Source organism: Molossus molossus, unplaced genomic scaffold, assembly GCF_014108415.1.
Source record: "Molossus molossus isolate mMolMol1 unplaced genomic scaffold, mMolMol1.p scaffold_m16_p_17, whole genome shotgun sequence".
Lineage (NCBI taxonomy): Eukaryota > Metazoa > Chordata > Mammalia > Chiroptera > Molossidae > Molossus > Molossus molossus.
The window spans coordinates 60,136,959-60,279,074 of NW_023425352.1; the positions used below are offsets into that span (position 1 = coordinate 60,136,959).

A 142,116-nucleotide genomic window follows, 5' to 3' on the forward strand; every position below is an offset into this window, starting at 1 on the left:
CTTTATTTTTTATCCTCACCTGAGGACATTTTTTTCCATCTTTGTTCAGATAGAGTGGGAGGGAGGGAGGGGGAGGAAGAGAGAGAGAGAGAGAGAGAGAGAGAGAGAAACATGGATGTGAAAGGGACACATGGAGTGGCTGACTCCCACAGACCTCAACCAGGGATGCGGATTAACCGCAACTGAGGTCAAACCTGGGACTCATTGGTCCCTGGGCCCACGCTCTAACCACTGAGCGACCGGCCAGGGCGGTATCTTTTTTTTTAGCCCCCAAACTATTAGAGGTTCTGACACTGAAGATCTCAGTTCTGAAGCAGAAAGGAATTCCACCCTAAATGATTTATTGTTTTTTTGACGTGGTAAAGAACCATCCACTCAGCCTTGTAAAAATTGAGTCATTCAAAAAGCTCGCCTTTGTGATTGGCAGGGTGGGGCCAGGGAGCGCAGGGTGTCTAGGCAGAGGGGCTGGGTGGGCGCCAGGAGACTCACAGATCAATTCCCTGTCCTTCTCTCCGAGGGCACCAAGGGTGACAAATGCTCCCTTGGAATGCCGCGGGTTAAGTGAGGGCTTCACGTGCTAGGGCACCTACCTGGTGCTCCCACCAGAGTCACGACCACCGTTTCCTCTAAGTTACTCTGGAGCCTTTGGCCTCAGTTTCGCCCTCATCCGCCCACTCATCTCCAAATAATGTAGTCCGGGCCAGAAAAGTAGCCTCGCCTTGGGGGAGGAGGGATTGTTGAGAGGCGGTGGAAGATGACTGGGTGCCCAGGGCTCCACATGGGACTGCGGCTAGGCTGCCCAGAGGGAGCCACTCCCGCCCAGTAGCCAGCTCGCCTGCCGCCTGCCAGGGCAGAGCCTTCCCTTCAGCCGAGTCCAGTCTTTCCCAATCTGCCAGCTGTATAAGGCAAATAGAACTTGCAGCACTGCTAGTAACAACCTCAAATAGGCAGTGACCTGAGTGTCCTTTGGTAAGGAGCTAATAAAGAATGGTGGCATGTACCATGGTGCATACTGCGCAGTTACTGGGAAGAACCAAATTGATCCAGCTCTGCTTGCATGGGAAGGCCCTCCAAGAGAGTGTAAAAAAAAGCACACTGCAGAAAAATACTGCAAGGCCGCTTTGTAAATATCTATATGCACACACACATATATACACACATAGAATGTGCTGCAGAGAAAGACGTGGAAGGGCACCCCTAATAAGTGGGTTAGGTGACTGAAAAGTGAATCTCAGTTTAAAAAAATTATTTTATTGTAGGATATAATGCCCTTTTCTCAAGAGCCTATCCAGAATACCAATTGCATTTTGTTTTCATATCTCCTTTGACTTCTCTTGGCAGAGACAGAGTGTCTCAAACTTTCCTTGTTTTTGATGACTTTCATGATTTTAATTAAGGAGTACTGATTAGGTATTTTGTAGACTATTCCTCAACTGGGAAATGTCTCATGTTTTTCTCATGATTAGACTGGAATTATGTGTTTTTTGGGGAGGAAGACCACAATGGTGTATACTAATCTTTTTTTTTTTTTTTTGCACTAAAATAATCATTTTATTTTGTAATAAATTTCTATCATTTAATGAGGAAACATTATACACAGCTATTTTTAGAAGGCATCTATATTTATAAGATGGGTGTCTAAAATATAGAGAAAAATTAAATCTTGTTTTCTGATGTCTGATATACTAAACAAACTTAAATACTCTTATAAAGAGCAGCTTTATAGCCCTGGCCGGTTTGGCTCAGTGGTTAGAGCATGGACCTGTGGTCCAGAGAGACCCGGGTTCGGTTCCCGCTAAGGGCACCTAAGTCGGTTGCAGTTTGCCCCCAGCCCTGGTCAGTTGTGCGGGTGGCAGCCACTCGATGTGTCCCTTTCACATCAATGTTTCTCTCTCTCTGTCCTCTCTCTCCCTCCCACTTAACCTAAAAAAAAAGAGCAGCTTTATAATAATTACTAGAAACAATATTCTACCAAAGACACTTTATTTTTTTATTATAGATTTATTTTTCTTTACTGATTTTTTAGAGAGAGGAAGGGAGAAGGAGAGAGATAGAAACATCAATGAATGGACTGGCCGCCTCCTGTGTGCCCCCCACTAGGGATTTGACCCATAACCTGGGCATGTGCCCTGACAGGGAATCCAACGGGTATGGTCCACGGATCAACACTCAGGCGCTGAGCCACACTGGCCGGGCCTACCAAAGGCACTTTAGAACCAAATCTTAATCTTCAGGGAAGACAGTAACACTGGTTCTTGGATCATCTTCAAGTTCTTTATCATTTTCTGCAGTAACACTCGCCACGTGCTTTTTCTAGTTTTGTTTTGTTTTGACTTATGAGAATCTGAATTATTTTCCTCGTTGATTTTCTCTTTGGGATGTGAGTTAGTAATAGCTTCTCTTTCCAATGCATGTTGTAGGCAGTTGTAAAACCTTTCAATTTTCCTGTTTTCCTTCATTTTTTGATTTGCTCTCATTAATAGGAAGTAGATATATTCCTCTGTCATCATCGGTTTTCCCTTACGCTCAGCGGACAGCCAACGTTGTCTTTCCTCCTCCTCACTGTTATGCCTGAGTTCCTGAAACCAGAATCCACAGCCACGGAATGCACAATCTGTGCATCCTGCAACTGTAGATACTGCACACGAAGAACACGGGGTTCAAATGTCAAAATGGCATCACCACTGGCTTTTTCCAGGGCTCCAATCACATCATCTTTTACACTAAGTTTGGAACTAGGAGCCGGCAACAGTTTTGTCCCTGAGCCTCAAGGCCGTGTACTCTCCCACCTAGGAGGAGAATGCAGCCAGCAGAACTGGTGGTGCAGCACTGTGCTCGCCCAGGAGCTGCACAAGCTCAGCTCCTCGTCCACAGCGCCCTTCCGCTGAGGCCGCCCGGCGCAGGCTGGGCGCCTCCCCTCGGGGCTCTGCGGCGCGATCCACGCGAGGAGGGAGCAGGGTCTGTACTCACGTGGGCTCTCGCCTTCCCCTGGGGGCAGCCGTACTGGAGCCTGTTCACTCTGGGGTTGACCTGCATCACCTGGCTGAGGCAGTGTCTCAGATTTCTCCCCTGTAAATCCGCCCCCCCGTCCCGTCTCCGCACTACTGGATGGCCTCGTTAACGGGGAGTTTCTGTACCTTACGGAGTCACTAACCACGCACACTGCCCTGGAGGGTGTTTGGGGAATCCCCTCCCGTGAGCGCGGCGCAGGGAGGGAACCGTCTCCGGCCTTGGACCTCGGCGCACCGGCGGAGCCCTCCTCCGGGCCCCTGGGAGCCGGAGGGCCACGGCTTCCTCCGCAGGCTCCAGGAGGCGGCGCGGGGCGGCTGCCCCAAGATGGCCCACACCTGGGGGCGGGGCTCGCGGTGACCACGCCCCAGGGCACCGGGCTCCGCCCCGCGGCGCGAACCAGCAGCGCCCTTGGAGTTTTCCGCCTCGCTGGCTCCTCCTCCCGCCCCGCCCTGACGGCTGCCGGCCCGCAGGTCTCCGGGACCCCGAGAGCCGAGCGGGAAGAGCTCCACACCGACCCTCGCGGAGAGAGCCGCTGCTGCCCGCGTCCCCCTTCGCCCCTCGCGGCTCCTCTCCGCCGTGGCCAGTGGCCAGGTGAGTGGGGGCCCCGACCGGCCCCGCCGCTTCCCGGTTGCACAGCGTGGGGTGGGGGCGGTGTCCGGCCGGTCCCGGACGGACCGCATCGGCTTGTGTCTGCTCGAACAGCTGCGGGGACTGCTCTCCCTGGGGCCCCCCAGGGCCAGGGCCACGTGACGGCGCTGCGGGGGTCAGGGGTCAAACGGGCCTGGGCCGACTTGGGATCGGGTGACCCTGCGACCTGAAGACAACGGGCCGGTGTGGGCGATGGCCGGTGGCCCGTCCCCTCCGACCCCGCTGAGTCTCGAGGGTGTGTGCCCTTCCGGAATGGCTTGGCCCGGGGAGAGCTGGTAGGGGAGGCTGCCTTCAGGAACTTTCTCCCGGAACTGGGAGGGCGCCGATTCCTGGGAGCTGTGTTCACCCGTGCCGACCTCCTCTGCCTTTCACCTTCAGCCGGCCCCCGCTTCAGGGAGGGACTCGTGGACCTCGCCCCCCCCGGGGGGCCTCAACTCAGCCCCGGAGGGCTTAGCAGGGGGGCTGGAAGGAGAGGCGTGGAGTTCCCCACCTGGAGACCCGGGGGGCAGACGTTGAGCCAGTCGGTACTGGCCCGGCCAGCAAGCAGTCCGCTGGGACACTGTGCCCCGGGCCCTCTTCGGTGCGGCGTGTGGAGATGGGTGTTTTGGGACAGACCCTGGGGGCCGAGGTAGCCAGCCCTTGCTGCTCCAGGCCCCTCGCCGCCTCGGCCTGGGCACGGAGTGCGCCCCGAGGGCAAGCCTCTGCCCCGTCCCCACACAGGAACAAAAGCTCCTAGGGCAGGGCCAGGCTGAGCCCGGGACCTGGAGGGGCAGGGCCTGTGGCCTTTCTCACCCCTAACTGGCCCTCAGTAAGTTCCTCCATTCCTCCCTGGTGTCGCTCAGTTGTTGGGAATTCCAGGAGGATTACCCTGCCCTTCCATGACGGCACTTCCGTGCTGTGAGGTGTCCTCTGATGAGAGGGGCTAGGTGGGTGCCAGGGTCCTCCCCTCGGCCTCCGGCATCCCTCCCCAATCTTGTCTTTTACTAGTCTCCATGCCTTGGTTTCCTCATCTTTGAAAGGGGGGTGATAACAATACCTACCTCACAGGGTGATTGTGAGAATTAAATGAATTCATATATTTGGCAACCATACAGCTCAGGCACTGACCTGAATAGGTGGTGACTTTATACCATACCTGTGCGTCTCAGGTGGATGTCACCCAGATCAGACGTAAAGCTCATAGTAGGGTCTGGTGCATAAGTAATCATCTGTGTCAATGGTAATAACATAGTAATAGCTATCACTTCCTTCTTGCAGCTAAACAGCCAGCTGAGTTGAACTGCTCTTCTGACCTGTCCCTCTGTCTTAGCTCATGCTGTTATGCTCTCCTGGAATGCCCTCCTTCACCCATTTCTGCCTTTTATTCACCACCCTCCTGGGAGCCATCCAGGTGCCTACTCCCAACAGGAAGGGACGAGATAATGCTGTGAGTCCACAAAGTTCTCCACTCCTTTGGCACTGAGTCACGTCTCAGTACTGGCCACGTGTCTACCTCTTCGCTGTCCTTTGTCTGGAGGGCGGAGGCTGTTTCTTACTTATCACTGAGTCTCACAGCAGCAGATGGGCCTTTCCTCATGTGGGTGCTCAGTAGATGTTAGTTGACCTAGATAGTCATGCCAGGGAAGTAAGGTTTCCCTGTTGTTAAATGTTAGACCTTGAGATAGAAATGAGTCCAGACAGTGGTGGGAATAGGAGCTGGCTGAGAGGCCAACTAGGAAGCCCTTTGACTGCTTTATGTAGCCAGGGCAAGGGTGACAGACAGGGCCCTTCCTGTATTGCTGGTCCTAGAAGGCCAAAATTGATTAGTGATGCCTCAGTCATGCGATTTGGAGAAGGATGGGTAGTTTGGGATGAAGGAGGGAAAACAGCCAGAACAGGTTAGTGTGCGTTCTTTTTGAGAATTCATTGCAGAATAGAGGGAGAGAGAAGAAAAATAAGCCGATGTGGGCAGGAGATGAATGTAGAAACACTCTGTGCTGCATGGATGTTCAGAGGCCCTTGGGCCTTTCTGGAGCTCTCCCTCCTTCCTCTCTCTTGTCACCTGTCATCTTCTCCCTGTAAGCCTGAAGCAGTTCCTGGCACTTGGTTCCAAGGAACACTTAGGGGAGAGTCTGTATGTGGGTGTACTTCAGAGTCATAGCCAAGCAAAAGGATCTTGGTTTCTCTGGATTTTTCTTTACAATACCCTCTGATCTCATTTTCCTGGAACATCAGGAATTTGAGTGATACCTAGATAGGAAATCTCATAGGGGAAAGGAAGAAACTGAAGTTTCCTTGGTTGGAATTTGCATTTTTAAAAGGAGTTGCTGAAATTCAGTGGCGTATCTAATAACCACTGAAGCCATACATTTAGTCTGCTGACCCTAACCCTGAAATAAAGGTTGGATGCACATGGTGGGGGGCATCCTAACACTACAGTCTAAACAGTGACTCGAACCACAACTGACCATGCTACACTGATGTGAGAATTTAACAGGTGAGGGCAACCAATGAGTCAGGACTGAGCTCGTTTATGCTAGGTGACCTGGGACAAGCCATGTAACCACACAGGTTCCTAGTGTTCTGGATGGTAAAATGCCTATCTCAAATGGTTGTTTGCAGAATCCAGTGAGAAGATGTTTGCAAAAGGGGTTTGAGATCACTTAGGGGTGGTGATGACAGTGATATCTTGGGTGTGTTACTTCAAGGAACCTTGAAGCTAGGAGTGGTGTGTGCAGTTGGTTGATGCCTGGCTCTGTGATCACTTAGTGTCTAGTCTAACAGGGGCTTGCACTGCTGAAGTTTCCACTGCCTTAGCAGAACAGAAGGGAAGAATCACTCTTGAAATTGAGAGGGAAGTCAGATGTCCCTAGCCTTACACCTGGAGTGTGAGGAGAAGCTGGCTTGGAGCACAGTGAGATGAGAGCAGGTAGAGTGAGGGGAGAGAAATTGAGAGGCTGTTACCAGGGAGGTGGAGGGAGTACAGTATATGGGAGATAAACCCCGGGAATGGCATCTTTGTGAAAAAGGGTGTGTATGGGGGTTGGAGGCTGGTGAAAGCAGATGTGAGGTTGTTGTGTCCACCTAAAAGGTCATAGCTATTTTTAGGAAGTGGGTGACAAGGCATGTTTCAGTTGAATTCTGTATTAGTGTGTACCCACTGTTTGCCTAGTCCCATGCTGTGTACATAAAAGCAGAGGCCAACCCCACCCAGCCTGGGTTGTGCCCTGAATTTCCCTGAGATAGGAACTCTGTCTGGAGAATGGGGAAGATCATGAATTCAGTTTGGATATGTTATGTTAGAGGTGCCTTTGAGATACCAAGTAGGCAGATGGGCCTGGGGCTCAGGAGGAGTCTTGGGCTAGAGGGACATTTTTGCCTAAGTTGTAACTGATGTCAAAGGCATGGTGAGATTGAGGAACTGACCTCTAACAGCTGAGTAAAGGAAGATGAGCCTGTAAAGGAGCCAGAAAAAGAGCAGTTCAAGAGGGGGAAGGAAAACCTGGATAGTGGCCCACATAGAAGCCAGGTGAGTCCGCTCCAGCAGTGGCCATCGCTGCTGTGGGAAGTGATGTGGAGGAGATTCATCACCTTAGCTGCTGCTGTTTGAATGAATAGGTGGGGGAGTAGCAGGAGGTGATGATCTGGAGGTACTAACAGTAGACAAGCTTTGAAGATGTGGGCTTTAAAGGGGAGGAGAAAGATTGAGTGATGCTGGAGGAAGACGGTCTTGAGGGGTGTTTGTTTCCTCCACCCATTCTCTTCCCATTTCACCTGAGAAGTTAGTGTGGATGGCCCTCTCTGCCTCTCTTCATGACACATAGAGACAGAGACAGACAGGCACCTGTAAAACTTTGTGTTTCACTGAATGGATTCATGGTGTATGCTGCAATACATAGCTTGTGCTTTTGATTGATTTATCCTGGATAGTAACCCTGGGTTGCTGTTCTTCCACATCAGTAGCAGGTCTATATATAATGTTCAGATGTATCATAATTTATTCAACTTTTCCCTTATTGATGGGTATTGAGACCATTGACTATTTTTGAAACCTGGAACAGTGCTGGAGTAAACAAGCTATAGGATCCTAATTGAATGTATTTAGTATTTATGAGGAAGAGTTGACATTTTTTTAAATGTTTTTTTTATTGATTTTTTTTTTTTTCTAGAGAGGAAGGGAGAAGGAAATAGAAACATTGACGAGAGAGAGAGAGAGAGAGAGAGAAGCATCAACATCTTTTGGCTGCCTCCTGTACATCTCCTACTAGGAATCAAGCCCAAAACCCCTGGATGTGCCGGGACTGGGAATCAAACCAACAACTTGGTGCATAGGTCCACGCTCAACCACTGAGCCATGCCAGCCGGGCAGAGTTGACATTTTTATGATGTTAAGTTTTCCAAATCAGGGACAGATTACAGACCTTGCAATGCATCTTTACTAGATACTGTGAGTGAGATTCTAAGTGGGTATGTTAGAATTTAAATACAGAGAGAGAGAGAGAGAGAGAGAGAGAGAATTTTTTGTATCATTTCTATTTTTTTGTGTGTTTGTTGATGATTAATTTCAACCTTTATCTTTATTCATTCCTTCTTACTTTTGGTATATTTTGTTGCTCTATTTTTAATATATAAATTGGTTCATTTATTTTTAGTTTTTTAATTTGAACAGTTTATATAACTTAAAACACAACACAGAAAAGAGCATAAGACTTGGGGACCCTATTTAAAGGGACTGGAATGGCTAAACCTTGCTGTACCATGAAATCCTAGTGAGTAGTTTTCTAACTTCTATTTTTCCAGATAAAGGTAATTAGCTGGAAAAACCCTCAGCCTGCCTGAGGCAGGATTATTAAAAAGTCCTCAACATATTTTTAATGTTAATATTTTTCACTTCTAGTTTCTAATCTGTTTAATATGTTTTTGCCCAACGCTTAAATTTTTTTCATATTCAAATTACATTTAAAATTTTTTTCAATTATAGTTAACATATATTATTATATTAGTTTCAGGTGTACACCCCAGTGATTAGACATTACATAACTTACTAAGTGATCATCTGATAAATCTCACACCCATCTGACACCATACATAGTTGCTAGCATATTACTGCCTATATTTTTATGCTGTACTTTACATCTCCATGACTATTCTGTAACAACCAATTTGTACTTCTGAATCCCTTCACTTTTTTCACCCATTCTCCCAACCCCCCTACTATCTGGCAACCCTCAAACTGTTCTCTGTATCTATGAGTCTGTTTCTGTTCCGCTTGTTCATTTCATTTTTAAGATTCAATTATCGATAGATATGTATTGCCATTTTGTTGTTCACATTTTTTTTTTATCCTCACCTGAGGACATTTTTTGATATTTTGTTCAGATAGAGTGGGAGGGAGAGAGAGAGAAACATCGACGTGAAAGGGACACATCAAGTGGTCACCACCCACACGACCCAACCAGGGCCGGGGACAAACTGCAACTGAGGTACGTGCCCTTAGCAGGAACCGAACCCTGGTCTTTCCAGACCGCAGGCCAACACTCTAACCACTGAGCCAAACCAGCCAGAGCTGTTCACATTTTTTAATCTTTTTTTTCCTTCTTCTTAAAGAATACCCTTTAAAATTTCATATAATACTGGTTTGGTAGTGATGAACTCCTTTAGCTTTTTCTTGTCTGGGAAACTCTGTATCTGTTCTTTGATTCTAAAGGATCGTTTTGCTGGGTAGAGTAATCTTGGTTGTAGGTCCTTGCTTTTCATCACTTGGAATATTTCTTGCCATTCCCTTGTGGCCTGCAAAGTTACTACTGAGGAACCAGCTGATCGTCTTATGAGAGTTCCCTTGTAGGTAACTAACTGCTTTTGTCTTGTTGCTTTTAAGATTCTTTCTTTGTCTTTAACCTTTGGCATTTTAATTATGATGTGTCTTGTTAAGGGGTTTTTGGGTTCATCTTGTTTGGGAATCTGCACCTCCTAGACTTGTATGTCTATTTACTTTACCAAGTTAGGGAAGTTTTCTGTCATTATTTTTTCAAATAGATTTTCAATTTCTTGCTCTCTCTACTTTTTTTCTGGAACCCCCATGATGCGAATGTTGGTACTTGAAGTTGTCTCAGAGTCTTCTTACACTGTCCTCATTTTTAAAATTCTTTTCTCTTTTTGCTGTTCTGATTGGGTGTTTTCTGCTTCTCTATTTTCTGATTTGATCCTCTGCTTCATCTACTCCCTGTTTATTCCCTGTAATATATTCTTCATTTCAGTTCATTTATTCTTCTTTTCTGACTGGTTCTTTTTTTCCTATTTTCTTGTTCTGCTTTTATGTTTCCTATCTCTTTGTTGAAGTTCTCACAGAGTTCCGCTACTCTTCCCCTAAGTTCATTGAGTATCCTTATACCAGTGTTTTGAACTTTGCATTTAGTAGATTGCTGGTCTCCATTTTGTTTAGTTCTTTTTCTGGAGTTTTATTCTTTTTTTTTCATTTGGAACATGTTTCTTTGTCTCCTCATTTTACAGCGTCCCTGTGTTTGTTTCTATGTATTAGGTAGAGCTGCTGTGTCTCACGGGTTTGGTAGAGTGGCCTTATGTGGTAGGTTCAGTAGGTTCTGTAGCACAGCTTCCTCAATTGCCCAGGCTGGGCACTCGAGGTGTGTGCCCTGTGTGAGCCGTGGACACCCTCCTTTTGTAGTTGAGCCTTGATAGCTGTCAGCCTATCAATGGGAGGAGGGATTTACCCCCAGGCCAATCAGCAGCAAGGTACCAGTGGAGAATAGGCTGTGCAGAGGTCCACCCCACAGAACAGGACTTTCTTTAGCGGGTCACGAAGCCTGCTGAGTCTGCCCCTTGAATGTGTTGCTTGTGGAGGTGGTTGGGTGGTGGCGCTTGGACATCGTCTGAAGCTGTCCACTGGGTGTGCTGGCTCTGCCAACCCTGAAGTTTTAACCTTTCTTTCTCATTGAACAAAATGTTTCTCTTGTAGTCAGCACATGACTGGGGTGGGGGAGGCAGAAGACAATGATGATAACAACGAACTCACTGCTTGTGTCTTTGGTAGAGAACTCAGACTGTTCACATGCCAGATATTCTTTTTTTTTTTTTTTTATCCTCACCGGAGGATATTTTTCCATTTTTTGTACAGATAGAGTGGGAGGGAGAGAGAGGAAGGGAGAGAGAGAGAGAGAAACATCGACGTGAAGGGACACATCGAGTGGCTGCCACCCGCACGACCAACCAGGGCCGGGGACAAACTGCAACCGAAGTACGTGCCCTTAGCGGGAACCGAACCCGGGTCTCTCCGGACCGCAGGCCGACGCTCTAACCGCTGAGCCAAACTGGCCAGGGCACATGCCAGATATTCTTGATTTTATTCCTTGCATCTTGTTTTCTGTTTATTATTTATTATATTTGGATGTTATTTCTTTCCTGATTGCCGCTATCTGGATTAAGTTTCTTATCATTCCTCTCCCCCACCCGCTTGCATTAGGACTCAGGTTTGGTTATGAATTAAGAGAGGAGTTTATCTTTCTCTTCAGAAATTGGAGAGTTTATAGGTGTCTGTTCCATAAGGTTGTCCAGGGACTACACGCCATATGTAAATTTGCTCCCAGCATTCTCTAGGGCTATGATTTTCAAACTTGAGCACGTGTGAAAACAGCCTGAAAGGTTTCTTAAAACGCAGATTCTTGGACTCCCCCCCACAGGTTCTGATGCGGGAGGTCTGTGGTGGGGCCTGAGAATTTTCATTCCTAATGGGTGCCCAGATTGTCCTGATGCCGCCAGTCTGGAGACCACACTCTGGGTTGCACCGCTTTTCCCCATTTGCGGCACTTCCCCTACCTGTGTGGCCCAGGACAGCTGACCTCCAGGTCTGCACCACAGGGCCTGCCTGGCTGCCAGGGAGACTTTGAACTAGTCCTTACTCGGGGCTGCCATGTGCCAGCCTACAGCTAGTGTTCTGTTACAGAAGCAAGGGGAGGGGACAGATGGTTTTAGGGGGACAATCAGAAGTTTCTGGAACACCACCCACTGCTGTCCTTAAGTTGTGCTTGTTAGTGTTGCCATTGACTAAGCCAGGATTCCTCCGGTTAGGGAGTGGGAATGGTTGGTGTCTCATAACAGTGGTGAGCCAGCAGGCAGTGCAAGGCATGGCGGCCTCCGGTCCTGTGGGCTGGTGAAGAATTCGGCGAACTGCTGCTGCTACTTGGCTGATGTGCTGATGCCCACTAGTCAGATCTAGCAGCCACACATTTTGCCCCATGGAGCCACCTCCCGCTTTTACAGGCCCCACAGCACAGGGGTGGGGGCTCCAAGGCCCAGCTTTGGGATGCAGAGTATCTTGCTGTGCTGCTTCCCGCAACTTGCCTCCCTTACCTTCAAGTATTATACATAGGTGACGATTTCTGGAAAAGCTTGGGAAGTCCATTCTCCAGCTGGTAGGTGGAGCAGAGCCCAGAAGTGTGCTGAGTGGAGAGGAGCCCGTCTGAGCCATAGTGCATTTGCCTGGAAGTGGAGAAACACGGTTCTAGAGTCTGTCCTGCCCCAGCCAGTCCTGAGACGTTAGGCAGGCTACTTCTGCTCTCTGGGCCTTGGCTCCCACCTTAGTAAAATGAGCCAGTTGAACCAAGTGATTTCATAAAGCCCCTTCCAGCTCCATTGTGGTAGGATTCTTGAGTAGCCAGCTGTTTTATTTCTAAGAGATGCCTTTCAGAACCTGCTTGCTCAAGTTCAGCCCCTTGGTCAAGCCTAGACACTCCCCATTGCCACTCCCCCAGCCTGCTTTGCTTAGACTTCTCCAGGCTGGCCAGCCCCAGGTGCCAGCTCTTAAAGGGCAGTTTCTGAGGCACTGCCTGGCTAATGATTGACGTAGGCTCCAGCTATTCTTAATTCAGGGTATGTGGGTGGGGGAGTTGAATGGTTTAATAGCACCTTCTGTGGGCTTTTTTGTTCAGTGCCTGGGAAATACAGTCAGGGTTGGTGCAGAGCTGCCCTGAGGGCTCTCCCTGGCTTGTTTCTGTGGCTTAGTGGCACATGACCCACACCTCAGGGGTGAGACAGAGCCCAACGAGGGTGGGGCACTGGGGTTCTGTAGTCCCTGCAAAAAGTAGGGCCAACTACTCCACCCCCTTCTTAGCAGAGTTAGGGGTGTTCATACACCCTTGAGGCCCTGCCTTGGCATGGGAGGGAGAGGGGAATGTCCTAGATATGTCGCCTGCCCCCAGAATTCCTGGGGCCTGCATGCCAGAAACTCCGACCAAAGAGGCCTTCAGGAAAGGTGCCACCCAGGTGTGGAAGAGATGAATCAGGGTTCACTGGTTTCTTGTTTGTGTGTGTCAGGCCTCTCTATGCCCAGCCCTGTGCTAGCCAGTGGAAGGAGGAGGAGAGACCTCTCCTATAGCCTACACATGATCTCACTGGGAGGCCCAGGAAAAGGTACTTCTAGCTTGGGCAGTAGTTGTGTGTCACACTCTTGCTTGTTAAGAATCACCTCTGGCCCGGCCGGTGTAGTTCAGTGTATTGAGCATCATCCCATGGACTGAGAAGTCCTGGTTCCACTCTCAGTCGGGGCACATGCCTGAGTTGTGAGCTCAATCTCCCAGTAGGGGGCGTGCAGGAGGCAGCTGATGATGTATCTCTCTCACATTGATGTTTCTCTCTCTCGCTCCCTTTCTCTCTCTCTAAAAAAAAATCAATAAAAACATATTTAGAATAATTTTTTAAAAATAATTAACTCTGAACCTTACTTCCCTTGAGGTGATAATACCTATCTTGCAGGAACACTGAAGACTAATGAGGGATGTATAATAAAATTATATATTTGCCTATCAAAGGTATTGGAAAACAGGAATAGTATTAGAACACTAGAGGACACAGAAAACATTTTAGGTTACGTGATGGTAAGGATATGTGGGTGGGGATTTTAGGGGGGACCCTTTCTGGCCTACAGGAAGGCCAGGGTCGACACGGGTTTAAGGAAGGTGTAAAGGAGACAGAAGAACAGAGCGGGTAGAGGGACTGTCAGAACAGAAGTCCTGAAGATCCAAAGTGCTGAGATATCAGCGTGGTTGAGCTACAGACATGCATTTCCTGTAATTCTTTCCATCACACATATATCTATGAGAACCTTCCATTTTTTCGCCTTGGCATAGTGTCACTTGGTCCAGAGTCCTTTGGCAGAGTTTAGGATCCCATTTTCACAGGGGTCAGCCCGCACCTGAGATCCAAAAGAGAGTCTTCTCCAGTGTGATCTGTAGGCTCAGCTGAATTTCTTTGCAGCTTTTGGCTGTGTGAGGCTGGCTGGGGACCTTGTCACCATTAGAAGAGCAGCCGTCAGCAGCTGCTATCTGAAGGAGAATGTCCTGCTGCTGCTTAGCGAGGCAGGTGCCTCAGCCACTGGGAGGTGGAGTAGGTACTCTCAGGTCTTCTAGGCTGGAAGGGATTGGGGTTTTCCAAAGCTGTTTGAACAGGCCCCAAGGACTGGGTGTCTCAGGACCTCCCTGGTAGAGGCCAGGGCACGCTCTGCTGCCTTCAGATGTGAGAGAGGACCTGTGACAGACTTCCATATGGGCTGAGATGGGCCATGCATCTTATCTGGCTGGGCCCTGGGGGACACCTGTTTTGATTACCAATCCAAATGCCTGCGGGCACGGCCCTGGTGAGGACAGGGGGCAGCTGAAGCAGGCACCCCTGGCTAAAGCAGGGCGCTCCACAGTCCTGCCAGGTCTCCCATTTTCCATTACAACAGAATTCAGCCAGACGGTCTCTTGCAGCGCCACCCCCTCTGCAAAGAAATCTCTGTGAACTATGAAACCTTCTCAGAGCCCCGGGTTCTGGGCAGTGCAAGCTGACAACGGATTCCTCAAAGGCCCACTCATTTACTAGGTGAGAGAGATGCTCAGGAGAGCCAGGTTTGCCCTCAGAGGTCTAAGAGAAGTGGTTTTCCAGACACTCCTCCCACCTCCCCAGCCCCCCAGGCCCACAGATTGCACTCCCGATTCACGGCCTCATCTCCCTTCTTCCTGGGAATGGCTCTTAAACACAGGTGCTAGGGGGTATTTCCTACAACCGCTCTACCCTGTTTCTCTCTCCAGCTAGAAGGAGAACCTGGAGCAGGCTGAGACTTCGTTTTTTCCTCCTTTGTCCCCTGAGAGTCCAGTCCAGAGGTGGACTTACTATGAAGCAAATTAGTAGAAAACCTTCATCTTCAGCTTAGACATCATCCTCCCACGGCACTTGCCTGTGGGCCTTCCAAGGCCCGCCTGGGAGGGAATTCACAAAGTCATGTACTTTTGTAAAATTTGCTTAAAAGTGTTGTTCTGTATTCATTTTCTTAAAGAGGGCCTCTAAAATTGTACAGGCTCCAGGTCCCACGTAACCTGGACCTCCCCTATAGATGCTGGTTTTTACCAGCAATTGGCTGGTGTTGTGCCTTTTGAACAATGAGCTCTTGACTTGGGCATAGGAGGTGCAGGTCCCAGGGCAGCCCTGTTAGGATCTTGCTGTGTCACCTTGGCTTCTCACTTCCTGCTCTCTGGTTGTCAGTTTCCCATTTGTGAAATGATAGTAGAGGCGGGGTGAGTAGGAATGTAGTGTTATCTCTAGGACTGAGTGACCTCCGGTGTCCCAGTTGCCTGGCATAGCCCACTGATCAGGATTGCCCTGCATCATGCAGGTCACGCTGAGACCTGTTTCCTCCCTTGGACATTAGCATTACCTGCTGGGTGTGTCTAGCCTATTGATTGATTATACAAATGAGCAAAGCTTTTTTTATTTTTTTTAATCCTCACCCGAGGACATTTTTCCATTTTTTTGTTCAGATAGAGTGGGAGGGAGAGAGAGGAAGAGAGAGAGAGAGAAACATCGATGTGAAAGGGACACATTGAGTGTCCGACCAACCAGTGCCGGGGACAAACTGCAACCGAGGTACGTGCCCTTAGCGGGAACCAAACCCGGGTCTGTCTGGACCGCAGGCCGACGCTCTAACCACTGAGCAAAACCGGCCAGGGCACTTTTTCGAGCTCTTATTCCCAGGCTTGTAGGAGAGGAGAGCTCCTTGGTCTCTCAGTTCTCTGCTGAGATGGTTTTTTTGTGCTCTTGACTTATTACTTCCCTTGTCAGAGAAAGCTTGCTGAGTGCATAGATCTCTTATACCGAGAGCAGAGGCCTTTTCAAAGAGGACACATGGATGGACCTGGAGGGAAGGAGAGAAACAGTGGTCACTGTATGTATTCATTTTTTATTGCTGCTGTTGAACAAATTACTTCACAAACTTAGCAGCTTAAAATCACTACTTTTTTTTGTGGTAAAATATATCTAACCTTTATTTTACCATTTTAACCATTTTCAGGTGTGCAGTTCCTTGACCTAGCATACATTCACATGGTTGTACAACCGTCACCTCCATCCTTCGCAAGAACTTTCCCATCTTGTGAAGCAGGAGCTCTGTCTCCATTAAACATTAACTCGTCATGCCCCTTCCCCAGCCATTTGACTCTGGGTACCTCATGTAAGTGGAATCATACCGCATTTATCTTTTTTGTGACCCATGTTAACTGAGTAAATTTGCTGATATAATTGGCTTTATTAAGCAATTCATGATTCCAGCATCTGGTTTTTATAGGAAGAAGGGTGGGGTGAGGGAGATATTCACAAAAGAAAAGAAAGGATTATTTTGGGCCTGGACATCTTTTCTTTGGGGGACGAGAACCAAAACGGAGGGGTGTTCAGAATGTGGATTGCCTCTTTCTGTGGGGGTGGGGGATTGAAAGGGCCGGTGTGACAGATTACTTATTATGGGTGTTTGACAGGAAGTTCCAGACTAGTTGATTACGATTGTGTTCTGCTCCTGGCTCAGACGTTTGGGACGTCATCCTGTGTGCTGAAAGGCTGCGCATTCCTAGGTTTCAAACCCTCCCCCCATCGGGGAGTGAATGGGGGACAACCAGTTGATGTTTCTCTCTCTCCCCATTCCTCTCTTTGAAGTCAGTAAACATAAACATGTCCTTGAGTGAGGATTAAAAAAAAAATGATGTTTTTGGGAAAGGTTGTCAGGTATTAAATCTAGGTTTGGTATCATGGGCTTTTAGCAAGAGTGGTGCCATTTGGGGCCTGTGTCTGTTTTCTTCATGCTGGCTTATTTCACTTAGTGTCATGATGAGACCAGACAACTAATGGGTCCAGGCCACCTGTCACTACTTGAGCCAATTAAGCAGAGACAAGGCTGAAGCCTGTAGGAGCGTTTATTCCAATGTTGCCGGCAGTATAGAGAGCAGTGGGTCACCTTGTAAAATCTGCCCCCTCTCACTTGCCAGCTGCTTTTAAAGGGTAGAGAAACGAGGACAGGCAAGGGGGAAGGAATGAGGGGGGTGGGGTGGGATTGTAAAAGGTTTCAGGCAAGAGGAAGGAATGTGGGCTGGGGGCTGCAGGGACTGGTCACCAGTGAGTCACAGTCACGGGTCCAGGGTCCAGGGTCCAGTGTTCAGATAGATAATCAGGCTGTTAATCTTTCCGTGAGCTCTGGCAGTCCCCGTGTCCTCAGATTAGGAGAGTGGACAGCATTCCTGAGGTGAGCTCCCGAGGGGCACACCTCCCAGCCAGGTCGGAGTGGGCTCTTCTCTAATCAGAACAAAGCGACCATGGTGAAGGGTGATTACCATTTCTTATAACTATGGCTAGTGTGCCACTATGATTAGTTCTCTATTCTATTATTCTCTCCTGCCCCTTTCAGTGATGTTGTAGCTTACGTCAGAATTTCTTCCTCTGTAAGGCCGAATAATATTCTATGTATATACCATATTTTGTTTACCTGTTCATCTGTTGGTGGACATTTGGGTTGTTTTCACACTTTGACTGTTGTAAATGTCAACGTAAGAAATGTACAAACCTGTAGAGAACGGTTATGAGTTTATTTGAGCCAAACTAATCACAGTTGCTGGGAAGAAAACTCAACGAAATGAGAAAATGCTCTGGAGAAAGGCAGTTTTTCAGCGTCTTTTATACATGAGAATCAGAGGAGGAGGCGTGAGGAGGGGTACATGAAATCCACTGGTGATAGATTAGGGGGGCAGGAGAAAGCAAAGTGGGGACATCTCTGAGACTGAATAAAGAGTAAAATGGAGAGACACACTTTTCCCCCTTTTTTTTCTTTTTCTTCTACACACATACTTCTTTTACACTGGTGGGTGCAGGATAGTTAACAAGGAATACAGCACATAAAGATGGTATTTGAGGAAAACATAACAGCGAGAGATTCTGTAGTTTTATACTTCAGTGTGAGGGGTCCAGAAAAAGGGAATTACTCAGACATTCCAACGGTATGTTGTCTTAGATGCAAAAAGACAGGCTTGCTTACAGGGAAAGATTCTGGCCCTGGCTCATTTGGGTAGAGCTTGTCCCAATACGCCAAGATTTCGGGTTTGATCTCCAGTCACGGCACATACAAGAGTCAACCAATGGAAGCATAAATAAGTGGAACAACAAATCAATGATTCCCTCTCTCCCCCCCCCAACCCCTCTAAAATTAATAAATAAAAATTTAAAAGTAAAGATTGACCTTTGTCAAAGAAGCTACAGGCCTAGGACATGACCACCCACCAGGACTTGTGTCAGTCAGGAATTGTTATGTTCAGACCATCTTGTGTGGTTACTTTCGGTCTCTGACTTTGTAAGGCCGCCATGCAGACCTCCCCTGAGCTTGTCAGTTTAGTATGTGGCCCCTTTTTTGTCCATGTGACTAATACTGCCATGTTTGAGTCCCTGCGTTCAGTTGTTTTGGGTAAATGCCCACAAGTGGAGTTGCTGGGTCACATGTTAATTTGTGAGGAACCGCCCTTCTGTTTGCCACAGTGGTTTTCCCACATGACCTTTTTGTCTTCCAGTTCTGTCTCATGGGTCTCACAGTGCTTGTTGGCAGGGCTGTGTGTTTTCTGGAGGCTGTAGAGGGGAATCTGTTTGCCTGTCTTTTCCAGCGAGGCCATCTGCATTCCTTGGCACGTGACCCCCTTCCTTTATGGATGGAATACCTCTCACCCTTCTCTTTTCATCATGAATTTCTCCTCATTCTTTCTTTTCATCCTTAACACAGCCAGGGAAGGACTCATGTAATTAGATTGGACCCACCTGGATAATCTCCCCATTTCGAGGTTAGTAACATCTGCAAAGTAACTTGTCATATAAGGTAACAGAGTCACAGGTTCTGGGGATCAGGGTGGGGACTGTCTGTTTGGAGTATGTTTGAAGGACCTAATCAAGGAATCTGATGATGCCTTGATCTTGGGCTTTCAAAAGTCTTCCCCTCTCCCCCTTCCCCTTCTCAACATTGCCCTGACTGCTCCCTGCCCCTAGTGCAGAGCCTGTCCCTCTTTAGCCATTTGGGGGAGAACAGCACTGGGTGAGCTGGTCACAGTGAGGAGAATTGTCCAAACTTGACAAAGGTCTTTCCTGTTCTCGCTTCAGTCAGTCTTCTTAGTAACTCCGAGGCAGGAGATAGCGTGAAGTCCAGAGAGGTGAAGTCAGTGCAAGTCACTTTGCAAGTGGTGGTGCTAGGACCCAAACCCTGGCTGCCAGGCTTGTAATGCTTCTCAGGGATGTCGACGTAAGAAAAGTCCAAGCCTGTAGAGAATTTTAATAAAAATGTATTTGAGCCTGGAAGCAAGATCTGAACAGACTGAGACAAATGCTTCTGAGAATAACATAACAGTTTGCTGCTGCTGCTGCTTACACGCATTGGAGATTAAGGCAGGTCACCTGAAGGTGGTAGGAAGCAATTTGGGGTTGGGATTACAGAGTAAATTAAGACTACTGAGGTGTAGTTAAAAGGTGTGTTAACTTAGATTAGGGGTGAGGAATGTCCGCCCCGCCGTATAAAGCCTGAAAAATCAATACCAGCTAACATCACACACCTCACCAAATTAGCCTGACCAAATACAGCAGGCTAATTTTTAAGTTGACAATTTTGTATGGCCCACAAATGATATAAATATTCAAATGGCCTTTGGCAGAAAAAAGGTTCCCCACCCCAGACTTAGATGCACATAAACAATAGACACATTTGCTTAAGGCAAAAATAAACTTTTTGTTATATACCTGGGTAATGACTACCCACCATGGCCTGCCCCATTAGGAATTTATGATCAGATCACCCTATGTGGTTACTTTTCATAGAACCCCTTTTTTGTCTACAGGGAATAAGTTAAAATTAACTTGAGTATCTACTATATGCTAATAAGCTACATGGTGGAAAGCTTCCTATGTGTGTATCAGTGCATCAGAACCTCACAGCCACATAGTAAGATGGCTGTATTTTCCCCAGTTTTATAGGTAAGGAGAAAGACTCAAAGAGGTGAAGAGACATGCCTAAGGTCACACAGCCAGCAAGCGGTAGAGCTGGAATTGGAATCATTGTCGTTGGCTGCAAACCCTGTATGTTGCTCCGGTTCCCCAGCAGCAGTTAGAAGATGATGTCAGATCTGTGGCTGTGGGTGAAATTCATACAGCAGAGCCGAGGAGTCTCTTGTGACAGCCCTGTGATGTTTGTGGCTGTTGAGGGGGAGTGTGGGTTGTGTGAAGATGGGGAACTGGTTTAGAGTACGGAAGAGAGTAATTGGGGGTTGTAGAAGGACCTGCAGAGATTCTGGAGTGGGACATTCTGAGACCCAGTGTTGGTGCTGCTTGACTGTGTGATCTGGGATGAACTACTCAGCTTCCCCTTTCCCCACCTGGACGAGGGAAGGGTTCAGAGAAGGAGCTCCCCAAGTTCCCTTCTGCCTCAGCCGGAAGCATTGTGTTGTACAGATATAACTGCTGTGGGGCTTGGGGTGCGTGTCACCCCTGTGGGCCAAGGTGATCATGGAGGAACGGCACTTGGGTTGGACTTTGCAGGAAATGGAGAGACTTGAGAGCTAAGTCGGGGAGACAAGGGGGGTTCAGACACTTCTGGGACTTGTGCTTGATTAACATCTTTGGATCCCTCCTACTTTGTTTCCCAGGCTGGTTCTGGGAGGAGCCTGTTCTGACCAAGTGGTGTAATTGGGAGCAGCCTCCCCAACCGGAAGTGGTGAAAGAGACACAGGTCTGTTTCCCCAGCCTGCAATGCACTTAGAAACACAGCCCATAATCCCCCCCCACCTTTTTTTTTTTTGAGGGGGAGGAGGTATTTCCTTTTGTTCTGATCATACCTTGAACTTAGACTTGAGTGAAGGGGGTTTTTTTTGCTGCCACTGTCATAAGAACCATGGTGCCTATAAGGACTGCAGCCTGAGCCCCATCACATCCTGGGTCTAAGTTTCAGCCAGATACTATTGACACCATATCTGGGTTCACCTTCCTCTGCTGCCTGCTGTCCACTCCTTCGAAGTCCCGAATTGGGGTTGGCCTTTGACTAAGTGATGGCTATTCCAGAAACTCGTTTAGTGTGGGCAGGTGTCAAGGGGACTTTCCCCATGAACAGGAATGAGCTACGTTTGCCGGAGAGCTGTGTTGTGCAGGGAGGGGTTGGTAGAGAGACCTCATGTACACCTCATCTTGGTGCCTGTAAAAATGGTCCTTCCTGCCTTGTTTCCTCCCCTTCTCAGTTCCAGGGACCTGGTCTGGAAAGGCAGCTGAGAGGAGAGAAAATGATGTCTGTCAGGGAGGGGGCCGCAGAGTGGAGGTATATAGCCTTCGCTTGGTGTTTGCGAGGGATTGGACACCAAAATCCAAGGATGCTCAAGTCACTTACGTAAAATGGAATAGTGTTTGCATATAACCTATGCACATCTGCCGTGTGCTTTAAATCATCTAGATTACTTAAAAGACATAACAGTGTAAATGCTGTCTAACAGCAATATAGCTGTTATGCTATATTGTTTAGGGATCAACTTTCTGGAATTTCTTTTTCAAATATTTCTGATGGATGGTTGGTTGAATCGGCAGATATGGAGGGCCGGCTGTACTGACACCTGGCTCCCGGGTGCCCCCAGAGCTGGACCTTGGTGCATGCCAAGGCCGTTTCCTCCAGTCCCTCTTTCCAAGCGGGTTTCTTCTCCAACAAGCCTTTTCAAAGGTACCTCCCCGTCCCCCACAACCTTCCCAGTTTTGCTTCCTGCCCTTCCCCATTCCTGGAGCTTGCACTAGGCCCTGGTCACCCAGGCATGCAGAGGGAATGGAAAGAAATCATTGCCAATTTCCTCTTGGTGATTTCTCCTTGGGGAGATTGGAAAATCCAGCACAGCCATTCACAGGACCTGCTGCTGCAGGGCTGGGCCTGGTGTGAGAGAAGGAACCTGCAGGCTTCTCTCCATTTCCCCTTCCTCTGCCCTCATACTGTGCTGGCTCTCCCACCTCCTGTTACTCTCCCACCCACCCTCCCTGCCCCCACATTCCTCATCCAGAGTGTTATCACACGGGCCAGGGTCCTCCCCTGGGACCCTCTAATCCTGTCTACTGTTTTCTATAAGGGAAATTGATAGAATGGGAGGTTAAGTGATAAGAGAACATTTGACATTAAACTGTTACCATCCACATTTTACAGATATGGAAAACAGAGGCCCAGAGAGGTTAAGTATAGGCTCATATGCCTAGTAAGGAGCAGAACTAAAATTTGAACTTGGGCAGTCTGGCTTCAGAGTTCATGCTCTTACACCACCTTTGCTGCCTTCAGTAAAGTACCGGGGTACGTGAAACCTGACATCCTGATTCCTAATCTCTTGCTGTTCCGTCACTCAGTGTTTTTTAACATTTCACTCTTTGAAATACTAATTTCTGGGTGGGTGGGTTCTGAGAAGAAGTAGAGCGTGGGGTGAAGGCCCTGGGCTTTGGAGCCCGACTGCCTGGGTTTGGATTCTGGCTCAGTTATTTACCAGCTGTAGCCTTATGCAAGTTACATGATTTCTGTTTCCTTATCTCTAATGTAGGGATCATAATCTTTGTTTTATAGCGTTGTTGTAAAGTTAAATTCCTTATAAAGCACTTCACACAGTGTGTATAGTACATACCAAGTATTCAATAAATGTTAACTATTATTGCATAAAAATTTTGGGAAATTTGCCCTGGCCAATGTGGTGTTCAGTGGTTAAAGCATCAGCCCTCGGACTAAAAGGTCTCGGGTTTGATTCCTGGTCAAGGACATGTACCTGGGTTGCAGGTTCGATCTCCCACCCTGGTTGGGCATGTGCGGGAGGCAACCAACTGATCAATGTGTCTCTCTCACATCAATATTTCTCTCTCTTTCCTCCCACCCCCTTTTCCTCCTTCCCTTCCACTCTTTAAAAAAAAAAAAAAAATCAATGGAAAAAATATCCTCAGGTGAGGATTAACGAAAACCGTTTGGGAAATTTGGGGTTGAAGTTAAGCCAGCTCCTTTGTTACAGGCCTTGTCAGAGCCTTTGTTATGCTGTTGTGAATTGGCACTCTCCTGGAAGGGGATGTAGTAGGTAGCATTTTCCAAAGATTTTGGACAACTAATTTCTCTCCTTTTTTTAAACTAGGTATCTGATAAATTCTCAACTTGCAGGATATTAAGTTGGTGTCAGAGAACCTGGTTCAGGAAGCACTGAGCTGTGTACATCATGTAACTTGTTTCTGCTTGGCAAGACTGGGCTGGAGATGGGGGTGCAGGTTAGATCTGAGACAGACTTTGAATGACTGCATGTGGCAGAACTTGGGCTACACCTGGCCTCCCTTCTTCCCTCCCCTTAGGTATGGGGAGAAGGGAGTGATGTGAGATGAGGGTCCTGAGGATTTTTGGAACCTCCCGACCATGAGGAATGGCCTTGGCCAACCCCAGTTCAAAGCACAGTTTCTGCACTGTCTTCCTAGTGCCTTTGGAGGAGAGGTTTTAAAGTAGGTCACCAAGGGTAGGACCAGCTGGCCCACCAAACAAGGCAGCCTTGCTCAGGTTGAAATGCTCAGGTTTTGCAGCTTGATTTTTGTAGCACTGTTAGGGGAAGGAAGGCAGCTCTGCTCTCAGCAGGCCGAGTTCTAGCATGTGTTTGTGACGCCACGTCCCTGGTGCATTTTAGCTACAAAACCGAGGGGGCTGGAAACTAGGGAGTCTTCAAGATCCCTCCCAGTGTGGACATTTTGGGAGTCTATAAATCGAGGATTGCGCTGAAAACCTAAAGAGGTCTCTCCTTCAGGAGTCCAAAATCCAGTGGAAGGAAGAGCCCTGAAAAGGGAAGTCTCTTGTCACACCCATGGGACAGTGAGGGCTATGGAGATAAGGGCCTGGCTCTAGGTCATACTCCTGGAGACCCTTTTGCATGGGAGATTCTTGGAACTGAACTACCTTAAATAGATGTTTCTGTCTTGCTTTGGGCCCCATTCACAGACTGCTCTGGGTTGTTGCCTCCCACTGTCCAGTGCAGGACCTGGGGAGGAATGTCCAGTGCTCCAGATGGTGTATAGAGGCCAGGAGCCGCTCAGACCAGCTGAGGGCTGGCTAACTTCATCTCCCCAGCAGCACCAGGAGGTCAGCCAAGTAGGAACGTGGATGACTAATTACACTGAGCCTAATTACAGCAGCTTTATACTGAAGGGAGGAGCCCTGACCGGGAATTGAACTGACTACCTCAGTTCAACCACTGAGCCACACTGGCCGGGCTATAATTTACTTTTAGAGCAATTTTAGTTTCATAGCAAAATTGAGTGGAAGTGCAGGTTTTTCATATGCTCCTGCCCTCACATGTATAGTCTTCCATCTCTCCTTTTTTTTACGTGTCCCTGAAAGGCAGGACATGAGGTGCAGAGTCCTTCCATGTCTCCATCTTGAGTTGTTGGGTGGGGGGAGTGAGGTTCTCCTTGTTCTGGGTGATTCTGCCTCTTATCCCAACATAGCATTTCAAGATTCCTGTGTTTGGGGACTCTGTCTAGTGCCCTTATAGAGCCCTTGAAATTTAATGGTATACTAGTGTGCGTATACACAGCTTTAGGGAACAATCTTTTTACGGTCCCTGAGTCCCCTAGCGCAGTGAGGTTGGGTTCTGATGGAATCCAGGGAAACCCAGGCTCTGGTGCTTTTTCTCAGAGGCAGCTGCTGAGAATTAAAGCCAGAAAATGTCCAAGTACCTTAAAGGATGCCTGTTTCCCACCTAGACTGTGGAGCACAGGATCACTGGGGATGAGGATGGGGATAGGGGATGTGCTCTGTTTTGTGGTTCAGTTAGGTGACCAGATAGCTGGTGAATACCTGAACCCTGAACCCACTGTTGTGTAGCTGGGGGTGGTCAGTAGTGACAGTTCAGAAGTGTCCGCCCTTGGCCCTTTCTGTATCAGTGGATATAAAATAAAGCTGAGAGAGCACACTGAGATGTGTGATGTTGGTCACAATCCCAGGAGATCTCAATAGGCTAGAGTTCTGGGCAGAAGGCAAGGGAGGAATTTAACGGGAATCTGCCTCAGGTCCCATCATCCAGAACACCCAGGTGTTACCAGTACAGAGACGTGGGAGGAGGAAGGGGTAGTCTCACCCTGCACTCTCCAGACCACATCTCAGGCCTCTGGAGAAACTCGGAGAAAAAGAAGGGAGTGGGTCATGGAATTGAAACTATTTCAGACAGGAAATGGTGAGAAAATTACTGTTCTTTCAGGAGGGGAAGATTGGAGGTCTCTTGGGGGGAGAGGGAGACCCAGAGACAAGGACTGTTGAGGAATTCGACACAGCCTGTGGGGCACTCTTGGGCAGAGTTCATTGCCAGGGGACAGATTCTCACTCTTGCTGAGAACCCTGAAGCCCTGGTGGGAATGAACATGTCATGTTGGAGGCAGGCTGAGGCTGGCCTGTGGTCCTGCCCCAGGCAGGGAACACCCAGGAGGGGAACACCAGTGTTATATTTACATAATGCTAACCCCAGGTTCAGAGTGGGGCTGTCTCAGACTGAATGGACCCTGTGTCTGTATCTTGCCAGAACAGCCAGCTGCACCTCCAGCGAGCTCAGAAATCCCCACCTGAATTGGGTCTTTTTAAAGTTGTTGTTTTTTTAAATTCTCATCCGAGGACATTTTTTCTATTTTTTGTTCAGGTAGAGTGGGAGGGGGAGAGAGAGAGAAACATCCACGTGAAAGGGACACATCGAGTGGTTGCCACCCACACGACCCAACCAGGGCCAGGGACAAACTGCAACTGAGGTACGCGCCCTTAGCGAGAACCAAACCCAGGTCACTCTGGACCGCAGGCCGACACTCTAACTGCTAAGCCAAACTGGCCAAGGCTAAAGTTGTTTTTAATAGGCAATCCTTACATGGCGAAAATGCAGATATAAATAGTAAGCTTCATTTCTGTCCCCACTTTTCTTTCTCCAAAGGTAACCAGTGTTACCTAGTTTCTTGTTTATTGTTCCAGGGAGGGTATCTCTGTGCATGTGTATATATACATAACACACTACTAAGTTTGTATGTTTATGCTTTCTTTTAAAAAATATTTGCCTTTTACTATACCTTGATTAGTAATGATGATTATTTCATATCCCCATATATAGAGCTGGCTAACTCTAAAAATAGCTACAGAGTATTCATCGAATGGCTCCATTGTGATTTATTTAGGAGTTTGTTGTATCAAATCCTTGTGTGGATGTCATCTCACACAGGTGTCAGTGTGTCTTCAAAATGTTTCCAGGAGTTGAGTTTCTTGGTCAAAGAGTGTTGTTTTAATTTGACATCTCTGTATTTTTAATTGGTGATTCTCAGCATATTAGTGAGGGTGAACATCTTTGTTCCTTCTCTGTAATCGCCTATTCACATCATTAGAGTTTTTTCTAGTGAGTATTGCTCTTTTTCTTATGGTAAAACATTTTTCATAAGTTTGTCATTTCCTTTGTCTTTATGTTGTTTTCCTTATTTGTTTCTTATCATGCAGAACATTAATTTTATGTCTTTGGGGTCTTACATTTAAATCTTTGGCCTGCCTGAAATTTATTTTGGGGTAGGGAACAGGGTAGTATTTGCTTTATTTCCTCTGCCACTTGGTACCTTTGCCTCATTGGTCTGGGGGGAGATGAGGTGTGGACAGGGGTCTTTGCCTCATTGGTCTGGGGGAGACGAGGCATGTACAGGGGTCTTTGGTGCCCAAAGCTTCTATGTCGCGGTGGTCCCAGAGAGAAGGGTATCAGGAACACATCGCAGCTCACCCTGTTTTCTCGTGGAGGATCTCCTCTCTCCTATCAGAAGGTTCCTGGCTCACCCATCCTTCAGATCCCCTGGATCTGTCCACACCAGCGAGGGTTCTGGCAGAAGGGTCAAGCTGAGGGCAGACAGGGAGGGCTTTGTGCTGACGGCTCACCAGCCACAGGGAGATGAATCAGCCTTAGGGCAGCCCCATTGGGGTCTTGACCATCACACTACAGTGCACAAGGAAAAGGGTCTTTGGTCTTCGCCACTGGCAGCCAGTTCTACCTCTCTCCAAGGTTACTTGGCCATCAGCTGGCCTCCATTGTTTTGCCTATAGTCACCTCTGGGCCCACTGACCAAAATGACCTCACCTATAGGGCTAAGAACTAGGCCTGCACCTGCTGTGAAAACTGCATTCCCAGTTTTCCAACATAGCTAAGAACTAGAATCTTGTAGGTAGATAGCAGCTTCTAGAGCAGTATTTCTCAAGGGGGAGCCCTGGACCAGCAGCATCTGGGAACTTGTGAGAAATGCAAATTCTGGTCCTACTAACACAGACTCTGTGGGTGGGGCCCATTGTGTTGAACAAGCCCTGCAGGTAGTTCTCTGGTGCACAGCAGTTTGAGAACCAGTGGCTTGTGCTGGCCAGGAGCCCAGCAAGCAAGGAGCTGCTCACTGGGGCCAGCAGGTGTGCTTGCTGAGGAGCCTGCAGGTTTCCTCTCACTCCCTCACCTGCCATTGGGCGCCCCTGCAAACTGCCCAGCCACTGATCAGCAAGAGTAGGCAGATTGGATGACAGTCTGAGTGGCTGATGGCAAGGCAGATCTGTATTGCTCCTGGGCAGCTTAATTGGCACGGGGCATGGCAGAGGGGTCTGTATGCAAAGGCACTTTGTGAAAGCAAGTATTCCCGTCCAGCGCCAGCAGGCAACAGCCCCAGTTTCCAGGCCTGCTTCCTTACCTTACTGCTGGTCTGCACGTTGCTTCCCCTTTCTGAGCTGCAAGTGCCTTCTCTTAGAAACAGCATGGCGCTGCCTTACTTGCCTGATTCCAGATCCTGGATCAGATGAGCCCTCCCGAGGGCCCTTCTTGTTTCTGGGAACAGTGATTCCACGCCAGATTCCCTGCAGGAGGGACCAGAGGTTAGAGAATGAAGGTGAAGCCTGGGGCAGATCCTGTCTGGGGGCCACTGTGAGAGCTTGGGGTCTGTAGGTTGGGCACAGGGACATGGGTTCTGGTCTCCTGTTGGATGGATGGTGATAAGCACACTGGAAGATACAGACAAACAGACCTGGACCCTGGAGAAGGAGGCAACACACCCTGTTGAGGTGGGAGAATGTCTCCCGCACACACGCAGCCTCCCTGGTCAGGAGAGGTGGGAGTGAAGCTTGGGTGAGAAAGGTTCTCAAGGAAACCCACTCCTCGTAGGTGGCGAGTCCTACAGTGGTGGGTGTGGGCCTGAACCTGGCCCTGAAGATGCGCGGCCCCTCTTGCTATTTCTAGCTGGAGGCCCTGGCAAGTCAAGGGTAAACTTGTTGCCACATTCCAGCCTGGTGCAATTTCTCCTGTGGGGGCCTTGCTTAAGTGTGTTGCTGTTCTCTGGAGGTGCTGCTGGTGAGGCTAGTGGGAGCTCCTGGCAGAACCTGAGCAGCTGTTTTCTTCCTTTCAGATCTGACCATGAGCTACCCAGGCTATCCCCCGCCCACAGGTGGCTACCCCCCGGTTGCACCAGGTAAGAGGGTGAGGGGGGATGCCCTCTCAGCTCCATGGCCAGGAGTGGAGGGGAGGAGTAAGATTGCTTTCCGGTCGTGTCCTCACTCTCATTGTCCCCCACATGTAGCCAGGTGGGGTGGTGCCAGAGGAGAGCCCGGACCCTGAGGCCAGGCGGGCCTGAGCTGGAAGCTGCCCCTGGAAGGCCAGGCCAGGTCTCCCGACTTATTAGCCGATAGCAGCGGCTCAGTTTCCTCCTTTGCAAATGGCTTCATGGATCTCTCCCTCACTGGGCTGTCGAGCTGCTGATAAGACAGCCAGGTAGAGCGTCTGGCACTGTGTCCTCCAAGCACTGTTCGTGACTTGTCACTTCTACCCGGTGTTCAGGGCGGGTGGTCTTTAAGGGTCAGGTGCTCCTGCTCTTCACACCTAGAAGCCATCTTCTCCAGCCTGGGCCCCTCCTGGGTTCCTGAAATGAGATTTGGCCCCCAGGGTAGGACAGGAAACTTGAGGTCTCCTGGAACAAGGGGGAGAGAGGGCACCACTCCAGCCTGGTCATCCTGAGGTTGCCTGAGTTGCGTTGCCCTCTCCCCCATGAGACCCCTGGAGGTGTTCATTTTCCTGGAGCTGAGGTTCTTCAGTCTGAGCACCGAGGGCCCCACAGGCCATTTGGGCCCACCCTCCCAATCAGCTGGTGAGGGACAGGCCCAGCGCTGGAAGGCAGCTCAGCCGTTGGCATTTCGCTCTGAACAAGCGCGTATCCAGATTTGCCAGCGCTGGCCTGAGTCCCCGCTCCCTAGTAGGAGTCCTGTCATGCGTGTCCTACCACTGCCACCTCTTTCTGCACCTGAACAGCAAGAGAGCAGGCAGGTGATTCCCAGAAGGCTCTGTCCTGAGTGCCCCAGGGCCCTTTTTTTTTTTTAATCCTCAGCCGAGGGCATTTTTTCGTTTTTTTGTTCAGATAGAGTGGGAGGGAGAGAGAGAGAGAGAGAAACATCAACATCAACGTGAAAGGGACCCATCGAGTGGTTGCCACCCTCACGACCCAACCAGGGCCGGGGACAAACTGCAACCGAGGTACGTGCCCTTAGCAGGAACCGAACCTGGGTCTCTCTAACCGCAGGCTGACACTCTAACCGCTGAGCCAAACCAGCCAGGGCCCCAGGGCCTTTTTGCTGCTGAGAACAGAAATGCCTCTAACAATCCTGCAGCCAGCACGATGACGCTAGCTGAGCTGCAGTAGTGCTTGTCATAGTGACAGCTGCCACGTAGGAGCTCATTGGGCACCCAGCTAAGTTCTCAGCTCAGCCGTTTGAAGCAAACACTCATTATCCCCCACTTGTCTGCAGAGGAAGTTGAACTTTCATGGTGGCACATACCCTGGTGCTGCTGGTTTCAGAGCTGGGCCTTTTCACTGGTCTTTCCCCACTGTCCCTCTTACAAGGATGCTGTCTGTGTTTTCCATGACTCGGGCCAATCTCCCTCCCTCCCTTCCAGCCTGCTTCTCCCTGTCTCTTGTAGACTTGCAGCCACAGTGGCAGCACCCCCACCTCCTGCCCTGTGCTTTTGCATCTCCCTGAATTCTTAATGCTCCCTGAGCTCACTGCTGTCATGGGCTCAGCATGTCCTGACTTCAGGACTTTAGTGTCCTAAAGTGACCTGTCCTGTGTCTGCACTCCCACTCCACCATGGTGAGCCCAGGGGGACAGGTCTGCTCTTGACCCTCAGTACCCCACAGAGGGGCTTGGGAATGTTTGCTGAACCACCCCTTCCTCCCTGGAAGGAGGGGAAGGCTCTTTCTTCTCTTCCTCTGGTAGTGGGATTGGGTTAGACTTCCTTGCCTGGGTGTTTTCCGTGTGGTCTATAGTGCTATCTCCGAGACCTTGCTTGGCCCCCCACCCCCATCCCACCCTGAGCCACCTGGGAGCTTGCTGTCTCTGCCTTTCCCTGTTGGGGAGCTGACCAGGGGTTAATGGCTTGGTGTTGCTTTCAGGTGGTGGTGCCTGGGGAGGTGCTGGCTACCCCCAGCCCAACATGCCCCCTATTGGGCTGGATAACGTGGCCAACTATGCAGGGCAGTTCAACCAGGACTACCTCTCAGGAATGGTGAGTCCAGCCCTCCTGGACCCGGGCCCACTCCTGCACGGCCAGAGGCATAACGGCTGCTGGCTTCCATGTGTCAGAGGTGTCTGTGTGTTACCTGTGGGTGCTGAGTGTATGAGGGGCATCTCAGGATGTGCGGGCTTTTGTCCGGGTTCTCACCTCCTCACTGTCCCTCTCTGTGTCTGCATTTGCCCACCTGTAAAATCATGGAAGGGAAATGCATTGGGCATGCAGTCTGGTAGGTCCTTTTCGGCTCTGCGGGATTGGGTAGGGTGGTGCCTTTATGGAATGCGTGTTGAGCTCATTCGGTGTGAGCTCAGAATAGGGTCAACGGGGAGGTGGGGGTGGGGACTTGTGGGGACGTGTGTTTACGTGCGTGTGCCATGTGCAAGTGTCCATCTGCATGTCCGTATGTGTGGATGGCTATTCTGGTTGGGTCTGGGAGCGGGTGCCTGGGAGTATGGACAGACATGCTACTTTTAGTTGTTGATTTACTTTTTTTTTTTTTTTGGTACGTACCCTTAGCGGGAACCGAACCCAGGACTCTCTGGTCCACAGGCCGACGCTCCAACCGCTGAGCCAAACCAGCCAGGGCTGATTTACTTTTACAATAGTATATTTTGTAATCTAAACAAATGTATGCACAGTGTAAACAGTGCAACCAATAGGCAGTCTGTGTAGTTTGTGCCCCATTCTGGGGCTGGGGGATATGTGAATAAAACAAACAGTCTGAGCCCTGGAGCACTTACTCCCCACTGGAAGGAAACAGGCAGTTGCCATACGTAAACCATGTGGTGCTAGAGCAAGTGTGGGGGCTTTGGGCACGAGAGCGGCTGGGGGTCAGCAGTGCAGGTGGGGTGCATGTGGGACGGCGTCAAGGTGTTGAGACTGCTTCAGGTCCCAGTGCAGCTCGTGGGCCCTGCTCAGCGCTCAGGGCAGGGAGAGAAGGGGGGGAAGGCTTCCTCGTCTCTTCTGGCTGTAGGATTGGGTTCGACTGCTCGCCTGGGTGTTTTCCATGTGGTCTGTAGTGCCGTCCCTGGGGCCCTGCTTGGCCTCCTCCTTAGGCTTAGGCTCTGCTTTGTGGACTTTCAGGCAGCCAACATGTCCGGGACGTTCGGAGGAGCCAACGTGCCAAACCTGTACCCTGGGGTCCCTGGGGGTGGTTACCCTCCTATCCCCCCTGGGGGTTTTGGGCAGCCTTCTACCACCCAGCAGCCTGTTCCTCCATATGGAATGTACCCACCCTCTGGAGGAAACCCACCATCTGGGATGCCTTCATACCCGCCATACCCAGGGGCCCCTGTGCCAGGTCAGCCCATGCCACCTCCTGGACAGCAGCCCCCAGGGTCCTACCCCGGGCAGCCACCAATGACATATCCTGGGCAGTCACCAATGCCACCTCCTGGGCAGCAGCCCCCAGGGGCCTACCCTGGGCAGTCACCAATGCCACCTCCTGGGCAGCAGCAACAGCAGCCAGTGCCAAGCTACCCAGGATACCAAGGGTCCGCAGCCATCACCCCTGCCGTGCCTCCGTCCCAGGTGAGTGCCAGCCCTGTGCTACCCTCAGTCCCAGATGAACTCCAAATGCCCAAGACGCGTGGCCATGTCCTCTGCCAGCAAGGCCAGGGAGGGCATGGGGGGCACAGGCCAGGGCTCAGCCCTTCAGCTATAACTTGTTTTAACAGTATCACTTTCTCACAGACTCCCCAGCCTTGGTTTGGGTTCCTGAGACCTCAGGAGCTGCCCTGTGTCTCCCAGTTTGGTTAGATGTTGTATGTGTGAGTTGGGTGTGAATGTCCTGGGTATTCTTCAGTACTCTGTTATTTATTTACTGCCTGGGCTCTGTGTTTTGTAAGAACCCTCACAGGCCACTGGGCTTAAGACTATGCCCCACAGCTCTGTCTTCAACTTCGGGATGTCCCCGCTCCCTGCTCCCTCCCAGCTGGCTTGAGAGGGTTTGTGACACTGCCTCTGGGTGGAGAAGATGGTGGTAGTTCCTTCAGAGCCGCCCCTCTCCACGTATTCCGGGGAGCAGCCATGTTTGCAGGGCCTAGAATTCACTGTCATGTTTCATGGCCAGGCCAGCAAAGTGCAAGGCTAGTGGTATGTGCTTGATGACTATTTTTAGACAGAGGTTCCCCTCTCCTCCCTGCCCCCACACATGCCCCCACTCCTCCCTCCCTTCCTTCCACCTCATCTTTTCTGAGTTTATCTCCTTACCTCTGTTAAGGTCAGTCTGTGTTAATCACAGAAGCACCGGGGGCCAGTTTCGGCAGGGAAAGTCAAGTTCGCTGGGGAGCACAGCTGTCAGTGTCAGGAGGAGCGAGACCAGTAAGCAGGCTGTAGTCTAGAAAACACTGGTCCAGGAGGTGGTCAGGCAGCGGGGACCATCGTGAAGGTTGAACACCCACACCCCCCGAGGAATCACCATTTTCTGATTTGCACAGAAGTGCTCGTGACTGACCAGGCCCCGTTAGGAGGACCTGCTGTGTGCTTGTGTGTGCTCTGGTGGTACGGCATCGAGGAGGAGCCGGTGGCTCCTGCACCTGAGGCCTCTCCTTCAGCAGGAGCCCAGGCCAGCCCCGAGGACCCGGGTGTAGGGCCGATTTTTAGTGTCAGGACTCTACTAGACATGGGCTTCTAGCCCAAAGCTGTAGTACCAGGACATAGGGCAGATAATGGCCACATTAGGGCCACTCACTGTAGATTATTCTGTGTGGTTAATTGTGAACTCCTTCAGGTACCCCAGTTTTTAGATAAAACATCATTCTCAGTCTGAAGTGCGCATCTGGGGGAGGCAACATCTTACCTAAGTGTGTTTGTCCGAGCAGTTCGGAAAGCGAGGCACCATCACAGATGCTCCTGGCTTTGACCCCTTGCGAGACGCTGAGGTCCTGCGAAAGGCGATGAAAGGCTTTGGTGAGCCCACTGTGTCCCCTCCCATTCCCCAGGCAGTTACCCCGTGGCTCTGTGGGCTGGGGTTGCTGTGTGGAGGCAGCTTGGCGCTAGTGGTAGTAGACAGAAGATGGGTGTGGGGGTACAGTTGGGGTGCCCAGAAGAACAGGAGGACCCACGCCTGGGGAGTCTCCAACCGCAGAGCATCCCCACGAACCCCAGCCCTGCCCACTTGTGCCTCTTCTGCCTCCAGGGACTGATGAGCAGGCCATCATTGACTGCTTGGGGAGTCGCTCCAACAAGCAGCGGCAGCAGATCCTCCTGTCCTTCAAGACAGCTTATGGGAAGGTGAGTGTGCGTAGGGGAGTGTATGGGAGGCCTGGTCCCCCCGAATGGAGTCCTATCCTCCAACACAGCCCTGCTCACCCCTGGTTTTTTTGGGGGCTAAGTAGGCCTAAATCTCCTGGATGGACAGTAAGGCGCATTAGGATATTTCCTGCTGCCCACCCAGCCAGTGGCCTCCCGGCCGATGGCATCTTCTAGGGGTGTATGATGCTCTGAAGGAGAAACCTGGAGTCCAGAGCGTACTGAGATTTGACGAGAGGCACCCAGTAATCTGAGTTCTCGCCCTGGCTCTGCCATGATTCACTGAAGCCCTGGGCAGATTATTTTTTCTCTATTCCTGCCTGGCCCGGGTCCTCTCCTGGCAAGCCTCGCTGTTGTCCTGCCCTCTTCACGGCCATGCTGGAGGCTTAGCTGATAGAGGGCTTTGAAGGTAAAGGCTTCCACACTGAACAAATGCAAGGGGGGCATATTTTGAACATTTGGGCTTTTGAAGCTTAGGAAGGTAACACGTGGGTAAAGATCGAACAGCCTACCTCTTTTCCAGCCTCAATGTGCCACGGATCCCCTGGGGACTGTTCAAACACAGGCTCGGTTCTGCAGGTCTGGGCTGGGAAGGGAGATTTGGCTTTTCTGCTGATGCTCCCGGTCCTCAGAGCTGTGATAGTGTCCCTGTTCATCACCTTCTATAGATTCTCTAAATAGGTTTTCATTTGTTTTAATATCCAATCAGGATTTAATCAAAGATCTGAAATCTGAACTGTCAGGAAACTTTGAGAAGACTATCTTGGCTATGATGAAGACCCCAATCCTCTTTGATGTTTATGAGATAAAGGAAGCCATCAAGGTGTGTAAGAGAGTCTGTGTGTGGGGGGGGGAGTATGTGGACACAGCCCAGGGGAGGGCCTGGACCGCATGGTGTGTCAGCCCATTCACCAGCTACTGTTGTCATTTCTGCTCCTGTGACTTCATTGTCAAGGAACATCTGACTCTTCATCTGAACAACATGGGGGGAGCTGCGGTTGTAGAGGGGTATGAAGCATGGGTGGGGTCATCTTCATTCATTAGCAAATAACAGAAGCACCCTTGAGGACTTTAAGCAGAAGAAAGTGGAGAATTGGTTGTGAGACAGAGACGAACAGCCAGGCGTGGAGAAAGATGGGATCAGGGGACATCAGGAGCAGGCACCCAGGCAGGATTTCTCTCATTTCTGCTTCTCGAGTCCACTTTATGCTTCTGCCTGCTTCCCTGCTTCCTTCCACGTCTGCTCGGCAGCGGGTCCCTGTCCATTTACCTATCAGAGATCCAGCCACAGCAGAGGCTAGCTGCTCCTGAGTCCAGATTCCACATAGAGGGCAGGTTATGAATGGATCGAATTGGTTTAGTGTCTGCCCACTCCCTCAGTTGTGACTAGGCAGAGGGTCCTCTACTTGCCATACACCCCATGTTTCCCAGCCCCACAGCAGGAGTCCTGTGGGCGGGGAGGGCAGCCCCGCGGAGGGAGGGGTCCCTCCCGTGGACGGGGAGGGCAGCCCCACAGAGGGAGGGGATCCTTCCTGTGGGCGGGGAGGGCAGCCCCGCGGAGGGAGGGGTCCCTCCCGTGGACGGGGAGGGCAGCCCAGTGGAGGGGAGTCCTTGTGACTGGAACGGGTGCTTCAGAAGGAACGTATCATCTCCTCTGAGGTGGAGAGGCGCAGTGAACTTTCCTGCACCCCAGAGGAGTGGGAGAAATTCAGTGTGGAGGCGGGAAGGGAGAGGGGACTGCACTGACACCCTACGTGCTTTCTTTTACAGAGGGGTCAGGAGGCTGTTGGGGAAGGCACCTGAGAGTGGCCCCCAGACCTCTGCCCAGCCCCCACTCCCCAGGCATTCATGACGGGTGGTGGTTGTGGGGTGCTAGAAACGTGGGTTTGGGTCAGCTGTCACTGACTAGCAGTGTGTCCTTGAGCACCTGGAAAATGGGAATGGGTTGCTGCCTCGTGCCGTGCTGGGCATAGAGCTGAGCCCGGAGGCTGGCCGGAGCGCTTGGTGAACCTGCAGCCATCTGCAGTAGCAGGGAACAAAAGCTCAGCCCTTGTGCCTGCGTGATGGGTGCTCTGGGTGCCTAACCCATGTACTCGTTTAATCCTTGGCACTCCTATGAGGTGGGTACCAGTATCTCTGCCATTTTATAGACAAGTGAGCCGAGGCCAGAGAGGTTAACTGATGGCTGTACGGTGACACAGCTAGTCAGCAGCAGAGCTGAGACGCACACTGACAGGAGCCAGGCTGGTGACCTTGTCCACCTTCTCACTGTCCCTGACGCGGTCCTCCCTCGTCCACATTGCTCCTGCCCTTCCTGGGCGTCTGCAGCTGCTCTACACTCATGCTAAGACTCGTTTCCACATTCCACTCTTGCTTTAAGACCATTTTCTAGTTGTTTCTCATCTCATTTATGGGCTGAATTTGGAATAAAACAGTTCTGGGTCCATATCTCAATCCACTTGGCCCTGGACAAGTAACTAACCCTCTCTGACTCTCAGTTTCCTGTTGGGTAGAATGGGGATGATTTTTTGTCTAATCTCTACTCATCACTACGTCGCTGTCACCGGGTACTTGCCCAAGGCTATGGAGAAGAGCTTGGCTGCTCTCAGATGAGAGGGGCAAGCAGCCGAAGGAGCTCTTAGTGGCTTCTATTAATGGAATTTGTGCCCTGGGACAGGGCAGTAGCACAGCACCTGCTCTCTTTCCTGGGCGGGTGAGGGAACTGTGCCAGCCTGTGGCTTGTGCTGTCCTCTGCAGGGGGCGGGCACTGATGAAGCCTGCCTGATTGAGATCCTCGCCTCCCGCAACAACGAGCACATCCGGGAACTGAGCAGAGCCTACCAAGCAGGTTAGGCTGCCCCAAGCCCCCCCCCCAAAATTCCTGTGTGTTTTGGGCATTGGCCACGCCCTCTCCCAGGACCTCTGTTCCTTCCTGGCATTCTTATCACCTCATCTCCTGCCGTAGCCCAACCCTGCCTGCTGTTTGCACACAGGACAGGTGACTAAAGGAAGGGAGGGCTCAGGGAAACCTCTTGGATATGTTTTGGGCCAAACCTGACGAGAGGCCAGGTCAGCCTGGAGTTCACAGCCCCTCCTGGGTTTCCCATTGTGTGTCCCTGGACAGCCATGTGTGCTTCCTGTCTCCTTGAGCCCAGGACTCCCAGGCCCTTCTCTTGCCAGTGCCCACTGTTGACTGTGTCTGCAGTGGGCAGCTTTGTCCAGCAGGCTACAAGGTGGGCCTCCCCTGTGTCTCCCAGAATTCAAAAAGACCCTGGAGGAGGCCATTCGAAGCGACACGTCAGGACACTTCCAGCGGCTCCTCATCTCTCTCTCTCAGGTACCTTTCCCACGGGAGAGGGGCATCCCTGAGAAGGAGGAAGAGGAAGGGGAGGGAGGGTGCAACTCCAGGGAGTGGCCTTGACCACACAGTCTGTTTCCTTCCAGGGAAACCGGGATGAAAGCACAAATGTGGACATGTCACTTGTCCAGAGAGATGTCCAGGTGAGTGGGATGGCCAGATCAGGTACCCTCCCTGGGTTTTTTAAGCTGGTGGGGGTACCCAACTTTCTTGCTTCATGAGGGAGGAGCTCTGGAATGGAAGAGAACCAATAAAGGTGGGTTCCAGATACTGTGACTTTCAGATGGGCTCTGCTACTTAACAATTGTGTGGCCTCGAGCAGGCCACCCAGCCTCTGGGCTTCATTCCCTCACCTGGAAGAGGGAACACGGTAGCCAACACAGCAGTTGTGGGTGTGGAACTGTGTGTGTGAGTTGGTACTTCTCTTCGGTTGCATATGCTATTATGTTTGCAAACGAGCAGAATTCACACTTGATTGGAAAGCTTTTGAAGATTTGAGCCTAGCTTTGGCCGGTTTGCCTTAGCAATTAGAGCATTGGCCCCCGGACCAAAGAGTCATGGGTTCGATTCCGGTCAAGGGCACGTACCTTGGTTGCAGTTCTGTGCCCAGCTCTGGTTGGGGTCGTGCAGGAGGCAGCCAGTCAATGTGTATCTCTCACATTAATGTTTCTCTCTCTCTCTCTCTCTCTCTCTCTCTTCCCTCCCACTCTGTCTGAAAATAAATGGAAAAATATCCTCAAGTGAGATTAAAAAAAACAAGATTTGAGCCTAGAAACCAGCTGTCACATTAGCTGTGCAACCTCAGAATTCTGCCCTTGTCCCCAGCCTGGTATGAACTGCAGACAAGGGGAAAAGTCACCATTTCCTGTCTCTGTTCAGGCATCTGAGTGTCCCTCTAGAGGAGTTCGGGTTTCCCACTAATGAATTTAGACCATCGAAGTTCTGGAGAGAGCCCCAGCTTCCTGGTGGGGTGGAGCTGGCCATCTCTCTCCCTCTGCATTCACCTTGAGCGAGCGGTCCCCAGGAACTCCTGTCGTGTCCTTGTTTCTCCACCTGTCAGACTGAAGAGGACCTCTGTGGAATGCCCTGTTGTTAGAGTTAGAAGAGAGCCACTCTTACGGTCTTGTCCGTTTGGGGCTCAGAAAGGTTGAGCACTGTGCCCAGAGAAACCTGGAGGCAGAGCCTGGACAAAGTCCCAGACTCCTGGCTCTGTTTTCTGCAGGGAGCACAGACTCCTGGGTCTGTCTGAATATCTCCCTGGCTAGAGGCATCCACTCCCATTTCTAGATTCGGTTGGACAATTCCAAAGCTCCTGGATTCTGGCTCTGGCCTCAGTGGAAATATTCCTATTACTGTTTTCCCATTTCCTATATTGGCCGTTTCCTGGCTGATGCAGAAGTTGCCTCAGTTTCAAGGTCTGGTGCCTGCTGCTCTTCCTTCATAGTTCTGCCTCCCCTTGACCCTTGACCCGTGGGATCTCTGAGCCCCTGATGACCACCCTCTTCCCCTGGGTATTGGTGCCTTTACATCCAAGAGCTGTTATCTGAGGCTGGTTTGAGCCATCTATTGCAGGGGTTAAATTGGCAAACATTTTGAGCTCACACTTTCAAAAGCTTAACAGGCAAATGCAAATTCCGCTCATTTGCAAATGAAATAGCATATGCAACCAAACAGGGAGTGCCTAGCGTGTGACATCCCACATTTGTAACTGACTTATCAATTGTCTCACATGTTCCTCTTACAGACAGGGCAGCTGCTCTTAGAGACTGGGAAGCATTATGTAGGAATCAGGATTTCTGGCTTCTCGGTGACATGGACCTGGCAGCTGCAAGCCTGCATTTATTTCTCTGTCGCTGTCCTCACTGCTGAGCAGTAACCACCCCTCGGTGGGGTTAGCCTTGGTTCCCACCACTCTCTGGCCCTGTTTTCCTCAGGTTACCTAGCTGGCCCCTTTGGACTTTCAGATTTGTAACCCCTGAATCTTATCCAACCTTCACATCATAGAGATGAGGAAACGAGGCTCAGGGAGGGCCAGTGGCCTGCCGAGAGTCTCATGGCAAGTTGTCCCTAGAGCTAGGACTTAGTCCCAGGCCTGTTGTTTCATTTTTTCCTTTGTGCTGCTGTTCCCTTAGTTGGGTTAAAGCTGTTCCTTGCCCATCCTGGGCTCCAGCCAGCCTCAGTTCTCCTGGTTCTAACTTCTCCAGCTTCAGAACACTTTGTGTTGCCCAGTGAGGGGATGTGCGGATGGTGTCTAGCTCCACACAGTGAATGGAGCAGAGCTGGGGCACTGGCCCTGTTTCCTTCTCTGGGCTAGCAGGGCCCAGAGTATCTGCCCAGCTCTTGTAGGTGACCTGGACCTGGTATCTGAGGAGACGCCTGCATTACATGCCCATCTTTCCCTCTGTCTGGCCAGGAACTGTACGCCGCTGGGGAGAACCGCCTGGGAACAGACGAGTCCAAGTTCAATGCAATCCTGTGCTCCCGGAGCCGGGCCCATCTGGTGGCAGGTGAGCAGTCCCACGCCTCCTGGGGCCAGGAAATGAGGGCAGACAAGGTGGGGAAACGGAGCTTGCAGGACACTTCGCAGCCCTGCTCTGCACGGGGCTTTCCCTCTCAGTAGTAAAGGGCAAAGGGGGTCAAACATATGGTGATGGAAGATTATTGACTTTGGGTGGTGGGCACACAATGCAGTTGAAGGTCATGTGTCATAGAAATGTACACTTGAAACCTATAGAATCTTATTAACCAATGTCCTCCCAATAAATTTAATAAAAAGAAAAAAAAAGATCAGTTCCACGATTACACGACTCAGGATGGCCCACATTATGGAGCCATTGACAAAGAAGATATTTAAAGACGTTTTAGTAGCATAATTTGTGGGCATTTGGGGAGCATATATTTTGTTTAACAAGATGAACACAAGCCAAAACTTCAGGCAAAAAATGAGCAAAAATTTTCCCTTCATCTTGGAAATTTATTACAAATCCATTCAGAAATCCTGTCAGGGTCTATGTGACTGTGGCTGGTGGTCTTGAACAGAAATAGAGGTTTGGCCCTGACTGGGTAGCTCGGTTGGTTTGAGCGTTGTCCCAAAGCCCCAAGGGTTCAGACTCGGTCCCCGGTCAGGGCACATGCAAGAATCAACCAATGCTTGCATGGATAGGTGGAACAACAAATCGATATTACTCTCTTCCTTGCTCTGTCTGTAAAAATCAATCAATAAAAAAAGAAGAAGAGGTTTGTAAGACATTTTGGGATTATGAATCAGTGATGTTATCTTAAGAGCAGAAAGAGAAGAACATTTATTTCATGCTTAATGGGCTACATTCTTCTGTGTTCTGAAGCAGAGTATGCCTTCTGAAACTTGCTTTATAGGCAGGCCTACGGGCCCCAGGCATGGCTGCAGTCCAGTGCAGCTGTGACTCTTACCAAGGCCTCATTCATTCAGCCTCCTGTTGGCTGGTACCTAATGCGGGAACGTGGAACATAAGACTTAAGAGAGCCTGCAGGAGCTGGGCGGGGGAGACACATGATCACGAAGGTGGTTTCCCCAGGGCGAGGCTAACCCATTGCCCTCCAGGTGTGCTGACCCTGTGGTTCCCCATATGTGGGAAACTCGACTGCATAGTGTGGTAGTGGAGGGCTGTGTTTGTGTTCTCCCCTGGGAGGAAAAGTCCACTCAGTATTCTGGAGTGTGTGGAATCAGAGAATGCGATCAGGAAAAATGATCGAACAGCAAAAGTTAGCAGTGTGGCCACTGACCAAGGTTTACCCTGTTCTGTAGTGTCAGGCATGTTAGCATGCTGAAGTTAACATGTTAACATGCCAAAGTTGACATGGATGGATTTTAGAATATTTAGGGTAAAATGTAAATTCTAATTAAGCCAGAGGTTTTACTCTTTGAACGAACTGTGGAGAAATGATGGGAAGTATGCTTACTGTGTTACGAAGTGTTGATTTTACTACTTAAAGTGGTTCTCCTTTCGAAAAAAACCTCACCTATAATTCTGAATATATAAGCTTTTCAAAGTAGATAAAAGAGTAACATCTCTTTTTAATGTTTATTAAACTTTAATTCACACATTTAAAATCCTGCTATCAAAGATACATGAACTAGAAACACTGCTCGTCCCCATTTCCTGACAGTGCCGTCCACGCTCTGGCATCTTTGACTCCAGTGTCTGCACCCCTGGAGCCGCTGTTTAAACACAGCTGTGCTAAGGAATAAACATTTGCCATACCCCCCCCCCCCCAAGAAAAAGAAAAATAGATCAGGAGGTTTCTTGAGTTTCCACAAGCATTGATTCTGGAGGAAAGCAGAGGAGGAGGTGAGGGAATCGTCAGCCTCCTGTTGGCTGGTACCTGTATGCCCGGACATGGACTGTTAGACTTCCGTGTTTTCCAAAGTGTGGCGTCAATAAGTGTAACAAGTAATGATACTGGTAACATTTATTTATTCATTCGTTCAAAGATACACAAATTGAACTCCTGCCAGGTCATGGAGTTGGTGTGGGAAGCAGTAGGGAATAGCGCTACATAATTTCTGTTCTCATGAGGTTCACCTTCTTGTTTGGGGGTGACAGGCAGTAAACAGAAATTAAGTAGCCTGCACCAGAAGCGAGTCATTTAGGGTAAATAGCAAAGTTGGAGACAGGTGAGGAGTGAGGACTGGGGTTGCCGGGACCGTGCTCACTGAGGCAGTGAGTTGACATGGAGGAGTAGCAGGTGCACAGGCCCTGAGCAGGGGCTCCAGCACACTGAGAAACGGAGAGGGGCCATGAGGCTGGAGCAGATGGAGTGAGTGAAGCTGTCAGGTCAGAGATGGCTGGAGGCCCTGCTGACAGCTGCATGGACTTAGGTCTTTCTCCCGAGCTAAACAGGAAGCCATGAGGACTCCGAGTGGAAAAGGACATGAGTTAGGTTTTGCAGGTTCACTGGCTGTTGGGTTGAGAAGTGAAGGGGTCAACAGCAGAGCAGGACACCAGTTAGCAGGCTGCTGCAATACCTAGAGGAGAAATGATGGTGTCTTGGACCAGACGGCAGGGGCAGGTGGGGAAGTTAGGTCACCCAGTTGGTACTGGGCAGAGTTCAAATTTGAACTCAGGCTCCCTGGCTCCAGAGTGTACTTTTATTTATTTATTTATTTTTATCCTCACCCGAGGATATTTTTCCATTTTTTGTACAGATAGAATGGGAGGGAGAGAGAGGAAGGGAGAGAGAGTGAGAAACATCGACGTGAAGGGACACATCGAGTGGCTGCCATCCGCACGACCAACCAGGGCCGGGGACAAACTGCAACCGAAGTACGTGCCCTTAGCGGGAACCAAACCCGGGTCTCTCCGGACCGCAGGCCAACGCTCTAACCGCTGAGCCAAACTGGCCAGGGCCAGAGTGTACTTTTAAACCTCTACACTGGAGTATGAGTGAACAGATTTTTATCTTAGTTATTATTTATTTTAATGAGTATAGAATATGTAAGTAACCTTTCAAACCCTGGTTTCACAAACATTATCATTTAGGGGAAAAGAAGAGCTGATCTAAGGAAAATGTTACTAAGACAGATATGGCAGAAATCACCACACTGGTATGCAAATGACAGGAGTTTGAAGAACAGTGGTAGGAACTGAGACCCAGGCTGGGGAAGAGGGATTTCTATCTGTGGTAAGAGCTGGAGTTAGGACCCAGGGCTCCCTGTGCCACCTGCCTCTCTAGGAACTGAGTCACTTCCCATGGTGCTCAGCTTGTCCTAGGGTAAGCTGGAGGGCTGGCTAGGCATTAGCCCATAGTCAGGTTGAGAAAGACAGGATTGGCACATGGCATGATGGAGAAGGAGTGAGTGGTGGGGCTGGAAGTGCAGGGATTTCAGGAAAGGGGTCATTCTGTTTTGTTTATGGGTGGGGGTTCTGGATGGGGCCAGGGTGCGATTTGGGAAAACAGTCTGGTGAGGGCAGCCCTGGTAGTAGGACTGCATGAGCAGGTGTGGGGTTGGGTGCACATGACTTATGGGGTGAAGAACCTGGCTGACTTGAGAGCTGGGCCCACTGACGGGAGCAGAGGGAGGGGTGGCTCGGGAGGGGACCGGCCTGCTCACCATGTGTCCTGTGTTAGTTGACTGGCTACCATAATAAAATGCCACAAACTGAGTGGCTTAAACAACAGAAATTTATTTTCTCATGGTTCTGGAAAAAGAAATCCAGATCGAGGTACTAGCATATAGCACATTTAATGTCTTCTGGGTCCCCTCTGCTTGGCATGCAGATGGCCACCTTGCTGTGCCTTCACATGGCCTTTGTTCTGTGTCCAAATTTCCTCTGAGGTCACCAGTCAGATTGGATGGGGCCCACACTAAGGGCCTCATTTTGACTTAATTGTCTCTTTAAAGGTAATAGGTATCTCCAGATACAGTCACATTCTGAGGTATTGGGGGCAGGGACTTCAACATAGGAATTTGGGGAGGATGACAGAATTCAGCCCATAACATGTTCCTTCTCTCTTCTCACTAGTTTTCAATGAGTATCAGCGGATGACAGGTCGAGACATTGAGAAGAGCATCTGCCGGGAGATGTCCGGGGACCTGGAGCAGGGCATGCTGGCCGTGGGTAGGTGTCCTGGGCCTGCCTTGTCTGCCATCTGCCTGCGGGGACTGGCATGTACTGCAAGCTTTCAGGGTGCTCACCATCCTCTGGTTGAGGCGCAGGCCGTGCAGTAGAACCACAGAATCCAAGGTTGCTAACCCTAGTGTGCCTAAGTGGTAGGAGTCACACTGCCTCCAGGTCACCGCACCGTTGTACCCCCAGCTGTCTGGAGGCGTCTTGTTTCTATTCCAAGTGCAGCTCTTGGGAGAGAGTGCAGTGCAGTGTGGGTATTAGTGGGAGAACAACCCACTGCCCTGCTGGAAGAGATGACTCACATCCTGCCAAGTTTCCTCTAAAAATACATCCCTGCAGGCAGTTGTCAGCTGTTTGTGGTAGAAACGCGTGGTTGCAACAGCAACACAGGCCTTGCTGAAGGAAAGCTGGCCCGGCTCCCAGAAGGTGGTGTGCTTCTTGCAGGCCTGTGCCCAGACCTCTCAAGCAAGGGCTCCAGGCCCCGCCCATCAGGGGCTGGCCCCTCCTAAACCCACTTGGGAAATTCATGGTCTGTCCATCTTTTGCTTTGCTTTTCTTGGAGCTTCTGATGGGAGAGGTGATGAATCCTCCTCGTTTCCCTGCGTGTCCCCCACGGTAGGTTTCACAGCCTGAGAACACTAGGGGACATTCATCCCACACGGCCATCCGTTCTCTGTGCGGTTCATGGCATCTCCAGTTCACCCCTCCTGCTGGAGCTGCACACGGAGCCTCGTCACCGTCCCGTCCTCCCTGCACGGCTCCTTTCACCACGTGGGTTGCCAGGAGAGACTGGGGTGTTGTCCTGGTTCTGCACGTTTCTATCCCAAGAACTGGAGCCAAGACCATGGATAACTGATTGAGCCCAGAGGACGAGGGGGCAGAAGGTAGCTCCATTCCCCCTGGACTGTGTTTCCTGCAGATCCACTTATGCTGTGTTTCTCTCTTCCAGTGAAATGTCTCAAGAATACCCCTGCCTTCTTCGCGGAAAGGCTCAACAAGGCCATGAGGGTATGCAGCTTTCAAGTGGGGGGCTGGCTGGGGGTGGTGTCAGCCCCACCTCTGACTGGGACCCGGGGCTCAGGGTAGAAGGCCTGGGGAGAGCCACACCTCAGCTGAGAGGACACAGGGCCCACGGGCTGGAGGGGACCAGAGGGCCCGGGGAAGGCGGGACAGCGAGGAGGCCCATTGCTCACACCCTTGGTGGACCCCCTTTAGGGAGCAGGAACAAAGGACCGGACCCTGATTCGCATCATGGTGTCTCGCAGTGAGATTGACCTTCTGGACATCAGAATGGAGTACAAGCGGCTGTACGGCAAGTCGCTGTACCACGACATCACGGTACGGGCCTCGGGGTGACCAGGCCCCTGCTGGCAGCCGCTAGCCTGTGGACCCCCGCCCATCCCCACTGCCTCCTTTGCCTTCCCTCGGAGCTCTCACGGCTTGGCGTCTGCAGCACATGGCCTCTTGTCTGTGGCCTTGTGCTTGCTCTCTCCAGCTTGTACTTCTTCATCCAGCTGCCCCCGAACAGACTGTAGCTCTTGGTGGCAGGTCTCTTCACCTGCTGTGTGTCCCTGTCCCCGTCCCCCCCCCTCCCCCCAGCATGCGGCACATCTGCTGCTCAGGAGATGCATGGGGAGGGAGTTCCAAACTTCGGCACCAGGGAAGACACAGGACCTCCCCCACCTGGGTACCTGGCCTCCAGGTCCCAGCCACGTCCAGGGCTTCCCGGATGAAGCTCGGCTCACTCTGAGTTGCTTCTTCCTCTCAGCTCTGCGGCGGAGGCCATAAGGAGGGCAGGTTCGGAGTGAGGGCTCTGGGGTCAGGTCATGCTGCTTGTTCGAGATCTGTGCGATCTTCAGCAGTGTCCTAAACCTCCCTGAACCCCAGTTCCATCATCCTTAAGACAAGGGTAATGGTGTTGAATCTTAAAGGAGGCGGTTTATGACAACCACCAGCTACTCTGTCTCCGCATGCAGAGCCAGCATGACACAGTGTATCCCTGTCTGGGTGATCTGACAGTTCAATTCTGAGCTCACGTGGACCTCGCAGCTGCGGTCACCATGGCCAAGTCCTGATTTCAGACTCACCAGCATTTACTATTGAGCAGGTCGCTGAGAGAAGCTAACTCTATTGCTCTGGCTATAAAAATGATGCTGCAAAGTTTCATTTTCTGTGTGCTAGCAGCCGGTGGGCATCTGGAAGAAGCCACAGGCCTTGCCCTCAAGGAAGGAAATGACTAGAAATTAGCTAAACGAGGCCTGCACTTCCGCAGTAGTCCCAGGGGCTCCGGTGGAGGAGACAGCAGTGGGAACCGGGAGCCCAAATAATAACAGCGCCTCCACTGGAAGGTCGTGCCAGTCCTTTACATTTCCTGAGTAGGACATACTGCTGTGTGACGACGTGATCCCAACCGAGGGCAACAAAAATGCTCTGGGCAATGCCACCATTGGTTAGCCCGGGGACAGGGGTGTCTGACTGTTTCAAACTTTGTGTGTTTATTTTTCCCCTTCTGGCTTTGATATTGGGGTGATTGTAGCTTTAAGGTTTTTAGAGGGGGTGGGGGGTAAACTGCATTGTCATGGCCTGCACTGTCTCGTATGTGAGTCTCGGCTGCTCTGGGACCTGCGTGATGCGGCGTTTCCCTGGGATGGACCAGCCGCTCTGTAAGGGCACTTGGGGCAGAAGAAAATGCGCCAGGTGGCCCAAACTGGCCACACCTCCCCTAACTAATGTACTTGTTTCTGTGACCAGGGAGACACCTCTGGGGATTACCGGAAGATTCTGCTGAAGATCTGTGGTGGCAACGACTGAGCAGTGACCGGTGGCTCACTTCTGTCCACCTGCCAGCGGCAGCGATGCCAGGAAAAGGCCAAAAGAATGTCTGTCTGTTTCTGTCAACCCACAAAATAGCCCCATCCCAGTGTGACAACCCTACAGCCTTGGCCCTTCCTCCACTCCTGCCTCCTGGTGGTGAATTGCGCCCTGCTGAAGGCCGGGGTCGGGCTGGAACTCTCTCAGGATGCCTTTCCCTGTCCGCCCCCACGGCCTCTAGCTGCTAAAGTAGATGTTTTATTTCCTAACTCATGTAGTCTTCCCCTTTGCTTGTAGCTGAGACACTCGGCTCCATTTTAGTCATGTCATTTGAATGTTTATTTGGAGGCATTTTTCATAGTCATTGCCAGACAGGTGCACAGCAGCTGCCGCACGCATTTCAGGTGAGGGCGGGGCCGCGCCTCGCCCAGCAGTAGGAGGGAAGACGACCTCTCAGGGTAGTCTGAGTCTGGTGAGAATGTGCCATGAGCTTCATTATTGCCAAACTCACTGCTTTTTAGAAAAGAAAAAAAAAAGACCAAAAAGTTGTCTGTTCCTTCTTCCATGAAAAGCCATGAAAATAAAGCCAGCTCCCAGCCAGTTATGGAGCTTCTTGTCACTGAGAATATGCCTTACACCTGAATGTTGATAGCCAAAAGCTGTTTCTGAATTAAAATCAGCTCTTGAACATTCTGGAAATGTTTTACAGCTTCTTTTTTTCTGCTTCTTGATTCTGCCCTGTAGCCCAGGGGGTCCTTAACTAGTGAAAATTCACATGACTTTTTTTTTTTTTAATATGTTTTTATTGATTTTTTTTAGAGAGAGAGGAAAGGAGAGAGATATAAACATTGATGTGAGAAAGAAACATCAATTAGTTGCCTCCTGCACATCCACTGGGGATCAAGCCCACAACCTGGGCATGTGCCCTGACCAGGAATCGGACCGGGACCTCTCAGTCCATGGTACGACACTCAGTCCACTGAACCACACTGGCCAGGCTTATGTGACTTTAAATAGAAACTTGTGCTCAGGAAACCCTGAGCAGAGGTCATTTCCAGGGACCCAGGTGGTATGGATAAGAAAAGGATGCTCCTGAAATCATGCAGGGGCAATAAAAAAATAAAAGCCCTGGCCAGTTTGGCTCAGCGGTTAGAGTGTCGGCCTGCAGTCCAGAGAGACCCGGGTTCGATTCCCGCTAAGGGCATGTATCTCGGTTGCAGTTTGTCCCCGGCCCTGGTTGGGTCGTGCGGGTGGCAGCCACTCAATGTGTCCCTTTCACATCGATGTTTCTCCCTCTCTCACTCTCTCCCAGTCTATCTGAACAAAAAATCAAAAAATGTCCTCAGGTGAGGATAAAAAATTTTTTTTAAAATAGTAAAAATCATGCAGGGGCCCTGACACTGATGAGGTGCAGAAATTTTGGTCACATGTAGACCCAGTGAAGTCCACTAGAGCAAGGTAGGAAGCACGTGGGCCTTCATGCAGTCCTGAAGGAGGGACACTCGCGGAGGTATGTGCGTGGCTCCTGGGGTAGACTACAGTCAGCTTCCAAAGAGGCATGAGATCAGCACCTTCCCCGAGGACCCTTCCATCCGAAGGGCGGTTCTGGTGTGGCCCTGGTGGGCTCCCTGCCCTTTGGCTGATGGGGTTAGGATAGGGAGCGTCTAGAATGGGAGCAGATGTTTTCAAAATCACTGTCAGGTCCCGAACTCAGAGCTGGCCTTGCTGGTCAGAGGTCTCTGTTCACTCCCTTTCTGACCTATGTGCAGAGTGTAGAAAGAAGAGAATTCAGAGACTAGGCTGGGAGATCTACCTGCTGGGCCCTGACCAGGGCCCATAGGGCTTGTCCACAGAGTGGACATCTGCTCGGGGATCCCTGCTGACTCCTCACTGCCCCTTGGATATGGTGAGAGGAAGGGGTAACCCAAGGGCCATGGAGCAGCCATGAGCTGGACACTAGCCTGGCCTACCTAGCCAGAGAATGCTGATGTGGGCACTGGAGTGGGTGGCAGGCCCTACACATCGCTTCAGCTCTGCCTCAGTTTCCATGCCTGGAGCCTCCTGACCAAGACCCAGCATACTTGGCTGCAGCGTCCCTCCCTAGAGCGGGTCTCCCGCCCTTGGGTGCCAGGTGTGGCCTGCCTGGCGGGATGGACTGTTGGTGTTGCACAGCCTGCCATGAGCTCAGGCTGACCCCACTGGCCTCCAGACTTGGGCCAGGGCCTGCACTCAGTCTGAGCTAATGGGACTGCACGTGTTCTGTGATGTTACTCAGCCTGCTGTCCACACCAGAGGGTTGGTTCACCCTGGTGCCCAGCAGACACTCTGACCTGCACATGCATCAACTTTGGTCTCCAAAGACTTTTTAAACACTTGAAATTGTTGTCAACATTCAAGCATGGACAGATTTCATATTTAAACAAATTCAGACTCCTGGCTTCTCTCTCTCTCTCTCTCTCTCTCTCTCTCTCTCTCTCTCTCTTAATGAAGGAGAAAAGGATGCTATTTTCTTTTTAAATTGATTTTAGAGTGAGGGGAAGGGAGAGGGAGAGAGACAAACGTCGATCAGCTGCCTTCTGCATGCACCCTGATGGGGGATTGAACCTGCAACCTAGGTATGTGCCCGAACTGGGAATTGAACCAGCAACCCTTCGGTGCACAGGACAGTGCTCAACCAGCTGAGCCACACCAGCCAGGGCACTCCTGACTTCTCTTCAAAGAGAAAAAATTCTGGTGATATTGGCCCAGAATCCTTACATAGTGGTTGCTGCTGGAGCCAAATTGCTGTTGCCCTTCTAGTGTATACTTGTCATTCTGCTGCAGGCCCCACCTCTCCCGAATGGCTTTCAGCTTCACAGGCTTTTGAGTGTGAGACCCTGGTCTGTGTACCTGGGGCCACCAGTGCTTATCCTGGTCCTGGTTCTCTCCACCTTCCTGTCCCTCTGGCTGCCCTCTTGGTCATGTCCATGGGCCCAACCCATTGTAAGTACGGGTTGGAAGACTGAACTCACAGATCTCTCTCAGGGGAAAAGGTACCTACTGGCTTTTAAGGTCAGTGGGAGGTTGTTAACATTATTGATTATGCTTAGGGCAAAAAAAGATGGGGAGGGGGACATCTGACCTTACAGGGCATCTGTTTGGGAGAGGATTACACAGGGTCTTTTGCAGTCTTCTGGAGTTGTCAGTCAAGGCCAGTCCATGGTACACATCCAACCTCACTTCCAGAGTAGAGGATGAGGCACCAGATGGATTCAGCCCTTAGTAAACTTTCAACAGCTGTGAGACATCGGCAGGAGCACTTTGTTAAGGGTAGGACTGGGGCGAGGGTGAGGCCAGTGAGTCACTTGTCTCAGGTGAAAAGTTTAGGGAAAGAACCTTGGAATGCTCACCTTGTATGAATGGGGAAATGGTCCCGAAGTGGTGGTTCTTAAACCTTAGTGTGACATCAAATACCGAGGAAAGGAGCTAGTAACAAGAAGAGGAAGGGGAAGAAGAAGGTGAGGGAGGGAAGGAAGGAAGAAAAGGAAAAAAAGAAAAGTAAGAAACAGCAGCCTAGTTGCAGAGTCAGGGAGTCAGTGTGCTGTAGTAGGATTCCATGGAGCTGAGGCTTGAACTGTGTACCCAGAAGGTTGAAAACAGACAAAACAGCAGGCAGTCACCACTGCTAAGAAACACCATGAACTCCCACGGATAACACTTGTCTCTGAGAATCAAATTCTGCCTCCACCACGGAAACCCAGGCCCTTTCCATCAGGCTGTAACTGTCCGAGTGGAGGCCCGTCCCACAGGCCAGCCCTGAGCACTTGAGAGTAGAAGATAGCACGAATAATGAAGCCAAGGGGAGGTGAAGCTCCAGCTCTGTATCACCACCTTCTTAACCGCCGTCACACTGACGGGGCCTTCATTTATCAGGAAACCGCAGAAACAATGGTCTCCGTAAAAATATGTGGGTGAGGGAGGTGGGGAATTATTTATTAGAGGTTAGCCTTTTTAAACATTGATTTGTCTGAGACGTGTGTTTCTATGACACTAAGTCAACAGCTGTGAGACATCAGCAGGAACTCAGAGAGATCTGTGAGTTCACAGTCTTCCAGCCCATACTTACAATGGGTTGGGCCCCATGGGCATGACAAAGGTAATGAAAGACAAAACAAAACACCTTAGTGTGCATGGGGATCATCTGAGGGGCTTGTTAAAGATACGGTCCTTGGGCCCCACCCTCACAGATTCTGAGAAGACATGGCGCCCGGGAAACTGCATCTGTAACCTGCCTGCCGTGTGATCCTGAGGCTCATCTAAATACGTGTACACTAAGACAGAACTTCTGAGAGCAGAGGTGTTCATGTAGAGGGTAGGTGTACAGGTGGTGGGGTGTTCGGAATTCAGTCAGGTAATGGCAGATGGGACATGTCCACTCCCAGCTTTGGAAAGAGGGATCTGAGAGTTGAACCTTTGCAGATAACATGGTCCAAGCAACAGCTGGACGGCCATACCATGTCCATTCTCTTGCTTTGGTAGGGAGTCGTAATCCTGGCCTAAAACTCGACCCTATGTCTACTGTCAGCTTCTTCCTGCCTTGGCTAGTAGGGAGTAGTCAGACCTAGAAACAGAAATCAACCTAAATCATTTTCTCAAGCAGAGAACAAACAGCTTAAATGTTCACCACTCCACACCTACCTACCTACCTGTGTTCCTCTCTGAGAGACAGGGATCATTACTCGGTTCTCCACCTGGCCATGTAAAGGGTCCATTCTCAGCAAAAGATTCAATCAATCAAGCCCCCAACTCTACGAGGAGCTCTTCCCCTCAGCCCTTGCTCCTTGGAAAGCTCTCCTTTGCCTAATACTGGGGTCCACCCTGAACCTGGTTCCTTCCCAACAGTCAGCTGATCTAATCCTGAAGTAGAAAGAGCACTGCTTTCGGACTCAAGCGTCCGTATTTTGATCTCAGCTGAGCCACTGATCTGCTGTGTGATCCTGGAAAAGTTACTTCCCCTCTTTGGGCCTCTTGTAAAATGAAGAGTAAATTAAATCAGAGCTATTGCAACTTCACAGTAGTCAGCAAAATGATGGGGTAAAGAACTTCAAAAGTCTGGGGCAAACAGGAGACAAATTGAAGAGCTTGGGGAGAAAAGATGACATGAGATGCTTTGGGGAAAAATGGTTTTGAAGAGGTTCCCCCAACTGGGAATGTAGAAATCCATGTAGAAAAGACTTGAGAAGGCCCCAAACTCTCACCTCTGCTGACCTTTAGGTTCTGCACAAGAAGGAAGTGAATGCTAAGGCAGAGTTGGTTTATAACTGAGTGTCAGAACTGGCTGAGTATCAAAGGATGTGCCCCAACACACATATTTGCAAAGACTGGGGGATTACTTTCAGTTTTTTGGTTCCAGGAGTTTAAGGAAATGTGTTGAATCATTAGTGACAACTAAACTAACTGAACAGAAACTTCAATGGCCACCCCTGACAAAGAATACAAACATTTAAAAATCAGTTTTAGATAAGTCATTAAACTACACTACATACAACAAGGAGCAACAACCTCCCCGAGTATGGGAAAGAATCTGATTTGTCGAGTTGTCACATAATTTTCAAAATGTCCAGTGTTCAACAAAAATTATGAGGCATGTAGAGAAACAAAGTATGAACCATACGTGGGGAGGGGGTGTGTGGGGATCTGTTAGTAGAAATACAGAAGCCCATATATTTGATTAACCAAACAAAGACTTTAAATTGACTGTCTTAAAAAAACTAAAAGAAGCCCAGCCGGTGTGGCTCAGTGGATTGAGCATCATCCTATGGACTGAGAGGCCCCTGTTCTATTCCCTGTCGGCACATGCCTGAGTTGTGGGCTCAATCCCCAGTAGGGGGTGTGCAGGAGGCAGCCAAATCGATGTTTCTGTCTCACATCAACGTTTCTATCTCTCCCTTCCTCTCTTTCTAAAACAATCAATGAAAATATAAAACAAGCAAACGAATGAATGAATGAATAAATAAATAACTAGAAGAAGCTATGAACAAAGAACTAGAGGGAACCAGGAGAATGATGCCTCACCAAATAATATCAATAAAGAGAAGGAAGAAAAGAAACCAAATAGAAATTCAAGAGTTGAAAAGTACAATAATAAATGAAAACTTTCCTAGAGGGGATTCAAGAGATTAGAGAAGGTAGGAAAAGAATTGGCAACTTCATGATAGACATTTGAGATTTCCCAGTATGAGGAGCACCATCAAATGTACCAACATATGCATAATGGGAGTCAAAAGAGAAGAGAGAAAGACATATTTGAAGAAACAATGGCTGTAAACCAATTTGATAAAAGACCATCTACACATCCAAGATTACATGGTAAATATAATTGGAATAAATTCTCCAATTAAAAGGCAAAAATTAGCAGACAAAGGATATCAAAGTATATCCTGATAAAAGGGTTAATCTATCAAAATATAACAGTTATAAACATATATGCACTTAACAATAGAGCCCCCAGAAAGTTTGAAACAAAAACTGACAGAATTGAAGGGAGTAATAGTTCAATAATTATACTTAGAGACTTCAACATTCCACTTTCTCTATTGGATAGAACAATTAGACAAAATAAAACAGAAAACTTGAACACTAAATCACCTATACCTAGCAGACATATAGAACACATTGTCCACCCAACAACAGATATATATTCTTCTCAAATGCACATGGAAATTTATCCAGATAGACCACAAAACTAAATAAATTCTAGAGATTGAATCCATACAGAATATCTTCTATGACCCAGTGGAATGAAATTGGAAATAAGTAATAGGAGGAAATCTGGAAATTTTACAAAAATATGGAAACTAAATAACATACTTTTTTTTTTTAAAGTGGAGGGGAGAGAGAGCGAGAGAGACATCAATGTGAGAGAGACACATCAATCGGTTGTCTCCCTCATGCACCCCCACCAATTCCGGGGATGGAACCAGCAACCCAGGTGCCCTTGACCAGAAATCAAACCAATGACCCTTTGGTGTATGGGCTGATGCTCTTAATCATTGAGCCATGCTGGCCAGGGCAAATAACATATTCTTAAAATAACTCAATGAGTTAAAGAAGAAGTTACAAGAGAAATTTTAGGAAATACTTTGAGATTATTGAAAATGAAAACACAATATACCAAAATGTGTGATGCAGTGATAGCAGTGCTCAGAGGGAAAAGATAGCTGTAAATGCCTACATTAAGAAAAAGAAAAGATCCCAGCCGGTGTGGTTCAATGGTTGAGCATCGACCCCTGCACCAAGAGGTCACTGGTTTGATTCCCGGTCAGGGCACATGCCCAGGTTGCAGGCTCGATCCCCGGTAGGGAGTGGGCAGAAGGCAGCTGATCAATGTTTCTCTCTCATTGATGTTTCTATCTCTCTCTCCTCCCTCTCGCTCTAAAAAAAAAAAAATCAATGAAAACATAAAAAAGAGAGAGCTCAAGCCAATAACCTAATCTTCTATTTTAAGGAATTAGAGAAAGAAGAGCAAACTAAACCCAAAGCAACCAAAAGGAAGAAAATAAAGACGAGAGTGCAGATAAACAAAATAAAGAATTAAAAGAAAAAACAAAACAAAACAGTAGAATCTATGAAACGACAACAAAAAAAGGCTATTTGAAAAGATCAACCAAATTGAGAGATGATTCAATTACTAAAATCAGAAATAAAAGTGGGGATGTTACTAACAACCTTATACAAATAAAGGATTACAAGGAAATACTGTTAACAATTGTATGTCAACGTATTAGATAACCTGGAGAAAATGGGAGAATTCCTAGGAACACACAAATTCTCAAATCTGACTCAAGAAGAAATAGAAAATCTGAATAGACCTATAATTAGATTAAATCAGTAATAAAAAACAATCCCAATAATAAAAAACTCAAGACTGGGAGACTTCACTGATGCATTCTATCAAATGTTTAAAGAAGTAACACAAATCTTTCTCAAACTATTCCCAAAATATAGAAGTAACATTTCTTAATTTAGTCTGAGACCAGTGTTATCCTGACACCAAAGCTAAAGACATCATAAAAAAAGTGCAAAAATCCTCAATGAAATTCTAGTCAACTGAATCTAGCAGCATGTTAAAATAATTATCTACCATGACTAAATGGGATATATCAAAGGAATACCAAAATCATTCAATATGTAAAAATCAATCAATGTAATACACATTGTTAGTAGGAGGTAAGAACCACATGATCATCTCCATGCAGAAGAAGCATTTGAGAAACCGCCACATTTGATGACAAAAACCCAAGAAACTAAGAATAGAAAGGAAAATTATCAACCTGAAATAAAGGGCATCTATGAAAAACCACAGCTGACATACTTAATGATGGGAAGTAAAACACTATTCACAGATGACATGACTATATATTCATATATATTATATAATCCTAAAATATCCACACAAAAACTATCAGAGTTAATAAATGAATTCAACAAAATTGCAGGATAACATACTTGATGAACATACAAAATCAGTTGTATTTCTAAACAATAGCAATGAACAACAACCTGAAAATGACATTAAAACAATTCCATTTACAATAATATCAAAAAGAATAAAATACTTAAAGAATACATTTAACCAATGTGGTGTAAGACTTGTACACTGAAAAATACAAAAATATAAAACATCCTGTGTTCATTGATTGGAAGACTGTATTGTTGACATGGCAATACTCTGCAAATTGATCTACGGATTCAATCCAACCCCTATCAAAATTCCAGCTGCGTTCTTGCAGGTATGGACAAGCTGATCCTAAACTTCATATGGAATTGCAAGGAAGTGGTCCCCAAACAGTAAAAAAAAAAAAAACAGTCTTGGAAAAGAACAACAGTCACTTAAAATTACTTCTTAGTTTCAAACATCTATAGTAATTCATATAGTGTGGTACTGGCATAAGGATAGGCATATAGACCCATGAGATAGAACTGAAAAATCAACCTACACATCTCTGCTCAATTGATTTTGACAAGTGTCCCAGGACCGTTCAGTGGGGAAAGCATATTCTCTCCAAAAAGTAGTGCTGAGATAACTGGATATCCCCAAGCAAAGGAATGAAGTTGAATCCCTATCTCACATCATATTAAGAAATTAATTCAAAATAGATCAAAGAACTAAATGTAAGTGCTAAAGCTAGCCAGGTTGGTGTGACTTAGTGGCTGAGCGTCGACCCATGCACCAAGAGGTTGCCAGTTCTATTCCTGGCCAGGGCACATGCCCAGATTGTGGGCCAAATGCCCAGTGTGGGGCATGCAGGAGGTGGCCAATGTTCTCTCTCATCGATGTTTCTATCTCTCTCTCTCCCTCTTTCTTCCCTTCTCTCAAATCAATAAAGAAAAACAATTTTTTTAAAGGAGCTAAAGCTATAAAAATCTTAGAAGAAAACAATAACTACCCATGACCTTAGATTTGGCAATGGATTCTTCGATATGATGCCAAAAGCACAAGTAACAACCACCAAGTTGGACTTGTTCAAAATGAAAACATTTGTATCTGAAAGGACACTATCAGAAAAGTAAAAAGACCATCTGCAGAATAGGAGAAAATGTTTGCAAATTGCATGTCTGATAGAAGCCTAGTATCCACAGCACATAGAAACCCTAACAACAATGAAAGACACCCCGACTTTTAAAATGGGCAAATACTTGTCCAGGCTGCTTTGGCTCAGCGGTTGGAATGTTGGCTCACAACCAAGGAGTCAAGAGTTTGATTCCAGTTACGGGCATGTATCTTGGTTGCGGGTTTGATCCCTGGCCCTGGCTGGGGTCATGTGGGAGGCAACCAGTCCATGTGTCTCTGTCACATCGAAGTTTCTCTCTATCTCCCTCCCACTCTATCTGAAAATCAATGGAAAATATCCTCAGGTGAGGATTTAAAAAATAAGAAAAAGAAAGAAAGAAAGAAATAATAAAATGGGCAAATACTTGAATAGCCATTTAAAAAAAAATAGAAATAACCAACAAATACATGAAAAGATGCCCAGCGTCACTGGGAATTAGGTAAATGCAACCCAAAACTACAGTGATAGCCACTGCACACCTACTGTGATGACTACAGTCAAAAAGACATGTTGGTGAGGGTGGGAAACGTTGAAACCCTTATATAAACATTGCTGGTGAGAGTGTACAATGGTACAGCTGCTGTGCAAAAACGTTTGGGGATTCCTTAAAAACTTAAAGTTACTATTTGAATCAGCAATCCCATCCCGTTATGGATCCGAGAGATGAAAGTGTGTTTACACAAAAGGGAATAAAGTACTGATACATGCTGCAACAGCAGTGAACCTTGAAAACATGCCAAGAGAAAAAAACACGCGGAGGACCCCAGACTGTATGACTGCGTTTATATGTGCTGTGCAGAGCACGCGAGTCCCCAGGACAGACGCCAGCGGGAGGGAAGTGGGAAGTGATGCTTAATGGGTAAGGGGCTTCCTTTCGGGCTGACTGCACTTCATGAAGCCACTGAGTCTGTACAGTTTAAAGGGTTAAAACTTTGAATTGTGTGTTATGTGAATTTTACCTCAATAGAAAACATTTTTAAAACTTTAATGGGCACACAAATCCCCTGGGGTGGTCTCATTAAAATGTAAATGTGATTCAGGAGTTTGGGTGGGGCCGCAAATTCTGCATTTCTGACGACTCCTAGGTGAGACCTCTGCTCACAGAGGCCATGCTTGAGTAGTGAGGTTCCCCAAAGGGCCCTTCCACCGCTCATCTACCATTCTGGGCTTCAGGGGCCTCATCTCTGAACCACCCTGCCCTGTCTGCCCCTTAGAGAATGGGGGCTGAAGCACAGTGGGCCGGGGGCTCCCAGGTCTGAGCCTTCAGGGGAGGTGGGCCTCAGGGCATGGCAGTAGGTGGAGAGCAAGCCTCGGCTGCAGGGGTCACTGTCAGCGGACAGAGGATCGAAGGAGTAGCTCTCATTGTGCACAAGCTGAAGGGCGCCGACCAGGCCCTCTGAGAGGAGCGCTGTCCACAGGGCACCGCTTCCAGCTGCTGGGCACCTCCGCTCCGGTGCTCAGACAGGTGCTCAGACAGGTGCTCAGACAGACAGGTGCTCAGACAGACAGGTGCTCAGACAGGTGCTCAGACAGGTGCTCAGACAGGTGCTCAGACAGACAGGTGCTCAGACAGACAGGTGCTCAGAAACGATCTGAAAGAAAGGGGCGGCTCATGTGAGGGAGTGCTGAAGGCACCCTCCCCGCCCTCCAGCTCCCCCGGAACTCCGGTGCCAGGGAACACAGGGCTCAAGGAGGGAGCAGGTGGCACTCCCTCCACTGCCCGGTCAGAGGGCTGCCAGTCTTTCCTGAAAGGGTTAGTGGGAACACGGGTGGTCCTTGGAAGGGAGATGAAAGGAACCGAGGAGCTTGGAGGGACGGACGTGGCCGTGACGGAGGCAGTGCTCTGTCAGGGTGGTGGTGCCGAGATGGAACTCAAGTGCCCAGGCTGCAGCAGTCGGGTGGGATGGGGTGGGGATGGGGCAGAGAACATGGGGCGAGCTGGGGGAAATGCCTTCCCACTTCTGTCTCAAGGAGGAGCTGGAGCCCTGGCTTGTCCAGGCCACACCAGTGCACCCACACCCTTCCTGCATGCCCAGCCCCAGTTGTCCTCTCTGCCACCTGACCACTCACCATCTCCCAGGAGGTCGGGGGTTCGGCTGAAGGGCCCCTGGGGCAGGTTCCAGGCCAGCTCCTCCAGCTGGCTCAGCAGGCCTTTCACTTCTGCCTCCAGGTGCCCCACGGTCTTCTCCACCTTCTAGAGCAGGGAGAGATGGGACGGTGGGGTGGGGTGAGGAGCAGGGGACAAGAGCAGCGCCAGGTCCTGCTTAGTCAGTGGTCCGGTGGGGAGAGTACTGGGTGCCCGGGGACCTGGGTCCTTCTTGTTCAGTCCCTTTCACCTCCCCGTTCCCCAGATGACAAAATCTGAGGGGCTCCCTCTCTATGACTGCTCCTGGCTCTGGCACTGGTTTTTCTGTCACAGGTTTGAAGTGACTAGGGTTCCTCTTCCCGCTCCAGAACTCACTGGGAGCTCACATTCCTTTTGTTGCTTTGCCCCCTGGTGGCAACCCTGCCAAATAACAGGTTTGGGATTTTGAAATTTTCTTTGTTAACTTTTTTCATCAATGAACCTTATTAAAAGTCTGGCAAAACCTACAGACCCCTTCTTAGAAGAATAACTTAATTGGAAAAATAGGATTTCTAGGAACACCAGCTTCATTAAAATATTATTCAAATGTTAAAAATTAAATTTTTGATGTAAACAAGTTTTCAGGGAGAGGTTTAGCCTGACAGCCCAGGTGGCCAGGGAGCAGGATTGGCCTGGATTTCCCTAATTTTCCAAAGCAAGGTTGGCCAGAGCCCTATAAAGCCACCAGCCTGGCAGGTGGCCCCAAAGATACATGTCCTCCCAGGTCACCCCATTACCTCCTCTATGATGTCTAAACGGCCATGGACAGCCATGTGTGTGTCACACCCTGTGGTCCGAGCTGGATCTCCTCGGGAGGGGATGAAGGGTTCAGCAGCTGTGGGAAAACAAGTGGTGTCCCTGCGGGGCCCTCGGTCACCCTGGAACACTGGCGACACCCTTAAAGCATGGGGGTCAAGTAGGTGTTCCTGAACCAGTCACGAGGAGAAGCAAAGACAGGCCCAGCGGGGTCAGGGGAGTGTGGGCCGCTCTGACCACTCACTGTCTCCGTGGTCTCTGAGCTCACCGATGTCCACGTGGGCTTCTGGAGGAGGAGCTGCCTGGACTGGGTAAGTTAAGGAAGGGACGAAAGTTTCCCAGGAGAATGGCACGTGCAAAGACAGAGAAGCTTGAGTCCGAATGACTCCAAACCCTGGGCAGTTTGGAGTGGCTGAAAGTCCAGGTGGGTGGGAGATGACGGGAGAGGTGGACCACAGACACCATGCCAGAGGCCCTAGTAAACCAACCTCAGTGCTTATTTGGGGTTTAACCAAAGAGTCACATAGTCATCTATGAATTGTTAAACTCAGAGAACGGATTGGAGAGATTTGTCTTTGAAGGCAGAGTTACTGCAGTAACCAGGGTAAGAAGTGAGGAAGGAGGCAGTAGCAATAGAGAGGAAGAAAATGAGTGGAGGTATTTTAGCACTGACATTGGTGACCATTTAGCAATAGCTGACACTTGCTGAGTGCTTACTATGGACCAGATAGTGTGCTAAACAAATGTATCAACTCAATCAAGTTTTACAACAGCCTATTATTATCCTTAATGTGCATGTACGGAAACTGCCACACAGAGGGGTGAAGTGATGTGTGCAATGTCACACAGCTAGTAAGTGGAAGATTTGAGGTGCAACCTGTCCAACCCTTGATTCATCATCCCCGCCCCCGCCCAATGTTGATACCTCCTTGGTTCTTCCTGGCACTGCCAACCCTCATACTGGAAGTCTTAGACCCCCGGTTCTAAGCTGAGGTTTCAGAGCTGGTGGCTCTCAAATGCCTGTGGGTCCTCAAAGTTGGCTGAACCTTGAAGAACACTGGCACTCAGGAAGGTGGACACTGTCCCAGAAACTGAGAGAGGCAGAGAGCTTTACAGAGGACAAGGCACCCAGCATGACCTAAAGCAGCCCAGGGGTCTCGCGAGATGAGGATGGGAACCAGAGCAACAGGAAAGTCACTGCTAAGCCCCCTCCAGCTCTTCCTTTCAGTGGAGCGGTGGGAGCAAACCAGGTTCAGCTGCAGTGGGATGAGAAGCGAAGGAGAGGTCAGAAGGCAGAAACCTGGATCCTGGAAAGTGTCTTCAGGAAGCTCGGCTGTGAAGGAAGGGAGAGGAGATCACAGGGTCTAGAGAAAGCTTATTGGTGTCGCTTCTGGTCTTTTAAGGCACTGAAGAAACACAGCCATGCTCATAGCCTGGGAAGGAGAGGAGCAAAGAAGAGCTAAGGGATGCCACCTGCAGGGAGAGGCGGGCAGGGACAATTCAAGGAGGGAAGAGAGAGAGCACGTAGCAAAAATGGGTATAAAAGTTCTACTTAGAGGCCAACAGTTGACCGAGTCCCCACCTGATGGCCCCTATTCATTCTGTAAAGTAAGAGGAGAATCATTTGCTGAAAGTCCATGTAGGAAAGAGGAAAGGACAGCTGTCGAATTTTCAGGACTTCTGTGAGTGGGTTGTTAAACACAGCCACTAGAACAGAAGCCATGGTGAGAGCATTTACAGCACAGCCCTGGGCAGGGGCTTGAATAAAGAGGGGCCCCGAAGGGGATGGGGATACAGGAGGCTGTGCAGGGGTGCAGAGTGAGGGCATCGGTGAGCAACCTTGGGAGCACCAGCCCTCCCCTGGCGGCTCGGCAGCAGATGTGGCTGAGGAGCTGACTCCTGGGAGTCTGCAGGATGAGTGTGGTGGGGCGAGAGCAAAGGAATTGAGGGTTGACCGGCAAGGGGCTGAGGGAATGGGCTCTGGAGTCTTGCTGGGGTAAGAAGGAAAAGAGGCCAATAAGAAGAGCAATTGGGAGAAATGAAGGGGCTGAAAGGACTTGTGGTCTTGGTGCAATGATGAGAGAAACAGGGACGGAAGGTAAGGGTACTGCAGTTCTCAGTTGTCAAGGTGGAGCAGCTTCACAGTGACAGTGTCAGGGCTGTGGCCACAGATGTGGGCCCTGAAGCAGAGGGGGTAAGGGTCACTGCTCTGATCTCTGTGGGTGCAGAACTCCTGGGACTGTAGGGCGTCAGTGTGGGTCAGGTTGTCCAACGGGACATTTAATTGCCCAGAAGGTTGAAAGGTCTTGAGGTAGGAATGGAGGTGTTAAGCCATTTTGCTGGCGATGAATGTGTTACTCAGAGGTTGAATGACTTACTCAAGGTCGCAGTCAGCAAATGACAGGACCCCAGGCACCTGGCCTTCTCCTGACACCTCAACAAGCTTGCCTTCCGGAGTCCGCTGGAGCCCCTGGCTCTCAGACTCTCTGGTTCCCTCTCTTCACTCGGTGTGAGGAGCACATCAGGGACACGGCTTCCTTCCCCTGAGCGTTTCTCCGGGAGAACAGTTTGTGTTTTACATTCTCCGTTTCTTTATTTCCCTTCTCTTCAAAAGACAATGGTCTATTTGTTGGCTTTGGGGAGGGGGGGGAGATGTTATAATGGCAGTTTGGTTACTTTTTTAAAAGGGAGTCTTTTAGAGATTTACACCAAAATATTTACAGATAAATGCTATGATGTCTTGGATTTATTTCAAAATAATCCAGGCCTGGGAGTGGGAGGAGGCATGGGCGGAGTGTAGAACAAACAAGATTGGCCAAGATTAGTAACTTGAATGGGTGATGGGGACATGGGAGTTGACTGTACTATGTGTGTGTGTGTATATATGTGTGTGCATGTGTGTGCGCGCGCGTGTAGTTTGACATTTTCCATAAGAAAAGCCAGTTGTCTGATGGGCTGCAAAACACAGAAGCCACTGTGGGCTGTGTGCACTGATGTGAAATGTTCAGGTTTGAGAGATCCTACCCAAAGGGCTGTGCCCCATTCTGAGCCACATGTCCTACGAAAGTCTAGAGGTGGCCAGAATGAAGGGACTCCGAAGTCTGACTCATTTACCCCAGCCGAAAGAACTGGGTGCTGACCCTGGAGAGGAAGGATTTCCGAGGGGCAGGGAGAGCTGTTCTTACCCACAGGAGGGCTGTCTGTGTCCACAGCCTCCCTGTGCAGGTCTGCCCAGGGGCTTTTGGCCAAATTTCCCCCCTAAGCCCTGCTTGCCCTTTCCAAGACCCTACCCTGGTCCTCTCGTCCCCCTCCCTCCCCGCAGTGTAGGCCAAGAGGACACCCTGCGACCCTGTGGTCAGTGGGCTGCACCAGCTCTGTAAGTCAGGGGCCACACAACATGCCCCTCCCGTGGCCCAAAGCACACTGCTCTTCATGTCTGTGGCGAGAGCTAACTTGGCTCCAAACCCGAGCAGGGAAAAGGCCGGACTGAGCTGTTCTCCCCATCCACAGCACTAGCCTCTCACATCTGGACGGAACTCAGCGCTGGGCTCCGCCGCCCAGCTGTCCATGAGCTCATCCCACCTCCCACCAGTTCAATGGAGAGAGAGCGCTGGGGCAGAGCCAGGGCCCTCCCAACCTCCCTGCGCCAGGCTCCCTCGCCATGTGGATCCCATGGCGTTGACCTCAATGCATGATCGCGGAAAACACACCAGGCAGCCCCGTTCTTGGCCCAGCTCGGCCATGAACTGCTGTGGGCCTGTGGGAATCTTTCTCCTCATCCTGGAGCCTCCACAGCACGGGTGGGGTAGGCCCGAGGCACTGCCCCCCCGACTGGCTCACCCCTGATGCTGCTGGGTCTTTCAGAGCCTGTCGAGGGGCCTCAGAAATCAGCTACAAGGACAGAAGTGAAAGAAGTCGAGGACAAGTTGCTTCCTGGACCAGGTCCAACAAGGCAAGACCTGGGCGCCTTCTATTTTTTTGAGCTTGTACACACACACACACACACACACACACACACACATCTTGGAGCCTTAGTAGAAAGGAGCTCATGCTAACGCCTGCTTTGCGGAGCTTTTAGAAAGTTCTAGAAGAGGAGTGGGGGAGGCTGCAGGATCACCATGATCAACCCGAGGAGCCAAGGCTGTGGTTCCCGTCTTCCCTTCCTTCCTCTGCTCCGCCTTCCCTACCCGGCCCCGGACAGTGGGAAATGGACCTTCTTGGATGCTGGGTTGTTTTTCCTGGCCTGGCTCCTGCTCAGGGCCTGTGTGCACCCTGGATGGTGGCCAGGGCTGGGATGTCGTGCGCTGGTAAGGACAGGCTGCCAGGAGGGGCCAGAAGCCCAGGCAGAGGCGCTGGACTAACTTCTCCAGTTAAAGAGACATGGCCACTGGGTCCCCCTCGAAGGCAGGAAGTGAGGCCCTCTCCCACTTACAAGCAGAGGAGACTTTTATCTGGGACCCAAACACTAAAGAAAGCACCCACAACTCCACCGGTCTCTGTGGGACCAGGTGATGACAGCACTTTCTCAGCGCAATGTTGACGCGTGCCACCGTGCCCCTGAGTCATCGCAGACACCCTGACCAGCCACTCTCGCCACTGGGGCTCAATTATATTCGACCACATTCAATGTAATAGAATAATATATTTTACCACATCTGATATTTGTATTATAATTTGTGACTCATTCAAAACCATCAGTGGTTTTTGTAATTTTATAGCAGAACATTATTTTCAAATAATTATGTGAAGAACTCCAATCTGTGGACCTGCCCTGGCTGAAGCAGGAGAGGGACCCTCTGCCCCCCAAACAGAGAGCTCAGATTCTGAAGAACACTTTTGTTTGGTTTAGTCTAGTTTGTTTTGGGAGAGACATGCCGTGCTCCCTCGGTGTCCGGTCACCGTCCAGCTGTGGCCGGAGCCTTGCCGATCACTCAGAGCACAGCAGTGCACTCCGGTGCTTCGCAGCTGGTTAAGTCAGTATTTTGCCTGAGATACAAGCTAGGCTTCTGTAACAAAGAGCCCCTCACTCATACACGAGTTCCCTTCTTTCTCATGTATCTCTTCAGAGGTAGACTGGCCAGTGGTCAAGGCTGGCAGGCAGCTGAGCTATTCAGAAACCAAGATTCCTTCTATCTTGGACTACTGCGCTTTTCAGTCTGCTGGGCTACAATGTACCAGAACATTCCAAAACCCCCGCCATGTGGAGAGGGTCTAAGAAGACATCCAGGGTAACTAACCTCTCTCCTCGTGCTGAGAAAAGAACCCAAAGCTGGGAGTCAGAGACACGGTGCCACCCCCTCTGCTTAGTGACTGCTCTTTGCTGCTAGGCAGCCTCCTTGTGTGTAAGGGGTCTGCCCTGCTCTGTGTACTTTGCGAGATTGCTGTGCTTGATCACAGGGGGTCCTGCACTGGAAGATGCCTCGGAACTACCAAGTGATGTCCAAATGCCATGTAGGGCATTGACCAGGAGAGCTGAAGACTGAGCGGGTCAGTAAAAGCCCCCGTGGCTTCCCCCTCTACGTGGAGCTCTGGGCTGGATCACTGCAGCCAGCTCTCCTCGACACGGGAGGCATCTGCCCCAGAACAAGTCCCGTGCAGGAGTCCAGGGGATGCTTGGGAAGGGCTTCTCCAACAGCACTAGGGCTCGGTGCTGACCCAGCTCTCCGGCTCTTTTTGGCCAATCCTACTTGCTGGATCCTCGGTTTGCCCACCTTTGGAAAGGGCATAACTATACTCTATCTTCAAAGCTACTCTTTTTCTTTTTCCACTGTTGACACTATTACAGGTGTCCCCCATTCCTCCTCCTTTGACCCCCTTGAAGCTACTCTTGATTTGTGATCACTTACTTTGTGCCAAGCTTTGAGTGCTTAAATGCATTATCTCATTTATTCTATCTGTGAGCTCAGTACTCTTTTATCCTCCCCCTTTTTTAGATTAGAAAACCAAGATCAAAGACGTTGATGCCCCAGATTACACAGAAAGTAGGTGATGGGGACAGGATTTGAATCCAATCCACCTGACACTGTGGGAGACTTTTTGCATGGCATCAATTTTGTTAAAATCTGCTCTGCCATCGCCTGCCCCAAGGCAGGATATCTCTGCATTCTGCATTTCTTTATCTCTGCATTTTGCATTTCTTTAAGTAACCATTTACTCAACAAGCCAGTCTTTGCTGACCTTTTGTTCCTTTTGTAGTATTTCCTGGAATTGCTTCGGGCAAGCCTGGTGCTTGGCAACAGGTGCTTCTTGCCCTATATATTGTGTGAATTACCCCTGAATAAACGAGACTTGATCAGAGCCCTGTCTTGTCTCCATTTCTCGTGTCTCTTGTCCCTCCTCACCCTCACTCCCCCTCTAGAGTCCTCGTTGCTCGACCTGCAGGACGGGTCATGACACTGTCTATACTGTGCCCTGGCAGTGGTATGGTCTTGTGTAGCCACTTGGGGCTTCAGCTGCCTCTTCTATAAAATGAGGGGCTGGACAGATGTGGGACAAAAGGAACCTGTACATTGACACCCTTGCAGCTGTCTTGTGGCCCCACAAGAGCCCAAAGGTGAGCCTGGCTCCGACTGTCTGAGTGCTTTGCTCCCCACAGCATCCATTTCGTAAGAGGGAATAGATGGTCCTCGTGACAGCCCTTCAGCATCTTCCGCTTTCACCCCCGCAAACAGCAGAACTCCAAGGGGGGCAGCTGTCCGCAGGGCTGCAGTGGTCGGCTGGGCAGTGAGAGCTCCCCGCGGGCCCTGAGGCGTGGGTGGGGATGGTTATAAAGGGACCAGGCTCTTCAGACCCCTCTCATGGCAAAATAGGAAAGGAACTCAATCAAACCTGAACCTGAAATTAATTCTCTACAATTGACACAAAATTTGGCTCACTCAATACATAAAGAGCATTTGCAGATCAATATGAACAATCCCAATACCATAATTGAAAAGTAAAAAACAGTTTACAAGGAGTAGTAGAAATGACCAATATGCATTTGGAGAAAAAGTCCAATCTCAGTAGTGATGAAAGAAACGCAAATTGAAGCCATAAAATCCATCTTAAAGTATTCTTGCAAAAAAACAATTCTAATTGAATTAGATCAAGCTTCTAGATCTAACTACTAGTTTATAGACAACACGGGCGCAAAAGAACGTGTAAATGGCACTCGGAGGATGCAAGCAGCCAAAATCCAAATGTGGAAAACTATAGAACAAACAGTCCAGTTTCTTCAAAAAATACATTTTAAGAAAAAAAAGCTATAGAAGAGAACTTAGTATTTAAAGAAACTTATTAGACATCTCAACCAAAAGCAAGGTATGCACCTTATTTGGATCAAACAAACCAAATGCAAAAACATGGCACAATCAGGGACATTTGAACCCTGGCTGGATATTTGATGATATTAAGGGATTCTTGTCCATTTTTTTAGATTATGAAAATGGTATCGTAGTTATGCTTATTAAAAGATTACTTATCTTTTAGAGATAGATCAGAACATTTTTAAAGATGAAAATATATGATGTCTGGAATTTTCTTCAAAATACTTTGAGGAGAGAAAGGGGGGGGGGGGTAACATGAAACACGATTAGCCAGGAACTGACGCTTGCTGAAGTGGGCGAGAGGTGCATGGGGTCAGTGTACTGCTCTGTTTTTACAGGCATACCTGGTTTATTTTGCTTCCCGATACTGTGTTTTTACAAATTGAAGGCAAGACCTTCCACCAGCAAAAAGATTATGACTTGCTGAAGGCTCAGATAATGGTTAGCATTTTATTTAGCAATAAAATACTATAAAATTATTTTTTAGAATACTATTGCACATTTAATAGACTAAGACATAGTGTAAACATAAGTTATATATATACATTTATATGTATATATGTATGTGTGTGTGTGTGTATATGTATATATATATATAGTGAAACCAAAAATAATCATGTGACTCACTGTGCAAGATTCACTTTATTGTGGTGGTCTGAAACTGAGCCCACAATAGCTTTGAGGTATGCTTTTATATCCAAAAAAATTAAAAGTTAAGAAAAACAATGGTATATTGTCTGAAGTTTGAAAAGTTACACACAAAAATGTGTGAACTCAGTGTGAAATTACATTAATACATTTACACTTTCTTCCCCTTTTCTTTTTTAAAATTTTATATATTTTTCCTTTATTTTATTCTTTTTGATCACTATCCTTTTTCTTTTTTTTTTTTTTATCCTCACCCGAGGACATTTTTCCATTTTTTGTTCAGGTAGAGTGGGAGGGAGAGAGAGGAAGAGGGAGAAAGAGAAACATCGACGTGAAACATCAACACATGGAGTGGCTGCCACCCTCACGACCAACCAGGGCCGGGGACAAACTGCGACCGAGGTATACGCCCTTAGTGGGAACCGAACCTGGGTCTCTCGGGTCTGTAGGCTGATGCTCTAACTGCTGAGCCAAACCGGCCAGGGCATTATCCTTTTTCTTAATCTGTAGCAATGAGCATGCATAATCAGAAAGAAAATAATGTTTAAAAATGGTTTTAAATTAAAGGGTATATACCAGTCATGGCTAAAGGGGCCACAGAAAGTGAGCCACTTGTGGGCAGGTGGCCAGCTCCTCCCTCTGGGAATCACAGACTCTGCTTTGTCTTCTCAGCTCCAGGAGGTGGGGACTGAAGGGGGAGGAGAAGGGGAAGGGAGAGAAGAAGAAGGACCAGCATGGTGCTGAGCCAGTCTTACAGGTGAGGTCCTCTTACAGGTGAGGTCCTCTTACAGGTGAAGACACAGAGGATCAGAGGGATCAGTGGGGCTATCTGAGGGGAGAAGGAGCCAGTGTGTGATGTATCCGGTGCTTCCTCTTTTGTCCCATCTCTGCAGATAGCTCTGTGGGGTGGGCATCATTCTTCCCGACACAGAGAGGAGCAAACAGTCTCAGAGAGGTGAAGTGACGTACCCGGGGTTACTCAGCCAGAAGCTGCCCGGGATCGGGACTGGCCTCAATTCTTTCCCTGGTGCTTACTCCCACAGTTCACTGTGCCCCAAGGTGGACTGGGGCTGAGGCCTTCCATCCGAATGCAGGGCACTTTGCCTGAGTGACTCAACCTCCCCTGGCTCCAGGTTGATGGAGGAGCAGCCTGGCCTGGGGACAGGAGGCCTGGATGCTTAGTGAGGGCTGTGCCTTGGCACCACCATGGGACCTGAGCCTTGCCCTCACCTGGACAACTGGGATGAGCACCAGACATTGGGTAAATGGGAACATGGCCTGTAAACTGTAACACATTGTACAATATGCAGAATCTTAGCGGGGAAAGGGAGCATCTGTGTGTACAGTAAATAAATACATCTGCAGCCATCTGACCTGAGCCTCACCTGTGAAGGGGCAGCACTAAAACTGCTGTCAGGGAGGGGAGAGGGGACAGTGTAAGATAAAACACCCAGCCAGCTGAGCACCCAGAGGGCTTCTCCCTCCCACACCCTCTCCCCAAGGCAGCTCAGGCTCTCAGGGACCTCTCTGGCAGCCTGGAGACTGGCCTCCTCACCCCAACGGCAGAGCCCCCGCAGGCCACTGACAGGTGAAAGAGGGGCCTTTCTCCTGGGCCTGCAGCCCTGTCCCTGGCTGGCTGTGCTGGGCCAGGCCTGGATCACCCTCCTGTTGGAGCTCGGTTTCCAAGGCCCAGTAAAAGCAGGTCTGGGAGCCTCTGTGGACCCTAGAGGAAGTTGGGGTGGGGCTGGGGCGCTGCCCCACCTGCAGGTTTGACCTCCCACCCTGTGATCCCTGTCTCCTCCTCTCTCCTTCGAGGGACGCCGGGTTTGTCCACAATCCCTCTTCCGTTAGTATCTCACATCTTTCTCTTTTCCTCTCTATTCTCCCCCCACCCACTTCTCCTGCCATGTTAGTTCCTCTGTTTCGTTCCCTCTTGTTCCTTTTTCTTTCTATCCCTGTTCACAGCTCATAGTGCGCAAACATCTGTTTATCTCCAAAGTCTCCTAGTCTCTATTTCTCTCCATTCTTCCCCCTGCCCTCTCTATAATCGTCTCAGTCCCCTGCCTTTATTTCTCTGCCTTTTCCTATCTTTCTCCGTTTTCTCTCACCATCGTCCTCTGTCTTTCCCCATCTCTTTCTCTCTGTCCGGCTCTGTTTCCACGTCCCTCCCTCCTCCGTCTCTTGCTCTTCCCCACCTCGCAGTGCGTCTGTCCCGGCCCCCGCCCGTCCGGGCCCCACTCACCGGCGTCGGCGCCCGCAGCGCAGAGCAGGGAGAGCGCGGCCAGCGCGCAGAGCAGGGGCCGCATGGTGCGTCTGCCCGCAGCCACCCTCCCCGCGAGCCGGCCGCGATCCCGCCGGCCGCTCGGGAGGAAATGCTCGCAGTCCCAGCCAAAATTCCTGGGCGGCTCCGGGCTTTCTGGCTCCAGCGAACCCGCCCCCTCCAGAGGCCCCTCCGCACCCCGCGGGCCGCGCGGAGCCCAGAGACCCCGCGGGCGGAGGGGCGGACGTGCCAGCCTGGGAGCCAGCAGGGCAAAGGGCCGCCCTCGAGTCCCCGCGCCTCCTGGGGACCGGGGTGCAGAGGAGAGAGAGAAGGGCGAGAGGGTAAGGGTGAGGGCGTGGGCTCCAGGAGACTGCCCCGGGCCGGGTATTCGTTATGAGCCCATTATACAGACAGGCCGGCCAACCAAGCTCTGAGAGCAGCGCCTTCCTTCTCCGGCCACGCGCGGAGTGTGCAGGCTTTCCTGTCCCCCTGCGAATGTTCCTCACTCTAACTCCATGGGGCAGTGTCTGGCCCTGACAAGTGGTGTCTGCCTTCTATAGAAACGCACTGTTCTGCTGAAGGAGTAATAGTAATGTTAGAAGATACTTTTCAAAAAAAGGTAAAATCATGACGAATGAAAAGCGAGCATGTGCTGAAGATTTTATTTAACTCATTACTAGCGAATCAGTAAGAGGTGACAGCCAGACCAAAGGACAGAGATCTGGAATATTGACATGAATGTGCAAATAGAGATAAAACTAGCTTCTTCCACACTCTGGGGTAGAATGGATTGAACCTACAACAGGAGTAATTTGCATCCATCTAGACAAACATTACTTTGCATTCTTATCTATGACTCACAGACTCTTTAAACAGCTTAAAGGCAACAGAAGGCCCAGAACCCTAATAGAATCAGAACTAGAGCTCAGCCTTGTTCTGGGTAGTGTTAGGTAGACACCGGTGGAGGGAGAAAACGAAAGAATTCTCATTCACTCTGTCTGCCCTCAAGGAGTTCACGGTTTAGAAACCACCATAATATTAATGAACAGTAACTGAGGTTTGATAGATTTACCTCTACATACACCCTCTCTTCTCTTCACTGCAACTCCATGAGGGGCACATAATTAAGTCCATTCTGCAAATTAAGAAACTGAGACTCAGACGTGTTAAGGACCTTGAGGACAGCCTCCAGCTGGTGTAAGGTGGGGAGTCAAGATTGGAGTCCAGCCCTGCGGCCTCTGCAGGCCAGCCCCCAGACCAGAGGCTTTAACCTTTTTCATCTCACGGCTCATGTAAACGACTTACTAAAATTCTGCTGCACACCTAAAATTATATTATAATGTTTGCCAATCTGACCAAAAAAAAGTATAATTTTGATTCATTCACACCGGACAGCTATTGTTGTGTTGGCTGTTGTCATTTTTTGATTTGACAATCTAAGGGAAAAGAGGTCAGTTCCTCTGTCTAAATAGTCAGGTATTGCATGTTTTCAAAATTCTTGTGGTATCTGGTTGAAAATCAGTGCCTTAGATAGTAATATTCACCATGTCTCTGAGGAGCCGGGTTGTCTTTCTTCATTCTGTAAGCCCAGAGTAAGAGCTGGGTGGGTTTTTCAGTGAACTTCAAATCCACCTTCCTCCAGTTTAGAACACAATGGTTAAGCCCTCATCGATGGGACACACCCACCCAACAAGTGCAAAGAAGGTTAAGTTTTAGTGAAAATAAAAGCAAAAGCTGCAGCAGGCTTAACATCTGTGCTGCAGAGCCTTGAGTGTATAGCCTGGTTTCAGTGGAGCGCCTTCATCACCAAGCCTAGAAGAATGTTTTTATCCAGCAAGGGCCCCCATTACGGTGAACTGGAGTCCTTTCAGACCAAGACTGCCTCTCTGTCTTCTCATTCCCAACTGGCCTGTGCAGTTGCCCAATACAGTCACCACACTAACCATTAGTGCTCACTTCTCACTTCCACCTCCAGATAATAGCCTTAGGCACAGAAATTTCAGTTCTGAATCAGCAGATCTTGGGCAGAGACTAGAATCTAATTTTAAAGATGCACTCATAGGGATTAGGATGCCCAGTTGAGCTGGCTCAGAAGAAGGGTTTATTTCAAGAATGCCAAGAATTTCTCACACTTGTTAGTAGGCATTCCTGGGTAGGTTAGTCAGGTGAGAAATTGTCAAAGAACAGCCAAACCCACAGGGATTCATGCAGCTCAGAACCAGTGGACTACCTAATATTTTGAATTTGCAATGAAAACAACATACATACAATACTTCCCTGTGTGGTAGTCATGAAGTAAGAAAGCAGACACAGAAAAATATGGAACTCCTCTCTGTCACTCACTTCCCCTAGACAGTGATTTTAGTCCAGTCCCCTCAGCGTGGTGGACTCTTCCAGTTCCTTGTCTACACATTTCCTTTCTATTTAATATATATTCAGATAGACACAAACATATACCTGGGACTGAAAAGTAGGTATTTTTAGAACTTGCTTTCACATTCATGTTTATCTCACTCATAGCATCAAATCTTGAAGATCATTCTATGTTAGTGCACATAAATCTACTTCATTTCTTTGAAGAGTTGCAAAATATCTCATGAACGGCTGCACTATTATTTGTCCAGACACAGATGGACATGTAGTTTGTTTCCCTTTCTCCCCCTGCTTCAGTGAGCATCCTTTTGCATATACCTTTATGTACATGTTACACACTCATGTATTTTTGAAAGGTTAGATTCCTGGAAGAGGAATGATTGAGTCAGAGAGCCTTTTGCATATTGCTGGATATGCCAAAAAAATCTCACTAAGCCCATTGGAAGGGGCTCGCACTGAGAGCTACTCCAGGGGGTCCTCCAATTAATCCTGTTCTGTGTTGGAGTTGTGCTGCAGGGGGCACTATTTACATAAAATAACTTCTGCAGTAGACCTGAAGTTGCAGATCTAGTAACCTTGTATGTACATTCTCTCTCTCTTTTTAAAACTCATCTTTATTGTTGAATGTATTACAGAATTACGGATGTTCCCCCACTTTTTCCCCATTGACCCCCTCCTCCCCAATCCCGCCCCCCTCCTCCCTTCCCCACACTATTGTTGGTGTCCATTGGTTGTGCATATATGCATAGAAGTTCTTTGGTTTATTTCATGCTGCCCTTCCTCCCCTCTTCCCTTTAAGGTTAATCAGTCTAACAACCAATTTGTACTTCTTAATTCTTTCATTCTTTTCACCCATCCCCCCAACCCCTACCCATCTGGCAAGCAACAAAAATTTTCTGTATCTATGAGTCTGTTTCTGTTCTGCTTGCTCATTTTGTTTGTAGATTCCATTGTTGATAGAAACATATTAATTGCCATTTTATTGTTCATGTTTTCATTGTTCTTCTCCTTCAAGAAGACTTTCAACATTTCATATAACACTGGTTTGGTCGTGATAAACTCCTTTAGCTTTTTCTTGTCTGGGAAACTCTTGATATGCTCATCAATTCTAAATGATAGCATTGCAGGGTAGCATAATCTTGGTTGTAGGTCATTGTTTTTCATCACCTTGAATATCTTTTGCCACTCCTTTCTGACCTGTAAAGTCTCTTTTGAGAAATCAGTTGACAGTCTTATGGAAGCTCCTTTGTAGGTAACAAACTGCTTTTCTCTTGCTGCTTTTAAGATTCTCTCTTTGTCTTTAACCTTTGGCATTTTGATTATGATGTGTCTTGGTATGGACCTCTTTGGGTTCATCTTGTTTGGAATTCTCTGTGCTTCCTGGACTTGTATGTCTGTTTCCTTCACCAAGTTAGAGAAGTTTTCTATCATTATTGTTTCAAATAGATTTTCAATTTCTTGTTCTCTCTCTTTTTCTTCTGACACCCCTATGATGTGAATGTTGGCACACTTGAAGTTGTCCCAGAGACTCCTTATGCTATCCTCAATTTTTTGGAATCTTTTTTCTTTTTGCTGTTCTGACTGGGTGGTTTTTGCTTTCTTATATTCCAAATCAATGGTTTTCTTCTTGGCGTTACCTACTCTACTATTGATTCCCTATAAATTATTCTTTATTTCAGTTAGTGCATCCTTTATTTCTGACTGGTTCTTTTTTATGTTGTTGATGTTCTCACTAAATTCCTTGGAGGTCTCCTTAAGTTCCTTTAAGGTCTCACTAAGTTTCTTTCTTTCTTTTTTTTTTTTATCCTCACTTGAGGACATTTTTCCATTTTTTTGTTCAGATAGAGTGGGAGGGAGAGAGAGAAAGAGAGAAACATAGACCTGAAAGGTACACATTGAGTGGCTGCCACCCACATGACCCAACCAGGGCCGGTGACAAACTGCAAACAAAATATGTGCCCTTAGTGGGAACCAAACCTGGGTCTCTCTGGACTACAGGCCGACGCTCTAACCACTGAACCAAACTGGCCAGGGCTCAGTAGGTTTCTTAAATGTCTCACCAAGTACCTTGAGCAACCTTATAATCAATGTTTTGAGCTCTGCATCTGGTTAATTGCTTATCTCCATTTTGTTTAATTCTTTTCCTGGAGTTTTGTTCTGTTCTTTCATTTGGGACATGTTTCTTTGTCTCCTCATTTTGGCTGCTTCCCTGTTATTGTTTCTATGTTTTAGGTAGAATTGCTATGTCTCCTAGGCTTTGTAAGGTGGCCTATTGTTGTAGGTGTCCTGTAGAATCCAGTGGCACAATCTTCCTGATCACCCTAGCTGGGCCCTTGAGGTGCAACCCAAATGTGGACTATACACCCTTCTGTTGCAGTTGAGTCTTGATTGCTGTTGGTATGTCAGTGGGAGGGATTTACTCAGGCTGCTCAGCTGCAAAGACTGGCTATGCCCACTGACCACTGGCCTCTGACTACTTTGGAGGATCAGCTGTGTAGGGGCTCACCACACAGAGCAAGACTTACTTCAGCAGGGCTCTGGTACCACTGAATCCACTCCTTGAGTGTGGTTGGGTGGTGGTGTTTCTATGTAATCTGAAGCTGTCCACTGGGTGTGCTGGCTCTGGGGCAAGGTCAGTCACTGCCTGTGTTCTATCCGGGGCCAACCAGCATAAGCTACAAAGTGATCTGCAGTTGACTGCTTCTTGTGCTGGGCTTTGAGGTGCCCAGGAAAAGCCAAGTTGTGAACCAAGGCTGGTTGCTTCTAGTGCCAGGCTTGGGGCCACTTAACGAGAGGTATGGGGCTCACTGAGACCAGATGCTATTTGTTTGAAGATTTTAGAAAACTCTGAAGCAGGATCCAAGACAGGCCAATCCTATGGTAAAGCCTTTGGAAACAGCTTGGGTGGGCCAGAAAGTTTGGTGGGGCAGAGCCACAGGGAATCACCAGGGCGGGGCAATCAGTGTGAGCCAGGTTGCTGGAGTCTCAGATGCGGAAGCCATCTGCTGCCCCAGGGAAGGTCTCACCAAAGCAGCACCAGCCTCCATCTGTCCAGGAGAAAGCCGCCTCTCCAGTCCTCGTCCCGAGGCCAAACAACTCAGTTCTGCCCTGTATGTCTCTGGCGCCCCTCAAGCTGCCTCTCCTCCAAGTTTAGAGGGAGCAAGTCCACTAAGTCTGTGTGTGGGCCCTTCAAGGGAAGCTGCCTGGGGCTCCAGCAGCCTCAGCCTCCCTCTGACTCATTTCCTGCTGGTTTTACAGCCAGAAGTGATGGGGACTTCCCTTCCTGGCACTGGAACCCTGAACTGGTGGCCTGGTATAGACGGGGACCCCTTACTCCTCAAAGAGGACCTTCCCAGCCGAGGTGTCCTCCTGATTTTTATCCGCCACATGTGGGTGTGGAACCAGCCCTACTGCCTCCGCCCCTCCTACCAGTCTCGATGTGGCTGCTTCTTTAATCTGTAGTTGTAGGACTTCCATTTAGCTCTATTTCAGGTGGTTCTGAACAATGGTTGTTCTATAGTTTAGTTGTAATTTTGATGTGGTTGTGGGAGGAGGTGATACTGCGGTTACCTACACTGCCATCTGGACTGGAAGCCCTGTATGTACATTCTCCAACACTGAATATATGTATCTTTTAAAATATAGAAAATTTGATAATGAAAAATGGTGTTGTTGTTATTTATATGCTATTTATTATGAGTAAAGTTAAGCTTTATTTGCCAATTCAAATACTTTTTTCTCCCTCCTTTTTTCTTTACATATTCTGATTATGAATGCAGTGTCTGTTATTTATGTTGGCAATGTTATTTTCCATCTTCCCATTGTCTTCAACATTCTTTGTGGTGTCTTTCATCATCCAGAAAATTTAGATATTTGGGTAGTCATATCTCTCAATATTTTTGTAAGGTAGCCAGGCGCCGCTGGTGGGAGGTGGGAAGAAACCGAAGAGTCAAACAGCCGAATAAGCAGAAATCAGGCTTTATTGGGTACACTCCGGGCGGGTTCACAGACTACGGGGGTCGAGTCCTAGAAGCCGCGCCCGATGCTGGGGTTTGTGATTTTTATATCCGCACCTACGGCAGCGGGAATTTGTTGTTAGGGTTAGGTCCTGAGGGGCTACGCATGGGGGCCCCTGGAATGTGAGTCTATTGTCCTGGGGCAAACAGTTCCTGGACTAGGACAGGAGAATGGGACAGGAGTTGATCTATGAGCTTGGGGCAAACAGTTCCTGGAACAGGGTGGGAGTACAGATTGGGTAAGCGAGGTAATGGCTGAATAGTTTGCCTGGTGCCAGTCCCCAGGCTATCGGACAGTTTTCTTTTATGGCTTCTAGGTTTTGCAACTTGTTTATGATTTCTCATGCTGAAGTAACTCCATTCTGACCTTCAGTTACTGCATGTACACACCCTGGTGGTTTTTTGTAAACATGAAGGCCTTGAGAAACCCAGAGAAAGCTATAAAGATAAGGGGGTTAAGGATGGCCTTGGGAAACCCAGAGGAGCCATGGAGAGAAAAAGATTAATGGTTGCCCTGACCTCTAACAGTTCCTCTAGTCCCCCTTCTATCAGCCCCACCCCCTTAACGGTGCCAAAGCAGCACCAAGAATGTAGTTTTTTTTCTGTAGTTTGTGTCTCTATAAGCAAGGAACAAAGAAGGCTCAGGGCTGGGATTTGGGGAGATCCCCTCAGCTCGCTGGCGAATAAAGTGCTCCTTTACAATTCGGCTGTGCGTCTCTGGTTATCTCACTGACATGTTACAATATTTTCTTCAAATAATTTTAAAGTGTTTTTTAAAGGCATACTCTCTAATCCATTTAGAATGTGTATGTGGTTGGAAGGAAAGATTCAAATATTGTTTGCCCTAAGTGGACATTTAAAATCCTAATGCTCTTTTTTTTTTGTAATTTATTTTTTATTGATTAATTTTTGTTACAGATAATTCTCCTTTTTTCCCCCCACTGATTCCCCCCATCCCCTCCCCTCCCCTCCCTGCCCCTTCCCCAGATTGTTGTCCATGTTCACTGTTCATGCATACATGCGTATAAGTTCTGTGGTTCATCCCTCCCCCTCCTCCCCACTCCTTAGGGGATTGTCAGTCTGCACCCCGCTTCCGCGTCTCTGGGACTACCCCATTCCTCAAACTGTTATGTTCATTATATTCCACAAATAAGTGAGATCATATGAAATTTGTCTTTCTCTGTTTGGCTTGTTTCACTTAGGATGATACTTTCAAGGTCCCTCCATGTAGTCTCAAAGGATAAGAGATCTTTCTTTCTTACCGCTGCGTAGTACTCCATTGGGTATATGTACCACAGCTTTTTGATCCATTCGTCTACTGATGGGCACTTGGGCTGTTTCCAGATCTTAGCGATTGTAAATAGTGCTGCTACAAAGATGCGGGTACATATATTCTTTCTTATTGGTGTTTTATGCTTCTTAGGGTATATTCCTAGAAGTGGGATCACTGGGTCAAATGGAAGTTCAATTTTTAATTTTTTGAGGTGACACCATATTGTTTTCCATAGTGGCTGCACCAGTCTGCATTCCCACCAGCAGTGTACTAGAGTCCCCTTTTCTCCACACCCTCGTCAACACTTGTTGTTTGATGATTTGTTGATGGCGGCCATTCTGACAGGTGTGAGGAGATACCTCATTGTTGTTTTGATTTGCATCTCTCTGATGATTAGTGATGATGAGCATTTCTTCATATGTTTCTTGGCCATTTGTATGTCCTGTTTGGAGAGGTGTCTATTTAGTTCCTCTGCACATTTTTTAATTGGATTCTTTGTCTTCCTTTTGTGGAGTTGTATGAGCACCCTATATGTATTGGAAATTAACCCCTTATCTGATATATCATTGGCAATTATGCTCTCCCATACAGTGGGTTGCCTTTCCATTTTGATGATTGTATCTTTCGCTGTGCAGAAGCTTTTGAGTTTGATGTAGTCCCATGTGTTCATTTTCTCCTTTGTTTCTATTGCCTTAGGTGATGTGTCAGTAAAAATTCTGCTGAGTATGATGTCTGAGATTTTGTTGCCCACAGTCTCCTCTAGGATTTTTATGGATTCATGAGTTACATTTAAGTCTTTTATCCATTTTGAGTTTATTTGGGTGTAGGGTGTAAGTTGATGGTCTAGTTTCATTTTTCTGCAAGTAGCTGTCCAATTTTCCCAGCACCATTTATTAAAGAGGCTGTCCTTACTCCACTGTATGTTCTTGCCACCTTTGTCAAATATTAATTGAGCATATTGCCTTGGGTCCATTTCTGGGTTCTCTATTCTGTTCCACTGGTCTATATACCTGTTCTTGTGCCAGTACCAGGCTGTTTTGATTATAGTGGCTTTGTAGTATAACCTGAAAACTGGTATTGTGATCCCTCCAACTTTGTTCTTCCTTTTCAAGATTGCTGTGGCTATTCGAGGCCTTTTTTGGTTCCATATGAACTTTTGAAGTAATTGTTCTAATTCTGTGAAGTATGCCGTTGGTATTTTGATGGGGATTGCGTTGAATCTATATATTGCTTTGGGTAATATGGACATTTTAATGATGTTAATTCTCCCAATCCATGAACAGGGTATGTGCTTCCACTTTTTTATATCTTGCTCTATTTCTTTTTTCAAAGACCTGTAGTTTTCTGCAAATAGGTCCTTTATTTCTTTGGTTAAGTTTATTCCTAGGTAGCTTAATTTTTTTTGCCACAATGGTAAATGGGATTGTTTGCTTAGTTTCTCTTTCTGTGAGTTCATCATTGGTGTATAAGAATGCCATCGATTTCTTGACGTTAATTTTGTATCCTGCTACTTTGCCAAATTCATTTATTAAGTCTAGTAAACTTTTGGTGGAGTCTTTGGGGTTTTCTATGTACAGTATCATGTCATCTGCAAATAATGACAATTTCACTTCCTCCTTTCCAATTTGGATCCCTTTTATTTTTTCTTCCTGTCTGATTGCTGTGGCTAAGACTTCCAGTTCTATGTTAAATAGGAGTGGCAAAAGTGAGCATCCTTGCCTTGTTCCTGTTCTTAAGGGAAATGCTTTTAGTTTTTGCCCATTGAGTATGATGTTGGCTGTAGGTCTTTCATATATGGCCTTTATTATGTCTAGATAGGATCCCTCTATTCCCACACTGCTGAGCGTTTTTATCAGAAATGGATGCTGGATTTTGTCGAAGGCTTTTTCTGCATCTATTGATATGATCATGTGGTTTTTATTCTTCATTTTGTTTATGTGGTGTATCACGTTTATTGATTTACGAATATTGTACCAGCCTTGCATCCCTGGGATGAATCCCACTTGGTCATGGTGGATAATTTTTTTGGTGTATTGCTGGATTCGATTTGCTAGTATTTTGTTCAGGATTTTGGCATGTATGTTCATCAGGGATATTGGCCTGTAGTTTTCTTTCTTTGTTGTGTCTTTTTCTGGTTTTGGAATTAGAATTATGCTGGCTTCATAAAACGAGTTTGGAAGTCTTCCTTCTTCTTGAATTTTTTGAAATAGTTTGAGGAGAATGGGTATTAGTTCTTCTTTGAATGTTCAGTAAAACTCCCCCGTGAAGCCATCTGGGCCTGGGCTTTTGTTTGCTGGAAGAGTCTTGATTACATCTTCAATTTCTTCTGATGTTATTGTTCTGTTCAAATTTTCAATCTCTTCCTGATCCAGTTTTGGGAGACTATGTGTTTCTAGAAATTTGTCCATTTCACTTTGATTTTCGAATTTGTTGCCGTATAATTGTTGATAGTAGTTGTTAACGATCTTTTGTATTTCTGTGCTGTCAGTTGTTATCTCTCCTCTTTCATTCCTGATTTTATGTATTTGGGTTCTCTCTCTTTGTTTCTTGGTGAGTCTAGCTAAGGGTCCATCAATCTTGTTTATCTTTTTGAAAAGCCAGCTCTTTGTTTTATTGATCCTCTGAATTGTTTTTTTGGTCTCTATGTCGTTTATTTCTGCTCTGATCTTTACTATTTCCTTCCTTCTACTTGCTCTGGGGTTTTCTTTTTGTTTGCTCTCTAGTTCTTTAAGTTGTGAGGTTAGGTAGTCTATTAGAGATTTTTCTTGTTTTTTGAGGTAGGCCTGTAGTGCTATGAACTTCCCTCTCAGAACTGCTTTCGCTGCATCCCATAGATTTTGTATTGTTGTGTCTTCATTTTCATTGGTTTCCAGGAAGTTTTTGATTTCTTCCTTGATCTCCTCGGTGACCCACTCATTGTTTAATAACATTCTATTTAGCTTCCATGTGTTCAAATGTCTTTGTATGTTCTTCTTGCAATTGATTTCTAGTTTCATACCATTGTGGTCTGAGAAGATGCTTGATATAATTTCAATCTTCTTGAACTTGTAGAGACTTAGTTTGTGCCCTAACATGTGGTCTATCTTTGAGAATGTTCCATGTGCACTTGAGAAGAATGTGAATTCTGTAGTTTTGGGGTGTAGTTCTCTGTAGATATCTATTAAATCCATTTGGTCTAGTGCTTCATTTAGAGTCTCTGTTTCCTTGCTAATTTTTTGTCTAGAGGATCTATCCAGTGATGTGAGCGGTGTGTTGAAGTCCCCTGCTATGATTGTATTGCTATCGATTTCTCCTTTGAAGTCCTCCAATAGTTTTTTAAGATATGTTGGTGCTCCTATATTGGGTGCATATATGTTTATCAAGGTTATATCTTCCTGTTGGATAGATCCTTTCAATATTACGTAGTGGCCTTCTTTGTCTCTAGTTATGGCCTTCAATCTGAAGTCTATTTTATCAGATATAAGTATTGCTACCCCAGCTTTTTTTTCTTTTCCATTTGCTTGAAAGATTTTTTTCCATCCCTTCACTTTCAATCTATGTGAGTCTTTTGTTGTGAGGTGGGTCTCTTCTAATGCTCTTTATTGCATAGTTCATCCTTTAACCACTAATTTTAACATAGAATAAATAGTTATCTATTCATTCCCACGTGGAGTCCCAGACGCTCTCTTGCCGTCATGCCTATCATAAGGTCAAGAAAACAAAAATAAAACTTATCTTTTTAATAAATACTGAAACATTACCTGATAAAATTAAACAGTCATCCTAGACTTAAAAACAGCAAACTCTAAGAGGCGGAAATAAAGGGACATTTCCTTAACAAGAAAACTACTTTTATCTTAAACAAATAGATTACACATTCATACTGGGGGAAGGAGGGAGGCATTCTTAGTAAGCCAGGCCTGAAGTAAAAATGTCTGATCAAGAAAATCAAGCACAGATGAAAAGAAAGGTATTATGAAGGAGACAAAATATTGCTAAAAGAGTGGAAGATTTGGTTGCTTTCCTAGAAAATTCAGTAGAACTAGAAAGACTAAGATACGTGTTTGGAAATAAATTTATTTCCTCACACCAACAGATATCAGCCTAAACACACTAAGGAAAACTTCTGGGCAGGATGATGGTAAGGACTCAGTTTGCTAATGTCCTCCTTCCATCATTTTCTAGAAATGACCAATGAACTAAAAGTAGGGAAAACTGGCGTCGATGCCAGGAACTTGGGAAATATGCCACCCATAAACCAGGCCTCAAAGCAAGTTGATAGCAGCTGGGATTAATAGCAATAAAAATCGTTAAGCATCATTAATCTGTTACTTGCTAAACTTTTGAACCTGGTATTGTGCTAGGCTGTACTTATGTTCTCTATGTAACTCTTGCATCAATAAACCTGTAAGGTAGGTGCCCTTATCTCCATTTTTGAAATATGATATATTTGGTGAAGGTCAGAGGGTCGCAGATCCCAGGTTGGAAGCAGGTAGATCTGGGTATAAAACCCCTGCTACTAAGCATTGTCAGGCCTTATTCTCAGGCCCCAGGGGAGTAGCCAGGCAGTGAGGGAATCTGGAGAGAGGTGGGAATGAGAAGAGGGCACATGGGGTATCTGTGTGCTCAGAGTAGCAAGTTCTTAGCAGTTAGGGGAGCCCACTCATAACCACCTGCATCAGGGAAATGCCCCAATTCTCCTGTCCCCCTGACAGGCAGCATCAAGATCCAGTGAACACAGTGAGGCTCAGACGGGTTGGGAGGTGCGCATGTAGAAACGTGGGTTTTGTTCTCAGGGTGCCTGTGCCTCCAGAGTGATGCCACAGGATGACCAGGGGCCTTCCAGCCTGGCTGTGTGGCGGGGGCAGCTGGTGAGGACTCTGGCAGGGGGGCAGGGAAACAGGAAATGGGCTGGCCATGTCTCTGGGGGTGGAGTCGGGGGAGAGGGACAGCCGGATGGAAAGGGCCCTGGTGGCTGGGAATGGGAGCTGCACAAAGCCTCCTTGTCTCCTCGTCTTGGCACAGTCAGCACTGGGCCCAGAGAGCCCGCGCTGTGTGGGCTGGCCGCCTGCTCCCCACACAGAGGCAGGGCCAGGGCCACACCAATTACAGTCAGAGAAACTGAACCAGAAGGGTATTGGGAGAAGGAAAAGAAGGGGGACTTGACAGTTGGGATTTAAGAAGTTTTTGTTTTTTGCCCTGGCCGGTTTGGCTCAGCGGTTAGAGCATCGGCCTGAGGTCCCGAGAGACCCGGGTTCGGTTCCCGCTAAGGGCGCGTAGCTTGGTTGCAGTTTGTCCCCGGCCCTGGTCGGTTGTGTGGGTGGCAGCCACTCGATGTGTCCCTTTCACGTCGATGTTTCTCTCTCTCTCTGTTCCTTTCTCTCCCTCCCACTCTACCTGAACAAAAAAATGGAAAAATGTCCTCGGGTGAGGATAAAAAAAGAAAAGAAGTTTTTGTTTTTTTAAAAAAAATCTACTCCCTTGCCTGCAGTCTTGAATCCTCGCAGGTAGGAAAGATGGGAAAATCTGCTGGGCACAGAAGGCAGGGAAGTGTCGGAGGGTAGAGGTGTGTTAGTAACACTGCTATCAATAATTAGAGCACTAACAGCCAACGTTCGCTGATTCTGGCTTTGTGCCCAGCACTGTCAAACGCACCGCTGCTCATTTCTCAGTTACTCTGGACAACTTCGGAATGAGGTGCGGCCTGCGGTCATCCCAGAGCCCGGCAATCCCGCTTCCCAGAGCGTTTTGAAGTGAGAAATCACATTTAAAGGTGGCCTAATGGCATCCTGCCTGCTCGGCTTTGAGATATGTTTGCTCAGATTCACATTGCTCATCGTCAATTCAGTTGCTCTGTGATTCCAGGACCCTCGGTGTGCTGAGGGCTAGGGGAGTCAGTTGGCATTTTCCCCAGCCTTTGAGAACTGTGTCTGCAAGGCTGTCTAAGGACCTCATTTTGCTCCTTGAGGTTGGAGTTGGGGTAAAATGCCACTGTCTGAGGACCCAGTTTGCCTCACTGCTCCAAGCATGTCAGTTAGAACCCTCTGGAAGGGGAGGCTTCCAGCCCTGACTCTGGCTCTGTAGCCTTAGGCAGGTCCCCTCCCTTCTCTGACTTGATTTTCCTCACCAGCAAAGGGAGGTGACAACACTGACTTCACAGTGGAAAATGTGAGTCCCTTTGCCGGCCCCTGACCTGCTCTTCAGCTTCCTGAGGTCGCTGTTTCCTTGCCTTGTTCATTGCAGCCTGGGAGTTTCCTGTGGGAAGAAGGGGTGTGAGCAGCGCCTCACAGGCTACAGAGCCTCAGAGGCAGTTCGAGGTTTCCAAGGAGTTGGAAAGTCAACTGCTGACCAAGTCAGAGCCAGCAGCTGACTCTGCTTCCTGAAGTATGTACAGGAGGATCACAGCCTTTGCTTTTCAATCTCTTTTGGAATACGAATCCCTTTTAGTATTTGATAAAAGCAAGGGACTTGTGCCTGAGCATACACCCACACTCACACGTACGCACATGCAACTTTGCATATAATTTCAAAGACCTAATCAACAATCTCAGTGTAGGAGACATCATGTAAAAAGTCCAAACTAACCTTCTGGAGGATGAGATACCACATCGAGTCCTGAGTCATTCTCGTCCTTCCAAACAGGTTCATAAATGAGCCCATCTGAGATCACCAAAGACCAGCAGAAAATCCACCCAGATGAGCCACCCCAAACTGATAATGTGTAGAACCATGAGCTGAATAGTGGCTATTGTTTAAAACAATTAAATTTGGGGATGGTTTATTATACAGCAAGAGCTAACAGAGATAAAATCTCCATAATAAAACTCGGAAATGCTGTTGGCAGACACGAAAGAAGACTTGAGCGAATGGAAAGATGTACCATGTTCTTGGACAGGAGAATCAAGATCATGGAGATGTCAATTTTCCCTAAGTTATTCTCTAATTTAAATAAGCTACAAATGAAATACGAATGGGATCTTTTTATAATAAGATAAGCTGATTTTAAAGTTTATATAAAAAACACTCAAGAAGAACCAGGAAAAAAAACCCAAAAGAGAACCATCTGTTTGCTGGGCCTCTTTGGATTCCAGACAGTGTCAAAGTTTCTCTCACCCATCCATGGACCCTAGGTTGAGAACCTCTATTTTAGAACTTCTGGATAATGAAGACCATGTTCTCCTTTTTACATCCTGGGAGACAATCCTCTCCCAATCCACCCCTAATGTCACAGGGATAATTCAGCTCCTCCCCGATACTGGACACACCTTTCTGGGTGCCCAGTTCCCTTGAGTCCCAGCGGCCTCTTAATCTCTGGCCTTGATTCTGCTTGAGGATGCCTGGTCTCTGACTCAGAGGCCCTGAAGGCTAATATCATTTATCTACTCTCTCCTAGTCTGGTTGTAGCAGTTACGGCTGACCTGCTTGGGGTTATCATCCCCACAGTGACCATGGAGAAAAGGCTTGGTACCCTCTCAGTGCTGGGGCCTGGCCATGCCTACCCCAGAAGCCCTCAGTGCCTTTGGATCATGCCTCTCTGCCACATCAATCCTCCCTCCCAACCAGGCAGAAGGGCTGGCTCTGTGCCCTGAGTGTCCCCCCCCCCCCCCCGAATTAACTCCTCCTGGTGAGAAATCAGGAAACATCTTTGCCATCTTTTATAAGACCTGAGCTTCTGCTGTGCTTCAGAGCAGGCTGCTCGAGCCAACCCTTGTTCAGACTCCTGTTCAGATGGAAACATTTTTCCTACTAGATATCATTTCAAATAGACCTTACAGCTAGATCCCTTGCTTAAAGTAGAAATAGAATAATTTCTACATAAGGAATTAGATGTGGAGTCCATTTTTTCCCCTTTATTGATTTTAGAGAGAGAGGAAGAGAAAGAGAGAGAGAGAGAAACATCGATGAGAGAGAACATCGACTGGCCGCCTCCTGCATGCCCCCCACTGGGGATTGGGCCCACAACCTGGGCATGTATCGTGACTGGGAATCAAACTGGTGACCTCTTGGTGCATGGGTTGATGCTCAACCACTGAGCCACACCAGCCAGACCCATTTTATTTTTTTATTAAATTTATTTTTGTTATAGATGTTTCTTCTTTTTCCTCCATTGATACCCTCCTCCTGATCCCACCCCGCCCCCAGCATTGTTGTCTATGTCCATGGTCATGCATACATGCATATAAGTTCTGTGGTTTATCCCCACCCCCCCACACCCCCCATCCCACTCTTCTAAGGTTTGTCAGTCTGTACCCTACTTCTATGTCTCTGGGTCTATTTTGTTCATCAGCTTGGTTTTTTCATTATATTCCACAAATAAGTGAGATCATGTGGTATTTGTCTTTCTTCAGTTGGCTTGTTTTGCTTAGGATAATACTCTCCAGGTCCCTCCAAGTCATCTCAAAGGATAAGAGATCTTTCTTTCTTACAGCTGCATAGTACTCCATTGTGTACATGTACCACAGCCTTTTTATCCACTCATCTATTGATGGACACTTAGGCTGTTTCCAGATTTTAGCAATTGTAAATAGTGCTGCTATGAAAATAGGGGTACATATATTCTTTCTGATTGGTGTTTCCAGCTTCTTAGGGTATATTCCTAGAAGTGGGATCACTGGGTCAAATGGCAGTTTAATTTTTAATTTTTTGAGGAAACACCATATTGTTTTCCATAGTGGCTGCACCAGTCTGCATTCCACCACCAGTGTACTAGAGACCCCTTTTCTCCACACCCTCACCAATACTAGTTGTTAGATGATTTGTTGTTGGCAGCCATTCTGACAGGTGTGAGGTGATACTTAATAATTGTTTTAATTTGCATCTCTCTGATAATTAGAGACACTGAGCATTTTTTTATATGTCTCTTGGCCATTTGTATGTCCTGTTTGGAGAGGTGTCTATTTAGGTCCTCTGCCCATTTTTTAATTGGGTTCTTTGTCTTCCTTTGGTTGAGTTGTATAAGTACTCTATACGTTTTGGAAATTAGCTCCTTATCCGATGTATCGTTGGCAATTATGCTCTCTCATATAGTGGGTTCCCTTTCCATTTTGATGCTGGTTTCTTTTGATGTGCAGGAGCTTTTTAGTTTGATGTAGTCCCATGTGTTCATTTTTTCCTTTGTTTCTCTTGCCTTAGGTGTCGTATCAGTGAAAATTCTGCTGCTTATGATGTCTAAAATGTTGTTGCCTATATTTTCTTCTAAAATTTTTATGGATTCAAGAATCACATTTAAGTCTTTTATCTATTGTGTGTTTATTCTTGTGAAAGGTGTAAGTTGGTGGTCTAGCTTAATTTTTTTGCATGTAGCTGTCCAATTTTCCCAACACCATTTATTGAAGAGGCTGTCTTGACCCCAATGTATGCTTTGCCACCTTTGTCAAATATTAATTGAGCATAATGACTTGGATCAATTTCTGGGTTTTCTATTCTGTTTCATTGATCTATATGCCTGTTCTTGTGCCAGTACCAGGCTGTTTCGATTATAATGACTTTGTAGTATAACTTGATATCTGGTATTGTGATCCCTCCTACTTTGTTCCTTTTTAAGATTGCTGTGGCTGTTCGAGGTCTTTTTTGGTTCCATATAAACTTTTGGAGTATTTGATCTAATTCTGTGAAATATGTCATTGATATTTTGATGGGGATTGCATTGAATCTATAGATTGCTTTGGATAGTATGGACATTTTAATGATGTTAATTCTTCCTATCCATGTACAAGGTATATGTTTCCACTTTTTTATATCTTCCTCTATTTCTTTTTCAATGACCTATAGTTTTCTGTAAAGAGGTCTTTTACTTCTTTAATTTAGTTTATTTCTAGGTATCTTAATTTTTTTTTTTTTTTGCCGCAATGATAAATGAAAATGTTTTTTTCAGTCCCTTTTTGTAAGTTCATCATTGGTGTGTAAGAATGCCAGCTGGTTTGGCTCCCTGGTTGAGCATCAACCCATGCACCAGGAGGTCGCCAGTTTGATTCCCAGTCAGGGCACATGCTCAGTTCGTGGGCCTGAGCCTCAGTGGGGGGCATGCAGGAGGCGGCCAGTCAATGTTCTCTCTCATCGATGCTTCTCTCTCCCTCTTCCTTTTTCTCTCTCTAAAAATCAATAATATTAAAAAAATAAAAGAATGCCATCAATTTCTTCATGTTAATTTTGTAATCTGCTACTTTGCCAAATTCATTTATTAAATCTAGTAGATTTTTGATGGAGTCTTTAGGGTTTTCTCTGTACAATATCGTATCATCTTCAAATAATGACAATTTCACTTCCTCCTTTCCAATTTGAACCCCTTTTATTCTTTCTTCATGTCTAATTGCTGTGGCTAAGACTTCCAGTACTATGTCAAATAAAAGTGGCGAAAGTGGGCATCCCTGTCTTGTTCCTGTTCTTAAGGGAAGTGCTTTTAGTTTTTGCCCATTGAGTATGAGGTTTTTCATATATGGCCTTTATTATGTCAAGATATGATCCCTCTATTCCCACATTGTTGAGCATTTTTATCAAACATGGGTGTTGGATTTTGTCAAATGGTTTTTCAGCATCTATTGATAAGATCACATGGTTTTTATCTTTCATTTTGTTTATGTGGTGTATCACATTTATTGATTTGCGAATATTGTACTATCCTTGCATCCCTGGGATGAATCCCATTTGGTCATGATGAATAATTTGTTTGATGTATTGCTGGACCCGATTTGCTAATATTTTGTAAAGAATTTTGGCATCTAGCCCTGGCCAGTTTGGCTCAGCGGTTAGAGCGTCGGCCTGCGGTCCGGAGAGACCCGGGTTCGGTTCCCGCTAAGGGCACCTTCGGTTGCAGTTTGTCCCCGGCCCTGGTTGGTCGTGCGGATGGCAGCCACTCGATGTGTTCCTTCACATCGATGTTTCTCTCTCTCTCTCCCTCCCACTCTGTCTGTACAAAAAATGGAAAAATATCCTCGGGTGAGGATAAAAAAAAAAAAAAAGGTATTTTGGCATCTATGTTCATCAGCAATATTGACCTATACTCTTTTTTCTTTGTAGTATCTTTATCCGAAATTAGGATTATGCTGGCCTCATGAAATGAGTTCGGAAGTTTCCCTTCTTCTTGAATTTCTTGAAATAGTTTAAATAGAATGGGTATTAGATCTTCTTTGAATGTTTGGTAAAACTCCCCCATGAAGCCGTCTGGCCTGGGCTTTTGCTTGTAGGGAGTTTCTTGATTACATCTTCAATTTCCTTAGTTGTTATTGGTCTGTTCAAGTTTTCTATCTATTCTCGGTTCAGTTTTGGGAGACTGTGTGTTTCTAGAAGTTTGTCCATTTCACCTAGATTGCCCAATTTGTTGGCATATAATTGTTTATAATATGTTTTAATGATCCTTTGTGTTTTTTGTTTGTTTCTTTTTTGTTTTTTGTTTTTTTTAGTTTCTATATTGTTTATTTTGGCTCAGATCTTTACTATTTCTTTCCTTCTACTTGCTCTGGGTTTTTCTTTTTGTTTTCTTTCTAGATCTTTAAATTGTAGGGTTAGAGAGTCAATAAGGAATTATTCTTGTTTCTTGAGGTAGGCTTGTAGTGCTATGAACTTCCCTCTCAGGACTGCTTTCCCTGCGTCCCATAGATTTTGTGTTGTTGTGTGTTCATTTTCATTGGTTTTCAGAAAGTTTTTAATTTCTTCCTTGATCTCCTTGGTAACCCATTCGTTGTTTAATAACATGCTATTTAGCCTCCATGTGTTTGAATGTTTTTGCTGTAATTGATTTCTAGTTTCATGCCATTGTGATCTGAGAAGATGCTTGATATGATTCAATCTTCTTGAATTTGTAGAGACTTACTTTGTGTCCTAATATGTGATCTATCTTCGAGAAGTCCTGTGTGTACTTGAGAAGAATGTATATTCTGCAACTTTGGGGTGAAATGTTCTGTAACTATCAATTAAATCCAACTGATCTAGTTTGTCATCTAAGACTCTGTGTCCTTGTTAATTTTTTGTCTAGAAGATCTATCCAGTGGTGTCAGTGGGTTGTTAAAGTCACCCAGTATGATTGTATTGCTATTGATCTCTTCCTTGAAGTCCTCCAGAAGTTTTTAAATATATTTTGGTGCTCCTGTATTTGGTGCATATATGTTGACCAGGGTTATATCCTCTTGTTGGATTGAACCCTTTAATATGTAGTGACCTTCTTTGTCTGTTATGGCCCTCATTTTGAAGTCTATCTTATCAGATATGAGTATTGCTACACCAGCTTTTTTTGTTTACATTTCCATTTCCATTTTTTTCCATGTCTTCACTTTTATCCTGTGTGAGTCTTTTGTTGTGAGGTAGGTCTCTTGTAGACAACATATATATGGGTCATGTTTTCTTTTTTTGGTACGTGCCCCTAGTGGGAACTGAACCCGGGACTCTCTGGTCTGCAGGCCAACGCTCCAACCGCTAAGCCAAACCGGCCAGGGTCATGTTTTCTTATCTAATCAGCTATCCTATATCTTTTGACTGGAGCATTTAAGCCATTTATATTTAAGGTTATTATTGATAGATACTTATTAGTTGCCATTTTTATTTTATGTCTGTGTTCCTCTCTCTCTCTCTATTTCTTCTTCTTACAACAGTCTCTTTAGCATTTCTCACAGTGCTTGTTTGGTGGTGGTAAATTCCTTTAGCTTTCCCCACCCCCTATTTTAAAAATGTATTTCACAGAGCCATGCATTTCACTGTGAAAATATTGATGTAGGGAGTGATTTTAAATGCTATGGTTATACCTGTAATTTATAACCAATAAGCCATGAACATACACGTGTTACAAACATGGGCTTTGGAGTCAGAGGGGTCTAGATTTGATTCCTACTTCTGCCATTCACTAGCTCTGGTTGTTAACAAGCTACTTAATTTCATTAGGCCTCAGTTTTCTAACTGGAAAAATGGCACAGCAGTACCTACCTCCTGGTGATTAAAGTGAGGATTAGTGAAAGAATGCAAGCAAGGTCCTGAGTGTAATGCTTGGCACACAGTGAATGTTCAGTTAATGTTTGTTCTTATTACTATTAATAAAGAGGCCATTCTGTGGGATTCCTGAAGATTCAAAGGATATAATGAGATTCCATAAGGAATTCCTACTTCTGGCCAACAGGGTGTTTTGCGACAGGCATACAGGATGCCAGGACAGTATTATTGACATATTGAAAACTGGAATCTTGTAATATATTTATTTTCAGTTTCCTAGGAAATACTCTTTAATACTGTGAAATCAGCTTGCTATGAATACCTCTATTCTGTGTACATGTGCAACATATTATGCTGCACCTTTAACCAATGGCAAGAAAACCCTTGGGTCTGCAGAGTGTTTACGGTATTTGTCCATTGCTATGGATACAGTATCAAAGCAGGCGCCAGGAACATTAACAGGATGTAAGGGTTTAGGGCAGCTTACAATGATGGAAACTATTCTTACTCGTAATGGGTCATTCTTGGATAATATTTGTAAGATATTAGGGAGGTGAGGCATGCTGTTGAGAACATTTCTTTGGATGTTTCATCCAACACTGCTGACAGGCAGCTTGGTGAAATATTGAGGAGTCAGGGACCTAGGGCTGCACCAAATGGGCTGTGACATTGGAGGTTACTTTGCTTCATAGGACCTCAGTTTCTCCCAATGTCAAGTAAGGGAGTCTATTTGAAGATTTCTGCAGTCCCTTCCAGCATTCGGGTTACAAGTAGACACAAACATGATTTTATCTCATATCCTGTGTAGTTTAATGCAATGTTGGCAAAGTTGAGCAAAACTGAGAGATTTCTGGAGGCATCCAAGATGAGCTATGCTAGCTGGCCGGTGTGGACTTGCTTTGCCTGTTGTTGCCGGCCTTGTTCACAAACCTCATGGGTGCCAGTTGGCACTCACACTGTCTTGGAGACAGACTTTTTTCCCTTCTCCAAGGGAGAAACATGGAATGTGGGCAACTCAGCTCTTGTTGGCAAGTTGTCAAGAGTTAAATGAAAATCAGATTAAGTAACTAAACTCATACTGTCCTGGGAGTCCTTCTCAAGATGCCAAACTTCAGCAGCAGTTGACATACAGAGGGAGGCAAAAGTAGGTTTACAGTTGTGAGTACGTGAAACAGAGTTTTTCCTTGTATTATTATTTATTAATTATTACATTATTTTCTACATCAACAACTATAAACTTACTGTTTTGTTGTTGTTAATCCTCACCCGAGGATATTTTTCCATTGACTTTTAGATAGAGTAGAAGGGAAGGAGGGAGGGGGAGAGGGAGAAAGAGAGAGAGAGGAAGAGAAAGAAACATTGATGTGAGAGAGATACATTGATTAGTTGCCTCTTGCACAACCCCAACTGGGGCCATGGATCAAACCTGCAACCCAAACTTCTGGTCAAGAGGCAGCGTAGGAAACGCGGTATGGCGTCCTCCCACAACCACATCAAAGTTACAACTAAACTACAGAACAACCATCATTCAAAACCGCCTGAAATAGAGCTGAATGGAAGTCCTACAACTACGAAATTAAAGCAGCAGGCACATCAAGACTGGTAGGAGGGGCGGAGGGGATGGGCTGGTCCCACACCCACGTGTGGCGGATAAAAATCAGGAGGATACCTCGGCTGGGAAGGTCCCTCCTGAGGACTGAGGGGTCCCCGTCCCACACCAGGTGCCCCGCTCAGGGTTCCAGTGCCAGGAAGAGAATTCCCATAACTTCTGGCTGGAAAAACCAGCGGGAACTGAGGCTCAGGGAGGCTGAGGCCGCGGGATCCCCAGGCAGCTTCTTAAAGGGCCCGCGCACGAACTTATCGGACACACTCCCTCTAAGCTTGGAGGGGAGGCAGCTCGAGGGGCGCCAGAGACACACAGAGAAGAACTGAGCTGTTTGGCACTGGTGTGAGGGCTGGAGAGGGGGCTTTCTCAGGAACAAACGTGCTATCAGAGGCCTTTGTTCCTTTGGTGAGCCCTTCCCTGGGGCGGCAGACAGCTGCCATATCTGGGACTCCAGCAACCTGGCTCACACTGGTAGCCCCGCCCTGCTGACTCCCTGAGGCCCCGCCCCACCCCATCCAACTTTCAGGCCCACCCAAGCTGTTGCCGCTTGCTTCACCATAGGATTGGCCTGTCTTGGATCCTGCTTCAGGTTTTTCCTAAATTCTTTCAAACGAGCAGCATCTGGTCTCAGCTAGCCCCATACCTCTCGTTAAGTAATACACTGAAACAAACACAGGGAGGCAGCCAAAATGAGGAGACAAAGAAACAGGTCCCAAATGAAAGAACAGAACAAAACCCCAAGAAAAGAACTAAGCGAAATGGAGATAAGCAACCTAACAGATGCTGAGTTCAAAATACTGCTTATAAGGATGCTCAATGAACTCAGTGAGAACCTCAGTGAACTTAGGGAGGGCCTCAAGAGCATTAAAAAGAACCAGTCAGAAATCATGGATACACAGTTAGAATTAAAGGAGGCATTAACTGAAATAAAGAGTAATTTACACAGCTTCAATAATAGAGTACGTAAATCCAAGGAGCAAACCATCGATTTGGAATATAAGGAAGCAAAAACACCCAATCAAAGCAGCAAAAAGAAAAAGGAATCCAAAAAATGAGGATAGTGTAAGGAGCCTCTGGGACAACTTCAAGCGTGCCAACATTCGCATCTTGGGGGTGCCTGAAGGAGAAGAGTGAGAACAAGAAATAGAAAACCTATTTGAAACAATAATGGCAGAAAACTTTCCTAACTTGGTGAAGGAAACAGACATACAAGTCCAGGAAGCACAGAGTCCCAAACAAGATGAACCCCAAGAGGCCCACACCAAGACACATCATCATCAAAATGCAAAAGGTTCAAGACAAAGAGAGAATCTTAAAAGCAGCAAGAGAAAGGCAGCTCATTACCTACAAGGGAGTTCCCATAAGGCTGTCAGCTGATTTCTCAAAAGAAACGTTGCAGGCCAGAAGGGAGTGGCAAGAAATATTCAGAGTGATGAAAAGCAAGAACCTGCAACCAAGATTACTCTATCCTGCAAAGCTGTCATTTAGAATCGATGGCCATATCAAGAGTTTCCCAGACAAGAAAAAGTTAAAGGAGTTCATCACCGCCAAACCGTTATTATATGAAATGATGAAGGGTCTTTTTGAAGAAAAAGATAAAATATATGAACAAACAAAATGGCAATGAATACATATCTATTGACAATGGAATCTACAAACAAAATGAACAGGTAGAACAAAAACATTCTCATCGACACACAGAACATTTTGTTGGTTGCCAGATGGGAGGGGGGTTGGGGGAATGGGTGAAAAAGGTGAAGAGATTAAGAAGTACACATTCATTGCTAGACTGACAAACTTCAAAGGGAAAGGGGTTGGGGGGGGGAAATAAACCAAAGAACTTATATTTATAACCAATGGACACAGACAATAGTGTGGGAAAAGGTGGGAGGGGGGCGGGAGTGGGGAGGAGGGGGTCAATGGGGGAAAAATGTGGAACATCTGTAATACATTTTACATCCAACAATAAAGATTTTAAAAAAGTAAAAAATAAAAAACAGAAAAGAAAAAACAAAACAAAACAAAAAAAACCTGCAACCCAGGTATGTGCCCTTGACCAGGAATAGAACCCATGACCCTTCAGTCTGCAGGCCAATGCTCTAACCACTGCGCAAAACCAGCCAGGGCTGTAAACCTACTTTAGCCCCACCCTGTATTGCAACATGATTGGGTCTTATCACAGCACTGTTTATTTAAATTAAAAAATACACACTTACAAAACAACAATGTACATTTTGGAAGAATACCTGCACAGTAAACACATTGGAATCATTGCCTGGAGTGCAGGACCAGAGGAAAATGGGGATAGAAAGAAATAAACAAAGCAAGAGGGAAGGAAACACCTGGACTCAAAGAGAGGATAACATTTATCTGAGGTGATATAGGAGGTAACAATTTGAACAAAGCTGTCACTCAAAAGCCAAGGACCCTATTCCATTACATTCTGGTGGCCTTTGCTCTTTTTTTTTTTTTTTTTAATGTACCGCTAGGACTTATTTTTTTAAATTGATTTTTAGAGAGAGAGGAAAGGAGAGAGCGAGACATTGATCGGTTGTCTGCCATACATGTACTGACTGGGAATCAAACCTGAAACCTGGTGTGTGCCCTGACTGGGAATCGAACCCACAACTTTTTGGTGTATGGAATGATGTTCCAACCACCTGAGCACCTGGCCAGGCCTGCCTTTTGCTCTTAATGGGAACAGAAACAGCAACAAATGATCAAAATGTAATTTGTTATTTATCGATTCTCTCAGAGAGTTGCTATGTTTTGCTTTTTCCTTGGGAAGTAAATTACCTGCAAGTTTCCCTCTCAGGGAGCTTTCTGTTGATCAGATCTTGTATTTCCATTTCCCAGTAGCATGAAGGTTCGGCAATTAATTAGAGCTGGGTTTTCTGAAATCATTTCAGGGTAAATAATTCCAGTTCATTGAGATTTTAGGGGACTCTAGAGGGTTAGAAAGTGGAAAGTTTTTCAATATTTATTTCTTAATCCCAGGGATAGGCACCCGAAACACCATGTGAAGTGTTTTGTGAAAAAGCCTTTGCCTATTTTTGTCTGGGGAATCTACACTATGGTGGCATCTATTACAGGAAATGACACGTAGAAAAAAGGCAAAATAAGAATATTCACATGTATTTGTTTTATTTGCAAAATTACACACAGGAAGGATAAACCAGAAATGAATGATATCTGTTACGTTTGTTTGTTTTTTGTTAATCCTTACCCATTGATTTGTTTTAGATAGAGTGGAAGGGAGGGAGAGAGGGGGAGAGAGAGGGGGGGAGAGAGGGGGGGAGAGAGAGAGAGAGAGAGAGAGAGAGAGAGAGAGAGAGAGAGAGAGAGAGAGAGAGAAATGATTGGTTGCCTCCCGCAAGACCCTGACCAAGGCCAGGGTTCAAACCTGCAACCCAGGTACGTGCCCTCGACTGGAAATCTAACCTGAGACCCTTGGGTCTTCCAGGACACTCTAACTGCTGAGCCAAACCAGTCAGGGCTGATATTTGTTATGTAAAGTAAATGAAAACAAGATTGAATTTTCCCTGTTGCCAAAGGGAGAGATATTTTCCCCCTTCTCTTTTCTTAGAGCATTTCCTTGTAGAGAACTTGTATTGATGAGTCTATAATACAATAATATAATAAATGTATCATATATATTAATATAGCATATTAATAACATATAACATATAATACATATAATATATAACATAACAATATGATTGTATTTACGAGTAAACTATATGTCCTTTCTTTTTCCTTTTGATACGCATGTAAAACTTATATAAAAGCTAAATAAGCTTCTTGACAGCATTACCACCCAGGAATGTTTATCTTGAAGGGTCTGGGAATTATTGCTTTGAAATGTAAATATTGCCCTGGCCAGTTTGGCTCAGCGGTTAGAGCGTTGGCCCGCGGACCAGAGAGACCTGGGTTCAGTTCCCGCTAAGGGCACTTACCTCGGTTGCTGTTGGTCCCTAGCCCTGGTTGGGGTCGTGTGGGTGGCAGCCAATTTATGTGTCTCCCTCACATTGATGTTTCACCCTCCCACTCTATCTGAAGATAGGTGCAAAAATGTCCCCAGGTGAGGATTAAAAAAAAAAGAAATGTAAATACCAAGGAAAGACAGCTCTCTGTTCTCCTTGACACCCTGGAAATTAGCCTACCTGCCTTTCTCCAAACTGTCTAAGTATCCACTTGTCATTATAGATAGAAGTGTTACCTTTTCTTAAGATGGAGGTAATTAATGCAGATGGACATCACAATTACCAGGTGAATTTAGGAGGAATTACCAAAGAATGTACAGCAAATGGTGCCATCAAGTCCTCTTACATGAAGACTGGCTGCATTTATCTTGTTTTTTTTTTAATCCTTATCCGAGGACATTTTTGCACCTATCTTCAGATAGAGTGGGAGGAAGAGAGGGAGGAAGAGAGAGAGAGAAACATCAATGTGAGAGAGACACATCGACTGGTTGCCACCCACACGACCCCAACTGCAACTTAGTGGGAACCGAACCCAGGACTCTCTGGTCCGCAGGCCAACGCTCCAACCGCTGAACCAAACCGGCCAGGGCTCTGTTTGTTTGTTTTTTTAAAGAATGTTTTAATTGATTTTAGAGGGAGAGGGAGAGAGAGACAGCACATCAATGAACTGCCACCTGTACGCCCCCTACTGGGGATAGAGCCTACAACCTGGGCATGTGCCCTGACCAGGAATTGAACTGGTGACCTCTTGGTGCATAGGACCATGCTCCTCCAACTGAGCCACACCAGCCAGGGCTCTGCAATTTGTCTTGAGAAGATGGTATCTGCTTGGCCATATAGAAGCGTGAGATTTCTTTTTGCCTTTGCAATGTCATCACAGACTGATTGGCTATGACATACATCACAGTCTGGTTTAATGCTTATTCAATAATAAAACTGATTTTTCTTTTCTACATTTGTGGAGAGGATTTTCTAGATTGGCAGGAGATTGTAAAATATAATTATCTGTAGGAGGTGGGTACGAATGAGCTTAAAGAAAAGAGGAGGGAATAGACTTCTCCAATATCTTTTTATATAGTCTTGCCTTTTGAATCTAGTTGATGTCTTACATATTAAAGAACATAAGAGAAAATTAACAAGGATGGGGAAGAAGAAAAACCTTAAATTGAATACAAATTAGCAAATGAAGCTAAAATATAATACCGATTAATAGCACTTTCAGAAGAAGAAAAAAACTGTGACATATATTGTAAGAATTAAAAGAACTGCAAAGAAAGTTTGCTGTTCGTAGTAATATTGGCTGATAAACTGTGATCTTTGGAAACGATTCTGTGCTGTTTGTAGGATTGAGTGATTGTTCCAAATATAGTCCTCCCTGTGGGAAGAGACACAGGAGAAGAAGAACCTCTCCTGTGGGAAGAATTGGAATTACAAGTATCAATATCAAGTAATGGTTGAAAAAATATATATGTCCTTAGCTCTGTCCATTGAACAGTTCTGAAGCAATGACACCACTGACAGCAAGGGACACACCACATGTTGTTGTAAAAATACTTTTCTCGAGGATTCCAAAATGGCGGTGGAGTGAATGGAAGCTACACAGACCATCTCCCAAGACCAAACTGGAATTATAATAAAAATAAAGACAAATAGTCGGGAAAAAGCAACAGAAAAGCAGCTTGGAGGACCATATAACCAGGGACACCAATTGATCCTGGTAGGATTGCAGGGGCACAACAGAGAGGCTGGGAGCCCATGGACAGCAACGGCCTTAGCTGTGAGCAGCGCCCTCGGGTTAAAGTCCCAGGCGGCTCCACAGCGCAGAGCCGGGACAGAGGCTAAAATAGCCACAGCCTCTCACCTTGGGCTCTGGCAGAGGGAGGGCAGACTGGACTGGAACTGTGTGGGGATACTCGGGATTTGGAGGGCGCTCAGAGCTTTTGCTGAGTTGTGGCCTCGGAGGACAGTGGTCATCTTACTCCTTCCCAGGGCTCCGGGGAGAGGTGGTGGCCCCTCCCTTGGAGATTCAACCCCACCCGCTGGCCACTGAAATGCAAATTGAGGCCCATTAACAACCAGCATCTGCCCCACCCTCAGGAAATCCCCTTACACTGAACACCTGAGGGAGTTTTTCATTCAACTGAGAAGCCAAGGCTCTTCAAGTAACTGCAACTAATAGCTTCCAGGCAAAAAGCTAGAGGATAACTGATCCATTCCTGGGCTTGCAACTCTGCCCAGGAAGGTAAGACTTGACTGTGGTGTTTAATGTGGGTCCTTCCATTCTCATCCAAACCCAGGAGAGGGAGCCACAAATAGCAGAACACCAACACCCACAGGAAAAATTTGGCAGACTCCAAAGCCCACTGTGATAGCCAAAATGGTGAAACAAAGAAACAAATGCCAAATGAAAGAACAAGAGACCTCTACCGAAGAGGAGATAAATGAGGTGCAGTTAAGCAAGTTAACAGAACTAGAATTCAGAGCCATGATCTTGAGGAAGCTCAACAGCCTGTGTCAGGATATGAGCACCATGAGTAAAGACATAGAAACATTGAAAATCAACCAGTTGGACTTACAATTAGGATGGCGGCGTAGGTAAATGCAGTATCGCGTCCTCTCACACCCACATAAAAGTTACCACTAAACTACAGAACAACCATCATTCAAAACCGCCTGAAATAGAGCTGAATGGAAGTCCTACAACTACAAAATTAAAGCAGCAGCCACATCCAGAATGATAGGAGGGGAAGAGGCACGAGTGGCGGAGGGGGACGGGCTGGTCCCACACCCACTTGTGGTGGATAAAAATCAGGACACCTCGGCTGGGAAGGTCCTCCCTGAGGACTGAGGGGGTCCGTGTACCACACCAGGTGCCCTGCTGAGGGTTCCAGTGCCAGGAAGAGAAGTCCCCATAACTTCTGGCTGGAAAAACCAGCGGGAACTGAGGCTCAGAGAGGCTGAGGCTGCTGGAGCCCCAGGCAGCTCCTTAAAGGGCCTGCGCACGGACTTATCGGACTCACTCCCTCTAAGCTGGGAGGGGAGGCAGCTCAAGGGGCACCAGAGACATACAGGGAAGAATTGAGCTGTTTGGCACTGGAGTGAGGGCTGGAGAGGGGGCTTTCTCAGGGACAAACGTGCTATCAGAGGCCTTTGTTCCTTTGGTGAGCCCTTCCTGGGGGAGGCAGACAGCTGCCATATCTGGGACTCCAGCAACCTGGCTCACACTGGTAGCCCCGCCCTGCTGACTCCCTGAGGCCCCGCCCCACCCAAATTTCAGGCCCACCCAAGCTGTTGCCAGTTGCTTCACCATAGGATTGACCTGTCTTGGATCCTGCTTCAGGTTTTTCCTAAATTCTTACAAACAAGCAGCACCTGGTCTCAGCTAGCCCCATACCACTGGTTAAGTAATACACAGAAACAAACACAAGAAGGCAGCCAAAATGAGGAGACAAAGAAACAGGTCCCAAATGAAAGAACAGAACAAAACCCCAAGAAAAGAACTAAGCGAAATGGAGATAAGCAACCTAACAGATGCTGAGTTCAAAATACTGCTTATAAGGATGCTCAATGAACTCAGTGAGAACCTCAGTGAACTTAGGGAGGGCCTCAAGAGCATAAAAAAGAATCAGTCAGAAATTATGGGTGCACAGTCAGAAATGAAGAAGGCATTAACTGAAATAAAGAATAATTTACACAGAATCAATAGTAGAGTACGTAAATCCAAGAAGCAAACCATCGATTTGGAATATAAGGAAGCAAAAAACGCCCAATCAGAACAGCAAAAAGAAAAAAAGAATCCAAAAAAATGAGGATAGTGTAAAGACCTCTGGGACAACTTCAAGTGTGCCAACATTCGCATCTTGGGGGTGCCCGAAGGAGAAGAGAGAGAACAAGAAATCGAAAACCTATTTGAAACAATAATGGCAGAAAACTTTCCTAACTTGGTGAAGGAAACAGACATACAAGTTCAGGAAGCACAGAGTCCCAAACAAGATGAACCCCAAGAGGCCCACACCAAGACACATCATCATCAAAATGCAAAAGGTTCAAGACAAAGAGAATCTTAAAAGCAGCAAGAGAAAGGCAGCTCGTTACCTACAAGGGAGTTCCCATAAGGCTGTCAGCTGATTTCTCAAAAGAAACGTTGCAGGCCAGAAGGGAGTGGCAAGAAATATTCAGAGTGATGAAAAGCAAGAACCTACAACCAAGATTACTCTATCCTGCAAAGCTGTCATTTAGAATCGATGGCCATATCAAGAGTTTCCCAGACAAGAAAAAGTTAAAGGAGTTCATCACCGCCAAACCGTTATTATATGAAATGATGAAGGGTCTTTTTGAAGAAAAAGATAAAATATATGAACAAACAAAATGGCAATGAATACATATCTATTGACAATGGAATCTACAAACAAAATGAACAGGCAGAACAGAAACATTCTCATAGATACAGAGAACATTTTGTTGGTTGCCAGTTGGGAGGGGGGTTAGGGGAATGGGTGAAAAAGGTGAAGAGATTAAGAAGTACAAATTCAAAGGGAAAGGGGTTGGGGGGTGGGAAGAAATAAACCAAAGAATTTATATGCATAACCAATGGACACGGACAATAGTGTGGGAAAAGGCGGGAGGGGGGCAGGAGTGGGGAGGAAGGGGTCAATGGGGGAAAAATGAGGAACATCTGTAATACATTCTACATTCAACAATAAAGATTTTTTAAAAAAAAAGAAAAGAAAATCAACCATTTGGAAATTAAAAACCACCAAGAAGAAATGAAAAATGACATATCAGTAATAAAGAACACATTGGAAGGTCTGAACAGCAGAGTAGAGGAAGCTGGGAACTGGATCAGTGAATTAGAAGACAGGGTAGAATAAATCAACAAATCAGAAAACCAAAAGGAAAAAACAATTAAAAAACAGGAAGACAGCTTAAGAGAACTGTGGGACAACTGGAAATGTAATAATATTCACATCACTGGAGTCCCCGAAGAACAAGAAAATGAGCAAGGGTTAGAGAATATATTTGAAGAAATAGTGACAGAAAACTTCCCTAATTTGGTGAAGGAGGAAGGCATTCAAGTTCAAGAAGCACAGAGAGCCCCAAGTAAGAAGAACCCAAACAGGCCCCCACCAAGACACATAGTAATCAAAATGCCAAAAATTAAAGACAAAGAGAGAATCCTAAAAGCAGCAAGAGATAAGCAACAGGTTTCCTACAAAGAAACCCCATTAGGCTCTCTGCTGACTTCTCAACGGAAACACTACAGGCCAGAAGGATCTGAATCCAAGACTACTCTAACCAGCAAGGCTATCATTCAAAATAGAAGGTGAAATAAAGAGCTTCCCAGACAAAAAAAAAGGCTAAGGGAATACATTAGCACCAAATCAACACTGCAAGAAATGTTAAAAGGACTGCTGTAATTAGCAGGAGAAATAAGAAGAAAAATATAACTACACTAAACAAAAGTGTCAATAAATAAATACATATCAATTATCACCTTAAATGTGAATGGTTTGAATGCTCCGATAAAGAGACACAGAGTAGCTGATTGGATAAGAAAGCATGACTCATGTATATGTTGTTTACAAGAGACCCATATCACAACAAAAGACTCACATAAATTAAAAGCGAAGGGATGGAAAAAAAATCTTCCAAGCAAATGCAAAGGAAAAAAAGCTAGGGTAGCAATACTCATATCTGATAAAATAGATTTCAAAATGAAGGCCATAACTAGAGACAAAGAAGGCCATTACATAATATTAAAAGGATCTATCCAAAAGGAAGATATAACCTTGGTAAACATATATGCACCCAACAGAGGAACACCAAAATATATTAAAAATCTTCTGGAGGACTTCAAAGAGAAATCAACAGCAATACAATCACAGCAGAGGACTTCAACACCACACTGACATCACTGAATAGATCCTTTAGACAAAAAATTAACAAGGAAACAGAGACTCTAAATGAAGCACTACACCAAATAGATTTAATAGATATCTACAGAGAATCACACCCCAAAACTACAGAATTCACATTCTTCTCAAGTGCACATGGCACATTCTTAAAGATAGACCACATATTAGGACACAACTAAGTCTCTACAAGTTCAAGAAGATTGAAATCATATCAAGCATCTTCTCAGATCACAATGGCATGAAACTAGAAATCAATTGCAAAGACATTTGAACACATGGAGGCTAAACAGCATGTTATTGAACAATCAATGGGTTACCGAGGAGATCAAGGAAGAAATTAAAAACTTCCTGGAAATCAATGAATATGACATACAACAACACAAAATCTATGGGATGCACCAAAAGCAGTTCTAAGAGAGAAGTTCATAGCACTACAGGCCTACCTCAAAAAACAAGAAAAATCTCTAATAGACTACCTAACCTCACAACTTAAAGAATTAGAAATCAAACAGAAAGAAAACCCCAGAGCAAGTAGAAGGAAGGAAATAGCAAAGATCAGAGTAGAAATAAATGACATAGAGACCAAAAAAAAAACATTCAAAGGATCAATGAAACAAAGAGCTGGTTTTTCGAAAAGATAAACAAGATTGGTGGACCCTTAGCTAGACTCACCAAGAAACAAAGAGAGAGCACCCAAATACACAAAATCAGAAATGAAAGAGGAAAAGTAACAACAGACAGCACAGAAATACAAAAGATCGTTAACAGCTACTATAAACAATTATATGGCAACAAATTTGACAATCTAAGTGAAATGGACAAATTTCTAGAAACACATAGTCTCCCAAAACTGGACTGGGAAGATATAGAAAACTTGAACAGACCAATAACAACTAAGGAAATTGAAGATGTAATCAAGACTCTCCCAGCAAACAAAAACCTAGGCACTGATGGCTTCACGGGGGAGTTTTACCGAACATTCAAAAAAGAACTAACACCCATTCTCCTCAAACTATTTCAAAAAATTCAAGAAGAAAGAAAACTTCTAAACTTGTTTTATGAGGCCAGCATAATTCTAATTCTGAAACCAGGAAAAGACATTACAAAGAAAGAAAACTACAGGCCAATATCCCTGATAAACACAGACACCAAAATCCTGAACAAAATACTTGCAAATCGGATCCAGCAATACATCAAGAAAATTATCCACCATGACCAAGTGGGATTCATCCCAGGGATGCAAGGCTGGTACAATATTCGCAAATCAATAAATGTGATACACCACATAAATAAAATGAAGAATAAAAACCACATGATCATATCAAAAGATGCTGAAAAAGCCTTCAACAAAATCCAGCATCCATTTCTGATAAAAATGCTCAGCAGTGTGGGAATAGAGGGATCATATCTCGACATAATAAAGACCATATATGAAAGATCTACAGCCAACATCATACTCAATGGGCAAAAACTAAAAGTATTTCCCTTAAGAACAGGAACAAGACAATGATGCCCACTTTTGTCATTCTTATCAAACATAGTACTGGAAGTCTTAGCTACAGCAATCAGACAGGAAAAAATAAAATAAAAGGGATCCAAATTGGAAAGGAGGAAGTGAAACTGTCATTATTTGTAGATGACATGATACTATATGTAGAAAACCCCAAAGACTCCATCAAAAATTTACTAGACTTAATAAATGAATTTAGCAAAGTAGCAGGATACAAAATTAACGTCAAGAAATCAATGGCATTCTTATACATCAATGATGAACTCACAGAAAGAGAAACTAAGAGGACAATCTCATTTACCACTGCAGCAAAAAAATTAAGATACCTGGCAACAAACTTTACCAAAGAAATAAAGGACCTATTCGCAGAAAACTACAGGTCATTGAGAAAAGAAATAAAGGAAGATATAAAAAATGGAGGCACATACCTTGTTCATGAATTGGAAGAATTAACATCATTAAAATGTCCATACTACCCAAAGCAATCTATAGATTCAATGCAATCCCCATCAAAATACCAATGACATACTTCAAAGAACTAGAACAAATACTTCAAAAGTTCATATGGAACCAAAAAAGACCCTGAATAACCACAGCAGTCTTGAAAAAGAAAAACAAAGTAGGAGGGATCACATTACCAGATTTCAGGTTATACTACAAAGCCACTGTAATCAAAACAGCCTGGTACTGGCACAAGAATAGGCATACAGACCAGTGGAACAGAACAGAGAACCCAGAAATGGACCCAAGGCAATACGCTCAATTAGTATTTGACAAAGGTGGCAAGAGCATACAGTGGAGTAAAGACAGCCTTTTTAATAAATGGTGTTGGGAAAATGGGACAGCTCCATGCAAAAAAATGAAACTAGACCATCAACTTACACCATACACAAGAATAAACTCAAAATGGATAAAAGACTTAAATGTGACTAAGAATTCATAAAAATCATAGAAGAAAATGGAGGCAACAAAATTTTGGACATCAGATGCAGCAGAATTTTCACTGATAACATCACCTAAGGCAACAGAAACAAAGGAGAAAATGAACTACATCAAACTCAAAAGCTTCTGCACAGCAAAAGAAACAACTATCAAAATGGAACGGCAACCCACTCTATGGAAGAGCATAATTGCCAATGATATATCAGATAAGGGGTTAATTTCCAATATATAGAGAGTGCTCATACAACTCAACAAAAAAGACAAAGAACCCAATTAAAAAATGGGCAGAGGAACTAAATAGACACCTATCCAAACACGACATACAAATGGCCAAGAGACATATGAAGAAATGCTCAACATCACTAATCATCAGAGAGATTCAAATTAAAACAACAACGGGGTATCACCTCACACCTGTCAGAATGGCCGCCATCAACAAATCATCAAACAAGAAGTGTTGGCGAGGGTGTGGTGAAAAGGGGACTCTAGTACACTGCTGGTGGGAATTCAGACTGGTGCAACCACTATGGAAAACAATATGGTGTTACCTCAAAAACTTAAAAATTGAACTTCCATTTGACCCAGTGATCCCACTTCTAGGAATATACCCTAAGAAGCCTGAAACACCAATCCGAAAGAATGTATGTACCCCCATGTTCATAGCAGCACTATTTACAATAGCTAAGATCTGGAATAGCCCAAGTGTCCATCAGTAGGCAAATGGATAAAAAATCAGTGGTACATATACACAATGGAGTACTATGCAGCTGTAAGAAAGAAAGATCTCTTATCCTTTGATACTACATGGAGGGACCTGGAAAGTATTATCCTAAGCGAAATAAGCCAAACAGAGAAAGACAAGTATCATATGATCTCACTTACTTGTGGAATATAATGAACATAACAGTCTGAGGAATGGGGTAGTCCCAGAGACGTGGAAGTGGGGTACAGACTGACAATCCCCAAATGAGGGGGTGGTGGGGAAGAGATAATCCACAGAACTTATATGCATGTATGCATGAACAATGGACATGGACAACAAAGCTGGGGACAGGGCAGGGAGGGAGAGGAAGGGGGGAATCAGTAGGGGAAAAAGGAAAAACATCTGTAACAAAAATAAATAAATAAAATAAATAAAAACAGAAAAAAAATAATTTTCTCTAATAAAAGGATGCTGAACTACTGATTCTAGGACGAGGATAGGAAAATTACAGCTTGCTAAAAATACCCCAAAACTGGTAAGGGCATTTTAAAAAAGCTACCTTGATGGGGCTCCCACTGGCCAAATTTGAGCATCAAAATAAATAATTAATGAGGCTCCAGGTAAGGCTGGGGCAAAGATAAAAATATTATTGCACTCTGTGCTGTAACCTCGATGGCAGGTTATCTAATTTCTGTTTTCAGACTCTCCATGTAAATACGTACAGGCTCTCAGATGGAAGTTATTTTGCTAAAGATCTCTTTGGCAAAATACATTACCTTTTAAATAGGAATATACCTCTTAAACCCAAGACTCATTTTTAAAAACCATGGTTTATAAAACACAATTAGGCTTGGATTGCATAGTAATAAACATGTTGAATATAAGCAATAGTGTTAGTTTACAAATCTGGCCAGTTGCTATTTAAGTTGTGAGGTCATTGGTTTTTTTTTTTTTTTTTTCTTTTTCTATTGGTGCTTTTTTGTTCTTCCAAATTATATATGCTCTTGACAATTTTGGGGTGGGGGCAGAAGGTGGGTAAGAAAACAGTTTAGTTTGGCCTCTGTGGCTGCTTGTTTCCAGACAGGGTCTGGGTCCAGAGTAAGTCTGCCTTGGGCCCACTGGTAGTTTGTGGGTTCTTACTTTGTATAGGAAAGATTTCACAAAGGAAGTCCAGGTGATTTTGAGAGTATGTTTATTAAAGCTGGGGACAGTATAACATAGGAAGCACTTAAGGTAGAAGAAACAACAGGAGAAAATCAGAGAAAAGGGGGGCATTGGAGACAGGTTAAGGGGTAAGCCTGGGACAAGCTGCTGCTTCCTGCTGCTCCCCTGGTTGTAAGTCTCCTGGGGACCCACAGAGTTCAGGAGAAACACAGCAGAGATACAAGGCGTGGGTGTGCCCTAGCAAGAGCGGGCTATATGGATCTTTCATTGAGGCTTTTTTTATCTTTCTTTGCCCAGTGGGAATTGTAGGTGAGGTCTCAGGGGAAGGTCTTAACAGAATATTCATTATCATTTTAGGTATGTCCTTCAATATGTTGACTCATAAAAAATGTGAGCATAGAGAAGTCGGGTTATTTTCTGGCTTTATTTATTTATTTATTTCCCCTTCATTGATTTGAGAGAGAGAAAGGGAGAGGAAAAGAAACATTGATGAGAGAGAACATCAATTGACTGCCTCCCGCATGCCCCCACTGGGGACTGGGCCCACAACCTGGGCATGTGCTCTGACTGGGGATTGAACTGGCAACCTCTTGGTGCATGGGTCGATACTCAACTACTGAGCCACACCAGCCAGGCTGGTTACTTTTATTTTTAAAGAACATTATTGAAGAGACAGGGACCAGGACAGTCCAGAATGTGTAATCCATTTGCTCCTAAGTGTCCTTGGTTAGGAAAGATAAAACCTTGTGATTCATAAGCTGTCAATTGCTCAAATTGTTTAGCCTTGTTTAATTATTTTGTCTCTTTCCCTTATTCCACTTGTCAAGGTATTTACCTGGCTTTTTACTATCCTGCCACACTTCCACCAAAGTTTCTCACCCAAACTCAACATAAAGATTTTTTTCCTGTATCACCACTGTGACTGCAATTCAATGCCAAGGTATCTCCATATTTCTGTTTATTGTTTGCTTCACAGACTTACCTCTAAATGCCTATGCTGTGGGGGAGGGGAGAAACACCAAGATCCAGTTAGAGTCTGGCCTCTCTCTGTGCCATGGTGTTACCTCACCTGGATGGGATGCAGTTTACGGATTCATAAAATTAATGACTGATACCATTTGTCCACTAAGATCCTTTGGTGCTTCAAGCCATGATAGTACCACAAATGACAGGATTTTATGCTTTTGGCATTAAGAAGTCAGAATACTCCTCTCATTTGCTGCATAGACTGCAGCAGAAGCTAAATGAAGTGTTCATGGGAACGAGAGGCCAATCCAGCAGTAAAGGAGACACTCCTGTCACATGGCTCAGTGTGCATGGAGCTAGGTGGGCTGTGGGCAGCTCGGAGTCATGAGGACATTCTGCATTTATCAGTGAAAGTAAATCCGATAGCTGAACTGGATGGACAGATCTATACTACAGACTATTTGAGAAAAGGTTGAATCAAATGTGTGATAATGTATCAAAATTGATGTACAAAAACAGCATTTGCTTGGAGAGATAATTCACAGCATTTTATTCATTAATCCACTTCACTCAATAATGTGCCATACTGTTCCTGGCACATTAATGACAGTAATTGTCATTACTTCCCTTGGAGAGGACCATGCTAAAAAAATCTGAGTTGGATTTCCATTGTTTAACTCTAAAATATTTTACATTACCAAAAAACAACCCCTAAACAGAAGAGAAACAGAAGGAAAGATTGAGATTTGTAGAAGATGGATTTCCACTAGAAACAATTCACAGTCCATAACCTTTCTGAGTTGTGCTTTTACATGGGGCCTTTTGGGATGGGGGTAGGAGGGTTGTTTCTCAAAACACACAGCATGCCCTACTGCAGCGATTTTCAACCAGTGTGCCACAAGAATTACTAAAACATGCAATACCTTAGACTGTTTAGAAAAAGAACAGCCAACTCAATAATAGCTGTTTGGTTTGGTTTAAATGAATCAAAATTATACCTTTTTTTGTCACATCAGCAAATATACTTTTTAGTGTGCCACTGAATTTAATAATTTATGTATGAGATGAAAAAGGTCGAAAATCAGTGCCCTACTGTATCATGCAGGAAATATAAGGCCTATTCTCTAGAGAGCAAGCAGGTGGGCCCTCATGGCTCCCAAAGGAGGCAGTCATTCTACCAGGGTTAGGGGAGAGTCAATGACCCTCCTGCCTCAACTAGTCAGTAGTAATAAGGTATGAGGTGCAAGGGAGGAAGAGGTAGTAACCAGCTGAATCACCCATGGACTAGAATCTCTAGAACGGGAATGTTGGTGTTGGAATAGCCAGAGGTAAACAGAGACATCTACAGTCTGGCAAAAGGGACCAAGAATAGGAAAGTGTGAAAAAAACGCAGGTTTCCCATCGGTGGACCCACAGAAAGGTGGCACTCCCAGTTAAAGACAGTCCTGTGCTTTTCTTTGAGACAAATGTACACCAAATGGGTCCTGCAGTTTTCACATAAAAATTGGAATAACACTAGAAAGTGTAATCAGTTTCCCTCCTTTGGTCAATAAATACTGATAGAACACCTATGTGCAAGGCAACCGGGCAGGTGCTAAAGAAAAAATAAAGCTGTCTAAGATGGTCCTGACTTGAAGGAGTACTGTAGCAGCGGCCATCAGACCCCTGCACCCTACACAGCACCATGGAGGGAAGGACCTCTCTGGCTGGCAGGATTAGGGAAGGCATTCTCCAAGTCGCTCCTCTTGGGTGTCAGCATGTCTTCCGTACCTTCATGTAACTGCTCAGCCTGCCTCATTTCAGGCACTTGCTTCTCTTCCCTATCTTTCTTGGTAGTGTGAGAAATGACAGTGAGAAGATCAGATCTTGCCTCACTGGTGCTAATAAATGTGTGTAGAATCGATGTGTTGTGGACACGTCACTTCATCTTGGTCCAGAGAGGTGGAAAAACTTTTGGGAAAGGACAGCGAAGATGGAGGTGGTACAGATGAGGTGCTTTAGTCAGGGGTGGGAGCAAAGGTACACCAACAGGCACATTTAGTACCTGGCTTAAACCAGATGAGAGGGGAGCACAACACAACCACAGGCTTCAAGAGAGCTGGAGGTACTTTGCCAGGCAGGTTAGTCTGCAGAACTGGAGAGCTAAAACCATTTCCTATTAGCTACTCAAGCCCAACCAGAGCATAGGAAATAATGAATAACTAGAGGGTCTTAACTTTCCAGAAAACAGAAAGACGGAGTAAACACACCACCCCCCAATAAATGTGAGGTTGGATGTCAAGGTGTAGAGAAAACTTCTGGATATCTTTTTTTAATCCTCACCCGAGGATATTTTTCTATTTATCTTCAGATACAGTTTGGGGGGGGGGGGGCATGGACATGAAAGGGACACATCGACTGGATGTCTGAACTGCAACCAAGGTACGTGCCCTTGACTGGAATCGAACACACGATTCACTGGTCCGTGGGGCCGACACTCTAACTATTGAGCCAAATTGGCCAGGGCTGGATATCTCCTTTAAGTTTGTTTTTGGCGTTTTGGTCTGTAAGCAATCAAGATGGAGAGGGAGGCAATCCCAAAGAGGAAAGTCTGTAGGAACCAGAGTAGTTGAGCTTGACCATTTGTGATGCCTTTAGACCTAAAAAAAAAAAAGAAAACATTTAACCACCAGAATTTTAATGTTATGGTTTCATAGGAGTTATTGTTTTCTATTTTTATTATTTTTAATATTTTTTTCCTTCATTGATTTTTAGATAGAGAGGAAGGGAGAGGGAGAGATAGAAACATCGATGAGAGAGAACATTGACTGGCCGCCTCCTGCAGGCTCCCCATTGGGGGTGAGCCCATAACCTGGGCATGTGCCCTGACTGGAAATCGAACCGATGACCTCTTGGTTCAAGGGTCAATGCTCAACCACTGAGCCATACCAACCAGGCTATTTAAAAAAAAGATGTACTTCTATCTACTTTCACTGGGTTTATTTTGCCATTTCCTCCAGTTTCTTAACTCGAATGGTTAGATCATTTATTTTCATTTTTCTTGTGCACTGAGGATGGTACACTCTTCTCTGAGAAGCAGTCTGGCTACTGCTTAGAGCACTGTATTATAACACTGTTTCTCTCATTATTTTAATGTGTCGATAGGGTTCAAAAGTACTGATATGGCTTCAGATCATGTGTTTTGAAGACAGGCCAGATGTGAATCGTAGCTTGGCCAACTACCAGCTGTGACCTTGGGTGAGTCACTCATTCTCTCAGAATCCGTTTCCTTGTCTAAAAAAATAGGAATAATGGTATTTATCTCATCAAATTTGAAATGAGTTATGAGATAGTAGACACAAAGTCCGTAATAAAGGGCTTGGCATATAGTAATAAACAACACCTGTAACTAAACTGCTTGAAACAAAGCTAAAAAAAAAAAAGACCCAATTGAAGTGAATGGCTTGCTACAGTCTCATTGGTATATAAATAAGTCTCACGTAGATGTCTTTTTATTTAAAACAAATTTAAATACATGTAAAAATAATATACAGTTGACCCTTGAACAGCAGGGGCCAAGGGCATTGATCCCTCCACATAGTTGAAAATCTGTGTATAACTTTTGACTCTCCCCAAATTTAACTACAATTGGCCCTTGGTATTTTCAGGGAATTGGTTTCAGGACCCCCTGGAAATCAGAGGGTGCTCAAATCCTTTATATAAAATGGAGTAGAAGAATGCAGAGTCGGCCCTCCATATCTGTGGATTCCCAACTGTGGGTCAAAGACATTATTTTCAATCAGCAGTTGGTTGAATCCACAAATGTGAAACCCATGGATATGGAGGGCTGACTGTATTTATTGAAAAAACCCCATGTTCTTCAAGGGTCAAGTGTAATTTTCCACACTAACAAATTAAAGGAGAAAAATCATTTGATCATCTTAACAAATGCAGAAGCATTTGATAAATTTCAACATCCATTCTGAATCTAAGGTCTCAGCAAACCTAAAAAAAAGAATGAAACATCCTTATTCTGATAGAGGAGATATATACAACTCTAGAAAAAACATGATACAAAATGTTGAAGTCTTGCCTGGCCAGTATGGCTCAGTGGTTGAGCACTGACCCCTGCATCAAGAGGTAATCGGTTTGAGTCTTGGTCAGGGCACATGCCCAGGTTGTGGGCCAAATCCCCAGTGAGGGGCATGCAGGAGGCAGCTGATCGATGTGCTCTGTCATTGATGTTTCTCTCCCTCTCTCTTCCTCTCTCTAGAATCAATAAAGAAAAAAAAAATTTAAAAAACAACAACAAACAAAATGTTGAAGTCTTTTCCTTTGATCAGGAACAAGGCAAGAATGCCTACTATCACCACTTCTAGTCAACACTGTATTGAAGACACTAGCCAATGTAATAAGAATCATATAGAGGAGATACACAGAATTGAAAGGAAGAAATAAAACTGCCTATATTTCTAGACACAATTGTGTAACTAGAAAATTAAAGAAATATACAGATGAACTGTTAGCATTAATAAATGAATTCAGCAAGGTCACTGGGGGTAAGGCCAATAGATAAAAATCAACTACAGTTGTCCCTCGCCACTTCGTACTTCGACTTTCGCAACTTCACTTTATCGTGGTTTTTTCAAATATATTCATTAAAAAGTTGATCAAGACAGTAAAAATGACAGTCGTGCTTGGTTATCTGAGTCCATTATACACCCCTGTATTACAATTACAATTAAAATTACTGTACATATGGACTGTAGGTCTATGTATTCGAGCACCCCAGGAATCCTTCAACGCCAGGTGTACCCGCTCAACCACTCCTTGTGTGTGGGCAATAACTTGTTTCAAAAAAATTGGGTGTGGTGAAACCAAGCCAATCAGAGCATGCTGTTCACTGATTGGCTATCCTATCCTCTTCCTATCCTGGCCACTGATTGGCTCGGCCTCATTCAAGTTTGTTTCTCTCATACATGCTTCTATACCACTATGCGTCAGAAGCATCTTTGCTCGTGTTTGCGATTTCTGAGAACTTTTATCTAAGCCCCACGATGGCTCCCAAATGTGCTGCTTCTTCTAAACCGTCTGATGATAAAACTAAGCACCAGAGGAAGATGCTTACTATCCAGGAGAAGGTGAAACTATAGGGTATGATCAAAGATGGCAAGAAAATCGTGGAGGTTGCCCACCATTATGACTTGAATGAGTCTACTGTTCACTCCATCCGTAAAGATGAAAAGAACATCTGTGCAATGGCTACTGTCTCTTTCAACAAGGAAGCAAAGCGCATCGTGACAAGTTGTAATAAGTTCATAGTGAAAACGGAGTCTGCCCTAGCCGTTTGGATCAGTGACAGCCACAAGAGAAACATCCCGTTGGATTCACCGGGCATTTGGGAAAAGGCGAGGTGGATGAACTTCAACCAGGACCCTCTTCTGCAACGTTCATGGATTTCACAGCGAGCAAGGGTTGGTTCGAGAAGTTCCAGAAGAGGTATCATCTAAGAGTGACATTCTCCACAGAGAAGCTGCCTCTGCTGACCAGCCTGCAGCAGAGGACTATGTGAACAACGCGTTCCAGAAGATCCTTGAGGAGGGCAAGTATCATCCCGAACAGGTGTCCTTAACTGATGAGGATCTGGTGGAGATGACCAAGTCTGTGAGTGAGGAGGAGGAAGAGCAGCCCAAGGTTCCTGGGGGTCAGGAGGAGGAAGGTGGCCTTACACTTGAGCATCTCTCGCAAGTCGTGAGAACTATTAAGGTAGTATAGGACATGATTGGCGAATGGGACCCACAAATGATGTGTGCTTTGCGGTTCTAGAATGCACTTGATGGAGCGATAGAACCCTACAAAAGCCTCCTCACACATATGAAAAGACAGCGCCAGCAACTGCCTATTGCGATGTTCTTCAGCTGTGCACCCAGACACCCACTGCCTACAACCAGTACTCCTTCAGCGGAAGATGATGATGCATCTGCTGAGGATATTGCACCACCTGAAGACTCTCCTACTGAGGCCGTGCCTGCAGAGGAACAGTAACTTTGCTCTTCTTTGCTGTGCAGTACATCTCTTCATCTTCATCACTTCATCATCAAACAAGTTGCATTATTTTCATAGGTTAGTGGTTGTTTGTAAGAACTGTGTGTGTGTGTAATTAAATGTACAATAATAATAATATGATATTTGTAACATCTAATATGTCTTATTTTCTCTAATATATTGGGTAATGCGAGTGTAATGGTGACTAAAGGGTGTTATTTCATGTCTAGAGGGCTCTAATAATGTTAAAAAATGTATTTAGAAGGTCATAAACAGGTTTTCTATGCTCTAACTGAGAAAATATTCGCTTTATAAATAAAGAATCCTACTTCGTGGAAATTCATTTATTGTGGTAGAGTCTGGAACTGATTAACCGTGATAAACGAGAGCAGACTGTACATTCATACACTCTACCAGCAAACAATAAAAAAATGTCCAGGATGTATGAGAAATTCATGTTCATGCAGTATTGTTTATAATAGTAAAAGCTAGACTTAAAAGTCCATCAGAGGAGGAATTTGTTAAATACAGAAATTCTAAGGTACATCCATATAATAGAATACTATGCACAAATAAAATGGATGAGATAAACATCTAAGTATAGACATGGAAAAACAGGCACATAAGACAAGGAAAAAAGTGATAGAAGAGTTTAAATCTATATGCATATATAGTATGGTGGCTATAAAGTCAAACATATAGTCCAATCTTATCTCTGGTTAAAAGGAATTCACCAAAACCTTTTTATTGCTGGATAGTGTGATTTGGAAGGCTACAAATGTACTACATGTCTTTGTGTATTGACTCATTCATTACTTAAATTTATTAATTCATTCATTTATAATTCAAAAGGAATATTCATTCTGTTTTATAGTGACCACTGATACATTGGCATGCTAGACCATAAAGAAATGATTTCAAGAACAAAATAATAGTGACCTAAACTCTCCATGCCTGTTCTCCCTCCCCACTTCAAAGAACTGGATAGGATGTCAATGAGTCTTTTGTTTTTCATTAGAGGCCCCAAACCAAGAACAAAATAGGTATCAAGTACTTCAGCAATGTAAGTTGAGGGGCTGGCCCATGAACCTCCGAGCTAGAATTTCACTGAGAGGCTGAAGAGGCCACTGGAGAGAGGTACTCGTGCTGCGGTATTTCCTATCACAAGTCGAGCCCATAGAACAGCTTCAACAGAACCACTTGGGGGACATGACACAGTCCCCTGGAATCTGAGGGAAGGGATTAACATCTGATTCAAAAGTTGAAAGACTGGTCGGCTTGCATGAGATGGGTACATGGCTGCACCGGGAACAGCACACACTTGCAGATTTATCCCACAGGTGGGACAAAGAGACTGTTATTGTGAGACATACAGATCATGTGGAAGAGCACTGGACATGAGTGGGCTTACAGTGGACCCAGGCCCTGAGGCTTAACTGAAGGGTAGAAGATATCTCAATAAAAGGGAATTTTCCCTCATCATAAATTTTTAGAGGAATTGCAAGTGGCATGCTAGAGGGCATGTCTGAAGGAACTGTCAGGGGAACTGCAGAAGGGAGATCCCTAGTGATAGGTGGTTTCCCCAAATCCACCAGGGCCCCTTTGGAGAGAAGAACCAACACTGGGTATGCAACATCCATAGCACCCAGCTGCCTGCTCACGAGCCAGACGGTGCCCCATTGCCCCTAACTACTCCCACTACTTCAAGGGGCCACAAGAAGCTGCCAGTGAGTAAGGGAAAAAGGTGGAAGAGGAAACATCGAATACACTCTCTTCCCCACAGCAGGCTTCTGAACCCCACCTGGACGAGAGCAGACATTCCAAAATAGATAAACGTTTATAGTTTTAATAAAGACATTAGACAAGACTGTATAATATCACAAGGAAAATCCATGGAGCTGCTTCACATTTCTTCCAGGGCGAAGGTGGGAGACAGGCAACTATCTACAGGGTGAGTTTACTTGGAGAGGGTGAAAAAGAAGCAAGCTGCTTTCTGTGCTTTCCGGGAAAGTCCAGCTGCTTAACCAACCGGAAGGCAGAGTAGCATAATCTGTTTAAAGCACTTATCAGTGTCTGGCTTAGTGTGTACCCAATAAATATTATTTTTATTAAGTCACAGTAGTAATAAAGTACCATATTTTCCACTTTTAGAAATAATACAGCAATGATAGAGGTGATAGTTAATCTTGACCAGAAAAAAATCAATTGCAAAGCAATTTGGCATCACTGTAACCACCTCTTTCATTACACCATACTTTCTATATATGCTACATGAAGGACAAATGTAAAAAGAATCTTTACTAGTACTCTCACACAGTAGTAATCTACACTGGCATCTGCTGAGTGGCATTTAGTAAATGCAAGCTTGCACTGCATCCCAGATTGAGCTGTGGAGCTTGTAAAATAACATATTCCCATGTCCAAAGCAAGGCCGAGCAGATCAGGATCTTGTGAGTCTGGAAACCAGGCCTATGTATTTTGAAAATGCCGCTCAGGTGACTCAGTTGTGAAAGTAGGACTGAGAATCATCAGCCTTGGTCAGTACTTAAGCTTTTTTTCAAACTAGAAGGCAGCCTTCTAATTTTTTGTTCTCGTTTGGGCTAATAAAGAGAATTTTTTTTAAAATAAGAAAAACTCGCCCTGGCCAGTTTGGCTCAGCGGTTGGAGCGTCAGCCTGCGGTCCGGAGAGACCCGGGTTCGGTTCCCGCTAAGGGCACGTACTTCGGTTGCAGTTTGTCCCCGGCCCTGGTTGGTCGTGCGGGTGGCAGCCACTTGACGTGTCCCTTCACGTCGATGTTTCTCTCTCTCTCTCCTTTCCTCTCTCTCCCTCCCACTCTATCTGTACAAAAAATGGAAAAATATCCTCGGGTGAGGATAAAAAAAAAAAGAAAAAAAGAAAATAAAATAAGAAAAACTCATCTAAATTAAGTAATTAAATAACTGATTAGCGATCACAAATGAAATGAATTCATTCGTTAAATATTTATTGAGTACTCCCTCTGGGCTAAGCTCAGTATTAGGTGTGCGGATTCAACTCTATCCTGAGAATGCTCTCAGCCTACAAACACATGAATTATTTAAATGTGGCTACTCTCAACTTATATTGGATATCAAGAGAAAAGTGACAAATATCTTGTAAAAACACTTACTTGCACAATACCATGGCATACAAGGACTCTCCCATGTGAATCAGCCAGGCAAGCCAATACCTGAAACAAAAGTCAGCAGGTTTAAGGTGATGGTTATCTGCTGATGAAATAGAACACAGAAACCTCAAAATAAAGGTGCTTTAATGTGATCTACCACCTCTTAGATCTCTGAAGGCAACTGCAGGCCTCCCAGGTCTACGATAAGACTACAACTGCAGTGTCTACATCTCATTTCTGCAGCTCTCCTTACCCATTGTGTAGAAGAGTGTGATGATGGTCCACCAAGTACTGTGTGAAGGGGCCCAGGGGCCCTAGGCTCCCATAAGGAATGCTCTGAGGCCAGAAGACAGCCCACTGAAAGAGAACCAGAAGCACAGAATATCTATTAGGTCACTTACATCAGCAAATGCTTATTTTTGAGAGAGGCTATGAAATAATCCAGATTCTATAAGAACAGACCAAAGTAACTCTGAACTAAATCATTTGGGGTTCCACTCTTGATTTCTATTGTCTAAAAACTAATCCAGTGGGAGATTTATGCTGAGGAAACTATGTGGTTATCAGATTCAGTGCCCAGGTTGGATGCCTTCTTTTTTTTTTTTGAATCCTCACCTGGGGATATTTTTCCATTGATTTTTCACACAGAGTGGGAGGGAGAGAGTGAGCAACACATTGACTGGTTGCCTCCCGCATGACCCCAAACAGGGCCAGGGGTCGAACCGCAATGGAGGTATGTGCCCTTGATGGGAATCGATAATGCCACTCTTTGGTCCTTGGGCCACTGCGCTAACTACTGAGCTAACTACTGAGCTAAACTGTCCAGGGCATGACTTCTATTCTTAATGAATTCCACCCAAACATCATTTTATACAGGTTATTAACAAGTTTCAAGAGTTTATGTGCCCTGTCTAGCTTCTTTACTTCAGAAACTATGGCTTTCGTCAAACCCCTATTTAATTTACAATTCCGTTGTCTCTCTTCACTTTTTCTAGCTCTGAAACTGGGACTGATCCACCACACAGAATTGGAAAACAGGTGAGATCAGGCTTGTGAAGTGCTAACAGCAACTACTTAATCACATAAGGTTTTGTACTCTTACCAACTTTCCCTCAGTCTCTGTGTTGTAACCACTGTCACCTTAGGCTTTTGAGAATAAGTCCCAATAGGTCCAAAATTTATTGTCCCATTTAGAATTCAGCCAAGAGCAGTACCACCTCTCCCATTATGTTGTTACACCTAAAATTTAAATAAAGTGTAAAACATCACCCCACCCTCCCAAACCAAGGGGAATGGAATGGGCACCAGCTCCACAATATCCCAGTTGGAAGCACCAAAGCTTTCCTCCACACTATAGTGAATCAGAGACACAGAATCACAGAACAGAAATGCACCTTCGAAAATTTCCAGTTCAACACGTCCATTTTACATAGGGGGAAATCAGGACAAAGGCGGTCCGATTTCACAACAAGCACCGTGGACACGACAAACACACTTCTAACCCCCCGTCTCCAGGATCTCCTGGGCATTATCCAAACAGTTTTACCTTCCTTCAAATTATACCCACTCAGCCCCCAACCTACTTTTCCATGTTTCCCCCCTTATTTTTTAAACAAACTGTCAGCCAGACAAAAGTCGCTTCTCGTCTCATTAAAGATCCCTGTCTTCTTGGTTTCACCGTAACATTTCTATCCTCCCTGTCCCTTCTTGCCAATGAAGTCCTCCCCACCCTTTACGCTTATCTCGGTTTTCTCGCAATTCCCACGGCCTCCGATATTCTGCTCCGGGAGCCCTACCCCGACCTGGCAGGCCTACGGCAGCCTGTAAACGTGGCCCCCTCGCGAGTGCTCAGACGGGGTTCAATCTCGGTCCAACGGCAGTAACCGCGAGCGGAGACCACGCCAAGGCCGGCGCACTCTCCCGCAGAAACCGGCCTAGGAGCCCAAGGCACTTCCGCTTACTCCAGTAACCTAGGCAACCGCCGGAGCGCAAGCGCCTGACCTCGCTGCCTGGAGCCCAGGCGCTGCCCCGGCTGGCGGTCCACAGACAGCCGCCGCGCCCACGCCTCACCGTGAAACATCCCAGTGCGAGGGCTGTGACCAGCGAGGGCCAGGGTCTGGCGGTACGGAAGTAGGCGTCCTTGCCGGCCCCCGACTTCGCCGCCACCATTTTGAAAGATGTAGACACTGAGCCCTTCGGTGGAGAGCCGCCCCCGCCCCCGCCCCCGCCCCCGCCCCCATGTAGGGAAAGCCCGAGTAGCCGGTTTCCCGGGGCCTGGAGCACCGGCGGAAGGTGCGGGTAGACCAGTGCGCCTGCGTCTTTCTCCGGCTCTAGAGTCTCCTCTCCCGCGGCTCCGACAGCACCAGCGCCGGGTTGCGCCTGCGCGACCTGTCCTCTCTCTTCCCGCAGGCGCGGATCCTGCGTGGACTGGAGCGCTCACTCGCTTTCCTCGCTGCCCTTACCGTGTAATAGCCAAAAGAGAGGGTGATGACCGCGAACCAGAACAGACTGCCCCTCTGGAAGTAAGCCTCATCGTCCGCCGCCTTCCCCATCCCTGCAGCAGGTGCGGCACGCGCAGCGGGGCATCGCTTCCAGCCGAGAGGAGGCCGCGTCGGGGGCGGGGCCTCAGCGAGCGCTCCTCCCTTCCTTCCTTACCTCCCTCCCGCCGGGAGGCGATTCTGCGGGTTTAGGACTTCCTGAGCGATTCTTGCTGAATTGTGGCCTGGTGGGCTGGACATCATTTGTGGGACAGACCCCTCTCTCATTGTCACTTTCCTGCATTTAAGATAAAGGTGTTGAAAATATGTGCTTTACGTACAAGTCTAATAACCACAATGCTCATTTTTGAGCTTCAGCAGGGCTGTGCCTGGTGAGAATTACTGCTCTTCCTTTTCATTAGATGTGTTGAACCATAGGGCACAGCAGTTCTGAACAGGGGCTATGGAGTAGATTGCTTGGGTTTAGCCCTGGCTGTGCCACTAACTTTTTGTGTAAATTTAGAGTAGTTACCTAACCCATCTATGCCTTAATTTATATTCTAACTCACCCTCTCCACATGTGACAGGGGTGGCCAGGTTCTTTATCCTCCAGGTATCCTGTATTGCTGAAAGGGGAGAGAGGGAATAATAGAATAGAGAACTAATCATAGTGGGGCACTAGCCATAGTTATAAGTATTGATCATCTTTGCTCTGTTAATCTTGATTGCTTTGTTCGGATTAAAGAAAGCCCATTCTGACCTGGCTGGGAGTTGTAGGCCTTGTGAGCTGACCTCAGGAATGCTAACCGTTCTCCTAGTCTGGGAACATGGGTGAATTTTTTGACTTCATGGAAGGATGAATGACCTGGTTATCCAAGCATTGGAACCCTGAAAGCAGCACACTGGTGACTACCTTTTGTAATCTCCAAACCTCCCAGCATTCCTTCCCCATTATTGTAATTGCCTGTAACCACTTCACCCATTTTTGTTTTCTTTTAGCCTACCTGCACTTTTCTCATGTAGCCTTTTTCTTTCTACCCTTTATAAATGTCCGGGGATCAAAGAGAAGCAGAGCAGATTTTACAGGATGACTTGGCTGCTCTCTCATACTGCCGGCATTATTGGAATAAACACTGTCTCTTCTTAATTGGCTTGAGTAGTGACAGGCACCCCAGACCCATTAGTTTTCCAGTTTCATTGCCATCCTTACTGAGTTGGCAGAGAAATCTCTCACTCCTCTAAATGGAGTAATGACCTAAACATTGAAAATAATGAAGAAAATATGGAGAAGAGTTTTACAACTTTTGAGAAAGGGGAAAGAAATATCTCAACAGGTTACTAAAATTAAAAGCCATAGAGTGGTACCCCCATGTTCATAGCAGCACTATTTATAATAGGTAAGATCTGGAAATAGCCTAAATGTCCATCAGTAGACGAATGGATAAAAAAGCTGTGGTACATATACACAATGGAGTACTATGCAGCTGTAAGAAAGAAAGATCTCTTATCCTTTGAGACAACATGGAGGGACCTGGAAAGTATTATCCTAAGCGAAATAAGCCAAACAGAGAAAGACAAGTATCATATGATCTCACTTACTTGTGGAATATAATGAACATAACAGTCTGAGGAATGGGGTAGTCCCAGAGACGTGGAAGTGGGGTACAGACTGACAATCCCAGAAGAGGGGGTGGAGGGGGAGAGATAAACCACAGAACTTATATGCATGTGTGCATGAACAATGGACATGGACAACAAAGCTGGGGACGGGGGGGAGGGAGAGGTAGGGGGGAATCAGTGGGGGGAAAAGGAGAAACATCTGTAACAAAAATAAATTAATTAATAAAATAAATAAAATCAGAAGTGAAAAATAAATAAATAAAATAAAGATAAATCATCAGGAAAAACCAACTGAAAAGCAGCTGGAGAGAACCCTTATAACCGGGGATAGAAAGAGGACAACAAATTGAGTCTGGTAGGAACTGCAGAGATGCGAGAGGGCGAGCTAGAAGCCCAGGGACAGCAGCTGAGCGCTGTTTTAGCTGTGAGCACTTCCCTCTGAGAAGTCAGGAGTTAAAACCTCAAGATGGCTCCACAGCACAGAGTGGTGGGACAGGGAAAAGCACCCACATAACACCTGGCTGAGATCACCAGAGCTGAGGCTTGTAAGTCAAGGAGAGGCACAGGAAATAGCCAGAGCACTAAATCAGCTACAGCCACTATCTTGGGCTCCTGAAGAGAGAGGGTGCTGGACTAGAACTGTATAAAGAGAGTCCAGGGTTCCTGACTCAGGAATAAACTTAACCAAAGAAGTAAAGAACCTATTTGCAGAAAACTACAGGACATTGAAAAAAGAAAGAAAGGAAAATATAAAAAAGTGGAAGCATATACCTTGTTCATAGATTGAAAGAATTAACATCATTAAAATATTCATACTACCCAAAGCAATCTATAGACTCAATGCAATCTCCATTAAGATATTAATGACATATTTCACAGAACTAGAACAAAAGTTTATATGGAACCAAAAAAGACCCTGAATAGCCACAGCAATCTTGAAAAAGAACAAGATAGGAGGAATCACAATACTGGTTATCAAGTTATACTACAAAGCCATTGTAATCAAAACAGCCTGGTACTGGCACAAGAACAAGCATATAGATCAGTGGAACAGAACAGAGAACTGGGAAATTGACCCAAGACATTATGCTCAATTAATATTTGACAAAGGTGGCAAAAGCATACAGTGGAGTAAAGACAGCCCTTTTAATAAATGGTGTTGGGAAATTGAACAGCTACATGCAAAAAAGAAAAAGAAAAAAAAAAACTAGACCACCAACTTAACTATACCCAAGAATAAACTCAAAATTGATATAAGACTTGTGAAACTATAAAAATCCTAGAAAATGTAGGCAGCAAAATCTCAGACATCACATGTAGCAGAATTTTCATCGCCTAGGAAAGAGAAACAAAGGAAAAATTAATACATGGGACTACATCAAACTAAAGAGTTTCTGCACAGCAGAAGAAATCAGCATCAAAATGAAAAGGGAACCCGCTATATGGGAGAACATATTTGCCAATGACACATCAAAGAAGGGGTTAATTTCTAAAATATATAAAATACTCATACAACTCAACAAAAGGAAGACAAATAATCCAATTAAAAATTGGGTAGAGGACCTGAATAGACACCTCTTCAAAGAGGACATATAAATACTCAAGAGACATATGTAAATCCTCAACAACAGCCCTGGCTGGTTTGGCTCAGCGGTTGGAACGTTGGCCTGCGGACCAGAGAGTCCTGGGTTTGGTTCCCACTAGGGGCACATACCAAAAAGTAAAAAACAAAAACAAAAATCCTCAACATCACTAATCATCAGATAGATGCAAAATAAAATGACTATGAAATATCACCTCACACCAGCCAGAATGGCTGCCATCAACAACTCATCAAACAAAAAGTGCTGGTGAGGATGTGGAGCAAAGGGGAGTCTAGTACACTACAGGTGGGAATGCAGAGTGCTGCAGTAACTATGAAAAACAATATGGTGGTTCCTCAAAAATTAAAAATGGAACTGCCATTTGACCCAGTGATCCCACTTCAGGGAATATATCCTAAGAAGTCTGAAACACCAATCAGAAAGAATATATGCACTCCTATGTTCATAGAAGCACTATTTACAATAGCTAAGATATGGAAAAAGAGCAAGTGTCCATCAGTGAATGTTTAAAAAACTGTGGTACATGTATACAATGGAATACTGTGCAGCTGTAAAAAAGGAAGATCTCTTACCCTTTGAGATGGCATGGAAGGACCTAGAGAGCATTATGGTAAGTCAAATAAGTCAGTCAGAGAAAGACAAGTATCACATGATCTTACTTATTTGTGCAATATAATGAACAGAATAAGCTGATGTACAAAATAGACCCAGAGACATGGAAGTAGGGAACAGACTGACAAATCTCAGAGGGAAGGTGGTGAGGAGCTCTCTGCAACCTGTTTGAAGCTTGAGCGATTGATCATTTGTGGCTGCATCCACAGGGCTTGGCTGCACATGGGAGGGCCAAGCTGTGCTCTAAGGCTGACTTATTAGCAGCATGGGGCCCAGCAGCAGGTCAGCAAATGTTTCTAGGCACCTTGGGGTCTGCCTCTATCCACTTCCATCTGTCTGCCAGCTGATAGACTTAGTCACTGAAAAGGCTGTTTCTGAAAAGGCTTTTGGCAGCATTGAAGGAATGAGACCTCTGGGTCTCTCATAGGGGGATGTACTGTTTAGATTTCAGGAAAGACGGTGGGTGTGTTTCCCTGTCTCAGAGCAGTACCTCTGAGTCTGTCCCAGAATATTTCCCTAAGCTTGATAGGACAGAGCCCCTTGTAGGCAGTCCAGTGAGGTCTGCCAGAATTGGGAGCTTCTATTAGCTCTTCCTTAAGGGGAAATGCCTATCAGATTCCCAGGAAAGCGGGGTAATGGCTCCACACCAAAGCCAGTCCCTGACACTTCTTTAGACTGCCCAGAGGTATAGTCTTAACTTCTGCTGCTGCCTCCTCAGCAAAGGTTGAGATGCAGGGTGGGTTGAGCAGGATACCCAAGGGTGGGGCGAGCTGTATCCCTGAGGGCTGGGTAATTGATGCTCTTCAGGCAACTGCTGCTGGGAGGGGCTTGTGCCTCTCAAGAAAAATGGCTACTGTGGTAAGGGGTGGGGTGGTGGGATAACTGAGCATGGGTATTGCAGCAGCTGCTCTTCCACATCTCCCCCAATTGCTTTCCACCCCAGACACTCCTCAGGCGACTCCAGTTCACCCCAACCTCTCTTTGCCAAAGCTCAGGGTGAGTGATTGCGAATGAAATTTTTTTACTCTGCTTTTTAAAAAAGTAGTTTTGTCTCCAGCAGTCTGACTCTTCCTGCTGAATAGAAGCTCTGCCGCCTTTCATGGCTGAATGCTACATAGGCTACTATTCCCAGCTCTGGTGCTCCAGGCTGTGGAGCCTGATCTGGGGTTCAGGCCTCACTCCTCTCAGGGGAAACCCCCTACAGCCAAGATATCCCTCTGCACCCTTGGCCTCCTGTCCATGGGACTGAGCCAGTCCCTCTCATGTTCCCACTCTTCCTACTGTTATCAAGGTGTTTTCTGCTCTTCCTTGTTTAAAAGTCTTTCTTTCATTTATTTATTTATTTATTTATTTATTTATTTATTTATTTGCCACAATGGTAAATGGGAATTTTTTTTTAGTTTCTCTTTCTGTGAGTTTATTTTTTTTTTATATAAGAATACCATTGATTTCTTGATGTTAATTTTGTATCCTGCTACTTTGCCAAATTCATTTATTAAATCTAGTAGATTTTTGACGGGTTTTCTATGCACAATATCATATTATCTGCAAATAATGACAGTTTCACTTCCTCCTTTCCAATTTGGGTTCCTTTTATTCTTTCTTCATGTCTAATTGCTGTGGCTAAGACTTCCAGTACTATGTTAAATAAGAGTGGTGAAAGTGGGCATCCCTGTCTTGTTCCTGTTATTAAAGGAAATACTTTTCATTTTTGCCCATTGAGTATGATGTTGACTGTAGGTTTTTCATATATGGTTTTTATTATGTTGAGATATGATCCCTCTATTCCCACATTGCTGACCATTTTGATCAGAAATGGGTGCTAGATTTTGTCAAATGCTTTTTCTGCATCTATTGATATAATCATATGGTTTTTATCTTTCATTTTGTTTATGTGGTGTATCACATTTATTGACTTGCTAATATTGTACCATCCTTGCATCCCTAGGATGAATCCCACTTGGTCATGGTGAATAATTTTTTTAATGTATTGCTGGATCCAATTTGCTAATATTTTGTTAAGGATTTTGGCATCTATGTTCATCAGGGATATTGGCCTGTAGTCTTCTTTCTTTGTAGTGTCTTTATCTGGTTTTGGAATTAGAATTATGCTGGCCTCATAAAATGAGTTCAGAAGTCTTCCTCCTTCTTGAATTTCTTGGAATAGTTTGAGAAGAATGGATGTTCATTCTTCTTTGAATGTTCAGTAAAATTCCCCCATGAAGCTGTCCGGGCCTGGACTTTTGTTTTCTGGGAGATTCTTGATTACATCTTAAATTTTCTTAGTTGTTATTGGTCTGTTCAAGTTTTCTATCTCTTTCTGGTTCAGTTTTAGGAGACTATGCATTTCTAGAAATTTGTCCATTTTGTCTAGATTGTCCAATTTGTTGGCATATAATTGTTCATGGTATTTGTTAACGATCCTTTGTATTTCTGTAGTGTCAGTTGTTACTTCTCTTTTTTTTCTGATTTTGTTTATTTGTGTTCTCTCTCTTTGTTTCTTGCTGAGTCTAGTTTAGGGTCCATCAATCTTGTTTATCTTTTCGAAGAACCAGCTCTTTGTTTCATTGATCTTTTGAATTGTTTTTTTTTTTTTTTTTAAATCTCTATGTCATTTATTTCTGCTCTGATCTTTACTATTTTTTTCATTCTATTTGCTCTGTTTTTCTTTTTGTTTGCTTTCTAGTTCTTTAAGTTGTGAGGTTAGAAAGTCATTTAGAAATTGACATGTTTCACAAAACAAGAACAAAACTTCAAAGGTTCATATGGAATAAAAAAAGACCCTGAATAGCCACAGCACTCTTGGAAAAGAAGAACAAAGTAGGAGAGATGACAATACCAGATATCAGGTTATACTACAAAGCCATTGTAATCAAAACGGCCTGGTACTGACACAAGAACAAGCACATAGATCAATGGAACAGAACAGAGCACTCAGAAATTGACCCAAGACATTATGCTCAATTAATATTTGACAAAGGTGGCAAGAACATACAGTGGACTAAAGACAGCCTCTTCAATAAATGGTGTTGGGAAAATTGGACAGCTACATGCAAAAAAATTAAGCTAGACCACCAACTTACACCATACACAAGAATAAACTCAAAGTGGATAAAAGACTTAAATGTGACTCGTGAATCCATAAAAATTCTAGAAGAAAATGTAGGCAACAAAATTTCAGACATTGCATTCAACAGAATTTTCATTAATACAATACCTAAGATAAGAGAAACAAAGGAGAAAATTAGCACATGGGACTACATTAAACTAAAAAGCTTCTGCACAGCAAAAGAAACAATCATCAAAATGGAAAGGGAACCCACATATGGGAGAGCATAATTGCCAATGATACATCAGATAAGGGGTTAATTTCCAAAATATACAGAGTACTCATACAACTCAACAAAAGGAAGACAAAGAACCCAATTAAAAAATGGGCAGAGGAACTAAATAGACACCTCTCCAAAAAGACATACAAATGGCCAAGAGACATATGAAAAAATGCTCAATGTCACTAATTATGAGAGAGATGCAAATGAAAACAACTATGAGGTATCACCTCACACCTGCCAGAATGGCTGCCATCAACAAATCAACAAACAAGTGCTGGTGAGGGTGTGGAGAAAAGGGGACTCTAGTACACTGCTGGTTGTAATGCAGACTGGTGCAGCCACTATGGAAAACAATATGGTGTTTCCTCAAAAAATTAAAAATTGAATTGCCATTTGACCCAGTGATCCCACTTCTAGGAATATATCCTAAGAAGCCTGAAACACCAATCAGAATGAATATATGTCCCCTATGTTCACAGCAGCACTATTTACAATTGCTAAGATCTGGAAACAGCCCAAGTGCCCATCAATAGATGAGTGGATAAAAAATTTGTGATACATATACACAATGGAACACTATGCAGCTATAAGAAAGAAAATCTCTTATCTTTTGAGGTGACATGGAGAGTATTATGCTAAGGGAAATAAGCCAATCAGAGAAAGACAAATACCATACGATCTCACTTATTTGTGGAATATAATGAACAAAATAAGCTAATGAATAAAATAGACCCAGAGAGCCCTGGCCAGTTTGGCTCAGCGGTTAGAGCGTCGGCCTGTGGACCAGAGAGTCCGGGTTCAGTTTTCGCTAAGGGCATGTACCTCAGTTGTGGTTTGTTTCTGGCCCTGAATGAGGTCTTGTGGGTGGCAACCAGTCAATGTGTTTCTCTCACATTGATGTTTCTCTCTCTCTCTTCCTCCCTCTGTCCCTCCCGCTCTATCTGAAAATAAAAAATGCAAAAATGTCCTCAGATGAGGATTGAAAAAAAAAAAGACCTGGAGATATAGTAGTAGGGTACAGACTGACAAATCTCAGAGGAGAGAGGGGAGGGATGAGATAAACCAAAGAACTTATATGCATGTATGCATAACCATTGGACATAGACAACAATGCTTGGGTGGGCAAGGGGGGATCAGGAGGAGAATATCTGGGGGGGGGGGGAGAAATATCTGTAACAAAAATAAATTAATTAATAAAAAATAAAAATAAAAGATAAAGACTCAGCCAAAACCACCTAGTTAAGCCACTCATATGTTGTTTTGAGTTGCTACATTTGGGAGTAATTTGTTATGCAGCAATAAATAATATATGTCACTATTCTTACTTTTGGTAAAGAGTTTGAGTGTGCATTTACGTTTATTGCTCAGTGTATTGGTTTGTGAAACCATAATGAAGAATTAATTCAAACAAGCATAGTACTGAACTTTCAGAATCCCTTTGCAGGGATTATCATAATAATGCTAACCCTGAAAGCTTTGCTACCTAGAAATATAAGACCAATACATATATAAAAATAAAACACAAATGCCGAAGGAATTCTGCTTTCTCCTTACAACTCATCTAGCTTAGTAAACAAGATGTGAACGTATATAAAAGTCTGGGATTTAGAGTGAGAAACAAAAGGAAATGATATATTTTCTTCAGCTTGTCTGTCCAAATTCTGTCTCCACCACAAATTCTATGTTGCTTTGATGGTGAAAGGAAAAGCAGAAAAGAGATTTTTAAAAGAAGAAGGAAAAAAATGTTTCTAGGTGGAATAAAAGTACAGATCTCCCAATCCAGTCCCCACAGAAGTTTCTCCCATGACATTCCTGACATACCGTACTATGACTCCTTTCATTTCCATTGCTGGAGAAGTGGTCAGTTTTTTCAAGCATGCTAAAATTTAGAAATGTCAGTGAGTAGATTCTCAGTAGGTTAGAATCTCCCTTTACCCTTGGACGTACTTCTGCATCAGGATCAAACAAAACAAATCTGTAAATCCTTCCAATTTTGGAACAGTTAACATGTCATCTTTTATGTCTAGCGGAAATTTGTAAAGAGGACACATCGTAAGAGGGAGAGCAGAATTCAAGAGTTATAAAGGTGTGTAGGCATTTTGATGTGCAGGATAGGACTAAGAGCTGAGGATTGAAATTCATGGCTTTAGGCTACATGTCCTGTCTTTTGTTCCCAGGTCTCAACCCAAATTACACATATACACCCAACATTAGATTATGAAAAGGATGTAGTCTCTTATTCTATACTGTTTTGCTAGAGACTCGTATATTATAGGTATGTGAGAGTAATACATTTTGATAGGAGACTAACTTCTTAAATCTATAAACAACTCTATGTCCAGGCTCTTACAGCTGATTACGAGCAACTTATGTGCTTTAATTATGTCATTACAATGAAAATGGTTGAATTAAAAAAGGTCTTTTCTTTAGCTAGTTTTCAGTTGGTAATTCAGAGTGAATGTTCTCCAATACAGTTTTATTTCCAGTTTGGTTCCGGGAGGAGGCGCATGAAAGATGCACCTTCTCTGCCACCATCTTGAAACTCCCCTCCCGGCCTTCTCATTTGTGATTAAAACTACCAGTCCCCTTTATTATCTAGCTATTTGCCTTTCTTTTTATTTCTTATTTCTTTTTTCATAATTCCATTTTCCTTCTTGAGTATACCTCCTCCAATGTCCTTTCTTCCTGTTATATGTATATATCTTTCTTTTATCCTTTCTTACCATTTCTCTCTCTCCATTCTTTCTCGTTTTGCTTCTTCCCTCTGGAGCAGTGGTTCTCAACTGTGGGTCACGACCCCTTTGGGGGTTGAACGACCCTTTCACAGGGGTCGCCTAAGACATAACAGTAGCAAAATTATAGTTACAAAGTAACAACAAAAGTAATTTTATGGTTGGGGGTCACCACAACATGAGGAACTGTGTTAAAGGGTCGCAGCATTAAGGAGGTTGAGAACCACTGCTCTGCACATTCTTCATCAACTTATACAAACCCTCTGCAACTGATACAGTTTTTCTGTGACTTTCCTCTTCTCTTTCAGTTTGTTTTTTCTTAAAGCAATTCAGAAACAACCAACGTTAGAGCAAACTACTTTCAATTCTATGTTATCAAAGCCATATATATATTTCCAGATTAATTAGAATTCTCAATTCTTAAAAACCTTAATTTTTCATGACAATTAAATGCAAGTAATTACTATTCTTTAGATTGGCAAATTTATGAACATATTTCACAACTTTCAGAAACAGCCCCCTCTACCCCCCACCATTGGCAAATACACTTGCATCTTTAAGAGGCATAAGAGAGATAAAATGACCTTGAAAACTTTTATGAGGCTGGAAAAGAGGTGGGAGAGAAATATCATGTCCTGCAGCTTGTTAAAAGTACCATATTTCCCCCTTCACATGGTGATGGGACAGTCACTCCTGTTGTTTCCACAGCCTGAACAAGGTTTTGGGTGGTATTATTTTCCCCATTGTTCCCTGAACTGCATTAGCTCCTGGGCCTCCAGGAGGAGGATTTAAAGTGTTTAAAAGACTTATTACCTCACATTTTTCTTCTTGAGTTTTACTATCTGGTAGTGGAGTGAAATCTTTTCCCCCTATTTGAAACATTAATTTAGATCTTTCTGAGTATAAGTCTTATGATGTAACAACATGAAAGCTTGCACATAGCAGTCAGTTAAAATGTGACCCCATGGACTCAGTTCCAATGATGGAACGGAGGCTGAGCTGCCCATTTCAAACCAGAAACAAAAACAACATCTAAAGCAAAGAACAAAGTTCAGACAAATTAGTACTCTCAAACTAAATCCTTGTAATAATATCCCAAATTAAAAACACTATTATTAAGATACCCCATAAAATGTAGGCAACAAGAAAAGCAAATAATATCCCAAAATCTATATACCAAAACCAAAAGAGCACTCCAACCAAATCTCACACTGGGGAACTAGAATTTTTCTTAGTCACTGAGCCATGCCTACCACTGAGCAGTGTCTATTGATTTCTACAGAATCCTAGATGGTTCAAAGAACCCCAGATGGCGTGACAGGGCCCCCTGGTCATGCACACCTGAGACTTTACCCAGTTTACCTTGATCAGCTCACCAATAACATATTTCCTTCCCTAGCCAGGTGTAGAAGGCAACCAGCACTGAGAGAATAAAGGACAGTCCCCAAATAAAATCACTCGGGCCCTGGCCGGTTTGGCTCAGCAGTTGGAGTGTCGGCCTGCGGTACAGAGAGACCTGGGTTCGGTTCCCGCTAAGGGCACGTACCTCGGTTGCAGTTTGTCCCCGGCCCTGGTTGGTCGTGCGGGTGGCAGCCACTCGATGTGTCCCTTCACATTGATATTTCTCTCTCTCTCTCTTCCTCTCTCTCCCTCCTGCTCTATCTGCACAAAAAATGGAAAAATGTCCTCGGGTGAGGATAAAAAATAAAATAAAAAATAAAATCACTCGGCAGCTGCTAGGGACTCCCAAGTTCTCACATGGGGTTGGTCAGCCACAGGTGGCCTGGGGAACCCCCTCCAAAGTCTAGGGACTTACTGGGGCCTCCTGCTTGCTCCTGTCTGGCTCACCTGAACTGCAACTGCAACTTAGGTTCAGCCACTTGTCACCAAGAAAACCAAACTTGTGAGAAATGTGCTGATGAAAAAGAAAGAGGTTTATTTAGGTGCTAGCCACCTGAGAAAATGGTGGGATCTTGTCCAAAGTCCATTTCCACAACTTAGTGCAAGCAGAGGTTTTTATAAGAAGGGAAGGGAAAGCCAAACAAAGAAATCAAGGGGAGGGAGTTGAAAAGTTCTCTACATGTAGGCCAGCACAGTCCATTCAGATAAGGAGCTTGACCCTGATCAAGTGCTGGTCTGGTGTGTATCATCCTGGTCTTCATTATCTCGGTTCTGTGTCATCCTGCACTATGGTTGAAAGTCAGAAAGTCTCCTGGAACTGTGATGACCAAAAGTCGAAGCCTGTATCTTCTGAACTTAGTTCCTAGGATTCTTATACAAACATGTTGTTTAGCTACAAGCTACATATTAGTCAGAGCCAGCATTTATTTACAGGAACATTGGTGATGTGGATTATAATTCCCCACTGTTAAAATCCTAGAATGGGTTATGTGTTAAAAATGAAATAGCTTTATCATTTGGGGCACAAGTGGCTCTGCTATGGGACCCTGCCTCAAAAATTGTAACATGGGAAACAGAAAACCTTTTCCTACTAGCTGAAGAAACCACAGAAGCATCACAAGCCAGAACAAGTCAGCATCACGAATGGGGTGGCCAAAGGAGAGGACCGGAGACATGAGGGTGCTGGTGTGTGGACCTAGGCAAAGGGTTGATGTAGGAGATAGTCACAGAGATCTAGAAGGAAGCAGAGATGACAGCAACAGCAGTGGGGCAGGCAACTGACCCACAGCTACTGAAAATTAGAGTTTCCTGGGTTACAGCTACAATAGTGAATATCAGCAGCTCAGGGTTCTGAGCTGGTTACTAGAGCAACACACAGAGGAAATACCAGCTAAGAAAGTGGAGTGATGAGGGTAAGGAAGTTAAGGGAATCCATGCCACAAAAGGGAAGTGAAGGGCTCTCCAAGATCTAGAGCGGGAAGCAAAAGAGTGGCCCTTGCCAGGTGGAAACTCCCCCGGCCACTGTCCTCACAGGCTGCTGCCTCTGCCAACTCTCCACCTGCCCCACCCCTGCCCAGAAATGCCAAGAAGCTCCCAGCTTTTTTTCAGCATCTGGGTAGTAAAGTTGAAGGGAAGGATGAAGAGAAGTTGGTGCAGCAGGTCCTGGCTCCTGAAATCTGCAAATGGAGATTGCTTTTGCAATTATTGTACGTCATTGTGCAACTTGCTGGTCTTCTTAAAAACTCAAATTCCTGAATATCTATAAAATAAAGACATGGTTGATGGTGCTTAACTTACAGGGCTGCAGTGAGGTGCAGTTGAGGTCATGGACTGAGAGTGCTCTGTAAACTCTGAGGTGTGATATGTATGCACTGTTGAGAATATCAGTGGCAGGTTTCCAGAATCCGGGTGTGGGTGAGAGTGAATGAGTCAACAAGGAAGAAAATTGCCCCGTCTTAAGAAGTTCTCAGGAAACCAGGGCAAGGCAGCTCTGATTAAAGGGCAGCATAAATAGCCAGTGTGTGCCAAAGAAAAGCTAGTTTGCCTGGAGGTCTTGGAGTCCTAGAGGAAGCAACGGTGAGTGTGTCTGTCCTCGGCTTTCATTTAGTTTGATCTATGTCCAGTGAATATCCCCGTGCCCAGTCGGGTGGTCTGTTTTACTGGTGTTGAGGAAGAGAGGGTCCATGTAGCTGTTCTGGTCTAGGAGGTGTGGGTGTGGGCATGGGCATGAGAGGGTGGTAGAGTGAGAGAATAAAAACCCTCTTCTGCCCCTCACTCTGCTTCCTTTGCAGAGTGGGAGATTTGCTTTCTGGGTGGGAGTGGGTGGGTGAGTGGGGTGTGACACCCACGCAGACCCCACATGTCATTGTCTGGAAGCCTCAGGTGGAAATGCAACTCCGCCTTCTCCCTTGGCTCAACTCCATCCCTGCTTTCTTCAGAAAAGAAGGGTGGTAAAGGAGAAACAGACCAAGCATTCACAGGCCCAGGGTCTAAGCCTATCCTGGTACCAACTGCCTGTGGGACATGGATAAACATGCTTTTCTCTTAGCTTCAAATTTTTACTTAGAGCATTGGTCTGCAGTCCGGAGAGACCCAGGTTAGGTTCCCGCTAAGGGTGCGTACCTCGGTTTTAGTTTGTCCCCAGCCCTGGTTGGGTTGTGCGGGTGACAGCCACTCGATGTGTCCCTTTCATGTCGATATTTCTCTCTCTCTCTCTCCCTCCCACTCTATCTGAACAAAAAATGGAAAAATGTCCTTGGGTGAGGATTAAAAAAAAAAAAATACACTTACTGGACCAGGTCACTGATTTCCAACCAATTTTTATTTTATTTATTATTATTTTTTTTATCTTCACCCGAGGACATTTTTTGATATTTTGTTCAGATAGAGCGGGAGGGAGAAAGAGAGAGAGAAACATCGACGTGAAAGGGACACATCGAGTGGTCGCCACCTGCATGACCCAACCAGGGCCGGGGACAAATTGCAACAGAGGAACCTGCCCTTAGCAGGAACCGAACCTGGGTCTCTCTGGACCGCAGGCTGACGCTCTAACCACTGAGCCAAACTGGCAGGGCCCAACCAATTTTTAGACGAGTCAATAAAAAAAAAAAAGTAGTCTGAAATCTGGGCATAAATGGAACACTACGTAGGTCGACGGGGCTGTGGCCCTGCCCACTCCCTCTTTAGGCCCAGCCGAGAGGCCTCGTCCAAATCCCAGGCCTAAAACCCCGTGTTAGCTCCCTCCAAGGCCCCTTTCTGCTACAATGGGTGGTGGTGCCGTATGTGCCACCTTGAGCTGTTGGGCAGAATCCCTATTGCTTTCCATTCTTCCCCAGATTTGGGCCTGGGTCCTTCAGTGCCCATGGCTGAGCCTCTGCCACAGCACGTGCAGCAAGGTAGTCGCTGCTGGCTTGTGAGCTCACCTGGGTGTTTCTAGAGACTCCCAGGATGCCCGAGTAAGTGGTAAATTCAAAATGGAAAAAGGCTAGTGCTAAATAGGGTCCTGCACAGCCCAGAATCGCCAGCTGCTGGAGGAGAGAGCAGTCTTTCGGAACCACCTCCCCCGCACCACCTCGGGCTGCCTACTGCCCTGCTTCTCCTTCGCACGGTCCCTCAGGCTTTGTTCCCAGACTCTGCAAATCCTGTGAGCTCTTTCCCTGCTCATAACTTTACCGTTTCTCTCATAGAGGAAAAAAGCCCAACACTGGGGTGACCAGGTCCTGCCCCGTGATCTCACTTAGCTCTGAAGTCCCTCTGACATGGTAATTGGAGGCCCTATCGGATATCTGTCCTTTCCTACCTACTCTTCCTGACTGAGCCATCTCAGTGCCCCTCTTCCATGAGGCCCTTTCCCACGTTGTCTCGGTGGACTGCGCAGCACTCCAGGTCTCCAGGATCTCTCTAGTTATATATCGTATCCCTGAGGACTTTTGCCTGGGTTCCATCCGGCACTTTCTTCATGGAGACAGCGTCTAGTCCAGAAATGGCAAATCATCTGGCAGAAATGTAGCCATGTACCCATCTTATGCTTAGGACGAAGGTCCCCAAACATTGTGGCTTAGAGGCTCCGGACTCTGGCTTCTTTTTAGACCAGCACTGCAGAGCGCCCATGCTAGTCCATCCATGGCTACAAGTGACCAGAAACAGGTTTGCCTTTTTGGAGCTAAGCCAAGAACCTTAATGATACAGACAGGGAGAAGGAAGTTCAAACAGGAGAAATGTCCTGCCCAAAGGCACTTCATGAATCCTTCCTGATGTGACAGATGGCCTCAGTGAGGAATTCTGCATCCTAGCCACTGTGCCCATGACAGTGTGAAAGGAGTCACTAGAAGGACAAAACAGGGCACCTGACAAGAGGTAGATGATGCTGTTAACCCATGTCAAAGTTTCATCTGGATAACTCATGCCCTCCCAGGCCAGACTGTATGCCCACCTTGTCCTGAACTGCTTTCCCTGTCCTGCTGCTCCCGATCCCGCAGAAGGGGGAGGAGGTACGAGAAGTGCCTATCCGGACCTCCAGGAGCTGGGTCAAACACTGAGCCCTGTTCTAGAATCAAGAGCATGTCCTCTCTGTGCATTCGCCTAGGCCATGCTTCTCCTTCTCTCCATGCTGATCCTGTGCACACCGCCTCCGCAGTCCACGGGAACAGAAGTGAAGGCCTATGCCCAGAAAACAGTGACCAATGCCTGCACCCTGGTTATATGTACCCCTGTGGAGAATGGCCTGCCTGGTCGTGATGGACGAGATGGAAGAGAGGGTCCCCGGGGCGAGAAGGGAGATCCAGGTAGACCTGGGATCATGGGCTTGTCCTGGTGGGCAGGGGTAGGCATTGGGATTGTAACCAATTCAGCAACTCTGGGTAATCTGCTGTGGAAGCCTTGGAAATGGAAACTCACCTCCTTGGGAAGGATAAGTCCCCTAGATATTCAGTCCACAGTAACACCACTTTACCAGTTGGCAAATGACTGGCTGCCTTGAACCCCCAGGTGTCTCCCCAGCTAACCCAGCTGTCCTGATTCCTCCCCTAGGATCTCTGATCCCTCTCATTCCAAGAATGAGCAAATAGTGGGTAATGACTGGCATCTGGGGCCTTCTAGAACCGTGCTCCGGCACTTAGCAATTGTTCACTGTAGTTGAATGGCGCCTGTGCAGGGTGTTAAATGTCTCATCAATCCGCCGCATGAAGGTGGGAGACAGGCTTCGTGGCCCCTCACTCAGGCTGACCAAAAAACTTCGCCCTAAATGCAGGAGAAAAGGGAGCTCACATTTCTTTGTCCAGCCCTGTGCTTGGGTATCCACTTGTATCATTCATTTAATCCTCTTAGAAGGGACATAGTAACCTCATTTGACAGGTGGTGAAATTGTGACGCAGGGAGGCTAAATGACACCCAATATGGAAGGTGATAAGGTCGTGGGCTTCTGCATCAGACAGACCTGTGGTTAATTGATAGCTCCATCTCCATAGCAGGGACCCCTGGGACAAGCCACTCAGTGTCCCTGAGCCTCAGTGTGCTCATCTGTAAGTGGGAAGGATACCTACCACACAGTGACAAATAATTGAGCCAAGGCTTTATTTTTTGTTGAGTCTTAAGGATAAAATTGCATCTTTCTGTTGTACGGTGAGGTGAATTCTCCTGAACTTACCAAAGGTACTATTATTAAGAGTATCATCCAAGAAATACTGCCCCATAGGGAGTGTTGGGGTCTGATTGGCAAGAACTGGGCTGGGGTCATGGAGGGATCAACTGTGGCCTTTATCTTTGTGGAGTTTGCACTATGGTTGAAGGAGGAAGAAGATATTTAAACTGAAAATACTAGGTAACACTGCCAGGCTTTGGGGGGTGAGGGACAAGCATGTATCTGTCTATTCTTTACAGAGAGAGGTGGTTCCCAATGGGAAGGGGCTGGGCTTAAGAAGGCCACCTGGAAGTGGACTCAGAAGAAGGCTGGGATTCAGGTGCCAGCTCTCTTGGAGAATCCCAGCTCCAGCTCCCAGAGGTCCCTGAGTTGAATCCTGGGTTAGGGGGCCCTTTCCTACCATGGGCCTCTGAACCTGTGGCATGGGGAACGGTGAGATGTCCCTCTCTAATGTAGGTGCCCCGTGCACATTTCAAGCCTGGCCTTGGGTGGGTGCCAGGAGGGGGAACAGTGTGCAGTCTGACTGGGGGACCAGGCTCCACATTGGCTCCTTAGTTCCAGGCACTTCAGTCATTTAACCCTCATGGGTCTGAGAATTTCCTGGAAAGTTGGAGCAGCCTCAGAACCCTGACCTAGTCGGTGTGGGTGGGACTTGTGACAACTGCCATGAAGATCCTGAAGCAGGTGGTCCTAAGACGCTGCTGTAAAGACAGGATGGCCCTGAGATGGGGGAGGGTGAAGCTGGAGTCCCTGCGTGATGCCCAGACATATCATGGAGTGTCAGTAAGACCTGGACCCTGCTTCGGGGGTTGTTACAGGGATGATGCCCTTCACTCCCAGCATCTAGATTCTTGCCCTGATGGTTTCAGTGAGCATGCCCCCAGCAGTATGCACCTCCCACGGGGGAAAATACACAGCAGCCCACACCACCCTGCTCACTCCTCTGATCTCCTCCTCCCCCCGCCACCACAGTCCCTGGGCTCCGACCACACTCCTCGCTGGCCCGTCACCACCCTGGGCCCCGGCCCCCAGGGCCCGTCACTGCCGCGCGGGCACACTCCTCCCCCCACAGCCTCACTCACACACCTCGGCTAGTCCCTTCACTGACCACCCTGCTTAGGAGACAGCCCTGGCAACCCTCTGTGGGATTCATTTCCTCTGGGCTCTAGTTCTCATCCAGTAAATCATAGACTGTCCATTTTATTTTTATTATCAGTTTCCGTGCAGCTGAAGTTAAGCTCCAGGAGGAAGGGATCTGATTGTTTGTCTACCTCTTTCACGACTGTGTCCCTGCATTTAGGACAGAACACAGTCGAAGCTCAGTGAATACCTGTGGAATGAGTGGATGTGAGATGCAAGGAGAAGAGTTTTGGTCCAGTTAAGAGAGGCCACACTGCTGGGTCCGAAAGCTTCGCTTCAGGTGGCATGCTAGGTCTTGTGGGGATACTAGGATGGCTGGGTGGAGGCGGGGTTGGGGACCTCTATAATGCTGTCAGCAATAGAATAAATTAAAAACAAAACAAAAAACAAAATCAGTGCTTTAGGAGGCATGAGTTCCTGCTGCTGAGGGTGTCCCTTTCCCCACCTCAGCCCTCTCATGGCCTCTGTGAGTGAGCAGAAACCCCTGGCACTCCCTTCCCTTGGCCCATCTACCTGCTGCCATCTCGGCCGGCCCGCCCCGTGGAGCCCAAGAGAGCCTCAGCCCGGGTCACGGCATCTCTGTCCCTGCGCCGGGCATGGTGACTATGGAGGGCGGGGCCTGTCCTGGGTGCTCATTTCCCTCCTCGTGCGGACTGTAACTGAGAGCAGTGCACACGCTCAGAGGCCCCCCAGGCCTGGCCCCTCCTGCCCTGCGAGCACGGTTTCCACGTCTGAAATGACACCCCTCCTCTACACAGCTACCTAACTCCTCCTCAGCCTCCAAGTCCCATGTCCTCCAGAGCTTTGAGCATGTGTTCGTGTGCTGCGGTCGTTGTCTTCATGCTCATTCCCCGCCGCGCAGTTTAGCATTCTGCCACGAACCCTGCAGAGCAGGGCCTGGTGTGTACGTCTGCATTTCGCCCAATGCTAAGCATTAACTTATGTTCCTTAGATGGTTTCTTATTGAACAAATACATTTTGTAAATAAGTTTGGGTTTTCTGTTTTGTATTTTAGAATCCACATATAAGTGAGATGATACTGTATTTGTTTTCTTTGCTTGATTTATGTCACTTAGCATAATGCCCTCAAGATTTATTCATGTTGTTACAATTAACAGGAATGTTTTTATGGCTGAATAATACTCCTGTGTGTGTGTGTGTGTCTGTGTGTATCACATATTTATCCATTCATCCATCATGGACATTTAAGTTGTTTCCATCTCTTGGCTACCATAGACAATGCTGCAATGAACATGAAGGTACAGATATCTTTTTGAATTAGTATTTCATTTCCTTTGGATAAATACCGAGAAGTGGTATTGCTGGATCATATTTTTATTTATTAGTTCTATATTTAATTTTTTGAGGAAACTCCATACTGGTCTCTACCAATTTGCAACCCCACCAACAGCACACAAAGTTTGCTTTTTCTCCACATCCTCATCAACACTGTGATCTTTTGTTTGTTTTTTATAATAGCCATTCTAGCAGGTGTGAAGTTATATCTTGTGTGTTTGAGTCGCATTTCCCTGGTGACTAGTGGCATTTCTGATATAGTTTTATTCTAGGAAGGGGAAAGTAAGGAGTCCGTGATCAAGGGTAAGTGCTGACAGATTGCCTGCTGCAAACACTGTGGCCTTGGGGTAGGGAAGGTGCACTGCATGGAAATCAGATAGGTCTTGGCTTGAATCCACCTCTAACTCTGGTGAGCCTGCTTCCTCCCCTGTGGCTGTGGATGTGCACACCCGTCTTCAGGGCCACCGCTGAACTGAGGAGTGAGAAGGCGGAATGTCTACACCCCTTAGAGTCTGAAGGGATGCCAGGGGCCTTACTGGGCAGGTGCTGGCTCCCCCAGACCTGCCTGGGTTTATGTCCATTCCTTCTGCTACTGCAGGGTTACCAGGACCCATAGGACGAATGGGGATGCCTGGACGAGTTGGCCCAGTTGGGCCCAGAGGGGACAATGGCTCTGCTGGAGAACCTGGACTAAAGGGAGACTCTGGACCACCTGGTGAGCAATTGGGCATGGAATGCAGTGTCTGCCAGTGGCGCCGCAGCCACTGGGCTATGCTGGTAGCATGCACATAGCCCATCCCAGGAAGAAGGCCCTGGGTCATTGCAGGGAAGGATGCAACCACTGCTGGGCTTCATCTGTAGGATGGTGCTGCTTCTCTGACTTTATGACTGCTCTCATCTTTTCATGCACTCCCACTTCCGAAAAGATGGAGTGCACTGACTGCGCTGCTCCTCCTCCCCAGGACCTCCGGGACTTCCAGGTGGGCCTGGTCCGGCTGGAAAAGAGGGCCCCCCGGGACTGCAGGGGAACATAGGACCTCAAGGAAGACCAGGCCCCAAAGGAGAGGCTGGGCCCAAAGGTAGGTGGTTGGCACGGGGGTGGTCTGGAGGGGAGTTGGGAGGAGGGGCAGTCTGTGACGTGCCCTAAGGCCTGCCCAGAGGGCCAGGGAAGCCTAGGCCGGCAGCCCTGGGCAGGTCCTGCTGTGCCCCGTCCCTCCAGCCCACACTGCCAGTCCTTTCCTGTTAGTTCCCTGGAGCAGCCCAGGTGGTGGGGAGCAGTCTCCCCAAGGAGCTGCGGGCGAGAAACTCCACTTGAGGAGATACCAGAGGCTGCACCCTCTCGGCAGCGCCCGTCCCATCTGTTCCTCCCTCAGGAGAAATGGGCCCCCCCGGCTTGCAGGGCTCTGCGGGGACAAGAGGCCTCACAGGTCCCAGAGGGGAGCGAGGTGCCCCTGGTGAGCCTGGAGCCCCCGGAAATGCGGGGGAAGCAGGTGAGTGATGGAGGAAGCTGGGCAGGCCTTCAGTTCTCCTTTGCCCCTGACACTGCTGCGTGCCCATCCCTGCACCCTCCCCCCATCAGGTCAGAGCTGCAACACGGGGCAGTGGGGAGGGCCTGTCCAGGAGGGCACATCGTTGGGCTTGAGGGACTCTCTGTAACTGGGCAGAGTGCAGTGTGAGCACCAGGGACAGTCTGAGCACAGGGAAGGTGGGAGGCGGGGTGATGGGGATGGTCAGTGTACAGGGAGGGCGTGTGGCTGGCTTTGGGACAGACTGTTTCTGGGAAGGGTGTATCACTGGACAATAGCACAGTCCGTATACTGGGAGGGTGAGAATGCTGGAAAATGTGTGCTGAGCTCACCCAACTCTTCTCTGATCTCAGGGCCTGCAGGAGCCATAGGCCCACAGGGACCTCCCGGTGCCAGGGGCCTCCCAGGACCGAAGGGGGACAGAGGTGCTCCTGGGGACCGAGGAGCAAAGGGAGAGAGTGGGCTTCCAGGTAAGGTGGCCTCCCCTAGCTCTGGGAGCCCCCACTGGGGTGGAGGGGAGGAGGGCTCGCTTTAGCTCAGGACAGCCCCTCTGCTCGGCGGTCTGCCTATTGCAGGGCTGGTGGAAGCAGGAAGGTCAGGCTCTGGTTTAGACTTGGTGGAGGGCGAGCCTGAGCAGTTTTTTCATGTGATTATTGGGATGAGCACAGCTCCCTTCCCGGTTCATTGGATGGCTGTGAGCATCGAATATTCCAAAGGACGGAAGTCCCTGAGGGATGGGCAAGTCTGCCCCGCTCCCCGGAGGGAAGTGCTATCAGATTCTGTGAATTTGGAGTGAAATGTCATCTGGGTCCATGTCAGTGTGGTGCAAAGACCTGCTCAGGGGCACTGTATTCACGGCAGAACCACAGGAAGTCCCGTAGGCAGCAGGGGCCAGCAGGGGCCAGCAGACTGGCTTCCAGGGCCAGTCCCAGCTCCTTACCCTGCCCCTCTGAGCGCTGCCTGGCTGTGCTCTGCGGTCTCCACTTGGCCTCTCTCTCATGCAGACATCGCGGCTCTGAGGCAGCAGGTGGAGGCCTTGCAGGGGCAGGTGCACCGACTTCAGGGAGCCCTCGCTCAGTACAGGAAAGGTGAGTTCCTGGACCTGAGCCACACGTGGAGGGGTGGCTGCAGACTGGGGCTGTTTTGGTTTGGAGTTGGCTGGGCCTGAGGCAAGCCTGGGGCTAGGATTGTGGTGGGCTGGGACAATACCTGGACCCGGGACTGGGGCAGGGAGTGGGGCTACCGACAGGGTTGGGACAAGGCAGTGCAGCCACGTGTCCCAGGAGTGGAGTACATGCGAGGCATAAGCAGCAGATGTGGTCCCTGTCACCACTGAGTGGGCGGGGGGAAGCATGGTCAAGGCCATCAGGCCTCAGAATGCCCCCAACATCGCATCTGTGACCCAAGCCAGTTCAATGTCCCGAGCCCAGTGCGGTTCAGCAGACCTTCTCTCTTGCTGACCTATACTGGTCCCTGTGACATCTGGGAAACCCAACCACCCGAGATGCATATCTTACTTCTGTGGGGCTGCATGGCTGAGCACCCCAAGATGTTGCTGCCAGCCCACAGCAGCAGACTCCAGACACTCCTGAGAGTGGGGGCTGGGATGCTGTCCTTGGGTTCAAGGCTGGTGAGGACCTGACCTTGGCACGTGGCCCTTTAGAATCTCGCCCAAGACATGCCTGGGTCTGACAGGGGCAGGCTACCTCTGGGTCTGGCCAGTGCTGGGCTCTCTCTGCATCTCCCTGGGTGTTAAAAGTAGATTCTTCCCTAGCCCTGGACTTCTGCGGAATCAGAGTCCTCCAGGAGTACCGCCCAGTGCCCTGTGCCTGTGGAAATCTCCACCCAGTCCCTAAGTACCCCCCACTGCTTTCCCTGTGTCAGCTTTGAATTCAAATCATCCAGCAAATCTCACTGATCCGAAGAAAAGAAGGGTTTCTGAAGGAGGAAAGCACACTGGATGGAGACATAGGATTGGCTCCTAGGTACCTAAGCCAACTAAGTACCTAAGTACCAAGGATGAGAGTTTCAAGCATTTCTTATGTCTCCCTCCCTCCAGAAACATATCTGCATATGTACTCACTACCTCTGTGCACACTGTGCACAGGAAAACTTGTGATATGCACCTGCCACATGTGTGTGTACTTACATACACACCATCACTCATTTCACATCATCTACATACACGAGCACACACACATATATTCATATTCACCCAGATGGACCTTTAGTGCTCCATGTACTGTCAGATGGGCACACAGCCACATTCACATGAGCATAAGCGAGTACCCACCCGGATGCATGTATTGGCATATGAACTTTGGTTCTGACCTGGTCCAGGGATGTGCTGGGTGCCCTCCTGAGCCTGTGGAGAGTCTGCCCCTTGGGCCCTTGTGGAAGGTACTCACAGGAGAAGGGCAATGGGTTGGGGTGCAGCCTGGGCTCCTAACCAGCTCTGTGAGGCCAGGACACAGCCCTGTTGGGAGCCCTGAAGATTTCTGTGCAGAAATCCAGAAGTCAGAGGGATGGAAAATGAAATGGAATAAAAAGAGAGAGTTGAATGGCACACAGTCATTCCAAGGTAGAGCCGAACACCTGGCCTTCAATGCCCAGACAGGACTCTGCCCAGCGCTGACTGTCTCTTTGCCCTAGACTCTCAAGCCCACCTCTCTGATGCCTTCGTCCCCTCACTCAGTCCTCCAGTATCACCCACATGCGCACCAGGAGGCCAGCACTGGGCTGCACATCACTGCTCTCAGATGGCCCGCCCGGTCCTCTCCTTCCACACACCCCGCATGCAGCGCAGACCCCCTCTGTCAATGCCACAGGTCCTGCTGCTATGCGGGTCCAGAGTGAGATCAGAGTGAGCACCCACATTGTTTCCATGGTCTCAGGGACTGCCCCCAGTGACCTGGGGCCATTTCCCTGGCCGAAACTGTCCTTCTGCCCAGTAATTAGAAACCGACGCTGGCTTTTCA

At 46.5% G+C, this 142,116-nt stretch overlaps 4 protein-coding genes and 2 pseudogenes across 6 annotated transcripts in view; 3 read left to right on the forward strand and 3 right to left on the reverse strand.

Annotated features, from left to right (window-relative positions):
• Nucleotides 1-2,124: 2,124 nt before the first annotated feature.
• Nucleotides 2,125-4,841, reverse strand: LOC118632094 (annotated as a pseudogene).
• Nucleotides 3,462-47,095, forward strand: ANXA11 (annexin A11). Of its 2 annotated transcripts, XM_036265104.1 has the most exons (15): nt 3,462-3,603; nt 28,378-28,440; nt 30,412-30,524; nt 31,614-32,060; nt 33,353-33,440; nt 33,670-33,764; nt 34,492-34,605; nt 36,540-36,630; nt 37,040-37,119; nt 37,227-37,283; nt 39,554-39,647; nt 43,644-43,739; nt 44,698-44,756; nt 44,964-45,086; nt 46,500-47,095. In XM_036265104.1, the coding sequence occupies exons 2-15, from the start codon at nt 28,386-28,388 to the stop codon at nt 46,557-46,559; spliced, it is 1,572 nt and encodes a 523-aa protein (XP_036120997.1). In that variant the 5' UTR covers nt 3,462-3,603; nt 28,378-28,385; the 3' UTR covers nt 46,560-47,095. The 2 variants fall into 2 exon arrangements, with proteins under 2 accessions (XP_036120997.1, XP_036120998.1); XM_036265105.1 differs by lacking the exons at nt 36,540-36,630; nt 37,040-37,119.
• Nucleotides 40,651-40,804, forward strand: LOC118632835 (annotated as a pseudogene).
• A 10,595-nt stretch (nt 47,096-57,690) lies between the features above and the next one.
• On the reverse strand, nt 57,691-69,291 carry PLAC9 (placenta associated 9). The gene is made up of 4 exons (XM_036264850.1): nt 69,228-69,291; nt 59,015-59,112; nt 58,223-58,346; nt 57,691-57,744 (listed from the first exon to the last, which is right to left on the reverse strand). The coding sequence occupies exons 1-4, from the start codon at nt 69,289-69,291 to the stop codon at nt 57,734-57,736; spliced, it is 297 nt and encodes a 98-aa protein (XP_036120743.1). The 3' UTR covers nt 57,691-57,733.
• A 39,714-nt stretch (nt 69,292-109,005) lies between these two features.
• On the reverse strand, nt 109,006-118,347 carry TMEM254 (transmembrane protein 254). 2 transcript variants are annotated; one of them, XM_036265589.1, is made up of 4 exons: nt 118,223-118,347; nt 116,014-116,117; nt 115,764-115,823; nt 109,006-109,229 (listed from the first exon to the last, which is right to left on the reverse strand). In XM_036265589.1, exons 1-4 carry the CDS (start codon nt 118,310-118,312, stop codon nt 109,109-109,111), a joined length of 375 nt encoding a protein of 124 aa, XP_036121482.1. In that variant the 5' UTR covers nt 118,313-118,347; the 3' UTR covers nt 109,006-109,108. The 2 variants fall into 2 exon arrangements, with proteins under 2 accessions (XP_036121482.1, XP_036121481.1); XM_036265588.1 differs by lacking the exon at nt 118,223-118,347 and adding an exon at nt 117,831-117,931.
• A 13,247-nt stretch (nt 118,348-131,594) lies between these two features.
• Nucleotides 131,595-142,116, forward strand: part of SFTPD (surfactant protein D) — an 11,352-nt gene continuing 830 nt past the window's right edge. The window contains exons 1-7 of the mRNA XM_036265572.1: nt 131,595-131,614; nt 134,124-134,322; nt 138,211-138,327; nt 138,575-138,691; nt 138,986-139,102; nt 139,492-139,608; nt 140,143-140,226. Coding sequence (XP_036121465.1) covers nt 134,127-134,322; nt 138,211-138,327; nt 138,575-138,691; nt 138,986-139,102; nt 139,492-139,608; nt 140,143-140,226 — 748 coding nt within the window. The 5' untranslated portion in view covers nt 131,595-131,614; nt 134,124-134,126. The remainder of the gene's footprint in view (nt 131,615-134,123; nt 134,323-138,210; nt 138,328-138,574; nt 138,692-138,985; nt 139,103-139,491; nt 139,609-140,142; nt 140,227-142,116) is intronic.

Excerpts from the sequence above, each read along its gene's own strand:
- PLAC9 (XM_036264850.1), bottom strand. The coding sequence starts at position 69,291 with ATGCGGCCCCTGCTCTGCGCGCTGGCCGCGCTCTCCCTGCTCTGCGCT. Across the intron at positions 59,113-69,227 it reads CGCTGCGGGCGCCGACGCCG|CTGCTGAACCCTTCATCCCC; the intron begins GTGAGTGGGGCC and ends GTTTTCCCACAG. Across the intron at positions 58,347-59,014 it reads GTTTAGACATCATAGAGGAG|AAGGTGGAGAAGACCGTGGG; the intron begins GTAATGGGGTGA and ends TCCCTGCTCTAG.
- TMEM254 (XM_036265588.1), bottom strand. The coding sequence starts at position 117,929 with ATGGTGGCGGCGAAGTCGGGGGCCGGCAAGGACGCCTACTTCCGTACC. Across the intron at positions 116,118-117,830 it reads TCGCACTGGGATGTTTCACG|TGGGCTGTCTTCTGGCCTCA; the intron begins GTGAGGCGTGGG and ends GTTCTCTTTCAG. Across the intron at positions 109,230-115,763 it reads TATGCCATGGTATTGTGCAA|GTCTAAAGGCATCACAAATG; the intron begins GTAAGTGTTTTT and ends TTTTTTTTTTAG.
- ANXA11 (XM_036265104.1), top strand. The coding sequence starts at position 28,386 with ATGAGCTACCCAGGCTATCCCCCGCCCACAGGTGGCTACCCCCCGGTT. Across the intron at positions 36,631-37,039 it reads GAGCAGAGCCTACCAAGCAG|AATTCAAAAAGACCCTGGAG; the intron begins GTTAGGCTGCCC and ends TGTGTCTCCCAG. Across the intron at positions 37,120-37,226 it reads TCCTCATCTCTCTCTCTCAG|GGAAACCGGGATGAAAGCAC; the intron begins GTACCTTTCCCA and ends GTTTCCTTCCAG.